General features: G+C 53.6%; 3 protein-coding genes across 5 annotated transcripts in view; 2 read left to right on the top strand and 1 right to left on the bottom strand.

The window, feature by feature from the left end:
• The window catches only part of TFF2 (trefoil factor 2), a 6,285-nt gene extending 1,173 nt beyond the window's left edge, over nt 1-5,112 (top strand). Inside the window, exons 3-4 of the mRNA XM_045540718.1 lie at nt 3,857-4,003; nt 4,924-5,112. Of these exons, the coding sequence (XP_045396674.1) occupies nt 3,857-4,003; nt 4,924-4,937 (161 nt within the window). The 3' untranslated portion in view covers nt 4,938-5,112. The remainder of the gene's footprint in view (nt 1-3,856; nt 4,004-4,923) is intronic.
• Nucleotides 5,113-26,493: 21,381 nt separating this feature from the next.
• On the top strand, nt 26,494-29,313 carry LOC123630766 (trefoil factor 3-like). Its single transcript, XM_045540717.1, has 3 exons — nt 26,494-26,595; nt 27,952-28,098; nt 29,123-29,313. Exons 1-3 carry the CDS (start codon nt 26,514-26,516, stop codon nt 29,134-29,136), a joined length of 243 nt encoding a protein of 80 aa, XP_045396673.1. The 5' UTR covers nt 26,494-26,513; the 3' UTR covers nt 29,137-29,313.
• Nucleotides 29,314-36,954: 7,641 nt separating this feature from the next.
• ABCG1 (ATP binding cassette subfamily G member 1) lies at nt 36,955-105,137 on the bottom strand. Of its 3 annotated transcripts, none has more exons than XM_045540714.1 (15): nt 105,018-105,137; nt 97,519-97,762; nt 64,598-64,715; nt 62,070-62,202; nt 59,500-59,550; nt 54,614-54,759; nt 53,191-53,314; nt 52,427-52,541; nt 50,463-50,647; nt 50,232-50,333; nt 48,572-48,740; nt 47,614-47,714; nt 47,343-47,501; nt 45,932-46,050; nt 36,955-44,800 (listed from the first exon to the last, which is right to left on the bottom strand). In XM_045540714.1, the coding sequence occupies exons 1-15, from the start codon at nt 105,057-105,059 to the stop codon at nt 44,572-44,574; spliced, it is 2,037 nt and encodes a 678-aa protein (XP_045396670.1). In that variant the 5' UTR covers nt 105,060-105,137; the 3' UTR covers nt 36,955-44,571. The 3 variants fall into 3 exon arrangements, with proteins under 3 accessions (XP_045396670.1, XP_045396671.1, XP_045396672.1); XM_045540715.1 differs by having other exon boundaries at nt 50,499-50,647; XM_045540716.1 differs by lacking the exons at nt 97,519-97,762; nt 105,018-105,137 and adding an exon at nt 71,876-71,935.
• Nucleotides 105,138-130,627: the final 25,490 nt, after the last annotated feature.

The following is a 130,627-nucleotide window of genomic DNA, read 5'->3' as shown; positions in this document are numbered from 1 at the left end:
GTTAGTCAAGAGCTAGCCCAGGTCTGTTAGTCAAGAGCTAGCCCAGCTGGTAGTCAAGAGCTAGCCCAGGTCTGTTAGTCTAGAGCTAGCCCAGGACTGTTAGTCTAGAGCTAGCCCAGGTCTGTTAGTCTAGAGCTAGCCCAGGACTGTTAGTCAAGAGCTAGCCCAGGTCTGTTAGTCTAGAGCTAGCCCAGGTCTGTTAGTCTAGAGCTAGCCCAGGACTGTTAGTCTAGAGCTAGCCCAGGTCTGTTAGTCTAGAGCTAGCCCAGGACTGTTAGTCTAGAGCTAGCCCAGCTGTTAGTCTAGAGCTAGCCCAGGACTGTTAGTCTAGAGCTAGCCCAGGTCTGTTAGTCTAGAGCTAGCCCAGGTCTGTTAGTCTAGAGCTAGCCCAGGTCTGTTAGTCAAGAGCTAGCCCAGGTCTGTTAGTCTAGAGCTAGCCCAGGTCTGTTAGTCTAGAGCTAGCCCAGGTCTGTTAGTCAAGAGCTAGCCCAGGTCTGTTAGTCAAGAGCTAGCCCAGGACTGTTAGTCAAGAGCTAGCCCAGGTCTGTTAGTCTAGAGCTAGCCCAGGACTGTTAGTCAAGAGCTAGCCCAGGACTGTTAGTCTAGAGCTAGCCCAGGACTGTTAGTCAAGAGCTAGCCCAGGTCTGTTAGTCTAGAGCTAGCCCAGGTCTGTTAGTCTAGAGCTAGCCCAGGTCTGTTAGTCAAGAGCTAGCCCAGGTCTGTTAGTCAAGAGCTAGCCCAGGACTGTTAGTCAAGAGCTAGCCCAGGTCTGTTAGTCTAGAGCTAGCCCAGGACTGTTAGTCAAGAGCTAGCCCAGGACTGTTAGTCTAGAGCTAGCCCAGGACTGTTAGTCAAGAGCTAGCCCAGGTCTGTTAGTCTAGAGCTAGCCCAGGTCTGTTAGTCTAGAGCTAGCCCAGGTCTGTTAGTCAAGAGCTAGCCCAGGTCTGTTAGTCAAGAGCTAGCCCAGGACTGTTAGTCAAGAGCTAGCCCAGGTCTGTTAGTCTAGAGCTAGCCCAGGACTGTTAGTCAAGAGCTAGCCCAGGTCTGTTAGTCTAGAGCTAGCCCAGGACTGTTAGTCAAGAGCTAGCCCAGGTCTGTTAGTCTAGAGCTAGCCCAGGTCTGTTAGTCTAGAGCTAGCCCAGGACTGTTAGTCTAGAGCTAGCCCAGGACTGTTAGTCAAGAGCTAGCCCAGGACTGTTAGTCAAGAGCTAGCCCAGGTCTGTTAGTCTAGAGCTAGCCCAGGACTGTTAGTCAAGAGCTAGCCCAGGACTGTTAGTCTAGAGCTAGCCCAGGACTGTTAGTCAAGAGCTAGCCCAGGTCTGTTAGTCTAGAGCTAGCCCAGGTCTGTTAGTCTAGAGCTAGCCCAGGTCTGTTAGTCTAGAGCTAGCCCAGCTGTTAGTCTAGAGCTAGCCCAGGACTGTTAGTCTAGAGCTAGCCCAGGACTGTTAGTCAAGAGCTAGCCCAGGTCTGTTAGTCTAGAGCTAGCCCAGGTCTGTTAGTCAAGAGCTAGCCCAGGTCTGTTAGTCTAGAGCTAGCCCAGGTCTGTTAGTCTAGAGCTGACCCAGGACTGTTAGTCAAGAGCTAGCCCAGGTCTGTTAGTCTAGAGCTAGCCCAGGACTGTTAGTCAAGAGCTAGCCCAGGACTGTTAGTCTAGAGCTAGCCCAGGACTGTTAGTCAAGAGCTAGCCCAGGTCTGTTAGTCTAGAGCTAGCCCAGGTCTGTTAGTCTAGAGCTAGCCCAGGTCTGTTAGTCTAGAGCTAGCCCAGCTGTTAGTCTAGAGCTAGCCCAGGACTGTTAGTCTAGAGCTAGCCCAGGACTGTTAGTCAAGAGCTAGCCCAGGTCTGTTAGTCTAGAGCTAGCCCAGGTCTGTTAGTCAAGAGCTAGCCCAGGTCTGTTAGTCTAGAGCTAGCCCAGGTCTGTTAGTCTAGAGCTGACCCAGGACTGTTAGTCTAGAGCTAGCCCAGGACTGTTAGTCAAGAGCTAGCCCAGGTCTGTTAGTCTAGAGCTAGCCCAGGTCTGTTAGTCAAGAGCTAGCCCAGGTCTGTTAGTCTAGAGCTAGCCCAGGTCTGTTAGTCTAGAGCTAGCCCAGGTCTGTTAGTCTAGAGCTGACCCAGGACTGTTAGTCTAGAGCTAGCCCAGGACTGTTAGTCTAGAGCTAGCCCAGGACTGTTAGTCTAGAGCTAGCCCAGGTCTGTTAGTCTAGAGCTAGCCCAGGACTGTTAGTCAAGAGCTAGCCCAGGACTGTTAGTCTAGAGCTAGCCCAGGTCTGTTAGTCTAGAGCTAGCCCAGCTGGTAGTCAAGAGCTAGCCCAGGTCTGTTAGTCAAGAGCTAGCCCAGGTCTGTTAGTCTAGAGCTAGCCCAGGACTGTTAGTCTAGAGCTAGCCCAGGACTGTTAGTCTAGAGCTAGCCCAGGTCTGTTAGTCAAGAGCTAGCCCAGGTCTGTTAGTCTAGAGCTAGCCCAGGACTGTTAGTCAAGAGCTAGCCCAGGACTGTTAGTCTAGAGCTAGCCCAGGACTGTTAGTCAAGAGCTAGCCCAGGTCTGTTAGTCTAGAGCTAGCCCAGGTCTGTTAGTCAAGAGCTAGCCCAGCTGTTAGTCTAGAGCTAGCCCAGGACTGTTAGTCTAGAGCTAGCCCAGGACTGTTAGTCTAGAGCTAGCCCAGGTCTGTTAGTCAAGAGCTAGCCCAGGTCTGTTAGTCTAGAGCTAGCCCAGGTCTGTTAGTCTAGAGCTGACCCAGGACTGTTAGTCTAGAGCTGACCCAGGACTGTTAGTCTAGAGCTAGCCCAGGACTGTTAGTCTAGAGCTAGCCCAGGACTGTTAGTCTAGAGCTAGCCCAGGTCTGTTAGTCTAGAGCTAGCCCAGGTCTGTTAGTCTAGAGCTAGCCCAGGTCTGTTAGTCAAGAGCTAGCCCAGGTCTGTTAGTCTAGAGCTAGCCCAGGAGGGCCACTAGTCTAGAGCCAGCCCAGGTAAGCCAATAGGGAGATGAAAATGCCCCACCCACCCCATGTCTATAGCATTTCCTCTTTTAGTAGACATGTCCGAATCCATCAGTTTTACTTCATTTGAGAAAAAAAAAATCTGAAGTCTCTTCTAGCTTTGCAAGTGTGATTTCTGAAGAAGCTCCTAAGGGGAAGTGAAGGCATTTAACAGGACATTAGTAACCTAAGTGCTAACAGGCTTCAAGTGTTAAGGAAGTAACTTAAGACTTCTAGGGCTCTTTCAGGAGTGAGTTTTCTGTCAATGCATGTGATCAAGACACAAAGACTTAATGCCAAGGTGGTGTGCACAAAAGAGAGTTGTGTGTGCAAACACACCTGCATGCCTGGAACTTGGCACCTGCCGCCCTTGTCCACACTCGTGGGGGCAGCTCTTCTCCCCGGAGCCTGTTGCCCCAAGCCTCACTGGGCCCCAAGGGGCCCCCAGGGGACAGCTGATGGTTGGCGGGGGCCCTCACTGGATGCCAGGACCTCTGGGCAGCGATGTGGGGACCAAACACTTTGCATCCCCCAATATTCCACAACCCTCTCCTCATCTTGGGCCACCCCCATTTATAGAGGGGAACATTGAGTCCCCAGAGACAAAATGATTTGCACAGGGCCCCGGGACACCAGATCTTCAGATCTCCTGTGACCACCATCCTGCACTGGTCCACAGCTTTGGGGACGATGGGTCAGCCAACCGCTGGCGCCGACACTTACACAGTCCCTGGGTGTTATGGTTCCAAGAGATGCCGCCCGGGCAGCTCCTCAGGACACACGGAGCCCGTGGACCCGGCAGTGTTCCTGGTGGGGCATGGGGTGGGGGTTTCCAGTGAGCTGCTGGCCTACTCGGGTCACTGTGCTGTGCCCTCCTGTGACCAGAGAATGAGCAGTGCGTCATGGAAGTCCCAGCCCGCGTGAACTGTGGCTACCCAGGCATCAGCCGTGAGCAGTGCCTCTCTCAGCAGTGCTGCTTCGATGACCTTGTCTTCCAAGTGCCCTGGTGCTTCTACCCGAAGCCTCTGGAAGGTAAGGCTGCTGCGGGCCGAGCCCCGGGCGCCCGGCACCGTGGATGATTTCTCACCCTGCAGGCGGGAGCCGGGGCGTGGGAGGGGAGCTGCCTGGTGGCCTTGCTGCCATCCCAGGCCAGGGCCCCTGCGTTCAGCAGGATTCTGAAGGCAGTTCCAGAATGTTCTCTCCAACACAGTGTCTTTTCAGTGAGTTTAGCGCCTCCAACACTGTCACTGTGCCGTTGGCAATGGTGGTGAGGACAGCAGCTCCTCCCAGCCCTGCCCGAGGGTCGGCACAGCTTGGTGGGGCCCGTTTCACTGCAGTCAGTGGCTGTGTTTGGGCACCACTGAGTGCTGGATACGGGGGGGGGGGCGGGGTGGGGGGGCCGAGTAGAGCAGCCGGGCCCCTCTCGAGTGGCCTCACCATTCCCCCGTGTGACTGCAAGTGACACACGTTGCCCACGACGCCCTGCTTCCAGACACCCCTAGGAGGGCCCGTCCTCGGCCGTGCATGTGTCACCTTCCCTGCCCTCGCTGTGACAGCGCTCCTGACGGGGTGGCAGGAGAAAGAAAGGGCCAGGCGTGTCCACAGACATGGACGAGAGCACCGGTCTGTGAAGGACTCTCTCCTTTTCCTCCCTTTTAGGGTACCAGAGTGCTCCGAAGAGCAAAACTGGTAACTTTCAGGGTTTTCTGAGTGATTTTTCACATGACCTCAAGGTTCACCTAGAAAGCGTCCAGTTGTGTGGGGAGAAGGGGTCCCACAGAGGATGCTCTCGCCTGGGTGGGGGACTTCGTCCCGGGCACCTCCTGGGAGGGGCTCCGTCTTCAGCAGGAAACGCCTGGGCAAAGGCACCTGCAGTCACACGCACCCTCCCGCTTCCTGGAGTCACCCCGTTTCTGCGGGGCTCTCACCGCCGTCCTGTGTTTCCATTCCAGACTGCCATTACTAGGACGTGCTGCCTGCACCGCACCCATCCGGCCCTGCATGTTCTGGAACAAAGGAAGAAAATTCACTTTCTTATCAGCTTCAAATTTCATGAAATCCTGGGTTTTCCTAATCATTTTCTAACTGTTTCAATGGTTTAGCATACAATTTCTTCACATAAAGGAAACCCTTAAAATCTGCCAAATTTCATTTTGTGTCATTTACACACAGGTGGCAACAGCAGTGTGTGTGTACATGTGTAAGAGTGTATGAGAGTGTGTACATGTGTGGGGGTGAGAGTGTGCACATGTGTGTTCATGTGTGAGAGTGCATACATATGTAAGGTGTGCACACATGTATGAGTGTGGGCCTGTGTACACACACAAGCGTGTGTATGTGTGTGGGTGTGTGTACATGTGTGAGGGTGCATACATATGTAAGGGTGTGCACACATGTGTGAGAGTGTGTACATATGTGTGTCTGTGTGTACATGTGTGAGAGTGTGTACATATGTAAGGCTGTGCACACATATGTGAGAGTATGTACATATGTGTGGATGTATGTACGTGTGTGACAGTGTGTACATATGTAAGGGTGTACACAAGTGTGAGAGTGTGCAGATATGTAAGGGTGTGCACACATGTGTGAAAGTGTGTACATATGTGTGGATGTGTGTACATGTGTGACAGTGTGTACATATGTAAGAGTGTGCACACATGTGTGAGAGTGTGTACATATGCAAGAGTGTGCACACACGTGTGAGAGTGTGCACATATATAAGGGTGTGCACACATGTGTGAAAGCGTGTACATATGTGTGGGTGTGTACATATGTGTGGATATATGTACATGTGTGACAGTGTGTACATATGTAAGGGTGTACACACGTGTGAGAGTGTGCACATATGTAAGGGTGTGCACACATATGTGAGAGCATGTATATGTAAGGGTGTGCACACGTGTGAGAGTGTGTACATGTGGGTGGGTGTACATGTGTGAGAGTGTGTACATATGTGAGAATGTGTACATATGTAAGGGTGTGCACACATGTGTGAGAGTGTGTACATGTGTGTGGATGTGTGTACATGTGTGACAGTGTGTGTGTAGCTTTAATGCACTTTCACTTATGCTAAGAGCAACAGTTCATCAGATACGTTCAGGCCGCTCTGGCAGCAACAAATCATTGGAAGCAAGTGAATTTCAGGATCACTTTATAGCTCTCACACCAATCTCTTTTATTAGTACAAAAACTCAAATAACTTTATCCCTAAAAACCTCTTGGAGTGACATAGGGTTTCCAATGGCAAATACACAATTCCTTTGCTTTTACCAAATGCAGCGCAGACCCCTTGCTTTTGAAAGGCGTGTGCACAGCAGGCCGGCTCCTACCCCGATGCTGCAGGGACAGGTGTGGGCAGGGTCAGCCGCAGGTTCTGTCCCAGCTGTTCCCTGTTTTCTCCCCTCTTCCTGCGGGCAGCTTTGATAACATGCTAAGATTTGAGCACGTCTGGGGGAGAAGTTGACAGCACGTCATGGTGACAACGATACCAGCCTTGGGGAGGCCCCAGCATGACAGATTCCTCATGTGGCTGCTTGGAGGGGCCCTGAGCTTGGGGTGGGAGCACAGGTGACAGCGCGAGGCCAGCCTTTCTGTAGCTCCCAGCCCCTGCCACTCAGGTATCCGAGGTGCTTTACAGGCCTGGGGCTTAGTCAGCTCGTCATGGGAGGAAGCAGTAGGGGACGTTCCCATGACGTGTGGGTTTATGCCAGGTGGGTCACCTTGGGGAGGTTCTTATCTGTCTCAGGGTCTCAGGTTTTCTGTTTGTAAAGTATGGGACAAATCAGCAAAATATGTCAACGTGGAGCTAAGTAGCCCAAGAAAAGGACACTCGTTTACAGCATGAGTTGAAACAAGAAGGCAGAGAGTCGGTTTGTTTGACTTTAGTTAGGAATGTGCATGTCAGTGACTCAGACTTGTCCCCATTTTGTGCATTTCTGTGCCTGATCTCGGAAGTGCCACAAGTATTGATTTTTGGGGTTGCAAATACATTTTTGTGAGTGGGTACATTTGCACACAGATAATGCGTGCATAATGAGATGGACTGTGTATTTATTTATTCTGTGTACTATATACTTATTATGTATATTTTTGGAGTGTGAGGCACACATAAATATCCCTAGTGTTGTTCCAGGTGACCAGCCCCTCCTGTGACAGCCTCACCCTGCCTTAGAAGAAGGGGCCGAGGCCACAGCAAATCGGAGCCTCCACGGGTTGCCAGGCAGGTGACTGGGGGCTGCAATGAGAGTGTACATATCAGATCTCAAAATACGTGTTTTGCTTGTGTTCTGCAGCGATTTGCAAATCAGGTCACTTAGTAGCTGTGTGACCTTGGGCCAGGTATTTAGTCATTCTGTGCTGGTCTTCGGCTCCTGTGTACAGTGTAAATGCTCACAGCACCTTCCCCGTGGGCTTGTTGCGGGGTTCATGAGTTAATCCAGGGCTGTGCTTAGAACAGTGTCAGGTACAGTGAGTGTTTAACGATGCCAGTTCTTGTTATCATTATTAATAAATAAATATTCCAATATCCCAGGCCCATTAACCTGAGAAGCCGCATGCCATCCTGGTTGACTCATGGTAATTATTCTGGTGAGGGGGACACAGGTGTCAGACCCTCCAGGACTCTGCCTGCTCTCACAGGAAGGCCAATCTGTACCATGTGCCTGCCACAAGCACACCTGGGTGCCCTTCCCAGGGGCTCCCCTCCCCCTCTCTGTGTCTGCCTCCGCCTGGCCTCCCCGTGGCGCCAGCTGATGTCATGGCCCTGATGCACGCTCGTCCCCACCGTGGGCTGGAACCTTGCTCCCACCCACCCCCCGCCCCCCCGGAGAGCCCTGCAGGTCTGCTCGCCCAGGGAAATGGGAGAGACCGTGCCTTCCCTCGTGTGCATTTCGTTGTGGGGGGAGTCACTGCAAGGATGCTTGAGCCTTGGGGCCCCAGCTCTCTTCTCCTCGCTGAAGCAGAGCACCCTGCAGCCCCGCGGCCAGTGCTTCAGAGCGGGAACGCGTGGCATGCTGCTTCTGGGGTCTGCAGCGGCTCGGCACCGCCTGGGGGGGCGGTGTGTGCCCCAGGCAGGTGCAGCCCGGGCCACTGTGCCTTCTCAGTCACTAGCAGAGACCCCCCCCCCCAGGCCTCCAGGCAGCTGGCTCAGGGCTGGTCCCCACTACAGGACCACAGCTCGCTGACAACCTCCCCTCGCCTGACGTCCCAGGCTCCACTCCCCACTGCCACTCCTGCCACCTCAGCACCCGCCTGTCTCTGAAGGGCTGTCTGCGTTGGGTAAAGGGACACGGGAGCTTTCCAGTGCTTTCCTGGGAGGGTCCTCAGCTTCCAGGTAGACGAAATGGGCTGGGAAACGAGCTGTTGCCCCACTGGACAGCCCTCCTGCCACGTGCTGCGACACCATCGCTGGGGGACTGGGTGGCCGGGTTTCCGCAAGGCCCAGTGGCTGGCAGCCTCTGTATTTATCTTCTGTGACTCAAAGAGTGCTCGGGACTCCACAATTGTCTCACCTTAATGTAGCACAGTCAGAAACGTGGCTGAGAGGAAGGAAGGACCGTTCCGTTCACCCCACTAGGATGCAGGGCTGATGCCTCTAAGGCGCAGCTCCAGGACCAGGGATGCTGCGGCGGCCGCACGCTGCTCTCCCGCGCCCCCTGCCGGCCATTCTGGGGACAGCCTCCCACCGCCAAGGGACAGACCTCAGTTGCCAGTTGCCCTTTCATGGTATCAGTTGACTGTCTTCACGGTAGTAAGTAATACTGATGATGGTGATGGCTCTGCCTTGAGATTAGCTTTACTGGGGTTTAATTCACATCCAACAAAATTCACCCCTTTTAAGCGAATCAGTTCAGTGAGTTTTGACAACTGTATACAGTTGTGTAACCACTACCACAATCAAGGTTTAGAACATTTATCCCCTTCGCCGTCAGTGCCCCGCCCTAGCCCAGCCCAAGAAACCAAGGGTCTGCCGACTTGTGGTTTCATTTCTTCCAGAGTTTCGTGTAAAGTTAATCACAAAGTGTGCGGTCTGTGAGTCCATCTTCCTCCACTCGGCGTGAAGCCTCTGAGACTCCTCCAGGCTGCGTCACGGAACAGGAGCTCGTCCTGTCATTGCTGGGTGATAATTCACAGCAGGACGCAGCACAGCTCGTTTGCCCACTCACGGCGATGGGCACCTGACTTGTTTCCAGTTTTCACTGTTACAGACAAAGCTGCTATGAACAATTGTGTACATGTATTTGAGTGGGTTTAGGTAAACACTTTGGTAAATACCTTTTCTCTTGGGTATGTGCCTATGAATGGATTGCTGGGCAGTATGACGTTACGTTTAACTTTATAAGAATCTGACGAACTGTTTTCCAAAGTGCTGTACCATTTTGCCTTCCCACCAACGACGGATGAGAATTCCAGATGTGCTCTTCCTCCGCTGCAGCACGTGGTGTTATTAATATTTTACATTTTAGCCATTCTGGTGTGTGCAATGTGGCATCCCATTTTCAGTTTAATTTACATTTCTGTAAATAGCTAATGGTGTTGAGCATCTTTTCACAAGTTATGTTTTCCACATTATTCTCTAGTAACACGTCTGTCTAAATCCTTAACACATGTTTAATTAGGTGTCTCCTTAATGTTGAGCTGTAAGAGTTTTTCATACATTCTGCATCCAAGTACTTTATCAGCTACACCTGCAAATACTGTCTCCTAGTCTGGTACTTGCCTCTTTGTCCATTTCCTGAACAGTATCTTTCAAAGAGCAAACATTTTTAATATTGACGAAATCCAATTTTTCTAATTTTTCTTTTGTGATTCACATTTTGTGTCCTAGCTAAAAATTTCTGCCTAATACAAAGGCACAAACATTTTCTATTATATTTTCTTCTAGAAGTTTTATAACTTTAGCTCTTACATTTTGGGTCTATGACACATTTTGAGTTAATGTTTTAGTGTGAATGTGTATATTTTCCTTTGTTTTTAATTCTCTGGAACTATTTTTGCAGCATGGGGACTATTTAGTACTTGAAGCTTTGGTAGAATTTCCCTGAGATTATCTGGGCATTGAGATTTTTATGGGTTTGTTCTGTGAACCCTGAAAGCCAGTCCTTCCAGACGGATTCTGAGTGGCTAACCGAGCCTAAATTCAAAATAGAGCCAAGCGGCCATTTGCTGACTAGAGGTCACACGTGTACTGTGGGCTTGCATAACTTTGAGACTTTAAGAGCTTTCCGTTCCTGCTCACTCCACCTGAATCAAGGGCTGCCAGCAAGGCTCATCTTCCCACCTGGACCTAATCAACAGACTAGACCTGTGTCGACCAATCACATCTAAGCAAGCATCAACCAATCAGAACTAAGCATATTTGTAACCCTCATTTGCATAGCAGACCAGAGTGGGAACCTGGCAGGAATTTTCTCTATAAAAGCCAGTTCATCTCTGCTCCCTCAGAGGGTACCTTTGTTTTGTATGGAAGGGTGACCACTTCAGTCTGCAAACTGTTTACTGGAATGAAGTTTCTGTCTTTTCTTAAAAGAAAATCTTTTATAGTGGTTTTGTAGACAGTTGTTTGATAACTTTCTACATTTCTTGTATGGTTTATTTCAGCTTTATGTCTCTATTGGACCATTTTTATTAAACTCCTGTTTTCCTAGGAATTTACCCATTTTATACAGATTTTAAAAATTAGTTGCATAAAGTTACTGAATAGCCACTTACAAATTTTAAAGTTTCCTCTGTTTCAGTGGTTATTTCTCCCTTTGTCAATCCTTACTTTGTATATTTGGGCATTTGTGGGGTTTTTTTCTCATTTTTCCTACTTGATTACGTTGGCTAGTGGTTTGCATGCTTTGTTTTGTTTTGTTTTAAAAGAATTGAGATTTAATTTGTTACTTAATTCCACTCTTTTTCTCTTCTCTACTTCATTGATTTTTTTCTGCTTTGCTTTATTTCAGCCTATGTTGCTGTTCTTTTCCTAACTTTCTGAGTTGGGATCTTGATTCATGTATTAATGGTATGTGTTTAATGCTATACACTTTCCTCTGATCATTATTTTAAAGACTCCCCATAAATTCAGAAATGTAGTTGTTTTTATTGTCACGATTTTTAAGAAATTCTATAATTTTGGTTTTTAGTTTATCTCTTAGCCACAAGTATTTAATAGAAGATATTTAAATTTCCATGTGCAGGAGGCTTTTAAAAATATTGTCAATACTTTCTAGCTTTGTTGCATTTGATCATAGGGTGATTATAACATATCTACTTTGTGGAACTTAATGCTTTTTTGTGAACAAATGTACCATCAAACTTTGTGAATATTTCATGGACACGTAAGAAGTTGTACTATTACCAGGAATTAAACTTTCACACACATATGTATGCACACATTCTGTGTGTGTATATATTCATAAGATCTACTTTATTGATTATATTTCTTAAGTATCTATTTCCTTATTTTTTGTTATTAATATTTGACTTGTCTTATACACAGAATGGTGTTCCTATTATCACTTGTGTTTTTTTTTAAATCTATTTCTACTTGCATCTCACTGTTTCTGGTTTATAAAATAGAAATACTTTTGTTTGCCCCTTTACTGGTACAAAGACATTTGTAACTATGACGGCTCCATAGTGAATTGTGACTTACCGGGTGTCCTTCTGCGGTGTGTTTAATGCATTGTGTGTAATGAATTCTATTTTGTCAGATACGGAGATCACAGCCCCTGCTCATAGCTCAGGGCCCTGGTACTTAAGTCACTTTTGATCACCAGGTGCTTTAAAGCCCTGTGTTTTTAGCAATATATAAATTAATTTTTAATCACCATGGCTGTTGGTTAAAAACAGAAAGCAAAAGGAATCCTTGTCAGGACATACAAGGGGCTCATGAGGAGGAGAATAATAATAATAATAAAAATGACAGCACTGCAAATTCATCTTAAGCTCTTCAACAGGTAAGTTGTGTGATGAAATGTCTTAAAAGCTTTACAGAGCACATCAAAGTTTCTCCAGATATTACAATGTTAAAAATAAAAAAGACCATAATATAAACTATTATATTTTAACAAAATGCTTCCCTAAAATAAAATATTTTTATGTCAATTCACTTTCTCCTATATTATAGTTACTACAAATTATTTTTTGTAATTCTTAAAAAGAGTTCGGAGGTTTTTGTTTATTGTTTTGTTTTTGTTGAGAAAGAAAATGTTCAGAAGTCAAAAGGGTCGGGACGCCATCTCCACGCTTGCTTTGGAATTCCTTATCACCCGCCAGCCTCACAGTAACCCCGTGAGCTACTTATTAGCTCCAGATTTCTCTGAACGCACCTGCTTTATGGTTACGCTGTTTTGCAGGATGTGCCTTGGCACACTGAGTCTATGGAATTACTATCTAAATGACCCTCACTATGGCAAACAAACAAACTCGGGTCCCTGCCTCCCTGCCTGCCTCGGTTTGCTCTACCGGGAATCCATAAAAATACGATGATAAGCAAGTGTCCAGCTGGCTTTGCTGACGGTTTTGTGATCATTCAACAGCTATCAGTGCCTGCCCAGAGCCACGCAGTTTGCTGCAAAACTGACCTCTGCTTTCAGGGAGCAACACCGTGCTGCACGGTCTGAACCCGCATGCTTCCCGCCAGCTCTAGATCTTTCATTGTCTTCAGTTATGTGTCCCACTTCCACGCACCTACTGCAATGACTTCCATCCTCCCGCAGCTGGGTGTCAGGGAGCTGAGCTGAGAGCTCCCCACTAGGCAGAGGAGGCAGCTCAGGAGAACTGGAAGGGCTGATGAAGGGGGGGGTCTGCTCCAGGAACGAGCAGGCGTGAAACTCTGAGTGGGAGACAGTGATTAGACCTAGCAAACTGGGCTGAATGGTGAGGGACTGACAGCCTATCTACAGAGTTTGCTACTCAAGACAGTCACAACCGCATAAAGTAATAGTTCTGCACGGACCTCCTGTCCTGGCAGCAACACCGCCCGCCACCAGCAGGGGACACTGCTTCAGCCCTTCGTTTGTGCTGCTGGACCCCACACCTACCTTGGGAAGGCCGGCAAGGTGGGCATCATTATGGTCCACTGGAAACCCTGGTCGGGCGTCCAAGGACACCCACAGAAGCTTGAATCCCACGCTTCTATCTCTAGACCCCGAGGGCCATCCCCTGTCAATCTTCCTGCCCTTGGGCAAGGATGAAGGTGCAGGGGTGGAATCCCACCCAAATACGCCACTTTGGCTGAAGGACTGTGTGAGCTGCGGGCAGTTAGGAAGCTCCAAATGCAGAAAGAGCTCTTTGTCCTCCCCAGTTGGCCTCGAAGCAGGGCGTAAACTTCCCTCTGTGACGGTGCCCCCTCCCCGCCCCTGCCAGGGGAACCAGTCTCATCACTGCAGACTGAAAGTCGGCACCGAGACGGCTCTGCGCAGACAGACTTCACTGAGATAACCCTTATCTTCCACCAGCTCCCTCACAGGGTTACTTTCCCACAATCTACCACCCCTAGCAGTCCAGACTCATTTTCCTTTGTCTTATCGCTGCTCCACAATGTATTGCCTTTTGCTAAAATGGTATATAAGCCCCTCCTCTGCCGGTGGTCTAACCACTTCATTGGGTCTTCACTTGTTTTCTACGAAGGTCTCTGTGAGCATAAAAGTCTAAATGTTAAAAATCAAATAAAATTTGATTTTTGTATTCCTGATTTGTATTCCTTTTTTCCCCCTGTTAATCTGCTTTTTAAAAAATAAGTTTAATTTGCAGGCCCCATCTGAGGAACCCAAGAGGGTAAAGAAAACGTGTTTTTCTTCCCTGCGAAGGTGAAGGGCCCAGGTCATGGCCACAGTGCCTTGGGTCCCTGAGCAGCTGCCATCTGGAAGCCACGTCCTGGGGACTCTTCTGCCTGGGGCCGTCCAGGTATCTTCCTCAGCGTGTACTCTGCGTCTCAGGACTGACTGGCCCTGCCCCAGTGCCCTGAGAAAGGCACTTTCTGGTTGCATCTCCACTCATCGTCCTCTTTCTCACGTGGCAGGTAACCCATCCCCACTGATTCAATCGGATCGCTCCTGCCTGGCAGAGCCAATTCCTGTAAGACGTCCTCTGTCTTCAAGGACGAGCCATGTGTAGCTTGGAGTCCCAACAACGCATGTCTTTTCTTCCCAGTCAACTGCGTGTGTATCTGTGAATTTATTCTTGAAATTACTCTATTTGCCTGCTCAATCCTTCTTACTATGCTGAGCCCCTAGAGGGCAGTAGCTGTGTCAATATGAATGCACATAAATCCCACACTGATGGCGCCTGTGTTCGGGTTTATGACGCCTCTGTGACCGTAGCTTTCTTATCAACAGTGATTATACCATCTTCATCCTATTTTACCTCCCACAGCACCTGGCATGAAGGCTGTGCACACAATGGATGCTTAATAAATATTGACCGATTCTTCTTTGCTCAATAATATTTCTGTCTATAGGAGGTCAACAAATATTAACTCTTTGGTAAAACTCCTTAAGACATGTAAAAACAAGGTATCATATGAGTGCTATAAGAGTATGAAGAATCTAGTAACGAAAGTTGGCATTTAGCTTCTTGCCATTTGACATGCACAACGGGGCTCTTCTGAGTCTTGTGGACATGGGACCGCTTTGTAGTCAAGAGCCGTGGGAGGCGTTGGCGGCTGAGGTAGGCTCTTCCCTGAGGATGCTGCCATTCCTTGTGATCTCACACTTTGCTTTCAATTCCTTGACGGAGTAAATATTTAATGATGTGAATACATTACAACAGGGAAGAAGCATCTTTGAAACATTAACACGATGGGAAGAGTCCAGTGAGAGGTATGCTTGCCTCAACCCCAAACAATGTCCACATGGCACCTTTGGTACACACCAGCCAGGATCCCTGGGGGCAGTGGCCTAGGACAGGTGGCCAGCTGTGAGCCTCCAGAAATCTCCCTCTTCCCTGTGTGGACAGCCCTGTACCTCCCAGGCCAATGTAGAGTCGTCTGCCCAATGTGAGGCTCGAGGTGTCTTGTGGCACTTTTGTTCTGAGTCATTTCATAATATTCTCCCTTCAGTTTCATGGCTCACTATGTTTTTGTTTTTGGCAAACAATGTATTTCTTAAGGGTGCACTCTGCTCTCAATTTCTTTTGAATTCCATGAGAAGTGCCCTGTGCTCAGCAGGGCTAACAGCTGCCAGGAATGCTGTGGCATTAGGCACCGGGGGATATTGTTGCAGTTTATGGGATGTGTGGTATTTTCAATTCTGATCATACTTACTCTACATTTTCATGAAAAACTGAATAACTATTTCTTCCACTCTACTGGTCAACAATCACCCTTCTGCTCTTTGAACAAATTAATGGTCATTCCCAAGAAGTCAGAATAATCATCTCTGGTTTAGTTTGCTTTCTCTGACGTACTTTGTACTCTGAGGTGAGGGAACAGCTGGTGCACAGTGGGGAAGACGCCGAGGGTGCGTTGGATCCAGAGATTCATCGTGTTAAAAGCATGGACAATTTTTATTGCTTCCTGCGGGAACGCCAAGTCACTGTCTAGTCACTGTCCCTGCCAGCCCCAGGCAGAGTCAGGCTTTCATCCTCAAGTGGGTTTGTTGACTCTGCTAATATAGAGAGAGCGTTGAGGTTGCACTGCAGAGGCCCAAGGACCTAGGAATTAAAGTAAGACAACGGGAAATGACTTAAGACTGTTATTTACTATTATGCTGGATGCTGGCTGGGATTTAAAAGCGGTCCCCTCCCTAGCCCAGATAAACCCTTTGATACCGACCGACGGGGGCTTCCAGGGTGGAGCATGAGAACGGCCCCTCCAAACCAGACCCCAGGGTTCCGATCCGAGCCTTGGGACTGGCTTCTTCCAGGCTTGTCCGAGCTCAGCATTTGCTCCCTGCATCCCACACCCCGTTCTGTGACAGTCCCAGCACCGCGGAGGAAATTCTGCCCCCCGAACTGAGAGGGAACCGAGAGACCAAAGCATGACTGAGACAAGACCAGCTCTGTGAGCTAGACGAGCTTATCAGAGGTCACCTACTGCACCCGCTCTGGGTGGCACCGTAGCTTCTTCCACAGGAGTTTCCTGCACGGGAAATCGCATCCGCCCGCCTGTGGTGTTGCCTTGAGTCCCCTCCCGATGAGTCACACGAGGTTTCTATGTTGCATCTTCGCTTGTGCCCAGCACAGGGATCACGCAGGTGCAGCACTGTCATCACGCCCTGTCACGCAACCCATGTCACGTTAACGACATTACAATCTTTCATGAGGCAGGGGTTTTAGCATTGCAGTTAGCCAGCGGGCACTGTGCCGTGACGCAAAGATTTCATTAAAAAAAATAAATAGAAAGACAAAGGGCGCTATACGACGGCCGAAGCAGCGCTGAAGCAGTCGGGGCCAGTGTGTGCAGTTTCAGGACAAGAAAGTGCCGGCATTTTCCCCTGGGCCTGACAATTGTCCTGGTGCCTGTGTAGTCTACTTTGTAACGATGTCGCCGGGCTCTCCAGCTGGCAGTGTTTCTGTTATGTGATGGGGAACTGCATTTTCCCCTCAACCACCTGCGGTTTTGGGAGATATTTTAAATAAAAATTTTAAACACCCATGTTTCAAATGCTTGTTCTTAAACAGCATGTAACGTAGTGGTCATCTATGTATGGGGTACCCAGGTTCGTAAGACATTGAACTTCTGTTCTATTTGCCTCTTATTTTAAAAAAAATAAATAAAATCATAAAAGTGCCCTCTTTGCTCATCCTTTTCCCTCCCTCCCCAGAACTAGCCACTGTTCTGAAGTCAGAGTGTGTCACCCCCATGCCTATCCAGAAACAATATACAGTCTTATCTTGCGGCTTTTAACAATAACCAGAAATGGCATCCTAGCATGTAGCCTTTTCAACTTACATTTTACATTTAAATTTTGAAACTGATTCACATAATAAAAATGGATCTGATTCATCCGCGTAGCACATGTGTGTGATATTCCATGGAGTCCAGTCCACTGTTGATGGGCAGGTAGGTGTATCAGTCCCCATTTCTTCCTATCAAAACAATAGGGACTCCTTGACTTACTAGGTGTTGTCAAAATGCTTGCCGAAGTGCTTGCCGGTTACTAACACTACACTCTCACCAGCTTCACGTGAGCATTCCTATTGCTCCACTACCTGGTCAGCATTTGGCGGTATCAGTGCAATCTGATGTTAAATAAAGTGGTATTTTAAGGTTGGTGTATTTGTAATTCCACAACTTTTAGTGAGGTTAGGTCTCTTTCCATATCCTTATTGTCTACTTAGGTTTTCTTTACAATGAAGGTTCTATTTGTGTATTTAAAAATCATATTGTTTGTTTTTTTCTCATTGGTTTGTAGAAGTGCTTTATGTATCCTTAGTGGCAATCGTTTGTCAATTATACGGATTTCAAATATCTTTTTGTAGTTCATGGATTGACTTTTTTTACTGCCCTGTCGTGTGTTAATGAATAGATATCCTTAATTTCAGTTGAGTCAGACTTATCAACTGTGCTTTCATGATTTGCGCTGTTTTAGAAAATCCTAAGAAATTTTTAAAATGACAAAGTTACAGGAAATAAGGATACTATACAAAAATTGATGGTGTTTATATATCGGCAAAGTGACTGGAAATAAAATGACCATCCAAAAATAAAGACAGTTTTACTTTTTCCTTTGTGGTCTTTATGCCTTTCTTCCTTGCTGTGTTACAATCGCTGGGACCACCGTTGCAATGTCAAACTGGAGTGGTGAGAGCAGGAGTTCTTGCCTGGGTCCACATTTTAGGAGAGATTATTCAATACTTCACCATCGAGTATAATGTTGTATTTTTTGTAGAGTCCCTTCATTAGCTTAAGAATGTTCCCTTCTATTCCTAGTTTTCTGAGAATTTTTATTGTGTATGAGTAGGATTTTTTTCAAATGCTTTTTATACCTTCATTGAAATGATTACATTTTTTCCTTCTGTCAATGTGGTACACTTGGCTGCTGCCGTGGCTCACGCCTATGATCCCAGCACTCTGGGAGGCCGAGGCAGGAAGATCGCTTGAGCTCAGAAATCCAAGACCAGCCTGAGCAAGAGTGAGACCCCATCTCTACTAAAAGTAGAAAAATTATCTGGGAGTCATGGTGTGCGCCTGTAGTTCCAGCTACTTGGGTGGCTGAGACAGGAGGATCACTTGAGCTCAGGAGTTTGAGGTTGCAGTGAGCTATGATGACACCACTGCACTCTACCCAGGGACAGAGCGAGACTGCCTCAAAAAGAAAAAAAAACCCAAAATGTGATACACTGCATCGATGGATTATTTGATGTTAAACTTTACTTTGCTTTTCTTAGAAAGAAACTCTTACATCATGATATATTGTTGCTTTTATATCTTGCTGGATTAAATATGTTAATATTTTGTTAAGTATTTTTGAATCTATGTTAATGACAATTTTTCATTATTGATAATATATTTATCAGGTTTTGATATTAGGTTTATAGTGGCCTCATAAAGTGAACTGGGAAGTATTATTCCCTGTTTATCTGTTTTTTGACATTGTGTAGATTAGAGTCCTTTGTTTTTGTTTGATAGAATGCAACGGCGAGACCACTCAAGCCTGCAATTTTCTTTGTAGGAAGGTTTCTGATAGCAATTTCAAAATTTTTAATAAACATAAGGCTACTCAGGTTTTCTACTTTTTCTTGTGTCCATTTTGGTAAATTGTGTTTTTCAAGGAGTTTGTCCATTTCATCTAAATTATCCAATTTGTTGGTATTGCATTGTTCTGAATATTATTTAATTATCCTTTTAGTGTCTGTAGGATGCTCGCAACAGCCCATCTTCCATTCCTGACATTGGCAATTTGTGTCCTCTTTCTTTTTTACTCCTGATCAGCCTAGTTAGAGGCTTATCAATTTTTTTATTATCTTGTTAATTTTTTCTCTTTTTTTCCCCTATGTCACTCTGTTAGAACTTTTGATATTGTCCCATAGGTCTGTGGGAGTTTGTTCATTTTTTGAACCTTTTCTTTTCTCTGTTCTTTAAATTAGATAATTTATGTTACTCTATCTTTTTATTAATTTGCTCTTTCCTCTCTCCTCTGTCACCTTCATTTTGTTTCTAAGACCATAGAATAAGTTTTAATTTCACATATATTTTTATTATTTATTTATTTACTCATTTATTTATTATTTATGTAATCTGTATTCACACGCAGATTTATTTCACATACAGATCTTTCAGTTCTAGAATTTCTATTTGGTTATTTTTACACAGTTTTTTTAAATTTCTTTTGCTTTTCTATTTTTTCATACATAATGAACACATATTTCTTTATTTCCTCAAGGATACTTATAATAACTATTTTTAAATCTTTGTCTGATAATCGCAACATCTGGGTCATCTCAGGTTGATTGTTTTTTGTCTTACTAATGGATGACACATTCCTGTTTCTTTGTGTGCTCAGTAATTTTGAATTGTATCCAGGACATTATATTGTTATGTTGTAGGGACTGTAGATTCTGTTAGATTCCTTTGAAGAGTATTATGTTGCTTGTTTGTTTCATTTGTTTGTTTTAACAGGCAGGCAACTTGCTCAGTTGGATTCAAACTTCAAACTGCCTCTTGGGTAGCATTCAAACTTCCGTTCAGTTCCTTTATCTTTAGCCAGAGTCTGTCCTATACACGCATGTTTCATGGGTCCACAGGAATTTAGAAAGAGTTTTTACACAGAATTTGTAGCTCTTCCTCTTTGGCTCTTTCCTTTCTGGGTTTCCTCCTTCACTTTCTAGCAGCTAGATTTTCCCTGTTTGCAGTACACAGAGAAAGAACGGCTAGAGAGATTGCAGATTTCGACTAGAGTTTTAGCCACAACTACATGATACCTACTTTGACCTACCCTTGAGCAAAAGTTGATAAATATGATAAATTCACACCATTCTCATTCTTTCTTCTAAATGTCAACTTCCCTCCAGGATCTCACAGTGTTGTGTTGTTTTGTGCCTTCTTCACTCTCCATTGCCACCAGGTCATTGCTTTGTTTATTTTCCAGGGTTTTCACTGCTGTATCTGGGAGGTCTGGATCTGAGATGGGCTAGTTGGCCATTTATACTTCTTTATAATGCCTTAAATTTTTATTTGTCACTTTGGGCCTTTAATTCATCTGGAAATTTGTTAATGGGTTGTTAAGTCATGGATCTAAATTTTCCTTTTTCAATGTAGGTAATTAAAAATACCTTAGTGCTGTGAGGTAAGGATCTAAATTTGTCTTTTTAAAATATGGATAACTGATTATCCTGGTACCATTTACTCAACTGTCCTCTCTTTCCCCACTGATGAGAAATATATCTCTGCTATTATCCACATGTCCTTATGTAAGTGGATCTATCTCTGGCCTTTCATTTCTGCTTCAGTTGTTTGGTTCTATCCCTGCACCAATATTCCCTGCTTTACACACGCAGTTTTATAATCAGTTTTAACACCTGGTAGCGCAGGTGCCTTCTGAGTCTTCTCTTGCTCTTCCCAGTCCTAATTCTTTTTTTTTTTTTTTTTTTTTGAGACAGAGTCTCACTCTGCCCGAGCTAGAGTGCCATGGCATCAGCTTAGCTCACAGCAACCTCAAACTCCTGGGCTCAAGCAATCCTCCTGCCTCAGCCTCCCGAGTAGCTGGGACTACAGGCATGCGCCACCATGCCCAGCTAATTTTTTCTATATACATATTTTTAGTTGGCCAGATAATTTCTTTCTATTTTTTTAGTAGAGATGGGGTCTTGCTCTTGCTCAGGCTGATCTCGAACTCCTGAGCTCAAACAATCCACCTGCCTTGGCCTCCCAGAGTGCTGGGATTACAGGCCTGAGCCACCGCGCCCGGCCCAGTTCTAATTCTTTAAACTGTTGCTGGATGCTTTTGGGTCTTCACCTTTCCATAGAAACCTTAAAGTCAATTTGTGGCATTTTATAAAAATCTCCTGTTAAGGCCTTGATAGCAAATATGTGGAATATAATGTTTATTTTGAAAAAATTGCCACCTGTGGAATGTGTGGCCTTCTCATCTATTAATAGGGACCTTTATGTATTTGGTTTGTCTTTTAGGTCCCCAGTAAAGTACACAATTTATTCTCCTGCCTAGTCCCCCGCTCTGCTCTAAGGTCCCTCCTGGGAAGGAACCGCATAGTTTGTGCCTTTGTTCCCTCTCACCAGAGTCTGCCGCAGTGACCTGCCCATGAGAGGCCCTCAGGAAACCCATTTAGGCCTCTGTCTCTGGGTTTTACACTAAATACAGGATCCAGGAATGCATACAGTTATAACACTCCTGCTGCTCCTCCTCCTCTTGGTGGCAGAGTGGAAGCTTAGCTGACGCACTGGTCACCAGCAGATGCCACGTTTCAAAGTGAGAAGACAGACCATGAAATGTTAAAAAAAAAAAACTGGCTAAGGATTGTTAAATATTTTGCCTGTACTGAGGCTACTAAAAGTTTGAGAGAAGAGAATTTTGGAGAAAATGGTGTGTGAGAATTTTTGGAGAGCTGTGGATGTGCTGTGAGTCCCTCCCACTGCCATCTTGCCTCGAGGGGCCGGGGTGGGGCACGCCTGCCTCCAGTCTCAGGTCTCCCGAGTGAGGCGTTAGTTAGTGGGACCACCGAGAGAGCTGGGCACACGTGCACCCTGGGTGGAGGTGACAGGAGACTGGTTTCCGGTTCTTGAGTCTCTAGCAGGGAGCAGGATGAGCCATCGGGATCTGCCTGCGTCCCAGGGCGTGCTGGTGTGAAGGACGGAGGAACGTTCCCAGGGAGCCAGAGATAAGTCGTGGGATACAAGACAACTATGCCAGTCGTCCTAGGTCCTGGGCAGGAGAGACACTTGAGGTGTGAAGAGGCATCATCTCAGAGACATTGAAGATGCCGCCACGTTCCCGGGGTGGGGAGGAAAAATGGAGGAACTAGCAGAAAGTGCGTCGCCAGCATTAGAGGGTCTGCAGGTGAGGAATCTCTGAGGGGCCCCGAAAGCAGCACATGAGATAGGGAGTTTGTTTCAAGCACCTGCTGGGCCCAGGGAACGTGGAGCCAGCCTGGAAAATACCGGAAGACCTTCCATTACACCCCTGTCCTCCCCTTGCCCTTCCCCTGCCCAGGCCGGTGTTCCTGTCTGGGTAGCAGCAGGCTGGGCGAGGGGACGAGGTTCAACATCTTAATTATGGCAAATTCCAAACACATATTAAAGTAGAGATGACAGTATAACGATCCCCTGTGTGCTCATCAATTAGTGCCAATGATCACCAACTTATGGCCAATCGTGTTTTGTCTGTACTCACCCCCCCTGCTTCTCCCCCTTGAAGTAGCCTGAAGGGACTTGCACGGATCACAACATAGTATTTCGGTACGTGTCCCCAAGAGACAAGAGCATCTGTATATAAGCATACGCACCCATCTGTGCCGCACACTTGCAGATACACACTCAAACCCACAGCGCCACTGTCAGCTAACGATCGCCACAATTCCCTCGTAGCATCAAGTGAAAATATTTAACTTTTAACCAAGCTCAGAATTTTGATTATCATACGGAACTGGACTGAATGACAACTGTGTTTTGTAACTTTAGAGTCATAGGATCACCTGACCTTTCTTTCCAAAAGGGGAGGAACCAGTCCCCACGGAATGGGAGATGAAGACACTAAGTGGTGCGATGCTATGAGCCCTGCGCGGTGGCTCTGCTCCCTGCCCGGTTATAGGGCCAGACACACACGCAACATGCCCCACGCACCTGTCCTGTCAGTGCACGATCACGTATGTGGGAGCGTGACAGAGCATGTCACACTGCTGTGCAGGTTGCTTGGCCGTGTCTTTATTTCCAGAGGTGGGGAGTATGCCTGTGCCCCCCTCTGTCCAGGACCCCCAGTGGTCAAGTCGGATTCGGGAAATGACTGCAACCCAGGGAGGGGCTTGCGGGACGCCTCTCAGCAGGTGGTCCCGGTCCCAGTTTGCCTGGGACGAGCCCGCTCACACCTGCTGTCCTGGTGTAAGTGTTGCTGGAACCCCACTAGCCCATATGGAAGCGTCCTGTGTTGACAGCTTGTTACATGGTCTCCTCTGTTGGGCTCTGCCCTGGGCACGGCTGCCACGTGTCCTTGCCCCTCCGAGCAGAGCCCCAGCCGGGGCCCCATCAGGAAGTGAGTCCTGCTCCTCCGGGCCGGCAGTGTTGTCTTAGCCTCCCAGGGACAAGGAAATTGGAGGAGGCTCCGCGGGATTACTCTGGTGGCATGTGGGGCGTGGGACGGGACCCAGCAAACATGGTGATTGATTACCGCCAGTGATTCATGGAGACCGGCTCAGGGGCACCGGGAGGACAAAGGCCGAGGCCCGAGGAGGGTGTGGGATGGGAGGGAGGCCGCCAGCTGGCAGAGGGGACACAGGGTCCTCCCGGCAGGGCCGTCCAGCTCCCCAGGGGGCCCGGGTCGGGGCGGGGAGGGAGCCGTCACTGTGAGACAAGCTGTGGGGACCTCCCCTCCCCTCACACCAGAAATCCCAGGTTAAAATAGACTCTCAGGACCAGGTGTCCTTGGGTGTGTCAGTGTCCCAGGGCTGCTATGACAAGAGCCACAGACTGGGTGCTTCAAACAACAGAAATTTACTCTCTCATGGTCTGGGGGCCAGAAGGCCAAGGTCAAGGTGTCGGCAGGGCCGTGCTCCCTGGGAAGGCTCTAGGAGAGATTCTACCCTGCCTCTTCCAGCTGGTGTTGTCTGTGATCCTTGGTGCCATGGCTTGAAGACACGTCACTGCGGTCCCGTGTCCACACCACGTGTCCCCTCCCTGCGCGTCTGTGCTCACATCACCATCCCTCTGGTGTGTCTGCGCCTCTCCCCTCCTTATAAAGACCCCAGTCAGATTAGACTTAGGGCTCACCCTGCTCCGTTCTGACCTCATCTTAGTTTAACTGATTATATCGCCAACAATGCTATTTCGAAATAAGGTCGCACTCCGAGGTTCCAGGAAAACCATGAATTGGGGGAAAGACACTGCTTGGAAATCACTCCGTGGCGAGGGCTTGATTCCCAGGTCAGAGTCTGAAGCCCGAGCGCAGCAGGGGCTTGCCCGGCTTGGCAGGGGGGTGGGTGGGGGCTCTGGCTCTCCCGGGGTCCCCTGTGCTGTCTGGGGCTTTCGTACCCAGCTGCCTGCACCCCACCTGCAGGGGCCATGAGAACCGCGTGCCACAAACCTGGGTGTGGGACAAGACGGCCTTCCCCTCCGTCCTCCTAGGACACTCTTAGTGCAGAGCTGCAGGCTGGAGCTTGTCACCTGGGAGGTGAGGTGACACTCAGGCCTCCACTTGCACCAGCCACACCTGGGTGAGGGCCTCTCAGCGCCTCCCGCCTCCCAGCTGTTTCCTGGTGGAGCTGGTCTGGCTGCTCGAGAAGGGCCCATCTGGGTGCAAAACACTGTCAGTCAGAGCACGGTAAGGAGCAGTGTTACCTCTGGTCACCGGTCCATGCGTTCCCGGGAACCTTTCCTTGTCCCTTGCACCTGGGACTGCTGCAAAAGTCCCAAACCCAGACTCCCTGGATTTAGAGGGCTTTGTGGCTGCCTCCCAAGATGAGTGGCTAAAACGTCATGAAGTATTCTTTAAGCTAGACATTGTTTCCCACCAGGGGCTGTCACACACCCTCCTAGCAGATGGTAGGAGGGGACTGGCCCACTGTTCATTCAGGCCAGAGACCCAGGGTCCGGGAGGGGACCCTTAGGGCCAATGCCTCCCATCCCGAGCACACCAGGCCGCTATTTCTAACCCTTCCCGTTCTGCACTGGGTGGGTGGCAACGGCACTCTCCTAGTCCCCCCACGCACCCAGTTTGTCCTCAGTGGACTATGTGTCAAAAGACAGGAGCATCCCCGAGCTGGTCACTGTGTTTGCCTCCCAGAAACATCTGCGTTCAGGTCTCAATCGCTCCGGAGAGGCCCGCAAGGCCATGCCCGAAAGGCAGGAGGAAATTCTGTGCATAGGGAGGCGCTGCATCCAAGGCAGCCAGGGAGCAAGTGACAGCTGGTCAGCAGGACGCTCACGGGAGACATGTGGCCCCAGCATGACTTTTTACCTCCTTCCTCCATCTGAGTCTCTGCTGGCTTGAGTAACCAAGAGTGACAGTATTAGGGGGCTGAGAGGTGTCATGGATCATATAACCCTCCACATGCCATGTTGACTCTGTTTTCTGGGGGTGGGGGGGGGAGTTAGTAGTGCCAAGTAGGGAGTGCTGTGGCCTTAACTAAAGTGTCCTTCTGACTTACACCCACCTGATGAACTCCTACTCATTCCTCAAGACCCTGTCAGATTTCGCCCCAACCTGCCAGCTCTTATGGTACTGCACCACAGTTGTTGCTTTAAAGCTTGTTCCCCCTCACTAGGCTGTGGGCTCTGAGGTCAGAGGGTCTTCCTGGTGCCCGAGTGCCTGGCCTGTGATCCGTGCTCACCTACATATATGTGCCAATGACCACCAGTTCCTGAGGTGGAAGGTTGTACCCTGAGGCTCTTCAAATGGAGGTTCCGGAAGAGTCTGTGAGTAACATGGGATGGCTCTGCTGGTACAGAAACACGGAGAACACAACGAAAGTAGGATGCCATGTTTTCCCGGGAATAAGATCGGTCTCCTGCCCTGCGCCAGTGACAACTCCGTGGGAGGTGGCTGCCGACACCCAGAGCTGAGTTCGGGTCCCGCAGAAGTGGGTGGAACCCCAGCTGCACTGGGGCTGCCAGGGCTGCCTCTGCAGGGACCCGAAACGTGGAGCCTTAGTTTCTTCCTCCAGGAAGTGGGTCTAATTGTTCCTGTCTCATCTAGATATGCTGCTATACAACAGTCTCCAAGATATATCCTTCATTGAGGATAAAAACAAACCAGGCAAAGACCTACAGTCAGTTCCCATTTGTGTGAAAATGTGTTAGCTCTGGAGAGGAAATTTCTAGCAAGATGCCTCAGAAAGGGTCAAAAACGGATGCCTCTGGGCAGGGGAGTCTTGTACTATTCGACTTTAAAAACCAAATGTGTGTGTCATATTATTATTAAAATGCATTGATGACATTTACTTCATACATTTATTAAAATGTAGTTAATAATTTTTTTTTTTTGGTTGGGAAAAAAGCAAAATAGAAAGGAAAGGAGTCCCCACCTTTCGGGAGCTGTGAGAGAGACGACACCCTGACCACAGCTTCTCGGCTTTCCTGGTGTCTGAGGCCGACCTGGGGTTCAGTGACCTGGGGAGGTCCTGTCACTGAGCTCCTGGCTGGGTGGCACAGCCTCTATCCTCTGCCCAACACAAGCCCACCCCCCAGCGGAGGAACATTAACCCTGATTGGAATCCGCGACCGCCGCTTGCTGGCTACCAGGACAGTGGGGTCAGAGCTGTCAGGTGCATGACAGTTCCTTGCAGGAGAAGCCAGCGGAGGGAGAACCCTCCTCTCCCCGACCACACCCACACCCCCCCACCCACCTCCACCCACACACGGCCCGGAGCAGCTGTGCAAACACCGGGCTATAAATGATCTCCTGGCGCAGATCCTCCCAGGGGCCGGTCCTCGGAGCCGTCTGTCGCCATGGAGGCCAGAGCCCTCTGCCTGCTGGTGCTGGTGCTGGCCTGGGTGCCCGCCGGTGCGGACGAGCAGTACCTCGGGCTGTGTGAGTGCCGCCCCAGCTTCCCAGCAGCGGGCGGGGGGGATGAGGGAGGGACGCGGGTGGTCCAGGTAAGGGGCTCCCGGTGGGCTTGTGAGCTAGGAAAACGGACGCGCTTCCACGTTCCTTTAACAATCACCGCTTGTCAGATGCGCACTTGCTCTCCAGTAGCCCTGCACGGCGGGTCTCGCTGTGCCCGTTCTACAGACAAGGAAACTGAGGCTCAGGGAAAGTCATCGACTTGCCTAGGGCAGTCCTCCCTGGTCGGGGCTGAAATCGGGGGTGAACCCAGGCCCATCCCCTGCCATCCCATGGCCTTCTTTGCCAGAGATTTCTGAATTGCCATGTAGGTTTTTACGCATCATTTTTGCACATTTACAAAATGAAACGGAAAGACCGATGAGAGAATGATCACTTCCAGAACATTTTCAGTGTGCACAAACAGTTTTCACTCTAGCCATTGCACTGCCGCTCTGGGTGGGCTGTGGCTGTTTCCTGAACCCCTGTTCGGAGGAACTGGGGTGGGGCTCTTTCCTGGTTGTCCACTGAGCAGGGCGGAGGGTGGCGGTTCCCACACTCGGCAGAGCTTTGAAAAACCCCAACGCCAGGGGCACCAGTTAATCCAGAAGTCTCCAGGGGGATCCAGGCAGCAGCAGTTTTCAAAGATCCCCGGCAGATTCCAACGTGAGCAAAGTGTGGGGACCACTAGGATACGGACTCAGGGACTGGCAGCGACAGAGGAGAATTTAAGAGATTTCAGGTGATTTCCATTTTCCTAAGGTAAAATCCGGTTAGCTAATGAGGCAAAGTGAGATTCGGCTGCGCAGAGTGACACACAGGCTTGCTGGGAACACGAGTGTTGGAGACTGAGGGATGCACAGGGAAGATGTGACGAGCTCAGCAACTTGGGGACGGGGAGACACGGAAAGGAAATAGAAAGTGGCGTGCCCGGGCTTTTCCCCACGGAGCGTTCACCTCCTGCTGCACTCTTCGTTTAGAACAAGGGGGCGAGTTGTCAGTGACCAAACAATGAAGGGGAACTTTGTTTCCCAGTTCACGGGACCCTGGATTCCTAGGGCCCCTGCCAGCTGGACCCAGGCCCGTGTTTGACTTCCTGACAAGGTGACAAGAGCGTGCCAAGGGGGAGAGACACCCAGGCCAATGGCCAGGTTCCCTGAGTTGAGCATTTAACAGGACGTTTCTCTAAATATTTACACGGAAAGCTGATCCTCCTGGGATGGGGGTATCGCCATCCTTTGAACGCTGGAGCGCCGGGTGGGGGGTGCAAACATGCAAATGAAGTGTACAAACCAGCCCCAAACTGGTAGGGCTCCGGTGCTAACTGGGCTTTGTCTGGGACAGCGGCAAACCAGTGTGTCGTGCCGGCCAAGGACAGGGTGGACTGCGGCTACCCCGAGGTCACCCAGGAGCAGTGCAACAGCAGGGGCTGCTGCTTCGACTCCAGCATCCCGGAGGTGCCCTGGTGCTTCAAGCCTTTGCAGGAAACAGGTGAGCCCAAGCCTGGCAGCTGCAGCCTGGGGCTGCCCCCCACGCGGCCTGGTGTCCCTGGGTGGTCCTGGCCTTTCTGGGCCCCCAGGAAGTCGCACACACCCCGGCCCTCTGTTGGTGGATGCCCAGCACCTGCGCTGCCCCTAGGTGGGCCTCACGGCAGTCTTCGTGCCCAAGACAGTGGCTGTGCTCTTCTGTCTCCTTCATGTAAAACACAAAAGCAACGGTTTCAAAAAGGTGCTCGAAGCTAAGGTGTTATGTAGAGGGAGCTGGTTTGAAAACTATTCTTGAGAGAAATCGAAAATACAGGTTTGGAGAGCTGGGCCAACATTCCAGGCTGCTGTCCACAAATCTACCACCCAGAGTCCTTGTCATTTGGGACATGCCCACAGCAGATGGCAGGCAGGTGGTGGCACTGGGCGGCACACCCTGGTGCCTCTCCACACCCCAACCCCACCCTGCCCCTCCGTGAGGCTGCACCACCTCCGCCCTCTCTGGGAGGGGCCACGTGTGCTGGGGCTCCTGTTGGCTGCACCTGGGGGGCGCACGGTGGCTTGGGTGGGGCAGTCTGCTAGGAGCCATCTGGCGTGTCCAGGTGCAGGCTCACCTTACAAGGACGGGCTTACCTGAGGCTCTTTCCTGGCAGCAGCACCCAAAGGGGCCATTCTTGCCCTTGTCCCAGGGTAACACGGGGCGGGGGCCGGTTCCAGCTGACCCAGCTCCCTGATCAATGCCAGAGGCCCCTGCCCTGCCCAGTGAGGCCGAGGTGGAGGTCGGGGGGCTCCAGGACTGGGAGAGAGCTGCCTATTGCCTCTTGGCCTCCCCGGGCGCTGTCATCTCACCTGGTGGCCCAAGGTGGGGCATGGTCCGTGGGGTACCTGACTATTGTCCCCTGTGGTGGAGGGTGGGGGAGAATGCAGCACAGGGCTGACAGTGGAGCCTGCTTGGACCTCCGACCCCAGACAGCTGGCAGGTGGAGGTGAGACTGCTCGGGATGACGATGATGCCTCCGCTCTGTTTCCAGAATGCACGTTCTGAGTGCCACCCGCTGCCCCCAGCGCCCTGGAACTCGAGGCTCCAAGTTCTGGGCGCCCTGCCCGCCGTCCCTGCTTTCTGTCCCTCTGCTCCTGGCGGGGCTTCTGCTGCGAGTTAGTGTCGGGGGCTGACGCCTCAGAGAATAAAGACCCCTGCTCAGCACCAGGACGGCTCCTCGTCCCTGAGACTTTCCGCCGTGTGTTTTATTTCCGCCGCGTCGCACTCATTCCTTTCAGCATTTCCCAGCCGGGGGCAGCAGGAGGGTGTCATCACGTCTCCCAGGAGGGGTCTGTCCCCCCCCCAAGGGCAGGAAATAGTCCCCGAGGCTGCACCCCGTGTGGGATATCTCACGTCTCTGGCCTGGCGCTGCCCTGCCGGGGACGGCAGGAACCTCGTAAGTGGCCGCTTCCCCGTGTAAGCTGGGAAAATACATTTCAAATATAAGTTTTAAAAAATGATTAATGTCTTTCTTGGTGACGAGCTCGAGACAGTAAAACCATCTTACAAACTGGCTCTTTTTTGGTATTTGTTTGCAAGCCAAGTTTGACACCTGTGTCATCTTGGGTGGCCTTTTATGTTCTATTTTTTATGAAAACGGATGCAGCTGTGTGAATAAATCAGTGTCATCGAGGACCCCATCTCAGGTCCTCATGGAGTCTGAACCACCTCTGGTCTAGTGTCCTTCCCGACCCCACACCACTTTCTGGGACAGGTGGCTCTCCGCGCACACCAGCGCCGCTTCTGGTGGAGCCTCCCAGTGGCTTCTGTTGTAGGGGGGACTCTCTGAAAGCTGACACACAATTCTGCCCAGCGGCAGAGGACAGCGAGGGGAGGTGGGTCTCGTGGTCTGAGCCATTGCTCCCCGTTGGAAGACAGACACCCGCTCCCTGAAAACAGCAGCCCTGGTCTCTGGGCTTCACCTGGGGCCTGGTCCCTAGAGCTCAGACATGCCTGGAAGTGAGTCATTGCAACCCTTGTTTTACAGATAAGGAAAAAGTCTTTCTTTACAAAAGCCCCTGCTGAGGGAGGACCATGTCAGGATGTCCCCATCTCGGAATCCAAAGCCCTGGATGTCCCTTCTAATGCCCAGCAGGGAGCTTTCCAGCCCTACGTGTGCACTGCAAGTGTGGCCTCCCAGCTCTGAGACCTGCCACCAGGCACCTTCCGCTCCTGCATGTCCTCCTAGCCGGACCCCTGCACCCCTCTCCCTCCCAGACCACATCAGCCTCCAAGGGCTGAGGGAGGCGGCCACGGGCCCAGGGCCTCAGCCTCAGGCCACACTGCCACGGCCCACTGGGCGCTGCTTCCTCCCTGGCTAACTGCCCATGGCCTTGCCCTGAGGACAAGGACTCCGCAGCCTCCCTGCAGTGGGACCTTATTCATGGAACCGCCAGCTGCATTTCCAAAGGATTCCTTGCCTGCCCCCTCTGCTGTCACTGCTGACTCCCCCTCACTGTCTCTCACCTGCCCGAGCACCTGGAAAGAAAGGGACCCCCAGAGCCCAGGCTGGGTGGGCCCCCATCTGGAGAGCTTCTCCCCCCCTCTGCCCAGGCCTGTCCCTTCCTTAGACAGGACGTGCTTCACGGGCACCCTGGTGGTCTCTCCGTTGTTCCTGCTGCCCCGCATGTGGGCCCCGAGCTCGCTGCCATGTGAGAAGGTGCAGAGTGAGCGGGTTGTCCTGGGAGGTTGTGCTGGAAGCGCAGGATCCCTCTGGTGGGCACATTACTCTCCTGCGTGTCCGCCGCCTGAGGTCAGAAGCCAGTCCCTGCTTGGGGGTCCTGGCCACCCCCTCCAGCTGGTGGTCCATAGCAGGCTCACCACCCTCCACTCTGCAAGAGGGAATCTTCCAGAACACGCCCTCCTCGTCCATCCTGCCAACCTTCCTGAGCCCATGTCTTCTTGGAGGCTGTACCTCAACCCACCCGGTCTGTCCGGAGATGAGCAAACAGCACTGTTGGGACTAGGCAGCCAGGACGGCCCCGGGCAGATCCTCAGAGACGCACCTGCTGCTGGGGACCCTGATCCCAGCTGCCAGCTTGTGCCACAAATGACATAAGCAAAACCTGTGGCTACCTTGTCCCCACACAGCCTTGGGGCCAAGAGGACCACAGACGTCTGGGGACATCTGCTGGGGTGAGGAGCCTCTCCAGGCCACATGGCAGGGGCAAGACTGTAGGTGCCAAGGCTCTTTCCCAAAGCCACGTGTGTTCCTGCATCAGCAGCCAGAATGGCGGAGCTGGGGACAGGGCCAGGGCTCTGGCGAGAGGGGTGATGCGCACGTCCCAGGCATGAAATTTAAGGAGTTGCCCAAAGACTCAGCAATCAAGAGAAGCAAGATTTTACGCAATATTTAAAAAACCCAATCAGCAAACCACATGAGGCCTGCAGACTGCTCACCTGTTTTTATAAATAAAGTTTCATTACATTAGAACTGGGCTGGGATTAGGCTGAGGCCAATGAGGCAGAATCGTTCGAGTGTAGGGTTGGACTTGTCTCTGTTTAAATTTTTGGTGTTTTGTTCATCATTCCCTCTTTGCATTGCTTTTGATTTTAAATGTTTCATTAACATATTTTCCTTGATTACTGAGTTTTCTAGCACCCCTTAGAGTTTCCATCCAAGGTGAGTGGGGCACTCGCCTTGCCCTAACCCAGCCACTAGGGGCAGGAGGGAGGCAGCCCTCCAGCGGGGACACCCAGGGGTTGCACCTGAGTCCGGGTGGGGAGGGAGGAATCCCAAAGGTCTCACTGCACCAGGGTGTGACACTCAGCACCAGGCGTGCAGGCCTAAGGAAGTCCCAGAGAAGAAGAAGAGAATGAGGGTCATAGTGATTTGGAAAATAAATCCTCACGACAGGGTCAGAGTGCCCAGGCAGGCGTGTTGAACCAACGTACCAGAGGCAGTGGGGGCCCTGGGCCCTGGAGCCCTGAGCACTGGCTGCCCCCGGGCCTGAGCCGGGCAGCTCTCCTGTCTTCACTTCCCCGACACCTGGGAGGTCAGCTTTGGCTGATTCAGGAGAGGAGACTTGCCCAAACCCTTCTGGACTCTCTCAGAATTGTGAAAACTGGTTAATGAACCACACACCATGCATTAATAAAACACAAACCAAATTCCAAAGTGGTTATCTGCATCTCTTTGCGGTAGGTCCGAATTTCCTGGGTATGAGCTCTGGTGTGCTAAAGTGTAACTTCATGTTTATCGTAGCGAGATATCTTTCTCCCTGACGTTCTTGGAAGAAAATCAAATCTAGCCACTGTCTGGTGCTCAGACAAGTCCAGGCTCTGCTGTCTCCGTGGGGTGGACGTCCACACACGGCCCCTCTCCCTGGGACTGCCTCTGGGTTGGGGTCATCCAGGAGGCCTCTTCTCCTCCTGGGGTCCCGGAATGCCCCCGGGCGGGACCTGCACGCCTCCCCCTGTTCCTGGCACCTTCCCACCTGCCTCTGTCTCCCTCCCTCACCTACTGTGGGGACGTTGGAGCCCAGACCCAGGCGGGGTTTATGCTGTAAGAAACAGAGCAGTGCCCCTTGGCATTCCCGTAAAAGACCACGGAACAGCGATGTTGGAGCAGACCCTCCCATGGGATGGAGCGAGACCAAACAAGCCCACCCACCACCAAGTGTGCACAGACCCGTGTTGACCTCGTCCACACCAGAAAGAGGGCAGGCGGCGCCCTCTGCTGGCTACTGAGAGTGACCTCGGCTCCCCACCAATCCAGGTGCAGGTGTCAGGTGTGCTAAAAATCAAGATCCCCAATCACAGAGCCACCCTCGCTTCCTGACAGCACCCAGTGCTGGCAAATCCCCTCTCCTTGAACCTCCCCCAAAGCGCCCGAGGCAAGCCCAGCCCCCACCGAGAATCCTTTCTGCACCCTCGTGTTTAGGTGCCCCTTGGCGTGTGGTGTTTCTCTTTGCCGAGTCCATAAGCCCAACTCTGACTGCACACGTGTCCCTGTGGTCTCTGGTGGGACGTTGGCCAGGTGTAGCCAAAGTGGCCTCTCTCCCACCTCCAGACCCATCTCCGCGCCCCATCTAGGGCTCAGTGGGGACGATCGGGGCCGATCGGGGCCCGGGACACATGATCTAAACCAGGGGTCCCCAGTGGAGCTGTCCTGCCACAGGGACGCTTGGCACGCTGTGGGCGTGTTTCTGAGTGTCGTATGAACGGGGACATCCAGTGGACACAGGCCAGAGATGGCAGGAGTCTCGACGTCTCCGAGTGTCCCACGCAGACCACTGCCTCCACCCAATGGACATTCCAGCATCCCGTTGACACTCACGGTGGCTGCAAACCTGGTCGTGAAGATTTGAGCCCAGAGTTGACTTCTGTTTTTCAACTTAACGCAGTTGTTTTTGTCATTGTTGTTTTTGTTTTGCGTGGTTTGAACATACCTGAGTTTTCCAGGAATGCATACTGTGTAAACCAAGGGAAGACTGCATTTATTTAGTTTGGCGCGTTAGCTGAGTTGTTCATTTCAAACATTAATGCCCCTGGTGGCCAGTAAGTCACCGCTCAGCGCGCCCGGGCCTGCTGCATTCACGGGCACATCGACGGGGATTCGAGTCCTGAACCCCACATTCCGTCCTGTGGGGTAGTCATCTGGAGCACGAGCACCCTGAATGTTGTTATGTTAGGTGTTCCTTTCCTTAATTCCTAGTATTTTTATGATGTATCACACATATTTGTTGTTCAGAATTGTGTGTGGGCATGTGCGTTGAGTGTGAGTCTCATGAAGTCGTTGGCACAAAGCAGGGAGGGGATTCTGCTGGGTGGGGGCCTCCTGTCCCGGCTCTCTTGCCCCCTCCTGCACGGCTCCCAGCTGGGGTGTCCCGAGGAGACCCCGCCTGCCCCAGTGTCTTTTCCCATCTTTTCTATTTTAATCCTGGATCGTGTCTTTTGGACAGAAAAGAGCCCAAACCCTGGCATATGTGCTCTCTGGCTCTCCTCGGGCAGCCCCCCAAAGTCCCCTCCCCCTCCTCCTCTCTGGCCTGACGGGGGAAGTTCATCAGCCAGGAAGGGGGTCTTTAGCGCACACCACCCCATCAGGTTGCACCTTTGACCCCCCAACCAGTCACTCATCCCCCTCCCCCTCTCCAAGACAATATATTTCTTCCCGAGATTCCCGTGGCTGCCGGGGCAGCAGGAGAACCTGGGGGGCGGGAAGGGGGCACCACCTAGCCCCCCCCACCTGAGCCAGGCCTCCAGGGCCTCCCTGCCCCCACCCAGAGCCTGCTGGGTCTTAGGTCGAAGGCGGGCACAGTGCTGGTGTTTGGACCATGACCCAGCCTGTCTGGGGTGTGCCCTGATGGGGGACTCAGAGGCCTTGGGGTCCGGTGGCCCTGGAGCGGCAGGACTGTCCTCAAGGGGGCGTGGCTCCTTCCTAAAGCCCTGGGCCCTCCCTCCCTCTCCTCCTTTCCTCCCTGGTCACTTCTCAAAGGGGCCGAGTTGACTCCAGGAAAGCCTGGCGCCCACCTGTGCCAAGGTGTGAGACCAGGAACCCCGACGGTGCGCGAAGCTTCCTCTGTGCTGCGGCTACAAACTGACCACCCCTCTCTGCTCGTTAGGGGGAAGCATCCTCACAGGAAACTCGCCTTTTCTCCTTCCCCTTCTCCCTGTGGTTGAGCCTAATTCCACGTGTGGGCTCCATGTCCCCGCCAGAGATGCCCCCGTGCCCTCGCCCAGGTCAGGCCTGGGACGTGCTGGCCGCCTGCCTGGGCCGCAGGTGACGCAGTACTCGGGGTGGACTGCGGCCCTGGGCACCAGCCACACCACCTGCCGGAGCCCGCGGGGCCTTCCCACCTCCTGGGTGGCATCCCCCGGTGGTCAGGGTGAATTTGAATAATGACTGTGATCCACGGGGTCCAGGAATCATTCTGATGTCAAATACCTTCATCACTGACTTGGAAATGGTGTACGTTTCCAGAACCTTCCAGAACCCATGGAATGAGAACTTTGAAGAAGAAGCCAGAACATGTTGGGGTTCTTCGCTGCCGGTGTTTGCGGCTGGTGGAGGGGAGAGAAGTGCGGGGTTCCCCTCACGCTTCGCTGTCTGTGTGGCCCTTGTGCCAGCGAGGAAGAGTGTGGCTGCTCCCGCGGTGGCTGGAGAGACCCACGTGGCTCTGGAGCACGTTAGATACCCTCTCGCGTTCACCGCGCCACCCCGAGAATGCCCCAGCTTTCAACAGCACAGAGGGGCGGATTTTTGCTTCACACTTAGGCACCGATACAGGCTCCGGTGGGCGACAGGCACACCTGGGAGCCCCTGTGGAGGAGAAGGGGGAACAGGCCTGGTGACGCCTCTGCACGGAGTGGGCAGGAAGAGCCTCTGGCCATAGCGTGGTTTGGACAAAGTCTCCAGCACCCATGGAGGGTCCCCAAAGCCAGTGCCCTGTGAGGAGTCCCGGTCTCAGATCGCAGGCAGCACCGGGGCCACCAGTTCCCTGGGCTCCTGCCCCAGCAGGTGGAGCCCAGAGGCCAGAGGGTTGGAGGCAGAATGTCCGGGCTGCATGGCTGTCCTTGAAGTCCCCTCGAGGCATGGTGGGAGCAGGGTGGCTTGCGGCAGGGCTGCAGGCCATACCTCCAGGCAGAGGCTTGTCAGTACACGCTTTTACAGTTTGGATTTGGGCTTCTAGAAAGGCTTCCGTGGCTCGAACTGTCAGTTGTAAGAATGCATGTATGAGGATGTTTTCCACATTTTCAAATTAAAGCATGGCCTCTCGTAGACATGACCTCAGGACAAGGGAAAGATTCTGCAACACTCCGATGACGGCACGCCACGCAGCTGCGAAGGCAAGAGTGGCAGCACTGTGCCTCCGGTTTGGGGCGCCGGCTGCGGTTTGGTGCCAGCGAAGGGCAGCCAGCTGTGCGGGAGTGTGGGCAGGTGCCCGTCCCCCTCTGGGCGGCGGGGGGGCGGGGGGGGTGACCTCACGGGTGTGCCTGGGTGGACTGGGCTGAGGTATTGTGCCTGCAGGATGGGTCGGGGTGTAGGGTAACATCTAGGGACTTAGAAACCTGGCAGGGAGGAGGGTGGGGAGCTCAGGTGGGCCGTGAGAACAGAAAGTGCCGCTGTTGTCTTCAGCCGGCTACAGTGCAGGTGTGACGGGCCGGGTGTGCGTGCCAGGTCACCAGACAGTGGCTTCTCTGGTCACACGCCTTCCTCTGGCTACAGGGACAACAGTCCTGCCCTGCAGTGCCATGCCCAGGTGAGGGACTCAGAGTGCCTGCAGGACTCACGGGGGCCCTGACAGCATAAGGACCCCAGAGCTGAGCCCTGGAGTTCGCACGTCCTCTTGCCCCTTAGCACAGCGTCTGGGAGCAGAAGTTTCACGGAACACGAGGACAGACCCCCAGCCCCTTCCTGCATGACATGAACCCCGGCTGTGCTGCCAACTCCTGACTTGTCTCCCCCAGGAAGGGAGTTTAATGGAATGGCAGGAGCCCTGGCTCCCCAGCGGGGCCGGCAACGCATGAATTCTGCCTCCACCGCTGACCTGCGCTGTGGCGTTGGGCACGTTGTCTCACTTCGCTGAGCCTCGGTTTCCTCATCTGCAAAATGGGGCTGGCAGTGGCTGTCTTGCTCAGATGGTGACTGTTAAATGACATCACACACCGAAAGGTGGGGGAAGACACTGCGCGACCAGGCGCAAGGGCTGGGGCCACAGCGTCGTTACTGTCACTCTTACTCTCTCCCCAACTCATCGGAATCCACTGTAGCCCTGAAGAGGGAACTGCTCCTCCGAAGCTCTGCCAGACCCCAGCCCAACTGCCCCCGTGGGTCCCGGAGCTGGGGCTGTTGAGAGCAAAAAGAAGAGAGAAGTAGAAATCTGAAAATAATGATGCTTTATTTGATTTGTGTCACATTTTCATAAATGGCATCTAATTTCAGAAAACAAAGTTCAAGTCTGCAAAAAATGCATGTACAAATCTAAGGCGAGAACTCTACAGAACTATACACGCCGCTCCCCGGCTGTAAGGTGGAGTTAGAAGCTCCCATCCTAGGGGCCGTGTGGGTCCAGAGTTCCAGCGGAGTGACACGGGCAAGGGAACAAGTACCCCATGGAGCCGATGCTGTCTGTGAGTATGTATGTACGTGTGTGTATATATGTCAGGTTTATCTACAGCAGTGCAAATCCGTCACAGCGTGCAAGCAGCAGTATTTCCTAAGTCACAGAGCTAAATCACTGTAAATTTATCCATACAGCATGATAAAAACAGGTATTACATAATTACCTAGTAGATATATGGATATATGTACGTTTGCACGCTGATTAAAAAGTTACTTGCATTGACTTTTGCTTTGGAAGGAACAACAAAGGAAAAACATTAAATAGTCCCTCATCAAATAAAAGGTAACAATTCATGACAGATTCAACTAACCAGGTATTGCACCAATATGCCTACAAAGGGGAAAAAATACATAAAAACTAGGGTAAGGGGATGAGCCACACTCATCAATTTTTAAACATACATGTTCTGTTGAAAAACTCATCCCCTGCCCCTTCAGGAGGGGGCACAGACTGTAAAATGGAGACCCTGTGTGGGGGGGTGGTCTCCTTCATTAGCAATTCGGACGATAGCACGTTTTGCTACCATTTTTATTTGGCCAAGGACTTCACAATGATTTCTTTATGATTAAGCTCAGGAAGTCTGTAGGTCATGGAAAAGGGACCCCCAAGATGGACAATGACAGAAATGTGAAAAAGGTCAAGGCATTAACACAAAAGAGCTACCATGGTCACTAAAATATTTGCAGTAAAACCAAACGGCGGCACCATTCTGATTATGGGGCATCCTGGGATCTCCAGGGGCCCCCGAACGCGGCGGGTCTCTCAACCCTCAGCCCCGTGCCCCCCACTTCCTAACGGTGCACGTGGAGGCCTGACGCTGCAGTGAGCAGGGGGGTGCGTTCGGGGCCTCTCAGAGGGGAGACAGTTTGCTGAGTCCCCCGGAAAGGGATGCGCCTGCTGCTCCGCCCGCGGCAGCACGCTCTCGTTTGGCAAATACTGTTTTCTAGAAGCTCCAGGTGCCCACTGTGCACACACAGGGCCCTGCTAGGAGGAAGGGCAGGTGCTGAGTGTGCACTTCGGGGTGTGTACCGCATCTAGGCAGGTGAGGTCAAAGGTGAAGGGTCAACTCCAAGTGCTGGCAGTGAGGGCTTTGAAAGCCACCTTCAAGGGAGGCTCATCTGGGGCCTAGAGGGCTGGCCCGAAGCAGGCCCCTGCAGGGTCCCACCTCAGTGCTCCCCCTCCGTCCCCCCACCCACCTGCCACCATGGCAATGGACTGCACTGGCCGGAGGTGACAGCAGGTGGCTTACAAAGGTCTGGAGATGAGATCTCATAACAGCAGTGACCATGAAATCAATGCTACTCCTAACTGTGCACAGTCCAGGGCTGCATTTTAATCACGCACAAGGCTTAGGCCAGAGATGCCCAGTGATCGGCGGGTTCTGTTCATTCAGGGCCGACACCCAGAGGACGGTGCCGCTCTGTTGGGCGAAAACCCCAGCTGAACGTGATGATTTTGAGTTTTGCTAGTTTCTGTTTATGTGGGCTCGTGCCTTTCCCAACAGCCGGAAGGCTGTTGCCAAACCAGGGACCACAGCGCCACAAACCCACACACGCCGGGGCTACGTTCTCGCCTCGGACCCCAAAGGCCTGTGGCCGTGGGGGCAGCTCCCCAGCGAAGGGAGCCCGGGGAGCTGGCTCTGCCTCCACGGCACGGCACGCACTGCAGACACAGAGCCCTCGCCCGCCAGCAGGCCCCGTCCGTGTTGGTGGCAGAGCAAAGAGGCTTTTGTGCCTCTACCTCTTTCCTTTCGGAGTCCCAGTGGCCATTCTACCAGCAAACTCCCTTTTGCTCCCCCCGCGGCAGTCCCTCGCCAGGCCAGAGCGTGGTAGCCGGTGTCACGGCTTGCTCTCTCCTTTCTGACGCCGGGGACTGATCCTGGGAACAGGAGGCAGCGGGATCCCCAAGCCCGGCCCGTGCGCAGGCACCGCTCATGTCAACCTCACCGATGCCACCCAGGGGAGGCCACAGAAGGCGTCTGAGGCCTGACTCCCAGCCGGCATGTTCGGAGGTAACATGAAAAACCGAGCTAGGGTGAAACCCTGTTTCCCCGGAGATGGACACAGAGACGGAAGGTCGTGGAACAGTTAGTGGAAGGTCTAGGCCAGCACGGCAAAGGACGAGTGTGTGTGTGTCATCACATCCCCCGCCTGCCCGGGAGGCATGGATTTTAAGGACAGCCCGAATTGAGCTTGCAAGTGAAAACTGGATTGTGCAGTGGGGGTGCAGGGTCCCCCATTTCTTCCCTGCTCTGGTCTCAGGGAGGTTCCCAAAGAACATCGGCCCTGAATTTGGACCTCAGGAGCCCCGGTCTTTGCAGAGGGGATGGTCTCGGAGGGATCTCCTGATGTGAGAAGCCAAGCAAGTGGCCCAGGGAGACCACGACTGCAATGCACGCCGGACCCCGGGGGCCAGGCAGGCCAGAGAGGCAGAGGGCTGGAGAGGGGGGAGCGAGCTGAGCCGTGAGCTTATGTTCACACCGAGGCACCTGCCGATTATGCCCCTGCTGTAGGATGGTGGCAGGGGCCATCTGCTCGTGGCTGCTGTGCCCTCGCCCAGCCTGGCTCTCTGCTCAGGGTCCGAGAGGTGGGAGGGAAGCCCGGTTGGAAAGCCCGGCCCCAAGTCACTGCTGCCCCTCACAAGTCCTCGCTCCAAGTGGGATTTCCTGACTGGAGCCTGGGGAGTCAGTGAGCCGACGTAGCATGTAAGACCTTCTAGGTCTGCTGCTTTCCCTATTGGCCGCTGCCTCTACAGACCTGAACCTGCAGAACAGATTCCCAGCAAAACTAGAGCAATGGACTGGGACATCTGACTGCGGGAGCTGCCGCTCGAGCCCGGGTCGGGGGACCACCGCCATGCTGGAGGGGACCGCAGGGAAGGCATGGCCGGCGCCTGCCACCAACGAGCGAGCCACCCCTGGGCACTTTCGAGGCCGTGGCAACATTCACAAGGCAGGAAGACACGGGTGAGACGTCTGTCTGGGGCACAGAGGACAAACAGAGCTTGCAGACAGCTGAACACAAAACATGAACCTCCGTCGAGGGAGAGGGTGACTGTTTACAGCCAGGTGTAGACCGGAACAGGAGTAACGAATTGAGCTCTTACGAGACGGGCAACAAGTGTATTCCAAATACAATCTACAAATCAATTTGACTTGGTAAAATTTAAGCAAACCACTTGAAGTATTTGACACTGAATACAGGTAAAAAGTTTTATATAAAATATTTTATTAGCAATCTTTATTCCTTAAAAGTGTCTAACTCTATATTCGTACACTCTGCCCCGCCCCCCCAGCTGGGTGTTCTGTTTACTTTCCAACCCTTTCTGACTTGGCTGTGGCAGACAGAAGCCTTCAGGGGTCTGACTGCACTTTTACCATCTGCATCACCGGCGTGGAATGAGAGAATTTTGTCTTTCCTTCTTGGAGTGAATAATGATTGAGGATTAGAGGCTGGTATTCTACTGAGATGAGGGAAATACCCAGAATAATACTATTAGACACACACCCGGAGCAGGTCAGTGCACATGCGCATACGTGTGTGCATGCATGCACACATGCATGTATGTAGGTAGACACACACACGTGCACACACACACATACACATGCACACACCCCGGCCCCTCCAGAGCCTGAGCTAGGGCACCGGGTGCTGCGCTGGGAAGCTGGGGCCAGGCAAGGGCGGAGACCAGCGGTCGTCTCTGCTAGTCCCCTGAGACTAGCGGGGAGGCCAGACCCCCAGACCAGCTAGCGACACCCCTCACGGCACTCAGACCTAAGGCCACTGAGGGCAAGGGGCACGGGCCACCGGCCACCCTCTCGTCTCAGCCATCTGTTTGGTGACAGAACGAATAACTGAACAAATTAGCCACTAACTAGTATTGCACTTTATGCCTGACAAAGCATTTTCAGGTACATCCAAGCACCACGAACAGGAGGCAGCGCAGCAGAGCAATGTAACAGGGGCTGGGGTGGGGCAGGGGCTGGATCCCAGCTGCAGCCTCCCTGCCCTGGGCCCTCCCAGCCGCGGCCTCCACGCCTGCACGACGAAAGAGCGGAGCCGAGCGGCCACGTGGTCCCCGCCCGCCACACCTGACGGCAGACGGCAAGCCGAGAGAGCCCCTTCCCCGGGACCCTAGGCTGGGGCAGCGCCAGGCACGTGGCACAGGCCGGCAGGTGGCCCAAGGCACCCAGGCAGCACCCGGAACGCTCACTCGCCAAGGCCCGAGGCTCACATTTCCCTCCTCACGGAAACAACTGAAGGCCAGTTCTGCCTCCTGCGCGTGGCCTGTCCCTGACCTCAGGCTGGGAAAATGGCCTTTCGCGGGTTTCCAAGATGAGTTTTCACTAAAAGCTTTATGTCCCATTTCCTCGTCCCCCATTTCCACCTCCCCCAGGTGACATAACCCAACGTGAGCAATTCAGAGACTGTGTAAAACGCTCACACGGTTCCTCCCCTTCCTGGGGACGCCTCCCAGGTCACCCCTGCAGGGATCCGTGGAGAGTTTAACTCCAGGTGACATTCAGCGAGTGCAGAAGACAGGAAGGCATGAAATGCTGTGAGTGACGTGGACAAGGACGGAGGCCCCGCTGGCGCTCCCGTCTCTCCCACACGTGCCACTTAAAAGCGACACTCTTGGGACTTCCATTTCCACCTCTGCCAACAACGGGGGAGGCCGCATCTTTTACCCAAGGCTGAGTGGAGAGATTCAATCAGAGATGAAAGGAATATTTGGGTCATTACATTTAGAAATTACTCAAACAAATTAGCCTTGGGGAGTCGGTCTGGATCTAAACTCCAACGCGTGAAAGGAGCATGTCGTCATGCACCTCTTAGCCGCGCGATTCAGGAAAGTGACCCGGGCAGGTGCTTGGGTGTTGCCCTGGGTCATTGGAGTAAAGTGTTTCAGCAAACTGCCCTGACACTGCAGGCAGAGGGAGAAGACGCGGCCCGGTGAGGGAGGGCACGCGAGCCACCTGCTCAGGGAACAGCCTTTAAACGCGTGACCTGCATGACCTCTCACATGCGTTCCTTACCAGCCGCCTCGCTGCCACCACGGCCCCCAAGGTCTGCTGCTTGGCAGGACCCAGCCAGCACCCCATCCACTGAGGGACAGATGCATCTGTCAACAGCGGAACATGGAAACTCAGGGATCATGAACTCCTGGGAAATAATTCCTTCAGCAGGCTTAGTGCTCTCGGAAGCCAGACTTTAAATCTAGGGGAGTCTCACTTCTGAAATGGCTGGGACGTGACAACGTGCTCTCGGGGAAGGAGATGGAGCAGCCTTCGGAGCAGAGATCTCGGCCCCACGCGGCATAGGACGCGGCAGACACGTCCCTGTCGGGGTCACGAGCCCACAACACCAGCGCACAATGGGAAGGCTCACCGAGGAGCAGGGCTCTTTGGGCGCCGGGCTCCCCGGTGCGATTCTAAGGCTCGATCGGGGACTCTCTCCCCTTCCCATTTCCAGGCTAGTCCTGTGGGAGGTCTTCCCCACGCAGGATGTCTACAGGCAGATCTATTTTGAAATTAAATGAAGACTTTTTACAAAGGCTACGTTTGACCCTGGTTAAAACCTTAAGCTGGAAAGCAATGCTGTATTTGTGGAGAACAAACAAACTCAAAATTACCTTTTAATATGTATCTCACTTGTGTTTACCAAAAAAGGTCTGGGAGTGAAAAAGGAATCTCTAAGCATTTGCAAACTAAATCCATGTGTAAGCAAAATCCAGGCCTTTTCGTTCCCTCAAAGTAGGAAGCAAGAGCTTCGGGGACAGAACCAAGGAACCTCACAGCCTGCCAGAGCCGAGGATGGCTTTGAGCACGGTGCACTGCCACTGTTCCCAGACGGGAAACTGTGGCTCAGAAAGGTTAATGGATTTGTCCACAAAGACACAACGCCCCTGGTCTGTCCTGGGGACCAGCTAGGAGCTCTTTCCTTAGGAGACCCTGATTCTAGGACATTCTAGAAGGAGAAGGCAGCTGCACTTTCCTAATGCCGGACTTCTTTGGCCAGAACCACCTTCCATCCTCGCAGTCAAACCATCTCAGATATCTGCCAAGCGCAGGGCAGCCTCACTGTGAGTTCAAAGGCCCCTTGACCTGCAGATACGCCCACTGCTCCTGCCCTGGGACTTGACTTGTGTGGTTATGTCAGCGGGAACAAGGGGCTCCCAGTACACGGGGTCCACACAACCCCAACATGGGGGCGGTGGTGTAGCTCGGCGGTCACAGAAACCAGGCCTGGGAGACGAAATCACCCACAACTCTAAATGCGTTGCTTGGTCAAGTTACAGAGCCTCCGTGCACTGACGTTTCGCTGATCCCACGCAAAGCTCTTGTGCTCCAGCGCCCTGTGGTGGCATCTTCCCCTCTTGCACGCTTAGTTCACCTGTCAGTGGCCGGCTGGGTCCGCAGACCCAAACCTCACGGTCAGGCCTGAAATTCCCGAGGCCCAGCTTTTCCAGGCTCCGTGGAGGTAGTTGATGTGATACAGGAGGAAAGGGAAATTGCTTTTTAAAAATCAACACAGTTGATCTAGAAATTTCTTAGCCAAAATTAAGGTGGTCAGAAAGTTAGAAAGAAACAATATATTTTGCTTAAAATAAAAAGCATGTGGAAAATAAAAGACTTTGAAAGAGTTAGCCAATTTCTTCTTAACAACTTCTTGCATAACTTTAAAAAATTTCTGCAGGGCTCAGTGCAGAGGGTGCCAAAGTGCTCCCTCAACCCAGACACTGCGCTGAATCTTTCCCAGGCTCTGTCTGTGCTGGGACCCGCTCGGTGACCAGCTTAAACCCTTTCAACCTCTAAACAACGTACGTTATTTATCCTGAATAATTCTTCAACCAGGACTAAAAAGGTACAATTTCTTAAAATGAATGAAATTTAAAGACTTTTGGCTTGGAAAGAGACAGACCTTAGAAAGATGAAACTATGAAAAACAACAGTCATAAAATGGAATCACTCCGTGCCTGGACTTTCTCTCCCAAGACATCTCGCTGCACCGTGACCAGCTGAGAAGTTGCCCACAATTCACCGTGCAGGACGGACGGTGAGGAATTTTACTGAGGAAGCCACTTGTCACCGGCTGTGACGCAGTTTTAAGCTCTGCCCCAGTTGTGGCATTTTCGATTCCGCATGTGAAACCCCCAGCCTTCCTACGCCTTCCTAGTGGCAGCTAGAAAGGGCGGTGTGAGAAGACCCAGCCCAGCCGGGCAGAGACGGCGAGTACTAGACACCCACGATCCCAACGTGGTTCCTGGGGTTGGGTCGCAATAGTCTCTGTGTCACCGGGCACGGCCTTGCCGCCATGATTCTAGAAGTGCCCCCGGCCACAATGTCCGCTTTTCCTCTCGCCTGGGGCCGGGTGCTTTACCTCTCCGCCCGGATCTTGTACCGCAGGACGAGGTAGGCGATGAGGCGCAGGGAGATGAAGAAGATGCCCAGCACGATGAAGTCCAGGTAGAGCTTGGCGTTCTCCACGTCCAGCTCCCGCAGGATGGCCTCCGACTTCTGGAAGTGGCACGTCTCGTCGATGTCGCAGTGCAGGTCTTCCCGGTCCAGGCCGTAGATGGAGAGGATGACCCCTTCGAAGCCGTACCTAGGAGGAAGCCGCGGGTGAGAGGGAGGCCTCGCCCCCAGCCCTGCGTCCGTCCGCAGGAGCGAGACCGTGCGCCCTCCCGCGACCCACGGCCCGCCTGTCCTTCCCGCAGACCCTCCTGCACCGAAACACCTCCGAACTGCTCAGCTTCTTCCCAAGACAAATGCGTTCAGCAGCTCAGCTACGCTTCTCCCCAGTTCTGCTTCCTCCGGAGCCCCCAGCAAAACCCCAAAACGGAATGGAGGTAGGTGTTCAGGAATTGAAAACACCTCGGCTGCTTCAGTATTACACTCTTTCTGACGGTTACACGGAATATGGGTCTGCCAGCCTCGAGAGGACTTGGGAGCGTTTATGTAAACCACCCCTGCTCCGGCCCTGCATTGTCAGAGCAGAAACACTAATTTTGAGAAGAAAGACTTGGGTTTCTGATTTCTTGGTGTTGGACAGCACGCAGATTGTTGAAACTCTGTACGATCGCTTTGTTTTTGATTTTGTTTTCCTGAACAATGTACCTGGGTCTGAACTGACATTCTAGAAAAGAAGAGCTTGTTCCCTACTTGGGATGCTTTTGTTAAGTGGAATCACTGCAGTGGGGGGCGGGGGGCTCCAGAGATGGGCACGGCCTCCCACCTACCACGGCCAGAGCCAGGGAACCGCTCCTCTGGGGGCACGAAAGCCGATAGCCTACGGGCCAGAGGCACTAGAATATTCTTGTTCAAAGGTGCCAGGATGTTTAAAAGGTGACTTGTTTTCCACTGGATTTCTTATTAAGGTTTTACAACCAATCAGGGCCTTGTCGTAAGCACTACTCACTCCGGAGAGAAGCCAGGTTCCTAACAGATGGACACACTCCCACCGAGGGCAGCTCTCGGGAACACCCAGGATATGGGGGAGCACCGCGGCTGCTTTGGGGAGTGACTCGCCAGCGTGCATTCTGTGTGTGTGTGTGTGTGTGTGTGTGCGTGCGTGTTGCTAAGGGTGGGGGACACACCAAATGAGGAAAAAAATAAAAGACATCGATCCCCCCAGGCTGGTGACCCACACACGATGTCAGCCAAGAGTGGCTTTTGTGAGCACCTCACAGCCGAGGCAGCAGCCATCTCCCTCTGCGGCCGCCAGTTCCCGCGCTACCTGACGTAGGAGATGTAGGACATCCACTGCAGGTACGTGGGGATGGTGTCGAAGCTCACGAAGAATCCTGAGAAGAGGAGGACGGGGATGGCCGTCACGGGTCCCACGAATGTCGCCACCTGGGGCGGGTGGGGCACAAAGAGAACTCCTTGCAGAGCCGGCAGCCTGGTCCCAGTGGGAGGGGGCTCACGGCCCCAGTGCGCAGGGGCAGGTCGGAGCCAGAGCGAAGCTTCCCGAGAGCAGGACAGGCGTCCTCTGGCATGGTAAGGGACGGTGCTACCGGGCAGACGGCATCGCCATCCCCCAGGAACTGACGGTCAGGTGGCACCACCACCCACCACCCTGCTGTGATGCCAGCAGTCCCAGGGCCTCCCCTGCAGCCTAGAACGAGCCAAGAGAGCCCGTGGAAAATGTCCCCCAAGCCAGGCTCATGGGGACCCCAGGGAGACCCCTTAGAATGCACCCTCCCCAAGGGGGAGCTGCTGTCCCCTCCGCACGGCTGCCTGGAGTGGCCAAGGACAGTGCCCGGCCCATGGCAGGCGCCTGGAGGGCCCTGGGCCACAGGTCCCGCACGAGAGGAGGAAAGTGTGCTGCCACCTCTGGGGCCCGGGCAGAGCGAAAACGAGACTCGTCACCAGACGTGGGTGACCCCCCCAGGGAGGGCGCCTGTGTGTGGGGGGGGTGTGGGGGGCTATTGGGGGTATGTGAGGGGGTGGGGGGTATGTGGCCCGTGTGGGTGTGTCCGTGTGCGTGTGGGGTGTGCATTGTGAGAGGGATGTGTGTAGTGTGTTGAGGCATCCCTGTGAGTGTGGTGTGTGCTATGTGTGCAGCATGTTGGTGTGTCCATGTGTGTGGTGTGTGTGTAGCATGTTGACACGTCCCTGTGTGTGTGGTATGTATTGTGTTGAGGCATCCATGTGTGTGTGGTGTGTGTGTGGTGTGTGTGTAGCATGTTGACACGTCCCTGTGTGTGCAGTATGTATTGTGTTGAGGTATCCATGTGTGTGGCGTGTGTGTGGTGTGTGTGTAGCATGTTGACACGTCCCTGTGTGTGCAGTATGTATTGTGTTGAGGTATCCATGTGTGTGGCATGTGTGTAGCATGTTAACATGTCCCCAGTCATGTAGTGCGTATTGTGTGGAGGCATCCATGTGTGTGGCATATGTGTAGCATGTTGACACATCCCTGTGTGTGTAGTGTCTATTGTGTTGAGGCGTCCATGTGTGTGGCATGTGTGTAGCATGTTAACATGTCCCCAGTCATGTAGTGTGTATTGTGTAGAGGCACCCATGTGTGTGGCGTGTGTGTAGCATGTTGACACATCTCGATGTGTGCCATAGGCCTGAGCTCTGGTCAGATGAACCCCGTCAAGCCCAGGCGTCTGGGCCCGCGATGCGTCCTTGCCGGGTACCTGCAGGGACGTGGAGGCGGCTCCGATCAGCAGGCCCAGGGACTGGGCCACCAGGGAGGTCATGGTGCCCAGGGCGGCGAACAGGACGAAGCGCACGGCATCGGAGGGCTGCGCCGTCATCCAGTACACGATGCTGCAGTAGGCCACGGGGAACATGATCTGCAGACACACAGCCTGTCACCGGAGCCCCGCTCCACGCCACCCCTCGCTCCCCAGCAGAGCCCGCCACGGACATCCCGGCCCCCCACGATGGGCCCCCTCGCCAGCATACCTGAAAGGGCACGTCGGCCATGGTCTTGGCCAGGTAGTAGGCCTTCAGGCTGTACCAGTAGTTCAGGTGTTCCCGGAGAAACACCCCCATCTCCAGGGGAACTAGGGGACAGGAAAGTGAGCGTGAGGGTCAAGTGCACATGCCCGGCAGGAGTCTGCAGCAACCCCACCCCGGCCTGTGCCACGTGTGCACCTCTCGGTACTTACACGCTGACGAGTTGAACAGAAAGACGAAATGTTCTACCAGCCGGGAAAGTCGCCCCCCATTCCTATAGTGTGAAGGGCCACCCCGCGGGGAACCAGAGTGGGGCGTGGCTATGTGGACACCGATCGTTACTACGGTGACTGACACAGGGACTCGCTGCCGGCCTTATTCTTACCGAGTCTGCCCCCGAGACTGTCAGTGTCACCCCTGCCTGTGAGCCAGACCCGCAAGCTGCTCTAGGAAATTCAGGGCAACTCGGGTGGGGGCGTTGTAGGGAAGAGGGGTTCCTGCTGGAGTTCTGGTAAAGCGACGTCTTTGCACACGTGAGCCCAAGTGCCCAAGAGCAGCCTCTTGTGAGCAAACTAGAATCGCATGGACATCCGCCTAGGAGGGCTTACCTGATCCTAAAGTTGGCTGTACCAGGGCTACCTCAACAACCCAACCAGGTAATGCTTAAGTAGTAGAATTGGAGGGGCTCCTGAGCAGTAAACTTTCAAGAAATACCCCTCCCATCAGCCTTCCACCATGCTTAAAATCTTCCATTAGTGATTCATTCCTTTGGCTGAAACATATTTTCTCATCTAACAGAAGATTCAATAAAACCTGTGTTTGTCAACACAGAAGATGCTATTTTAAAAAACCAAGACACTATGTGTTCAGAAAACGCATCTGTTGGTCAGGGCATGACCTCAGCCCCCATTCTCGGGTAGGATGCGGGGAACAAGGAAGAGGCGGGGCTGTGGCCGTCACTCACACGTCAGAACGGTGGGCATGAGGGCCGCGAACATGAGGAACAGCATGGAGAAGAAGAGGAAGCCGGAGTTGCTCAGCACCTTCTTGGCTTCGTTCCCGATGCCCAGGTAGAGCAGGCCGATGAGGAGGCCAATCCCAATGTGTGACGTGATGCGCAGGTGTGTCAGGACCTGGGGCAGACACGGGGCTCAGCCAGCGCACGGCCGTCTGCGCTCGGCGGCCAAGGCCCTTGGGGGCCCCGGACCCTGATTTGTGGGACAGCAGCTCTTGGGCTTCATCCCACTGTTCCTCCGGAAACACAAGCTCAAACCCTGAACCAACTCACACACACACACACACACACACACATGCACGCTCACACATACATGCTCACACGCTCACACAGTGCTCACACATGTACATACACACACGTCCACACACACGCTTATGCCCATGCTCCCACACGCTCACACAGCATATGTTCACACACTCATGCTACACCTGCTCACACGCTCACACATGCTCATACCCTCATACACATACATGCTCACACACTCACACACATGCCAACATACACATATTCTCACACACATGCATACTCACACACACACAGGGCACCCTCTGTTGCTGTTAAAACAGAAGTAAACAGCTGACCGTTGAGCAACATGGGTTTGAACCACGCAGGTCCACTTAAACACAGCTGCTTTCTATGAATGTAGTCAGCCCTCCACATTGGCGGGTTCCACACCCACAACCGAGCGTGGGTCTAAAACACAGTATTCGAGGCGTGTGCAGCCTGTGTTTGAGGAGGGCCAACTCTAGCACGCTTGGGTTCTGCAGGGCCGACCGCGGGACTGGAGTGTGCCGGACATTGGTGTCCTGGGTTTGTCCTGGAACAGACTCCCTGTGGACATGAGGGCCACTGTGCTACCCTCTGTTAAACCCTCTTCAGAAATGGGAAACCAGGGAGTCTCCCTGCAGGAGAGAGGGAGGTGTGGACAATGGGGAGGGGGTGGCTGCATCAGATCCCACCCGGACGAGCTCTGGGGTGGGCTGTTTCAAGCCCCTCCATCTTCCACATTGGGTCCCAGAAGCCACGCTGGGCACTCAGCCCCTCCTGGCCAGGAGGCCATCTGTCCACAGTGGACATGGCAGTGTCACGATGGCTGCCATGTGTTCACCCACTCCTTCCCCGGGAGGAAATGCCCACCGTTCCTCACGACCTACAGTGTGGGCCTGGAGAGCCACACACGCACCCACGTCCTTGACCTCAGGTCTGGTCACGTCCTTGTTTTGGCTAAGGGTGTGTGAATACAAGTGACAATTTGTCACTCCTAACTAGCAGCTTTCTCTGCCCTCGGTTTCTCTCTTGCACTTTCCCTTTGCCACAGCCCAGAAAGGCGTGTCGGGGAGGAGCTGCCCCTTCATTCTGGGTGCAGGATGAGAAGACGGCAGGGCAGAGACCCAGCATGACCCACAGCCGCCAGCAAAAAGTCAAGCGAGACACGCATCAACTGCCGTAGACACCGACTGGCGTAGGGGACTGCTTGTTTCTGCAGCATAACCGAGCACGCTGACTACCACACACGGAGGGAGAGCCAGCCGGAAGCTCAGTCAGACGGGTGATCAGAAATGCCCCGGTGACCTCCTCTGCCCCGGGAGGAGCCCCAGGACAGCCTTACCGAGTCCCGCGCGATGCTGAGGAAGGTCCGTCTGAAGAGGATGCAGAACTGTGTCAGGCAGCTGGCGGAGAAGCTGTGACAGCCCTCCACGGAAGCGGAGTCCTGGGGACACACCCAAGAGGGGAGAGGTGAGGCGCCGCCCGGGGACCCAGCTCCTTCGTGCGAGGAAGGAGATGCAGGCAGCAGGGGCAGGGCGCGGGCACAGCCCGGCGGCCCTGGGAGTGGCATTACCTTTCTCAACCCCTTCAAGCGTTTTGTCTGCTTTACCTCTTCAGAGGGCCGGTGCCAAAGAAAAGGGTTCACCTCGGCATCGCCCCCAAGCTCCCTCTTGTAGTCGGAGTCACACATGCCCTCCCGGACCGCTCTCACCAGGCGGCCGTTCTGGTCTCCGTACTCGCCGGACGCCACCTCCATGACTGCGGGAGACACACGAGGGGGTCAGTGCCGGGCTCCGGGACAGAGCGCCCATGGCGCTAAGCGAAGTCGTCATTCACGCGGGATGTTCGCAAACGGTCACACAGATGCTGCCGCAACGATGCCCAAATCATCTATCGGCTGACATCCGGCTCTCGAGCCCCCGCGAGGCCATTTATCCCGTCAGGGGACTGGAAACGCAAACGCGTATCGCGATGCCGGATAGTCTGAGAGGTCATTGGCTCAGGCACCCGCTGGCGCATTCCCCTGCCCAGTTCCCATCGGACGCCCGCGGCGGCATCACCGCGGTGGCGCCAGGGAGGGGAGCCGCGCGAGGCAGGACTCCCTGCTAAGGTTTGGTGGGATGCGACCCACCGCGGCAGTTCTGCAGGACCACAGAGGAGGACGTGCCCACTGCCACGCACATGCTGGCACCCTGGGGACTTGGAGGGGAGGAGGACCCTCACCCGCCCCTCTCAGATCCCAGGGCACCTCCTGCACTGGCCCTCGCCACCTGCTGCCACGTCCCCCGGGACTGCAGTCGTCACTGCTCCTGTCACCCCCACCCCAGCCACCAAGGTCTCCCTCCGAAGCCAGCTGGCTGGTTCCACCCTCCCGTGACAACGTGACAACGGGCCTCCTTCCTGTCCTCCAACCTCTGCGTTTCCCCAACCACCCGCCCTCCTCCCTCCACTTCCTGTCGTGCAGTGTCCGCCCCTGGCTCCAGTAACACCCTGGCTCCTGCCCAAAGCGCCCGGCCCCCTGGTCTCTTCCGCACTCTCCTCTGGCAACACCAGCCCCCTGTGGACCCTGAGCTCATGCTGGGGCCACCAAGCACCCCTAGATCAAGCCACAACCAGGACACACTAGCCCTGAGAAAGTCATTGCCAGCTGCTCCAAACCAGCCCCAGCACCGCCAGGCAGACCCGGTGCTCCTCTGGGCTCACACGCCCGCCACGGGCCACCTCCCCGGCCACCTGCCCCTTTTCAGACGGCGCTGAGGAAACGGAAGGCCCGGAAGGGAGCACCCTCCTCTCCCCAGGACGCTCACTGTCCCCAGGTGCCTCATTTCTTCTCCTTCCTGTCCGCCCTTCCCCCCAGGTTCCCACCTCTCCTGCCCTGTGCGGCATCGTGCGTCACTGACCAACCTGTCTGGTGACTGAGCACGCAGCTACACACCGGGCCCTCCCGCCCTGTCCTCCCTGCCCGTAGAGCCCCCTCGCCCGGCCCTTCCTCTCGTGCACTGCTGTCTCCCCCACAGCCTGCTTCTCCTGGGTGAGAGGCATGTCCCATGAACAGCATCTCATGGGACACATTTGGGAAATGACATTGCAGAGTTTGTGTGACCAGGCGTTTTAAAGGGAAACGGCAGAGCGAGGAGGGCTGAGGGTGGGGTGCCAAGGGGAGGGAAGCCACCTGGACTCCCAGCTCGAGACCCCGCGTGGACAAGGGTCTTCGCAGAGGTAATCAGCGGTGACTCTCGAGATGAGTTGTCCTGGATTCAGGGTGGACCCTAAAGCCAATAACTGGTGTCCTCACAAGACAAGGTGATTCGGGCCCAGAGACAAAGGATGCCACGTGACGACAGTGGCAGGGACGGGCCACCAGATATTTTTATCCAGAGGAAAGGAGGCCCCTCTGCTGTTCTCTGAATGTTCCGCCACAGGATGGCACTTGAGCCATGTGTGGCGTATTCGAGTGGCTCCTGATGTCGGGGCGTCCGAGACAGTGAAACCCCCAGAGTAGGACAAGCCCCCCCAGCTGGCCAGGGCTGCACTTACCAAAATCTGCTGGGTTGTGGTAGGTTGGGCAGTTCAGACCCAGATCCCGCAGATAGGGTACGAGATTCGAGACTTTTCCCCGGTACACACATTGTCCTTGACTTAGGACGTAAAGCTGGAAAAAGCAAAGAGAGAAAAGGCTCAGCCCTGCCTTCCCGGTGAAGCAGCGGGAGCTCTGCACCAGCCAGACAACCGCCCGGCGTCTCCTCCTCTCCCGAGAGCGTCGCCGCCCGCGAGGACCCGGCGCGGGTTCACAGGGAAAGCCGCGGTGAGCCACGGCACACAGGGTGTCAGGGTGTCATGTGGCCAGGATCATTTTATTATATTGCTTTTTTTTTTTTTTTAAACATACTGACTACCTGCTCAGAAAAGATTTTGGAGCTATACACATTTCATCCCTTTGGCACTATTTTTGCTCATATTAATACCAAAATCTGAGATTTGTAAAACAGATGGTATTGCACAAATATAATCTGTCATTTAATGCTGTAAAGCATGTGTTCCCCTCCTTTTAACAGGGGAGGCGACGGAGTCAGTGTTAGTGACGTGCCAGGAGGAGCTGCTGGGGACCCAGCAGCTCCCGGTCCCCAGCCACCTGGGCTGCAAACGGTCCCCAGAGTGTCACAGCACGTCACACTCAAGGCCTGTCAGAAAGGAACACGCCCCAGGGACTGATGGAAGGTGGTGACTGCCCAGGCTTTGGGTCCACTCGGGCCAACTGCCGGGTGGGTGGTCCAGGCGGGAGGGGCCTGGGGGCTGCCTACCTGGTCGAACAGCTCGAAGAGCTTGGCGCTGGGCTGGTGGATGGTGCAGATGATGGACCTGCCCCCCTGAGCCAGCCCTTTCATCAGGGAGACCACCTGGAAGCAGGAGGCGCTGTCCAGGCCACTGCAAGTCAAGGGACACCATGAGACGCTTGCGGGTGGCAGGCAGGGCCAAGCCGCTGCCCCAGGTCCTGGGGTCACGCCCCGGCGGGTGTGGCATCAGAGACCTGCGAGGCTGGGCTCTGCTCTACCTGTTTGTTTTAACGTTTGATGGCAGCGCACACAGTGGGGCTGCACATCCCATTTTCCTCCTGACAAGAACGGAGGGTTCCCAGCCAGCCTCGCCGAGGGGACCCGGAGGTGCATCTGTGTCCGTCAGAGATATTGCCAAAGACAGGTGGGGACGTCAGAGCTGTGCAGGCGGCTGTGCCTCCCAGGTGAGCCATGTGGCCGCTCACCCCATCTGGGGGCTGGCGATGGGGGTGTCACCCCATACAGGGAGGCCTTGGTGCAGCCTGGGCCGGGCTGTACACCAGCAGATGTTTCACTGCACACATTGCTGTCTTCCACAGGGTGCAGGGGCCCCAGACTCCCTGCGGGGTCTTGCAGGGGCTGGCAGGGTCCCCCCTCCTTCCCTCACACCCCAGTCTGACCCCCTGATCTGAAGTGACAGGACAAGGGATGAGTGTGTGCTGAGCAGTCCCCAGAACTCGCTTCTCCCCAGGGCAGCCAGCCTGCAAGGTGCCACTTTAAGGGCTCATCGTGGCCACTTTTTCTAACTCTCTTTCCAGAGACTGCACAAGCACTGCCCGCTGCGGGCCGGGCACCGTGGGGGTGAAGCCAACACAATAGACGAGTCCCTCCCTGAGGAAGGCCGCAGGCTGCTGTCAAATTTAGCTGGAATTTGGAGACGGGATGTCATTTCAAGAGCAGCCCGCACCCGGCCCGTCATCCTGTCTGGGACGACTGCGTGGGACCTGCTCAGGGGAAGGGTGAGCTTGACTCGCGGCTCGTGGGCCCCAAATGTGAAGAGGCAGCCCCAGGAGGGCTCAGGGCTCCGGGAGCAACACCAGCCAGGTCCTTCCTGCCTTCTCTGAGCCTCTGATGTGCTAACACCAGGTCACCAGCCGCTTCCCAGGGGCATGCCAGTGGCCCTTAGTGTCACGGAAGAGACGTGAACCATGAAGGGACGTTTCCCCCAAACCACCTCCCCACGGTGACCGCGCACCATGTAGGCCTGAGCCCGAGGAGGTCTCTGAGGGGGTGGCGGGAGGTGGACGTCAGCCCCTCCGCCCAGCAATCCCAGATGGAGGGAGGACAGTCAGCGCGTTGGGGAAACCTGACCTGGGGAACCGCCGAGCAGGGGTGGGGGCTCCTCCCTGTCCCCGGCCACCAGCCCGGACGCCCCACGGCCGGGACTTACCTGGTGGGCTCGTCGAAGAACATGACCGGGGGGTTGTTCACCAGCTCCAGCGCGATGGCCAACCGCTTCCGCTGGCCGCCCGACAGGCTCCCGGTCCGTGTGTTGGCGCAAGACAGCAAGCCCAGCGCCGTCAGTATCTCCCTGACCTGGGGCAGCGGAACAGGAGTCGCTGTTAGGAACCGCCCGCGAGAACTCACCGCCTCCCAGAAAGCCCTGCCGTTGCCCCGCCCTGCTGGACACACTGCGCCTGGTCCACACGGGCCGTGCGAACCGGGGCCTGCCCCAGGCTGCCCGGTGCCAAGCGGGGTAGGCGCTGGGTCCAAGTCTTTGGTTCTGATGTGGGCCAGGACCTCCCTGGCAGCGCTGCCCGGCTGAGACACAGCACTGGGGGCCCAGCTGGGGGCTGAGTCCTTGTGCAACCTCTGCTGGTGACCAGGGCACAGCCTCACTGCCAAGCCTAGCCCAGAGCCGGTGCGAGATTCCAGTAAATCCTCGATGAGCTGATGGACGAATGCGCACTGAAGTGGCTGGTCGATCAGGTTTCTGACCAGCACAGAGGGGTGGGCCAGCGTGACCAGTAACTGAAATAATGGATGCAAAGTGCCTGGAGTAGCTCGAGGCCCATTGTAAGCACTGAATTGACACTGTTGTCACCGCTGAGCCCCCGCATGCAAGCGCAGCTCCTTCAGGGACACAGCCTGGCCCCTCAGGAAGTGGGAATGGAGTCACTTCTGTGCTTGCAAATAGGTTTGACTCAAAAACAAGGCTTTTGAAGGGCCAAAAAGGCAACGAAACAGATGTGCGGTGACTGCCTAAAGTGGTCATGGCCCCCCATGGGGCCGCAGCGCCGGGTCTCAGGGGAGCAGGCTGTGTGTCAGAGGCCAGCAGCACCCTGCACGGAGCCTCCCTGTCTGCCTCGGATTATTGATCCGGTATCGGCTCAGGGAGCAGAAAGGGCGGCAACTTTCCTGCCGGCGTGGTCAGTCACAGCCCCAGTGTCCTCTCAGATGCAGGCCCAGGGGAAGGCAGATGCCAGGTCAGCTGCCACCGCCCCTGCCTCCCTTCAGAATTTGCCCAGCCTTCGTCCCCACCCCGGCAGGGCAGCCCTGCGGTGCAGGCCCCTGGCAGCCGAAGACAGCAGACCCCAGCCCGGCTCCCCTGGGGAGATGAGGTCATCCTCAAAGCAGAGATGCTCACAGGGAGGAGAATTTCCACTCTGAGCTTTTGAATTATTTATGCACGGTCAGTACAAAGTGCAGCTTTGGTGGCAGGGGGACCCAGCACTGCTGCTGGGCAGAGCCGGTCTGGCCAACCTGGGCACCACCCTGCTCTGCTCTCCCCGGACGCCCCAAGCCAAGCCCACGGCCACACCCAGGCGCCAGCCTCCGAGGGCTGCCGTCCCAGAAACAGCTCTGTGGGTGCCGCTGGCGAGGCCTGCAAGGCGGGGCGTGCGGGGCAGGCTCTCTCCCGGCACACTTCCTCCCTCGAGGACGACGTCTGCGGGTCTCCCAGGACGAGGCTCTCGGGTCTTCCAGCGCTGCAGGATGACAGGGTGGCCCTGGGTGCTCCAGCCTCCCTTTCGGGTGCTCCACGAGCACGATGCTCCCCTCCTCCCCAGAATGGAAACAGAGGCCACATGTTGGCGCCTCCCCTCTGCTGCCCACCCCGAGCGGGGCCAGCCCATTTCTCCAGCGTTCTCTCTGCAGTGGCGCTAGGCAGGTTGACTTTGCTTCAAAAGCCAGTCAGAAAAACAAACAATGGGCTCATTTATTTAGATATGTTTCCTAAACAGAAAAACCCCATGGCTGCTTGTAGCTCGAGTCCTCCAGGGACGGGTCTCGGCAGCCCGGCCACCAACAGAGCCCTCGCTCCTGGGGAGGTGGCCTCACTGGAGGGCTCTCGAGGGCTGAGCTGCCTTTCTGGGAAGTGAGGAAGGCCATGAACAGCACATTCCACTATCACTAGAACATTCCATTCTGTTGTGTTTGCATGAGATAGAAACCACTCGACCTTGGTGCACACAGGGTTGGGGGGATACGGCTGAGCGTGACATCAGCGGCTGTCTTTGGGGGAGGCGGGCACCTGCAAGACGGCTGAGGAGCAGGAGCAGGGTCCATGCCGGGGCTTCAGGTGAGGCGCGAGTGTGTGTACAACACCACCTCCGGGTCCCATGGGGACGGCTCTTTGTGCTATTCGATCCAGCAGCAGGCAAATCTGAGGGGGGGGCAAGGCCTCAATCCTCAGGGACAATTTACCTGCAGAGCAGCAGGGAGGACCCTGACTAGGTGGGTGTCTTTGCCCTGAGAGCCCAGCTGAAGGTAGCAGGAGGCTCCTTCCCGTCTGTGTCTCCGGCCGGGTCCTGCACCAGGGGGACGCGCAAGCCAGGGTCCTGTCAGCCTTCAGGCCCCGCGAGGCTCCTCCCAGGGGGATGCCTCTGCTCCCCCCCTTGTTCCTGGCCTTCTGCTCCAGCAGGCAGAGCAGGTCCCGTGGTGCCCCGCTAAGAGCCCAGCCGGGCTACCCGGAGGATAGCGGGAAGCTGGACCCCGAAGGTGCACAACTTGGCATTATGGGGAAAGGCCGGTGCACACGGCTCGAGCTGCAGGGAAATGGTCTCACAGCCCCCTCCTTACGGATCACATTGGCTCTGTTGGCTCGAGGACGTTAGGGAGACATCCAGCACAGCTCAATGTCACCCCAGGGGCAGGTGGGGCCTGGCCTCAGGTGCACACACTGCAGGCCGTGGGTCATCCGTGTATCCCAGGAGGCTGGGGGAAGGGCTCCCCATGCTCTGTCCCACCTCACCACAGGGCCCTCTCCGGGTCAGCAAGGTCCTCGACCCCCTCTGCCCACCCTACGTTGTGACTCCTGAGCTGACTCCCCGCACGGTCAGCTCTGTCCCCAAGCCGTGGGGTTTGGGTCCGAGAGACGGAATTCCCTCCCCCCGGTCCTCACCCTCGCGGAGCCCTCGGCCCTCCACGCCCTTCCGCTCTCTCCTTGCAGCCGCACTTAGCTCACAGGCGACCGTCAGAGGGGTCTCGGGGATCCAGAGGGTCTGAGCCAACCGTGCCTCCGACACCCCTGCAAGCAGGGAGGCTGCAGGACGAGGACGAGCGTGTGTAGGCTGACAGGTGGGCCCGGGCCGCTGGGGTCCCCTGGCCTTAGGGAGCAGCGTCCTGATGCTCCACAAGGAAAAGCCTCTGCTTTGTGGAGAGCCGCCAAGCTCCCGCCAGCCTCGCCGTCCTGCGGCTGACGGCTTTGCCCCTTGGCAGGGTGGGAGAGGACACAGCTGACCCCAGACAAGGGAGTGCGGAGGGCGCCTCGCCGCGGTGCAGGACCCTCGCGCTGCTGACTTAGGTGGGTCTGCAGGCGCCCTCGGAGGCTGCCCCGAATCCCTGTTCTGACACGCGTGTCTCTGCTCATCCGTTGTCCAAACCGCCGTGTCAGTCGCTCAGGCAGACGCGGCAGAGCACCCACCCCCACAGCTCACGCGACAGAAATGACTGCTCAGAACCCCAGAGGCCAGAAGTCGGGGGTCAGGGTGCGGCAGGCTGGCTCCTCCCGAGGCCTCTCTCCTCGGCGTGCGGACGGCATCTCCTCCCTGTGTCCCCACGGGTCGTCCCAGAGGGATGCGTGTCTGTGTCCTCAGCTCTTCTTACAGTGACACCAGTCACACGGGATTGGGGCCACCCTGACGACCCCATTTTACCTTCATCCCTTCATCAAAGACCCTGCCACCAAATACAGTCAATGCTGAGGTTCTGGGGTTCGGGCTTCAGCATATCTTTCCCGGAGGATTCAGCTGCAACACCGACTTCCGACGCCCAGGCGCGGGAGGGGTGCGGGGCCGCGCGTCTGAGTCAAGCTGTTCAGAAGGTCACGACCACGGAGGGCCCCGCCTTTCAGTCTGTGCAATACAGTCACCACCCCAGGCCTCTGCCCTCCCAAAGGGACAGAAACGTGGGCTTCCCACAGTGTCTCTGTTTTGGGTTCCATTAATCCATTTTCTTCTTCTCAATCTCAGAATAAAAATTGTAATTGCTATTCATGTTTCCTGAGCATGTTCGGCGTCTCCCGTTAACCACCCCGCTGCGCACAGGCACACGGAGAGCCAAGCTGCACGCGGCGCTCGGCCCGCACACCCCGCTCTTGGCTGCCGGACTGGGGCTCTGCAAGGGCCTCAGGAGACACAGACACCACAGCATAACCGGGTTTCACCAAATTCTACCCTGCGCTGAACGCCCCGCGGGCGCTGGCTGGGAGTGGAGGGCGAAGGTGCCTGGTCCCCTCCCCACCACATGGGGCTTTCTGGGGCTCCGGGCCCTGCTCCCCTGCAGGCTCTCCCTGCTCCCCGGGGCTCAGGGAACCAAGCAAAGTGGGGAAAGTGGTTAGAAAGCCTCAGTCATCCTGGAAACGTGTTTATTTTCTTTTTTAAAAGGCTGGTTAATAACACGTAAGAGCCAAATTTCTTCTTGCAAGTGTGGGTGGGTGGAGGGTGGTTATTTTTAAACCAATGACTAACTATCTTCATTGTTAGTGTTTTATAAAAAACAACTTAATATGAAGCATATTAACCACTAAAAGGGGCCACGCTCTGGGTCTAACCCTGCAGTTGGCGTCTTCTGGCCACCTGAGCTCCAAGGCTGCCGCCTGCTACGTCCTGACCCCTGGATCTGAGAATCAAAGCCGTGACTCGTGCCCCAGAGCCGCCTCTCTTGGCCTCGTGGCAGGCCACGGCACACCCCAAGGCGGTACCTGCCCCTCCACAGCAGGCGAGGCAAAAACAAATCAACAAACAAAACCCAGTACCAAAAAGTCCCTGCACGCACTTTCCAAATGGACTTCATGCACTTTCTGGACCACTCGTGGCCCCAAAACAACCCACTTACCATCTCCCTTCTGCCTTCATCCTTCTCCTGAAGCTTCAGATGTGCTGACACCTGCAGGGGACAAGGACGTTGGTGTGGAAGCAGAACAGATGGCCGTCGGCAGGGTGAGCCTTGCACCCCCACACCGAGGGCCAGAGCCCCAGCAGTTCTCTGAGCTACGTGATGGCCACTGAAAACCAAGGAGGCCCGGGCTCCCCGCCCCCTTGGTTTAGTAAAGGAGGGTCGTGGGAGAGCAGGAGTGTCTGGAATGTCCCTGTTATCTCAGCTGAACTCTGCTGGACCCACCAGAGAAGCTAGACGTGGGCGACTTAGAGGCACCAGGGGCTGGCGTCCTGCCCGGCCTGGGACCAGGTGCGTGTTTAGGATTCCACAAAACACCTGCTAAGCCACGGGTGCTTGAAATCATGCACAGTGGCAGTATTTACACCACAGAATTTGGTAAGTGCTACACAGAGCCCACTGGGCTCTGGCCCTGCCTGGGAAAGCCCCCAGTGGCAGTCACTGTGCCCACAGCCTTGGTCCTGCTTATGCACTCCTGTGGACTCAGGTTCCTCACAGGCACGATGGTGAGGCTGAGCCCCGTCCACCTCAGTGTCTAGTGGAGTTGCCGCCAGGATTGAATGACAGATAAGATCAGGGAGAGTGGCAAAGAGGTCCCAGGTCCCAGGTGGGACAGGGCCAGCTGCCTGCCCTGTGACACTGACTGTCACTTCCCCATCTGCCGGGGGTGGTCACCCAGGTCAGAAGTGGCTGTAAAAGTGCACAGATGTGTCTGACAGGGGATCAGGGCTCAGCCACTGGTGGCCAATTTCATTCCTGCGTGTCAGAGAGGACCTGGAGTGGTGACAGGTACGACCGCCTGGGTGAGAAGTATTCCTCAACAGTATTGGGAAATTCTCAAAATCAAAGCCTCATTGAATTTAATGCTGAAATAGATGCATTTCACAGCGGAGTCCGGTGACAAGGTAAACTTGGGTTACCCAAGGTGCAGGAGCGATTCTGAAATCCGCAGGTGCGTACAAAGCAGGTGTTTACGGCACACTCGGAGCAGTGAGCATGGGGCCAAGGGAAACCTCACAGCGGCTGCTCCTCCCACCTACCTGCAGACTCCCCCCGAGCCCGCCGGCCCCGTCTGAGCGCCCGTCTGGAAGCCGGATGGACCATCAGGGCTGCCCAGCGCACAGCCCCCGGGGAGGCGGGCCCGGTGAAGAGGTGTCCCCTCAGCCACAGAACACGCAGTGCCAGGGCAGACACGTGCCAGCAGCCTGCAGGACCCCCACCCTGCTTCCCCACAGAGCAGCTCGGGGAGCAGATCACGTATCTGAAAACTTAGCCTGTTCTCCTTGCTGAGCTAACACTGCCTTGGAATTGCCCCCACGTGAGACGCTGCACAGCCGCCGGAACAGGTCAAACGTCCCCTGAGGTGGCAGGAGAGGCACGGAGGCCAGGGACCAGGGGAAAGCAGAAAAACAAACAGCTCCCCACACAAAGCGAGCCACAATCTGTGACCAGAGCTGCGCACTGATTTCCAGATCTCCTTTAACTGCCGAATTCTAGTGGCTCCAGGGCCCACAGTGAGGGCCATCTGGCCTGGGTCACCCTGGGCTGGGCCTTTTTAAGAAACAGCCTGGAAGCCCAGAGTCACGGCTCGCGGCTGGGTGGGTCACAGTCTGTTCAAAGAGCACAACCGGCTGTTCTAGAAGCCCAACGTGCAGACACTACCTGGACCCCCCCGCAGCCCCGGGAGGGGAAGGACTTGGTGAAGACACTGTGGGGAGCCTGGCTAGGAGTGAAAAGACAGTGGCCACGTTGCGATAACAAGGAGCATTGACTGTAGCTGGGACTCCGCCCCTGCTGTCCCTGCACTGTCCCACTCAATATGCAAACCTGCCTTGCACAGCCTTGCAGATGAGGAAGCTGAGGCTTTGGGGTGAGCCAAGCCCCTTGCATGGCAAGGAAGTTGAGCTGGCAGGTAAAGGTGCCCCTTGTGTGTCAAAGGAGTCTGTGGTGTGTGACCCGGGCTCACTGCTTATCTCATGGAGGCTGCGTGTCACAGGCACTTCCCTGAGATGACACATCAGGAGACTGCAGAGCTATGTGCACGCAGGGCTCAGGACCCAGGAGAGCTCTGCAATCGCTGGTCTCAGGCCCCCACCTGGCAGGCAGGTGATCAGAGGATGAGACCTTCATGCCCTGACCAAGGCACCAGGTGAGCTGGGACTTGGGCCAAAGACACACAATGACTCAAGGATGGCTGGCGGGACAAAAAGGCCCTTGGCCCACAGGGGAATAGGTTGGTGGTTGCCCTGGAAATGATCAGCCAAGTCAGTTGGGTCAATAATCTCAGAACTTGACCCTGACTTTGCCAAACAGGGTCCATCAGAACTCACGGTCTGATGCAGCTGCCAGGCAGCGAGCCTGGCGTTAGAGCTCTGTGCTGACCCTGTGCAGGTGGCCCGGCAGAGCCCCCAGGCCACCGTGGGCGGGCACTTGGCCAGCGCTCTGTCTCATGTGGGGCAGGGGGTCAGCCAGGTGCCGCTGCACAGGCTGGGGTGGTGGGGTGGGCTCACCATCATGGCCTCCTGCACGGTGAGGTGTGGCAGCAGCATGTCGTCCTGCATGATGTAGCACGACACCTTCCGGAAGCAGCGCAGGTCCCGGGGCATGCCGTTGATGAGCACGGCCCCTTTCATGCCCGTCTCCCTGCAGAGCCAAAGACAGGGCACGTTGTCATCCAGCTCTCCTGCTCCTCTGCCTCCGGTGCCTGGGGAGGGGAGCCAGACAGGGGGTGCTTCTCTCCCCAAACCTTCCCAGCTGAACCAATGGCCACAGGGACCCTCGGGGGCACACAGGGACAGAAACCCAGACAGCACCACTGTAATCTGGAGGAAGAAATTGCACAAAGCACCCGGCAGGGGGGAGGAAGCTGTGGATGAGGCCCCTGTGTGTTGGCGTATCTATACCAAGTGTAATGGCTGCGCTTTCTTTACCTGTCAAACAAAGATATACAGGCATGCTCCTTACGCAGCCACGGGGTCAGATGTGGACCCCTTGGCATTGTGGGAGTCTGTGAGACTGGCTTCTGCACAGGTCTGTGCATAGCCCGGGCTGTACCAGCCGCCCAAAAGCCAGAGACGCCTGGGGTCAGGCCAGGGAAGGAATGCCAGCAGGACCTCGGGCTCAGGGTGTTCAGAGAGAAGGGGGCCGGGCCCTGGACTGGCTCAGACAAGTGGGCGGCCCTCTCCACCCGGGAGGTCCCCTCTGACCACAGTGGGCAGGTTGAGAGGCCCCGTGCCGATGCCGTGCCCCTCTGCCGCCTGCTGCTGCTCTGCAGTGGCTCACACAGGCGGTCCGCCCCCGCCCGCTCCTGCCAGGGAGGGATGAGGGTGTGCGGGGCAGGGCGGGCGATAAGGGGGTGGTCAAGGGAGGGTCAGGACCAACGAAAACAGAGAAAAGAAGCCACAACAGCAAGGACTCGCGGTTGGGGACATTTCCCGACAGGGAGCGTGCGCAGAAGCTAGGAGCCTATGGCCAAAGGTGACCCTTCTAAAATTTATCTTAAATTTTTAAAAATTTTTTTTATTTCAGCATATTACAGGTGAAAGATGACCTTTCTCTCATTAACATACATTAACATGGTGAAACTCACACCCGCAGTGCCAGGGCGGTTCCGAGCCAGCCAGCCATGGACGGAAGGTGTGTGGGCACCAAGTCTAGGGATTCCCACCCGTTTCTCAGAGAAATCCTGAACATCCCACCCCCAGCTTGACATGGCATCAGGAAACCAGCATAAAAGACGAAATCTTGTTAAACTCAGCACCTCCTCTGCTCACGGAGACAGACCCGCTCCTCCTTCCAGAACTCATCTCGCTTAACTTTCGCTCAGTCGCTTCCTGTCTCCTGCCGTGGAGCTGCTCCTGTGAGTTGCTTGTCCGGCTTGTGGTCCTTCCAGCCAGAAGCCAAAGAGCCCGGACAGTTTCTCTCCTAAAATCAGCCCTGACCCGTCTAAGGATCCGATTTTTCCGGCCCCGGGCACTAGATGCCGTGGAGAACAGAAACATGGGAGAGTCTACTGAGGCGAATGGAGTCGTCTGGTTTTCAGCGTGGTTTGGCCCATAACTGTGATCGTGGGCCTTGGGGCGGGTCCCTTCTCTCCTCCAGGCAATGGGCCGGTACCAGCCAGCTCCCGGGATGCCCAAGCCGGGAGGCCCGACGGTCCTGGGCTGCCCCGAGCTCCGGGAGAACCAAGCACCCTTGAGGGCCGCCAGGAGCTGGGGTGCGTGATGCACTGAGAGACGGCAGCCCCCACAGAAAATGCTCCACTCCCCTCCAGCCCGCTCATGACTCTGGGTGTTGAGAATTTGGTTTTAACCTTTAGATGTGAATGTAACAGGCAGGAATTTGTCAGAAGTGAGATTTTTTTCAAACCCTAATTTCTGGCATGATGGAGTAATTCAGAAGCTCTAAGGAAAAGGATGATGTTTATCTTTTTTTTTCAGTAAATGAAATTATTGTTATTATTATTTGCTAACATTAAAACTGAAAAGAAAACTGAAAAGAATTGGCTTTAGCAGAGCATTTTTTAAAATACTCTGTTTTCTAATCATTCACAGGTGAATGACGTCAAGGATTGTGATGTCCAAACTTCTAAGCAATTAACGTCGTCACAAGCCCGAGCCAAGCAGTTCTCATTCTCTTCTGAAAATGCCTCGTCCCACTTTCCCACTTGATGTGCACGTGTCCCTCAGAGTCCCCTGCTGTCTCTCCACCGACCTCGACCTTCCTGCTTCTTCCCGTCCCGAGGGGCAACGGCTGAGACCTTGCGGGAGCTGTGCTGCTTGCTCTTCCCGCGACCCCTGAGCACCCGCCCGCCACCCTTCCGCAGCCACCGGAGGTGCAGCCTTTCAATCCCACTCTCTTCCCGGGCCCTGTTGCCTTTACAGATGCCAAAGCTTCCTGATGCTAAAACGCACTTATGCTTCCTGGGAGCTGTGTGTCCAGAACCTTCAGAGGCTACTGCTATGGCCCACAGGATGCTGCTCACACGGTCGGCCGAGCCCTGGTGAGAACTCCCCCTCCCCCGCGCAGGGCTGCTCACCTGTACCCAGCCAGGATGTTCATGAGCGTGGACTTCCCGGCCCCGGAGGGCCCCATGATGGCCACCAGCTCGCCACTGCTGAATTTCCCGGAGATTCCTTTCAGGAGGGTCTTGTATCCTGCAAAGAGCAGATCACGTTCATTCTCTCACCAGCACGGGGTTCATAACGCACAGGTGCGCCTGATTACAGATCCAAGGCCAAGGGCAACTTTTGTCACGCCAGGGGGTAAAAGGCTGCTTTCTGGGCAAGAAAACAAACACTATGTCTTAATTGCCTACCAGGAATAGTTTACTTCCTCGATTGCACTTCGCAGGTTATAGTAATGACAATTACCAGTGTGTGTATGATGCGTTAGAGCTTTAGCACTCTCCCGTTCTTTGTCTAGTCTGCAGAGGCCCCATCCCCCCCTTGCAGGATGAGGGGACACTGTCCCCTGGGCCTGGTGACTTTCCCAGTCCTGCAGCCGGTGTGAGCAGGTCCTAACCCAGACTGCTACACTGGCCAGGCTGCTCCGCCCCCGAGGTACACACATGCCTGTGTTAATTAAATAATACACCTATTTCACTTACCAATTATGTATACTTCATGTATTTATATAAGTATAAATTATTTATATACAACTAATTTATAAATATTCACTTTATAATTAATATATTATTAATTGTTTAATTAATAATTAAAAGAGATTACTATTTTGCAGTCACATCAAATTGCTTTAGAATTTCTGCCAAGTCTCCATCTGAGAGCTTTATAAAAGGGAAAAAGCTACACAACCCAAGCAAAGCCACATCAGTTTTTTTTCAAGTAGATTATTTAAATGTGCTATAAAGAATAAAATAGAAGCAACCGGATGCATAGATAAAAACTCCCAAATCGGAGACATCTCTCAGGGTAGCATCAGGTCAGAATGCACCTGGTGCGTTCTGGTCAGGAATTGTGTAAGTGCATTTTTAGCGCCCACATAGGCTGCTTCAGGGGACCTCACGAGACGGGAACCTGTGGGGTGCTTGGCCATCCCTGGCTTTAGACTCTGCCCAGTTGCTGCCGGGCACCCCAACCTGCGCGTCTGCGAGAGCCCTGCCCAGGGGAGCATTCTCCCTGCTGTCTTCCTGTCTTTCAGAGACGGGACGGCGGAACACTGCACCCTGTCATCAGAGGCCGCCTTAATTTGGACGGGGAGTCCCCAGGGCCTTGTTTAAGAGAGGCAGAGAGCAGCGGAAGCCAGGCAGGAAGCTGGCGGCCCTGCGATTCTGACTCATTACGGAGAGGAGGGCGGCTGTCGCCCCGGGGAGGGCGAAGAGAGCCATCCCGGTGGGAAAGGGGCACAGGATGGGGGCTGGAAGAGCGGCTCAGAGCTGCGAACGAGTCCAGCCCCTGGCAGAACCCAGACCAGAACCCAGACCAGAACCCAGGCAGAACCCAGACAGAACCCAGACAGAACCCAGGCAGAACCCAGACCAGAACCCAGGCAGAACCCAGACAGAACCCAGGCAGAACCCAGACAGAACCCAGGCAGAACCCAGACCAGAACCCAGGCAGAACCCAGACAGAACCCAGGCAGAACCCAGACAGAACCCAGGCAGAACCCAGGCAGAACCCAGGCAGAACCCAGACCAGAACCCAGACAGAACCCAGGCAGAACCCAGGCAGAACCCAGACAGAACCCAGGCAGAACCCAGACAGAACCCAGGCAGAACCCAGGCAGAACCCAGACAGAACCCAGACAGAACCCAGGCAGAACCCAGGCAGAACCCAGGCAGAACCCAGACAGAACCCCGGCAGAACCCAGACAGAACCCAGGCAGAACCCAGGCAGAACCCAGACAGAACCCAGGCAGAACCCAGGCAGAACCCAGACAGAACCCAGGCAGAACCCAGACAGAACCCAGGCAGAACCCAGGCAGAACCCAGGCAGAACCCAGACCAGAACCCAGACAGAACCCAGGCAGAACCCAGGCAGAACCCAGACAGAACCCAGGCAGAACCCAGGCAGAACCCAGGCAGAACCCAGACCAGAACCCAGGCAGAACCCAGGCAGAACCCAGACCAGAACCCAGACAGAACCCAGGCAGAACCCAGGCAGAACCCAGGCAGAACCCAGACAGAACCCAGACAGAACCCAGGCAGAACTCAGACTAGAACCCCAGACCACAACTCAGACCAGAACCCAGACAGAATCAGACAGAACCAAGACCAGACCCAGGACCTCAGACCAGAACAGCCAGACGAGAATCCGGGACAGAAGCCGGATGAAAACCGCAGACCAGCACCGGCAGGGCAGCCAGGCCGGACCGGGTCGGCCTCTGTGGGCCTGGGTGGGGGAGGGGTCTGTCTCCGTGTCCCTCTCATGGCCACCCTTCCCTGCACCAACCCCAGTCCTTTCCCACAGCCGTGTTCTCTGAGCACCGCCTGCTAAGAAGAAATGATGCAGCTTCATGCCTTTGTAGGGCACAAAAACCCACAGTCAATTAATCAAAGTAAAAAAGCCACAGGTTCTACTAGGGCCCTCCGAGAAACGGACGGGAACAGGAGGCGGGGCACGGAGAGACAGAAGGAAGAGTGGGGTCTCTGCGTGGGCCCTGGGTGCCAACACCAGCTCAGGAGCTAATGCCCTAAGTGACGCTGGCAGGTTGCATTTCTTCTCGGGGTCCTAAAGCCAGCACCTGTGAAAGAGGGACCGACAACATGTTGTCTAGCAGCCTCCTAATTATCCCAGAAAGGAACCAGCACTCTACGACCCTGTGAAAATCCATATTTCCTAACACAAAATGTGGGGGATCAGCAGTGGGCCCAACTAGCAGTCCCGGGGCTGTGCATGTCACCAGACGGAGGATGGAGGTGGGAGGATGGCAGAAGCGTGCTCCGTGCTCCGGCTGGGGCAACGAGGGACTGTCCTGGGGCCATAGCCGAAGTGATCAGAGAACAGCAAAAGTCTTGGGGTGCTCCAAAGACAACCTTCAGGGTCTCTCTCCATCCCTTTTATGGTTTGTCCCCTGTGGTCATGCACACATGGGCAGACAGGGGCCTGGCATGCTGGTCCCGTGTGCTGCTCACTATAAAGGGAGCAGCGGGGGGATCTCAATCCCGAGTCCCCAGAGCTCTGAGCTGATCAGATCCCACCCTGGCTGGGTTTCATACTGCAGTTCATCCTAAATCCACCATCAAGTTACAACCGAGAGCAGAAGCCCACTTAGCTGGACTGGAGAGAGACGCTGCCCAGACTGGGCAGACCACAGATCCGTCTCCCGGACAATGGTGACACGGGAAGCGATTGCACTGCCCGGAGCTGCCATTGCCAAGGTGGCAGCTGGTGCGTGCTGGATGCCCAGGGACTGCAAGGTGGAGAGAATGTCTCCAGGCTGCCCTGCCCACTGTGCTGCGGACGGCCTGGCTGAGTGGACCAGAGGGGCCCTCTGCACAGTCTGAGCAGTTGGGGAGTCAGCAGGCAGCCACTGGGGCATGCTGGAGTGCGTCCCCTTCCCTGGCTGCCCTGACAAAGCATGCAGCAGGGGTGGATTGTCCTCTCACAGTCCTGGGGGACAGAGCCCTAATCAAGGTGTCAGCAGGGCCCCCGCTCCCTCTGGGGGTGCTGGGGGAGGATCCTTCCCTGCCTTGCCCAGCTCCCGGCAGCCGCAGGCGTTCCTTGGCTTGTGGCTGCATCACTCCAGTCTCCACCTCTGTCTTCACGTGGCCAAGTCCCGATGTGTCTACGACTCTGTGTCCAGATTTCCCTCTTCTTGTAAGGACACCAGTCGTATGAGAGGTAGGGGTCCTCCCTGCTTCAGTACGACCTCATCTTATCCAATTCCATCTGAAATGACTCTATTTCCAAATAGGGTCACATGATTAGGTAGCAGGGGTTAGGACTCCACCATATCTTTTTGGGGGACACAATTCAAGCCATAACAGAGAGTGATGCTAGAGGGAGCGAGACGTCGCCCCGGCTGCTGTGCTGGGAAAGGCTGCAGGACAGAATTCACCTGCCCCAGGTGAGGTCGGCGAGGCCAGGCGCTCTCGACTCTGTCTCAGGGAGGCAGCCCTGCCAAGCACGGCTGCGGCATCTAAGGACCCCTGCGGGCACTCAGAAGACGCGTGAGGCTGTCCCCCAGGGGTGAGAGCCCAGCAAGTAATCCTGGCAGTGTGAGCACCAAGCTGGCTCTGGTCCCCAGGAGCTCGGCCACAAGACTGGAGCCCGAGACTGAGCCCCTTGAAGTCCCTCCCACAGGAGACTCCAGGAGAAGGTGGCTCCGAGACCTTTTCGTCCTCAAGGCAAGAGGTGCCAAGGGGGCAGAGGGTGGGCAGGAGGCCGAAGGAGAAGGGCACAGCCCCCACCCTCACCACCTGCCATCCTGGGCAGAAACCACGAGAGGTCACAGCCTCAAGGTCAAAGATGAAGGCTCTGCCTTCCTCAACACCTTTCCCAGTGTTGCCAAGGCAGCCCCACGACTCACTCCACCCTGCAGGACCCCAAGATCACCCCAGAGCACACCAACGAGGACTCCCCAACCCCATGTAGCTCTCTCTCTCCTCTCTCTCTCTTCCTCCTCTCTCTCCCTCCCTCCTCTCCCTCTTCTCTCTCTGTCTCCTGCCCTTGTCTCTCTCTCCCTGTCTCGCTGTCTCTTTCTCTCTCTGTCTCAGTCTCTCTGTCTCTCTCTGTTCCTCTCCCTGTCTCTCTATCTCTGTTGCTCTCTCTCTCTGTCTCTCTCTGTCTCTGTGTCTGTCTGTCTGTCTCTCTCTGTCTCTGCCCCTGTAGGTAAAAGCATCAGTAACATTCCCAATTAAGTGAAGCCAGAGGGTTTCCCAAGTTACGCCTGCGGCGCGAGCTACTTTTAGAAGGTCGGCGGTGACCAGAGGGCGCCTGTGCAGACTCCCCACCTGCAGCGATGGCAGCTCCAGGAGGCAGCATTCGGCCCAGACCGAGTCTCCCGACGGCTGACCGACCAACCCCACTGAGTGCCCGCCATGAGCCCGGGGCCTGACAACAGCCCCAGCACACGTCTTATGTTGCTTCCAGCTCTTAGGCCCCTGGAAGCCCTGAGGACGTCAGCCACATGAGGACACCACGGGCACTGACCTCCTGTCACCACGCCTGTGTCCTGGAGCAGCGCCTGGCCTGTGTGGCTACTGAGAAGAAATGTCCGAGGAGCCACTGAGCAGAAGGCGGCTCCTGGCACAGGCGAGCCCAGAGGACAGCCATGTCCCGGCACCACCGCTTGCCCTGGCACCTCTTCCCACACCTCCCTCCCAACAGGGAGACCGTGCGAGCCGCAGGGAGGGCCCAGGGGCCCCCGCAGGTCCAGCTGCCCCGCTCGCCCCAGGTCTAACCTGAGGAGCGACTGATTAATACTTCCGGCACTGTGTTTTCATGGAGCCGGTGACGTCCCCATGACTTGTGTCGCACAAGCATGAACCCCTCCCCAAGCGGACAGCACAGTCACCAGTAAACCCGTGGACAACGGCGATCAACGTGTGCACATGGCCTTCATTTCAGAGTCTGTGTTTCGATGCAGAGTTTACTGAGCCCCAGATCAAGAAGTGGGACGTGACCCCAGGAGCCCTAGGCCCCCTCCCGCCACTCCAGGGGTGATTGCCTTCAAATCTTAAGTAGAACTTGGAGGTGGAGTATTGATTTTTAAACAAGGGGATACTTTTTTTCCAAAACAAAGGGAAAAAAAGACAGTTTCCTCCCTTGGAAATCAAGACAACCATCCTTTGCCCATAGACAGACCAATGAACCCTCCCCGGCTGGGAAATTGTCCCCAGCAATCCTGGGAGCTGCTGTCTGCTGCCAGGGTCAGGCTGTGCCCTCCACAGACAGCTCCTGGGATGGGTGCTTCTAGCCCGGATGCGTTTCAGGAAACCATCAAGGAGAATGTGCCGACCTTGGACTTTTCCCGTGTTAACCGACAGTGTCTTGCAAAGAGTCTTACAAATCCTCCAAAGATTCTGGGGACACATAGCAGTGTGACTCAGGGTGGGGGCCATTTTTCTCATTTTGCAGAAATGTAACCTGGAAGGAGAAGGGCAGGTGACCCAGCCCAGCCCGCCCTCAGGCAGCGGCCGAGTGCCGTGGAATGGCCAGGGCTGGGCGTGCACTCACTGGGGTCGGGCAGGACACCAGCTTAGCTCACGTCATTCTGCATATGCCTCATGCAAGTGGAGCACTGAGTCCTTCTGCACATTTTGCAGACGACACATAGGGCTCAGAGAGGGTTAATGACATGCCCAAGGCCACACTGGGGATTGGAGGAGGAGCCAAGATTCCAACCTCCTGGGGAGGCAGAGGCCAGGTAGTGGCAGCTCTTGCAAGGGGCCAGCAGTGTCTTTGCACCCCTGCAGGGCAGTTCCTGGTCAGGGCGGCGGGTCCCCTCCTCCCCACCTTCCCCTGTGAGCAGGCATGCTCTCACTGAGCCAGAGTGGCCAGCTCAATCCAGGAAGGTGCATTTATGCCACTGTTGCATGACATATTTAACAGAGGATGAGAAGAGGTTACATGGGTCACCAAAGGCCAAGGTTACCCCGTGGGCAGGGCAGCTCCGCATGGGTGCAGTGAGACCTTCTGAAAGCTGAGGCTGCAAAGCCCCCTGTGTCCCTCTGAAGATCTCTTCACTCAACCCATTGTCTTTATTCCTTAATTTCTTTTTCATTCCACAAAATACCCTCAAAAGAAAAAACAAAAAAAGGATTCTTGCCAGGGTGTGGGAAGGTCCCCTGTCCTTCAGGGAGGACTCCGGCCCCGTGGATACTAAGGACCCCCTGCAGCCTCTGCTGGGAATTTTCATCCCCAAGCCAAACAATGTCCCTGTAGCTACTTGTGATGAAAACCCCTCCTGTCACCTGTCACAGCTGCCCAACAGCAGAGGGATCTGGGCCCCTTGGGGACCGCTAGGCCCCCATGCTGGTTATCTGCAGCAAACAGTGAGCGACTGGCTCGCTCAGGTCTCGTCTAGCAGGCTGCGGGTTGGGAAGGGCCGGCTGTTTCTGGGGAGGCGGGGGTGGCCTCCCCAGTCCTGCTCCCAGCTGCGCCAACAAAGGTGCCTTGTCTGACTGTGCCGGCCGGACCAGGTGAAGTGGGTGCCCGCGGAGAAACAGGCCTTGTTCCCTGGCCACCCAAATGTCAAATGCCACACTGATAGCGCAGTGCTCTGCCCTCGCCGGAGCTGAGTGTGCCATGGACAAAACCGAGGGCCAACAACAGAGACGACACGTCGCCCGCATTCACAAAGCTCTGTAGACAGAGGCCGCGGAGTGTTTCCCCATCTTTGTTCGCTCGCTCACCTGACAGCCTGCAGGGTGGTTGGGCCAGACAGAACATTCCTCCTCTTGGCCTCATGGCGAGATGGTGCGTCGGGAGCAGATGGGGGTCCCTGAGTCGCAGAGCGGAGCTCAGGCCTGCGGTAGGAGCGGAGAGGAGCTGCCCGCGCCTCCCCTGCACCTGAGACCACACCCCTCTGCTGGTGCCTCTGGGAGGAGTCCCCAGCCCTGCCCTGTCATCTCCCCAGCGGGGGCATCCTCCCACGCTGGAGACCAGCATGCACAGACTGACCCTCCATCAGCCCCACCCACCCCAGCCCTGCCCTGTCATCTCCCCAGTGGGGGCATCCTCCCACGCCGGAGACCAGCATGCACAGACTGACCCTCCGCCAGCCCCGCCCAGCACTGCACATCCGTGCGGTCAGTGTTCCAACGACAAAAATCAAAACCCTGTTGTCACTGGCCTGACACAGCGGATGCCTGCACCCGCCTCACAAGTGCCTCTCTGTTTAGTAAACACCGGCCGCAGGCCTCAGTGTGCTGCCGGGTGGGGGCCGTGGGGCCTCCCTCTCGTGTGTTGGAAGGAGACAGGGGCAGGAGAAGGGGCGGGAGGGACGGGCGCAGCTGTGGCGGGGAAGAGCAGAGCTCAGTGGGGCTCCCTTTCCGTGTCTGTTTTCGGGTTCTGGGTTCTGGGATGCCCATGGGTGTCTCGCTGCCCCCGGGCAGGCGCAGGGTGGGGCTGAGCAGTCTGTCCCGCCTCCCCTCATCACCGCTAGGTGTGTGTCGAGCTGTTGGTGAGCCTCGACCAACAACCCTGCCTCTTCCCCAGCTGGCATCTGTGGTGACAAATCCGCCAGCTGCCCTGCTCAGGCAGAGACCCTCCCTGAGTCACTGTGTGTGACAAACGCTTGATGGTTTGCACACACGTGGCTCCAGCAGCCCTGCCAGTTCGCTAAAATGAGTGTCACGGAGGAAAGTGAGGCCAGGTCCACCCAGTGGCTGTGTCCTCGGTCTGTTGTTGTGGTCCTGGTGCCCACACAGTGCCCCTCAGGAAGCCCCGAGCAGACACCCCTCCGATGGATGGCCCAGGACAAGGCCTGAGCCCTCCAGGCCAGCCGTTGGCACACTGTTTCCATCAAGGGCTGAATCAAAGGTGTTTTAGGCTTTGTGGGGGACACAGTCTGTCACCACCACTCAGCTCTGCTGTTTTGCAAATGCAAAAGCTGCCACGTGTACACGGATGGGCATGGCTTTACTGCAGGGACACGTCACTTACAGAACAGGCAGAGGGCAGGGCTGGTCCCCAGCTGTAGCTTGTTGACATTGGCTCCAGAACTTCCCAGCTGGGTTTGGCCCAGCACCAGCAACATCTGGAAACTCGACTCCTACCAAGTCACATCCCCAGGTAGGGTGTTTGCAAGGTTGAAGGAAAACCAGGTAAGGACGGGGTGTGAGAACAGAACTGGGGTAGGTGTGGGAGAAGAGCAAGCTTGAATCCACACCCAGCAACCGGGAAGGACGCTGACGAGGCTCCCAGGAGCTTGGAACCGTGTGGCTCTCCAGAGTTCTGGAACTCACTGCCCAGCCTCCCCTGGCAGGGAAAGGACAGGCGGGTGACATGTCAGCTGCTAAGGAAAGCTTCAGGGGGGCTCTGCTCCCCAGCACGGCTAGACCTCCGCGGTGCCGTCCTAATTAGGGAACAAGCTGCTGCCACGGCCTCCAGAGCCACCCGCAGGGGCAGCAGCATCAGAAGTGCTTGGAGCCGCTGCCGACAGGTGCCCTGGGGAAAGTCAGGCCTTGGAGCCGTGCTCCAGTAGAATGTTCTAGCTCATGTCTCCAAAACTCAACCCAGTTGCACCAGGAACACGTCCAGCTGCAAATCCCAGGGTGAGTTTCAGGCTTTGAGTTTCGGGGACTCAGGCTAAGGTGAACTCCGAGGGTAGGGTCTCATGCTCTACCTCAAGGTGTTGGGCAGAAAAATGCCCCCATCCCTGGAGCCTGTGACGAGTTCTCTCATGCGGCAGAAGCAGCTTTGCAGAAGAGCTTAAACTCAGAATCTTGAGGTGGAGCAATCGTGGGTCACCTAGGGGGCCGCTACAATCACAGAGGTCTTTGGAAGGGCAGGGGGGTCAGATGCGCTCGTGAGAGACACGGCAAGGGAAGTGGAGGGTGGAGGCAGGGGACACGTGCAGGCGGCACCAGCTGGCTCTGAAGGCGGAGGAGGAGGTCATGAGCCAGGGATGCAGGTGACCTCTGGAAGCTGGAGGAGGCGAGAAAACAGATTCTTCCTGAAGCCCCAGGAGAAACACAGCTCACGCCTGGATTCCGGACTCTGGTCGCCAGAACACAAAGCGTCAACCCAAATTGCAGAAAGAGAGAGGAGCTCTGCAAATACACGACGGTCATCTGGGAGTGACCATCGCAGGGGGACCACGGTGGGCGGACAGACGAAGGTTCTACAGGATGATCAGGAGGTTCCCACAATGTTCTGAGACGGTTGCCATGGCCACAGGATGGACCAAGGTGGTGTTGGTCCACAGGTGGACAGGCAGTTGCTGGGCACACGTCCTTGCAGAAGTGGTTTTTACGTGAGTGAGCTCGCGATGGCCTGCAGGGCTGTGGTTTTCAGTCTTCTGCGACAGTTCTCGCTGCCGGGCGGACGTGTGCGAGAACCTCCCTTCGTGGCCCTCCCTGGCTCCATCTGCCAGGGCTTGACCAACCCGCTTCATTTTGATTCTAACAATTTCGCATAAGATAAATTTGTGTTGCTTGAGGTCACCAAGTTACTAATAACTTGTTACAGCAGCGCTAAGAAACTCACCCTCACCCTGCCCACACCTGCTCACGCCCGGCCCGGCCTCCCAGCTCCTCTCTGGGGGACCCGCTCCCTCGGGGACAGCTTCCCTTCCGCCTGTACCAACATCAGGTAAAATTATACTTTTTAGCCAGCAAACCTACATAAGAGGGCGGTTTGATGGAACAGCTCATTCTGAGAAGGACACCCTGTATTGTTCCGGAAGAGATGACAGTCGTCATCTTGCAACTCTGCCAGGAGTCCTTTAATCTAGCATCATCCTCGGACTTTCTGTGTGGTCCAGTGGGCCCGACCAGGACACATCCCCAGTGTAGACATTTCACAGTGTGGGGAAAGAAGCAGGTTGAGATCTGGACCCTTGCATGTGAAAAGTGAAACTGTTGGCCTTGGAGTTCCCTCGGGGACCTCTGTAGGGGGAAGAGAAAGGTGGTAGGAGGTGGAGGCAGCCCAGGGCCTCCCTCCAGCCATGCTCAAGGTGAGGCAGTGGACCTGGACAGGCCTCTACCTGTCCTGGCCTCAGTTTCCCCATCATAAAAGAAGTCACTAGAATCCACTAGGTGTGAGTCACACGTGGCTTGAATTTCTTTCAACAGACAACGCAGTGGTGGCTGAGGCTGGTGCTCAGGTTCCTACTGAAACGTCCACAGGTCAAGACACAAGGGTTAGAGACGGTGACCTCCCCGGTCAGACCTGGTGCTCGGGGTGACTGTTATTTTACTGAGGCCAACCCAAGTCTACCTACTGTCCCACCGAGCTCGGCACTCTGCCCTCCATCAGAAGCTGTGTCTTTTGTTTCACACCCAGGGTTTCCAGTTGGTGCTACACAAAGATCATGAAAAAGAAACGTCGGCACTCCAGGCAAGTTACAAGGAGCCAGGTAGTGACACAGACCACTGACTATTTCTAAGTGGATGTGGGTCTTTTATTTTTTAAATGGTAACATTTTGCACAGCACATTCACGGAATTCTAGAGCACTTTCTAGCTCTGCCAGGCGAGACTCTGCCAACCCACTGCGCTTTCTCTCGTCCCACATTCATCAGTGGCCGTCATTACCCAGAACTGCGTTTTATGGACACTTCGTTTTCTTTGCTTCCAGGTAGAAATTCAGCCGGCGATCCCACCCTGCTGCTGGAAATTAGTGCCTGTCTCACAGGCAGCGAACTTCACAGCCATCAAAGACTGTCTGGTCTGGTTGACACAGAGACTTCCAGATAACTCTCAAGGTTCGAAACCCAGAAACAGCCCATCCGTCGAGTGATGAAGGGGAGAGAGGGGGGTGGTGGAGGCAGAGAGGAGAGGGCAGCTGCATTCTAGAGGGGCCGCCCCGGTGGTTCAGGGAGGACAAGCCATGTTCCGACTGTTCCTGTCGCCACCCGGGTGTGGCTACTCCCACCCACAGCAGTGCCGTCTGCTCGTGATCGCTCATCGTGGGCATCGCGGGGGCCTGGCTTAGGCTATGCGCACCTGCTCCGCCTTGGTGTCCCTGGAGGACTCCCCATCCGGCACGGCGGCGGGGGCTGGCCCTCGCTGTGCAGGGAGACCTCTCTGGACTGCGGGTACATCTCTGTGGCCAGTTTACTTACATCCTGAAGAGTGTGACATTCTTCTTTGCCATGAACTTAAACACATCTGGCTTCTGGAATATTGCATCTGCCGTGGGAGGCGGTGAGCGCAATGGGATGTGGCAAAGCGGGGGCCTTGGCCAAAGTCCGGACCTCTTGGTGTCGGCCCTTCCCAGGGTCAGCACCGAAACCTTCACTCTGCCTCCACAACGTGCTTCAGGACAAGAGCACCCGGCAGAGGGTGGGCGGCTCCCGGCACAAGCACCCCATCCCAAACGCGCCCCCAGCACTCTCCCTGCCCGTACCTCTGTCGTAACAGCGCCCGTCGTCAACAATGAGGAATAACTCAGCCCAGACGCTGCGTATGGAATAATTCCCCTGGCCCCCTGCCCAGCTGAGTCCCCAGTGCTGCCTGCACGTTGGCCTCTCCTGGGGCCTTCGGAAAGCTATTCTGACGGGACTGGTCCGGGGCAGGACCCAGGCCATTCCGATGGGGCCTGAAGTTTCCAAATCCAGGCTCTAGAATTCTGTCTCAATTAGCTGTGTGACCTCTGGCGAGTTCCTTCAGTCTCTAAAACTCATTTTCTTCATCTGGTAATGTGCAGGAAACGAATACTTAACCTTAAGCATGCCTGCGAAGACAAAACAAGATAATGTGTTTGGAGTGCTTCATGCTGAGCCCGGCACCCAGAAAGTGCTTAAATAAACGGCAGTTGCCGGAGTTGCAATTAGAGACAAAAACAGCCCCCAAAAGGCACGCTGGAAAGTGCAGGCTGTGCGGTGACGATGCCAAGATGTCTCTCTTCATTTCTGGAGGTGACAGCGCAATGGACATGTCCGTGGGAGTTAGGACTCCTGTGTCCTGGCACATCTGGAGGGCGGGAGCGTGGGCCCGAGGTTTAACATTCCAGATCGAGTTGTTTTATGTTGTGATTATGTTCAAAGAGCTGGAGCCCGTTCCTGGAGAGCTCCCACATCCCTCCGAACGCTGCTTCGTGCGACAAAGCTGTCAGTCTCTGTGGGGAATGGATAGAACCCAGTCCCCAGCACCCGAGAGCTGACTTGTGCCTGTTATAACCGTGAGAATTGTCACCTCTCTGTGAGTCAGTGTCCCAGATAATGCTGATGGGATCTTAACTGTGACATTATTTCTCATCACCCAAGGCATGCAGGTCACCTGGAACCACAGCCACCTGTAGCCAGCACTCCCCAGCCAGGTACTCGGAGCTGCTCTGATGCTGGCGCAGGAACCCCTGGGGTCTCGGGATACTCTGGTGGGAAGGTGTGAGCGGGGCCAAGAGGACAACAGTGCAGGCAGACCCGCCTCTCCAGAACGCCACCCCGGAGCCCAGCAGACGGTGCCCACCCTCTGAGGACTCATGCGCGGCCACTGGAAGACCCACACCTGGCGGGAGGGAAGGCAGGTGAGTGTCCTGGCCGGCACTCTAATAGCCTCTTTCACATGTGAGACGCCGTTCCTGGGCCCTCTGGGGCCAAGCCCTCTGACGTGTGATGTGATCTGCCCCGACCGCAGCAGCCCTGAGAGGGGGGTGGCATCATGCCCATGTTTCACAGCGAGGGAGGCTTTGGGGGGCCAGTCGGCCGCCCAGCGTCCTGCAGAATACAGGTGTCCACACTGGGATCCACGTGGGCCACCCGGCTCCCAGTTTGTCCTCCCCAGTAGCTACTGTTCTCCAGGAGGCCGGGCAGTCGTGCCCGGGCCCCCAAGCTCCAACTGCTCACCTTGGAGGAGGCAGAGAGGTGGGCTAGAAAACACAGTGGCTGCTTGTCCAACAACAAAAGCCCCCGAAGACTAACTGTAAGCTATGCCCCCACAGTCTCTGTGGAACTCATCAGTGAAGAAGGCAACGGTTCAGAGCACTGTTTCTGTGAGCCCAGGGGCAGGTATCAGGAGAACCTGGGTGGACTTTAGGTAAAAGTACGACCGACCACCTCCTCCCTAAATAAATGAGGGGCTTGAGCCTGGATTAAAGAGAAAAACAACGCAAATAAAGCAAACAGAAACAATTAGCATAGTCTTTGTACTTATTGAGTTGCCCTGTGATTTCTATAAAAACACTCCAAGTGATGAAGAGAAGTTCATGAATTAAATTCTAACTGGCATTTCAGCTTCCTGGAGCCTTCTTCCTACCATTTACAACCGACGGAGCCCTCAGTGAGTCAGCTGTGTGCACGCGTGTGCCACGCACACCATGTGCACACACAGATGCATCAGGTACACACAATGTGTGCACACACCATATGCACACATACCATGTACACATGTGCACTCACACAAACCATGCATCTATACACATCACATAAATACATGTGCGTAAGCACACATGCACACTATGTACACACAATCACATGCATGCACAAACACACCATGTGCACACACCATATACACACAATCACTTGCGTGCACAGATACACCATGTGCATATAATCACATGCACACACAAACACATCATGTACATGCAATCACATACATGTACAAACACCATGTGCACACACACCATGTACACACATGCACACCGTGCACATCCACACACACTGGCACACACAGCCCACAGGCCGGCTAGTTCATCAGATCACTGGCAACGGAGGCTCTGCCCCAGTGCAGGTACTAAAATATAGCAGGAAATCATTTACATCTGCCTGTCAGACATGAAGCACTTTCTATTCCTGCAGTATTTTTATACTTCTAAAAGCAGAACTGGTCTTTTTCCAGGCTTCTAAACCTGGCTAGAACAATTAAGAAAAAAATCCTCCCAATTATTTAAATTATGCCAACAGCACCAATAAGGTTGCCAAATGATCTCCAAGTATCACATCAACCTCAATCTGAAAACTACACAGCAGTCCCCAGCTTCTGCACCCCAAGCTGGGACTGCTTTCTGGACACAGCGTTTATAGCATGTGCCCAACTGTCTCTACACCACCAGCTTGTCCCAGCCCCAGAGCTGAAAGGGGCTCCTGGTCAGAGCAAGCGGTCTGGTTCTCCCAGACCGGTCTCCCTCCCTCCCCAGGAGGAACCTCCAGGCAGAAAGCACCGGAGTCCCTGCTCCTGGGACATCCAGTGACATTTCCTTTTTACCCTACCTGCTTCTTCCCCCAGTGGCTTCTACTCAGCTGCCTCGGGTTCCCTTACTGTGCGGCAAAGCCACCCCGCTGATCTAACCTCTTCCCTCTTGTTTCCTGCACCTTCTGAAATAGTCAGGGGGCTTTGCGCTGACAACAGCAACAGGAACAAGGTCTGGGAAGTGGGCTTGATAACTTCAAAATGAACCTGAAAACACATGTGAGGGATTTCAAGTCACAGGGGGCAAGAACCAAACATAAAATGAGGACATTACCGTTTGCCCCCCCATGTGCAAAGAATACGTCCCCCCTGCGTGCCCCCACACCGAGTGAGTGTTGGGTGGGACGTCCATTCCAGCTTCAGGAGAACAGCTGATTTAATTTGTTGGACTGTGGAAACCGACTCCTGGATTTTTAACAGACACTGTGGGAGTCAACTGGGTCACGGGCAAAGCTGCGAGTGTCCGTAGGCACTGCTCTGACGGACCAGACTTAACGTGCCCACCTGACCACAGCCCCAGACTCGCTTTCTCCCCCACTCGTCACCCCGGTCCAGTGGTCTCCCTGTGTGCGGCAGTGCCCCTCCATCCGTCCGTCCATCCGTCCATCTCTCCACCCCACCCCACCCGTCCCTCCTGTCCCCTGAGTTTCACCCCTGCCCCTAACTCTAAGCAGAAACAGCCCCTCGTTCCTCCTGCCTGCTGGGACCCAAGTATTCTGAACGGTGCTGTGCACAGCTCAGCATCCGAGAAGTGATGGGCCGATCCCACCAATAAATATCATGCAAAAGGATGTTCCAGCTCCCCTAAGCACCGCAAGGAGACATGAGAGCCTCTGGCGTTCCTCTAGTCCCAATAGGAATCCTTGTCGAATCTATTATCCCGCCCCGTCCATCCTACAGAGCATCGGGCCCCCCGCCTGTCCGTCAAAACTGAGTTACTCCGCAGACTGGGGTACAGCGGCACCCCCCAGCAGAGTCACCAACATGCAGTTTCCCTTTAGCGTTCCCGGGAACCAGATTCAAGCCCCCTTCTCCAGGACAGGCTTGCCTGGTGGCCCGTGGCGCACTGACAGCAACTGCCGGGGGTCTGGCCAAAGGCAGGCACCTCTCTGAACAGGACCCCTCACCCCCACGGCGGTACGCACGAGTTATTCTTGCTCCATGTCCTCGCCACACCCCATACCACCTTTCTTTTCTGAAATATCCGTCTCTCGTGCCCATCTGTTCTTTTATTTTGTGTTGGTGTCCAAGGGTCGCCTCAACAAAGTGCCACAGATTTGTTGCTTGAAACAACAGAAATTTATTTTCTCACAGTTCTGGGGGCAGAAGTTCAAACTCAAGGTGTCAGCAGGGCCACTGTCCCTCTGAAGGCTCCAGGGGAGGGTCCTTCCTGTCTCTTCCAGCTCCTGGTGGCCTCAGGCATCCTTGGCTTGTGGCCACATCACTGCAGTCTCTGCCTCCATCCTCACGCGCCGTGTCCTGCGAGGGTCTGTGCTTCTCTCCCCTGAGTCCCTCCTCTTGTAAGAACTTGTTCTTGGACTTCAAGTTCACCCTAATCCAGGATGATCCCATCTCAGGATCCTTAACCATGTCTATCTGCAAAGACCCTTTTCCCCGATAAGGTCATACATACAGGTTCTGGCAGTTGGGACACGGACATACCATTTAGTGGGGAGGGTTCACTATTCAACCCTCTCCACCACTGTCACCATTCTGCTCCAAGATGTGCACCCGGATTGTTGGAAATGCCTCCGACAGTCCCTGCCGGTCACTGCCCATCCCTATGTCCTCCTGCGCCAACATTCTAAACACCCAGCCCTGCTTCTCCACCTGCTGCACTGACGTCCCCGCTCCTGCCCCGCCTTCTGGCTTTTCTTAAAGCCCGTGATTTCTTTACAGAGATTCTTCTCCTCCTCCAATTCCTAGAACCCTTCTCCTGGCATCATTCATGGTCTTAGAGGACCCCCGTCCAGTAGTGAGAGCTCCTGTGTCCCTGTCAATCATAAACTCACTGAGGACCACACTCTTTACTTTTTTCTCCCCAAGCCTGAGCAAAGATATTTACTTTGCTTGAAACAGAAGATAAAAATTTGTTGGACAAAGATGCTTTGTCCTCAGTCATTAGAAAACAGAAAAGAAAATTTCAAATATTTTTACCCTGAAAATTACTCAGTTGGAGAAAGAACTAAGAAGTAGAAAGAGGGTCAGCTAGAAATCATTTCTCATAAGTTTATAACGGTTCATGTTTCCTGCCTTAGACATTGATGTCTAAGTAGAACAGGTTTCTCTAGTATAGTTTTAAAATCATGGTCAATTTTTAAGTCTTGTGGCTTCATTTTAATTGTAGAATTTTTTGCTTTGTTTCCACTTAATCTGGTTACCTAAAGCTTTGTATTGATAGTGGAATCAAAGATATGTCACTTTCTCGCTCAGCATAAAATAAATATAGGCACGTAAGATACAAATCTAGATGTGGCAGTGCCAAGATTCAATCTCAAAAACTGGTTTACCCTAAAGTAGAAATGTTAGCCAGGGCCTTGGCTTTCTCATCCACAAAATGAGAAGACTGGACTATGTGAATAGTTAAGGTCTTTTCCTAACTTAAAAAAATGCTCTCACTATAAATACAATCACACATGTGTGCATTTATACACACAAACATAAGTGTATACACATGCCATTGTGTCTTAAAATGACACTTGTTATTTTCTGCAAAACAAAATGATGGAGGAACTTAAAAAGCTCGTGGAATTATATTCCACTCCTTTGTATCGTTAGCAAAGGCCGTGACTGCTAGGGAATCTCTCAGCCGCTAGAGCGAAGTAGCTGTTTATTACCTTTGCACATGGACAGATTATTTTATGAAAATATTTATTAACAGGTAAATTATCAGAACACCTTTATTGCTTTGCTAGTATCTTAAACAGGTGAAAAATGTCACAATAACGATTCCTTCTCAAAGTGATTTTATATCCCCCCGATGACCACTTTTCTCCTTAAGAAATGGCTTTGTGGATACAGCCTCTGCAAAAAGCATCTCATTTGCTCCTTTGAGGTGTCTGGATGGTGAATTCCATCCCTGCCGTTCCTCCCACCTAGAAGCCAGCGTCTGCAGCTTAACTGCGTCCCCCGGGGTGCAGCTAATGGGTGGCGAAGTGACCTTCCTCCTGGCCTCATCAGCTGGCTATCCGCCTGCCCAGAGCTGCCCCTTCCTCCAGCACAGTGTCCCCCGCCTGCTCCCGCCCCTCTGGGACGCTCCTGTGCCGGAGGGCCACTGCGCTTGATCTAATTCCAGGCGGTTCAAGGCGGCTTTGTGGTCTTGTGCTGCCTGAGTCAGCACTTCCCGCTGCCTGTGCCCATTCGCTCCGTGGAGTCCCGCAGAGCCACTTAGACGTGCAGATTTCCAGAAAGGACCTCAGCAACAGGGGGAAACATGCTTGAATTGCCAGGCTTTCCCCACCAGGGCTTGGCCCCATGAACTTGTCACCCACCCACACTGGTCTCATCTCAGCCGTGAGCTGCTCACTCTCCCCTGGCGCTGATGCAGCTCCTGCTGCAGGTCCCGCCTTCGGGGCCACCCCCGACTCCCCCACACAAACGGGGACCGCTTCTTGTTTCTCCTTTGCCATCTGTCCTGTCTTCTTCCTGTCCCCCCTGCTGGCCAGGGAGGCCACCTCCTCTGAGCTGGATTGCAGGCAGCACGGCAGGACCCATCTCCCGGATAAACGGCCCGCTGTCCAGGAGAGCTTCATTGCGTAGCTTCCCAAAGCAAGCTGGGGTTAAGAGATTGTTTCCCTAGTTTCGTAATCCTTTTATCTGGACCGAACGCCTAAAGTCAACTTGAAAAGAGTGCAATTTTCTGTTTCATTAATAATTTTAATAACTACAAACACCCAACCCAACAGCCTCCTTATGAAGCAGACTTAAATGCAAGTCCACAGACAGGCTTAGATTTACTTTCTAAGTAAATCTCATTTTCTTTGGTTCTTCCATCTGTGGCTTTTCAAAAGCTCTCTGACTCAGAAGTCTCTGTCATCCTGTCCACTCCCTGGCGCTTCGTGGCGCACCTGGGGGCAGAGCTGGGCCGATGGCCGGGGAACAGGGTCGTCATCCGTCCTGGGAGGTGGCTCTCGGCAAGCGCTGGATCGTGAAGTTCACACTTCCGGTTTCTACTTGCCCCTCCACGTGTGACTCCAGCTGCATCAACCACCCTCTGTGAACTGCAAGGTCAGAGAGCTTGGGATTTCACCTGTTTACAGTGGTTCTGTATGTGAACGTGCTTCCCCCATGGTAAAGGTCACTTTCAGCTCTAAGAGGGTGTTTCCGAGCTTCCTGTGGCGGGAATGGCTACCTCGTAAACAGCCTGGCCTGGAGCAGCAGTGGCAGGCAGCCGCCCACCCCAGCTCAGGCTCCAACTCCTGTGCCCACGTCCGTGTTCCAGATAGAATTTTTAAAATTCACGAATTATGATCCCTGCAACTCACAATCTGCCATTATTTAGATGAGGAAAAGCTCAAGTTCTTTATCGAGAAAAGAGTGGGGACTGGAAAGTAAGACAGTACTGCATGTTAGGCTTTAGGAAACGTGCTGCGTAAGAGAAGATGACTGAGGTCTCTCGGTTGCACTAATTTATTGGCAGAGCAACGCTGTATTAACTGTCCGTGTTTCTTATGGAGTCCCTAGAGCTGGTGCAGAGGATTGCAGAGATGCCCAATCCCATTCTGCTATGAGTATCGTAACTGCTGAGAGAACAGCTCAGTAAGGCTCTAGTTAGAACCTTGCCCTGGGAGGGGACGAGGGACGCTCCGGGTCTGGGGGCCCCGCCCTGAATACCTGTGAGTCCCCTGTGTCCACCCCTAGGCTGCTCTCTCCACTGGGGCCAACCTCACACTCCAGCCTCTGCAATACTCTTGTCGCTTACGGTGATGTTTTAGCAGAAGGGAGCAACATTTATTTAAGCTAAAGATAAGGTGGTTTACAGGCGAGGAAATAAAAGAAAATCACCAGGTTAGAACTGTACTTCTCTCGGCTTCCCTCCTGCCCCTCTATCTGGACAGCGCCCGGGGACCCTGCAGCAGACACATCTCCATCCACGTGGGAATCCCGTATCACAGCTCCTCAGCAACTAGTCTCTTTCCAGATTTTACGGAGAAGCTGGTGGGGGATAGATCGGACGGTGAGGGAGATCACAACGACCTTATTGTGGGCTCGAATGGGTTTTACCAATAAGCAGAAAGAAACCTAATCTCTACCCCACTCGGGTGACCCTGCAAACCAGCAAGCATAAACACACACACAGGGGACTTAAAATATGTGCCGGAGATCAGATTACGATAAAAACAAAGTCTTCACTCTCTTAAATAATAATCACATAACTTGCTGAATCCAGGCATTTCTGCTTTTCTGCTCTGGATTCAGCATCTGAAAGCCTGAGGTCCCTGTCCAGGACAGTGAGCTTTTACCCAGATCCCTGTGGAGGGAAAGGGGCTGACAGGCTCCCCAAGTTCAAGTAGAGCTCATGAGACAGCGTCCAGCCCTGCCGTCCCCCCAAGCAGCTGTCTGCATCTCTGTCCGACCATCCAGGGTCACGAGGAAGCTGACTTCGAAGCCCTGGGAGCTGCTGAGATGCTGGGAGGGCCCCGGCCTTCAGAGAGCAGCCCCTACTCCTCCTGCAGTGCGAGTGTGGGCACGGCCCCTTCCGCTACAGCCTGCACAGGGCCAGCTGTGGCTCCACGGAGCCGTTAACTGTCGTTGCTCTAATGCAGTTCTCAAAGTGGGGTGCCCAGAGCAGCGGCGGCAGCATGGCCCCGCACCTGTTGGATGTGCAAACTCTCTCCCACCCGAACCTGCCCACTCAGAAGCTCTGCGGTGGGGCCCGGCCACCTGTGTGTTCACAAGCACTCAGGGTCATTGTAGCGCTCGCGGGGGGCTGGGACCATGGCTCTACTCACCTCATTTTGCTTTAGCTTCTGCAAGCATGAAAAACAACACAACAAACAACTCTGCAGGTCGCTGCCCCACTCTAGGGTCAGCTCTAAAGAACCGTGCTGTGGGAAGTGTGAAATCACACAAGCCGGAGCAGAAGGAACTCGCCCCTAAAAGGCTGCATCCTCCCAGCAGCTAAGTCACCCCTTCACCTCTCATCACGCACCTGTCCCCGGGCGTGACCTTTGCTTCCAGACATTACACATCTCGAGCTGCAGCTCCGTCCTCACCTCTGGTTGTACAGTTTTTAAAAAAGCCAGTCTAGCCAGTCTTCCCTGATGGAAATTCAGAAAGTCAGATACAGTAGTAAGAATTGCATGTGTTTGTAACTTGGCTTAAAACATAGTGCACCAAAGTCTGCCTCGACGCTGGCCCCACGTGTCTTAGAAACGGATCTCATTCTCCTGTGCTCCCAGCAGCAGGCGTATTTGTAAAACAAGTAACCAAAACATCATGGGGCATTCTTAACACAATGGACTTTCTCAGGAAACAGTATAAAATTGTGAATGCACAGTGGCTTTTAAACTCCCCACGGAAACACGCCCGGTGTGTTCCTCCCTCCCAGCCTATGGCCGGCTCGTGACGTCACGGGGAAGGAAGAATTTCCACTTGGCACTTGGTTCGCATGAGGAATGGGTGCTGAGATCTGGAGCCCAGCCTGGGTCATCTTGGTCAGCGTCCTAGAGGGGCAGTCACTTCTGAACGTGGGCAACACTCTCGTTGTGTCCCCAAAAGTCAGAATGGTGAGAGTCACGGCCATGAGCATGCCGTTAGAGCATGGTCTTCTGCTTAAACCCTGAAAGCCAACTCTAGGAGCACACGTTACCCAAAGACATACAAAGGCAAGATGCATTCCGGTCTAGGGCACCAGAAGCAGCTGCCTTGTCACCTCCCAGCTCTGCTACTTATAGCCCTGTGACCTTGGGTAAGTCCCCTACACCTCCCGCTCCTCTCCCCTCTCCCAGGGCTGCAGTGAGGCTCTCGGGAGCACCGTGGGAAGCATGGAGCACCCTGCCCAGAGCCTAGGAAGCACTCAGGAAGCCGACTTCAACCGTAAACTGTGTACTAGCTCTTTCCCTTTATTTCTGAAGCCTAAGATTTCACGCCAAATTTACTTTCAGAATAATATCCAAAAGGCTGTGATCCATCTTAGTGATTCTAGGTTAGAATTATTATTTTATCACATCACATATAATGTTCATAAGAATTATAGCTATGGTTTATTAAATGCTACGTGTCAGCCACAGTGCTTCACAGGTATCAAGTTATATGACCTAATAAGACAGTATTTTTATTATTAATATCCCCTTTTTACAGGGAACTCAAATAAGTCACCCCATTGTCCAGCCGGTAAGTGACAGAGCTGGTTTTGAACCCAGACTCTCTTACCACTTCCTCCTTTACTGAGTGCGTTTTGCAAAGTATATGAGACCTGGAATCACTTTATTAAAAGAGACAAGGAAAGAAAAGTTTAACAAAGTCCTATGTATAGTTCAATGCATCTCAACCTCCTTCTTGTTACACATTAATTCACAATTACTGAGGATGGTAAATGCATCTCCTACAAAGTTGCAACATCACAGGATTTACTTGAAATATTTGCAAATCCAAGCACAGTATCCGCACACTGTCTCGGCAGCCACTGCCCCCCGGGCGGCCACGGCTTCCCGCCACAGACTGCCAGTCAGAGCAGTGGGCACGACAGCCTCCATTTTCAGTCATGAAAATCTAGCCACAAAACTAAAATATGCAGGACCTGATAAAATCTCACATCCTCCTAAGATAACCTACATTAACCTCTCCTGTGAGCCGAATTCTGAAGCACAGCACTGCTTGCAGAACTTTGTTTTGTGGTGGAAATTTCCATCCAGCAACTCACACATAGATGCTTAAATATAAACAGTCTCAGAGACGCCAAACTCATCTCCCAGAGATCTCAAAGTTCTTGAAAGAGCTCCCACAAATAATAAGACCGTTACCTGTCTTGTACATGTAAGCACACAAGTCTTAAATAAGAGGCATTTATTAGCATGTCTGAAATGTTAGGGTTGATGTAGTCCTGATGTTAGCCGTGATGAGAAGCCAGGGGAAGTCTTAGAAAAGGAACTGGCATAGCAATTCTCAGAGAACAGGTCCAGGAAGCACGCAAACCGTCTCACTCAGGGGCAGAGGGCTCGGGGCTTGGAGATTAGAAATCCCAGTCCTACGTAAGAGAGGGCGCTCTGTGCCACCAGGCAAGCGCCTTCCCTGCTGCCAGCTGCGGCAGCTGCGGCCGCTCCAGCCCTCACAGGAGGATGGCGACAAGCCTTCCCACAGCATTGCTGGGAAGACAGAGTACGTTACTGCTCATGAGCAAATAAATAGGAAGCTGATATTATTACTATTATTAGGAGTTTTTGGCATAATAAAGCCAAGAACACAAAACCAACCCTTCAGCAAAATTTGACCTACAACACTTTAGTGCCTGAGCACCACTGTGTACCGGCCCCTGATGGAAGTGGTGACCTCAGCTAGTCCCCACTCTGGCTCTCTGGCACTGACACTCTGATCAGCCCCATTCTGCAGATGCGGAAACTGAGGCCCAGCTCTGTACAGTTAATAAGGATTGGAGCTGGCATTGGAAAGCAAGCTGTCTGACCCGGAATCCAGGCTCTTGTCACCACCCAGTGCCCCGTCCATGGTGGCACCACCCACGGTGCTACAAGCAAGGCCAGTGGTTGGGCTGCCGGAGGAAACAGCACCCAGAAACCACCTTTGTGAAGGTCAGTCAGAGATGGCTCATGGTTTGACGCAGTAAGGGACAATCAAAAGAGTCCACCTTCTCCAGGCTCTTGTTCTTTCTCTCTACTTTTCCTAAGTTGTCTTTGGGGGCAGAAGCACATGCTCTTCCACCGTGATTTAGGTTTTCATGATTTCATTCATTCATTTGCACACTGGCTCTGAGCCAGGCACCAGCCGGGCAGCTGAGATGCAGGGACAGCTGATGCGATCTGTTTTCGGAAGCTCAGAAGAAGAAAAGCACAAAATCACAGCCTGAATGCCACAATCGTAGGGGCAGAGGGATGCGAAGGGGCCCAGGAAGGACCTTCCTGGCTGTGGGGTGAGGGTAGAATGAAGGAAGGCTTTCCCCAGTCTGGGCAGGTGAGGTGGGTTCTTGCCAGAGGGCAAGGCTCAGGCAAAGTAAACACGAACACTGCAATGAGAAGACCCCTGTCTCGACAGCGGCTCAGCCCGGCTAGCCCACCGAGGAGGAGGACGGGCTCAGGGGATAGGCACTGGGAAATTTACATTCTAGAGGCTTAGCCAATTCAGAATGGAGGCATGGTTCTCTGCAAGCACACAGCACTCCTGGGAAGACAGACAAGATGGTGGCAGCGATCTGTACCTCTAAGCCAGATAAATGTCAGAGAGAGGTGGCAGGGTCTGGGCCAGGACACAGGGCACCTGTATGACAACTGAAGGGAGGAGGAGCGGAAGCACATAGCAGGATGGCCGCTGCTCACACCACTCAGGACACAGACATTTTCTGGACAAACTCATATGCAAGTTGAAACAGGAAACCCAAAAGCTTCCTTTGTAATTCTTAATGGAACTCTGATAACATACACAACTCAGTGTGAGGGACCCTCCCCACCTCACCTGTTAGCAACACCCATGGTTACTGGTTGTCATAAATGTCCCCTTCCTGTGCCACCTCTGGCTCCCTGTGTCCCACCGTCAGTTTCCCTGAGTTCAGACTTGAGAACTATAATCTCTATCTAGGCTTACAAAAATGCCAGCTCTACAGTCACAGAATCAAGTAAGCACGCAAGCCACGAAAACCCAGGACTGTGAGGGAAATCGCTGGCCCCTGGCTGTCCTTGCGTTTGGTCAAGAATGCAAAAGGTTGAGTGAAGCAGCAGAAATGATGTTTGTTATCACATTTGTGGGTTCACACAAAATAACATGCCACAGATGCCACAGAAAACACACCTCAGAGCTCAGCTGGCATTTACCCGCCTGCCCAAGCTGCCCCGGTGGAAGTGACTCAGCAGGGAAGCTGCGACCTTGCTGCCTGACCCTCCGGATTCCAGCTGGCTTAGTGGATCCACCACTTCAGAGTCTAAGGAGAATTCCAAGGTTCCCAAACCCGCCCTGGCCCTGTTCAGTACTGACCCGGGAGACGCCCCAGGGCTGGCCACCTCCTGCCTGCGGGGTGGCCCACGCCCCAGGAGGCCCTGCTCCTACCCGACACTATAAACTTAAAACGGGAATCAGAAATCAGTCGTCTCGTGGGAAACTGTGCCGCTTTAAGTAGAAGTCTGGAAGACTCATGGGGTCGCCCCACTGGGATGAGAGCCGCAGGGACGCGGACACCGCATGCAAGGCCATTTTCCCGAGGATGGCCATCCCAAATGCGGGCGCTGTTCCCGTTCTAGCGAAGTGATTAAACAGAAAGCAAGCCAGCTGTCGCACTCATCATCCTGAGTAACAGGTATCCCCACCCATGACACCCATGGCAGGGGCGTCTTCCTGCTGGAAGGGTGCTCCAGCTCTGGGGTCCGGGGCGTTCACCTGTCCCGAGACGGGAAACTGGGCGCGCACGGGCAGGGGATTTGCTGGCCCCGGGCGAGCCCCTCTGCAGGAGACCCCCGGAGTGCAGAGGCCGCAGCCCGAGGCCGGGAGCCCCGCCCGCCGCTCAGCACCCTGCTCCGCCCGCTTAGCAACAGCGCCCCGCGCGCAGCCAATCGCGCCGCTCCCCGCAGCCGCGCCGCTGCCGCCGAGGTTACTAGCGAGCATTGACCGCTAGTAACCCCCGCGCGGGCGGCGGCGGCGGGCGGGCGAGCACTGCGCACGCGCGGAGGCGCACCTGCCCCGCCCGCACCTGCGCGCGCGCCAGGGGCCCGGGCCCGGGCCGCGGTTTCTCTTCCAGTCATTCAGAATTCGGAGTTCCCAAGGAACGCGAAAGTCCTCCAGGCAGCCTCCACCAAACCTGCAGCCACAGCTCCATCTGAGCAAAGGGAGACTAGGCTGGCGCGGGTGTGTCCTCAATATTCAGAGCCCAGTTAGAGCTGCCACTTGGCGGGCTAGAGAGCGTGCAGATGACAATTGCCAAAATGAATTCCTCCCTTGCAAGGAACTTCTGGGCGGAGGACAAGTGGCCTGGTAAACTCTAGCCTGGTGGCCAGGGTGGGCGGAGGTGCCCAGCACAGCCCCCAGCCAGGTGCGGGGAGTTCTGCATACAGGACAGAGATCCAATGCTGCCCCCATAACTTGGGCCATGAAAGAATTCTTGGGAACTCCTCCCCTGGAAGGAAAGGCCTTTTGTGGCACCTCAAGGTCACCAAGGCCTGGGATCTATGTAATGGGCAAGGAAAATCTAACAGCTTATGTTATGTAGGTCTGAGAAGTAGCAGATGGAGATGAGTTCTTGGTGGGGCATTCCGAGAGGCAGGGAGTTAAGACTGGAGGTGTAAGTCTGAGTCCTAGACCTGCCCTTACCTGTGAGTGGTCCTGGGCACAGCCCCTTCCTTCTCTAAGCTTCCCCTTCCCCTGGATAAGATGGCCATGCTAATATGTCTCCCCACGGGGCCTCCAGTAAAGACTTAATGAGGCAACATGCTAAATAAAGCAAACAGCATTTGCTCAGTAAACATCAGTTATTTTAAATTAAAAAATAAATACTTCTTCCAAGAAAGTGGGAGGAGAGAAATAACAACTGAGAAATCCCATAAAACTCCTGCCAAAAGTTTCACTTTCAAGATAGGCAGCTGGGGTGTCGGGGGAGGGACTTTTTTGGTCAGAGCGCACCAAGTTTCTTTACAGGAATAAAAGAAACAGAAAGAACGAACATCTTCTACTCGTCCAGTGAACTCCACCCTTAGCAGTTTACAGAGAGGAAGAACCTTCCAGCAGGGGCACCTGCTCCCTGCCCTGCCCCCCACGGATGCCACTGTGATGTCCACCTCCCAAAGCAGGACTGTGACCTCATTTCCTCTGAGAGCCACATGCTTCTCACTTCCTCCTTTCAAGGTAGTCCTGGATTTAGATGACCTTGGTTATTGTTTTGTAGTTAGTTAGGCTTTTTCTTCCCCAGTTTGAGAGTTCATTTCAAGATTAAGATTGCTTGTTCTGCAGAGTTCCAAAAAGAAGAACTTGGATCAACCAATGAACATTACTCAAATCCAGATTTCATCTCAACAGCCAGAGCATTTTCTAAGAATGAGAGTTGTGCAAACATGGCCTGGCTGCCTGGGAGGCGTCAGTTCCTGGTTGCCCTGCTCAGACAGAGGTTGACGGCCTGTTGTCAGGGATGGTGCAAGAGGACTTGCTCCACAGGTGGGAGGTCACACTAGGGTGGCTCCAGGGCCCCTTTTGGCTCCAAGATCTAGACTGTAAATATAGGTTTCAGCTGGAGGTAATCGCAGCCTTGGACTCACCTTGCCATGTCTTACTTTTGACACCAAATGCCATTTATCTCACAGAGCACAAAGGTGACTAACACACAGTGACAAAGTGGGAAGTGAAACCTTTGGCTGCCATCAGGCTACATCCCTGCAGGCCCAGCAGCCACTGTCCTGGACTCTGAAAACTCCTCTTGATGCCTTTTCTCACAAGGTGAGCAGAAACGCTCAGTGTTAAGTATACTTTAGGTGAGGGTAAGGTTTCCCATGCAAGTTTTGGAACTCATGAGCTTGAGTTTGGTAGAGAACATGCCTCTGTTACAAACTCCTATCCTGTACAGTTCTGTCTTTCTAAATAAATTTAATCTGACCCACATGGTTACCTTTGTTCCTCAAATAAGCTAATCTGTTGATTCTAGAACTGAACTCAAAAAGAGCAGGTGTACGGTTACTAAACATTTTTTTCTGCCAATTTATAAACAAAAGAAAGGGTTTCATGTTCAGCAAAATGTCACCTTCAGTTATTTCTGGGACTTGGTGGATTAGGTTCTGGTTTATAGGGAGGACTTTAGCTTGAGAATGTGATGTTTTCAAGGTTCAAGCCTATCTGAGGAGTTAAAGGAAGGCAGGAGGGCACCCACCACGTGGGTGCAGATGAGCATGGCAAGAATGTCCTCAGGAGGTTAAAGAGCAACACCAGGCCACAGAGCAGAGCACAGCACTGCAAAGCCACACTGAAGAGGCCAGATGGCTCAGGAACACAAGCGTTCTCCAGGAAGGTGACAAAGTATTAGCATGTCCAAAGAAAGAACCTGCCAATTAGAGGGTGGCAGAGGAGAAAAGGAGACCCAAGGCCAATGCTGGCAGAGCCATCTCAGCCTCAGGGAGGCTGCCAAGCCTGGCAGTGCCACCCTCAGGAGTCGCACACCTGGGGTTCCAGGTCCCAGCTGCTGATGGTCTGGCTTTGCACACACTGTGCTCAGAGCGGGAGAATGTGGGGCTGGAGGAGGGGGTGTCTACACCCACTGTATGCTAGGGTTCTCCTTGCAAAGTGGCAAACCTCTTTGCTTTTGCACACAGTCACCCTACATTCCTTTCACACAAGTCTGCTGCAAGAGTCAGTGCATTCTCTACATTTTTTCAAAGCCTCTTGGTACCCACAAGGCAGAGGATCAGAACTGTTCCAGAAGCCCTCATCACTAAAGGGGTGCTGCCCCTTGGGAGCCTGAGTGGGTCACCTGCCCACCTGTCCCCAGAAGCCACCAAGTACTGAGAACTTAAGAACTGGCCCTAGTGGGAAGAGAGGGACTCTCCAGTGCTCTGGTCACCACAGCAGCCTGGGCCATTCTGGTCTTCTTTCTACATGGCCCAGCCCCAAGCAAGGAGCCCTTGCAAACAGACCGGGCCCACCACATTGTCCTAACAGGTTAGCTGCAGCCTCAAATAAAGTCAAATGCAAAGTATTAAAAGCAATTTCCTTTGGACCCAAAAGAAAGCCCACCTTAGCTTGCTAGTTCCCAAGAAGCACAAAAGTAATCCATGCATGCTAGGGGACTGTAAATCCCCCTTCAAACCTGAGCAACCCACCCCTCTGAAAAGCCCTGGTGTCTTGGGATCTTGGTTGGCCTTTAGCTGGGCTGCCTCGCGTCCCTGCTCTAGTGGGCTGGACAGGCCACCAGCACTTGGTCGGAATCCAGTTTTCCTTGCTGGCATTCCTGAAAGGATTCATCAATGGCATCCTCGCCAGCCTGTTGTCACAGGCCCGAGGAGCAGCTATGGAAATTAAGAGAAAGCAAACTTTAATTTGAGAAGGGCGTTCAGATGAATTTTTATAGCTCAGAAGCAAACCAATCCAGATAATCTGACTTGGAGCTGCCCGGAATGCTTAACTCCTTCCTGGGTTTTGGCCAGGATGAGCTGGCGGTTGGGTTTCAGAGTGGGAGATGAAGTTCCATTCCCTCGGAGCGGTACCATGTGGAGGCAATGCCCCGCTGAAGAAGAGTAAAGAAATCTCTAAATCCCCAGGTATGATTCCTTTTATTCTCAACCTGAACTGCATTGCAAGGGATCTTGGGAGGTATATTAAATTTCCAAGAGTCATCTCACCTGCTGGAGAAAAGCCGCACCTCCCCTCACTGGTAGGAGACAGAAGAGCTAGAGTCTTTCCAAAGGCACATAAAATCCCTTTACCCAGCCATACACATGGCAAACGGTGACTAGACATCCAAGGAGGCCAATTCAAAGGACAGTAAGTCACAGTTAACAGTCAAGGCCATCCCTAATTGTTCCATACAATGAGGTCAGGCCCAGCCATGGCAGGGGGTCCAGCCATGTGCCCCCCGCAGGGCCAAGCACTCACTAGGTTCCTTGCTGGCCTGAAATCCTACAGACCCGGTTTCAAGTCCCATCTTCCCCACTCCTACAGCCCTGGGTATGACCCTGAACCTCATGTCACTGTTTTCCACAGGGAAATGGGTAGAGTCCCTCCTAAATCGGCCCTGTGAGCCACGTGGACTGAAGAACATCTCTCCTCAGTCAGCTGCTCGTGGAAACTGCCCAGCCTCCTGGGGGAAGGACAGTGTACAGGTGCCCCAGGTGCTCTGTGTTAACTGCTGCCAATCACATCCTAACATGTAAAAATGACACCCCATGTGAATGGGCTCTGAAAGCAACTTAAACGTAAAACCTCATCACCGTCACCGTCACCTAAGAATTTTATTATGTGGATTTTCTTCATAACAAGAGTCCCGGATGCTATCGACCTACTGTCTACTTGTAGGAAGCAAAGAGTGCTTTCCAAAGCTTCACACATAGGGGTGAGGAAGAACAACCGAACCAGACTGTTCTGACACATCCCTCGACACAGTGTGTGTGACAGCACCAAAATCGATACTGTTCCAAACATTTATCCCATCGACTCCAGCTACGTGAGCGGATTCCTTGAGGGAGAGTAATTACTGCACCAGAAGCCGGTGAAACTATCCTTGGGGTGCACTTTTCTCTCCTGAGAATAGGTCCTTTCATAATTATGTTCTCTACTAGGAATCTATTATATGATGTAGTTTTTCCTCCAAAGACATCATTAATCATATGGTGAAAATGTAACTGCAATTGAAAATACAAGATGTTTTGTCAAATGCCACATTCAATGCTTGGAAATCGTCCAGTTTAAAAATTGTACACAATCAGTTCCTCGCCTCTCCTTCTTAAACAGACTACACTGACTCACTCATCACCTTTCTCCTGAGGACTGTGAGGTTCTCTTTTCTCTGTCTGTAAAATAGTAATAATTATGTAGGAACGTATAATGTCATCCTGGGCACAATGGCCAGCTTCGCTGCAGCATCCGTGTGGGGTTTGTGTGGTAGCACCATGTTCTGGGAGAAATTGCCTGAGAAAAAGGCTTTCCTGGAATGTACTGGAGTGGGCCAGTGTCTTGGTAATGGGGAGACACTTGGGCTGGCCGTCGGAGCAGCTGTGTCCCGGCTTTGTCCCTGACCTTGAGCGAAGCTCGTCTGCGCCCGGGGCTCCTCCATCATGCACGGAGCGGCTGGACCAGGCGCTTTCTAAACTCCCTCACCTCTTACGCTCGGAGATGCCTCCCACCAAGCTGCACCGGGACGTCCAGCCCCAGGGTGACCATCACAGTTAGCCCAACACAAGCTGAAGTTTTAAAAGCTGAGAACAACTTGAGAAGAACAACAGAACTGTCGTGGTGAAAGCAGTGAGGAGTAGCCCCTGCCCCCAAGGTCGCCCTCGGAGTGGCAGAGACGATGCCAGGTTGAAAGTCGCCCCTGTGAGGAGGGGAAATGGAGGCTGGCTCTGCGTCCTCAGCTTAGCACAATCATGGCCGGGCCTGGGAGGGTCCCCAGCACTGGAGGGACAAGGAGAGGGGAGGGAAGAACCCACGGAGACCAGCAGGAGCACCGGATCCAGTGGCGTGCACGTGGACCAGGAAGTATTCCCCACCCCAGGTCCAGGCTGGAGTGATGAACCATCTCACCTCTGAATTGCGGATGCCAGGAGCAAGGACAGGATGGGCCCACGGGGGAGGACGGGCAGGCAGAGGGGAGACGACACAGGTGCTAGAAGCCTGGCTGCAAAATCACCCTCGCCACTGGGTGAGAAACCAGCAAGTGGGCCACCAGTCCCATCCTGCCTGTCAGCCTCTGTGTCTCTGCTCCTCTCTGACTCATGGGCAGGTCCCTTGGGCCCATTTCCGACTCCTCCCCTGCCTGGGCCCACGAGGTTACTGCAGGGCAAACATTTATCTGGCAGGCACAGTTCCAGCTCCTCCCTCACTAAGAGGCCCTCACCTGTTGGCCAACTCTGACCATAAATGCGACCAGTTTTCACACTTAGAGAATATAGGGCTGACAAGCCACATGCCTGGTGAGAGAATGACACCCTTCACTTGCAAACACTGGCTGGACACCTGTGTGTGCCCAGCTGTCCAGGATTCTGCCAGTCGCCGAATGCCTGCATTTCTGCATTGCTGCCGTCTTCCTTTTACACGGTGCCCGCCCCAGCGTTTTCAACCTTTGAGACGACGCTCCCAAGGCTACATGTAACAGAGGGATAGAAACGGCTCACGGTTTTGCCACAGTTGTCTGTATCGACAGTGAGGCCAAAACTGACAAGGCTCTCCTGGTTTCTTGGTGCATTTTTCTGTAAATATTTCTTCAAGTTGAGAAGGAAAAGGCTATACCTCTATACCAACATTTCAACAGGCCCAAAGGAATGAGCCCCAACCTGAGCCTGCCACAGAATAGCTTTCTCAACAAAACAGCTGGCGTACTCTGAAATGTAAGCATCACTGCCGTACAGCCGGCCGCTGAGGAGGTACAGGAGCTGCTCCTGGCTGTGCAAGCCTGGACACAAAATCAGCTGGCAGCCACCTGGGTGCACAGGTCCCAGAGACCAGTCGATCAGGGTTCTAAAATCGTGATTACAGCCAAGTCTGGACTGCCTACACCAAGAGCCTCAAAGGCTTAGCTTCAGGAGGGTAGAAAAGCAAAATGAAGATAGTAGGGAAAAGAAATACAAATAAAAATTTAAACAGTGAGTTTCGATTGGTCTTCTACAAAAAGGAAGACAGTATAAATCTAGATTTAAGAGAAGAGTCCCACACATTTATAATATCCCAGTGGTACCCGAGCACTTTCATTGTTCCAAAGTCCTCGCAGATTTCTAAGTTGCTTTTGTGATTTGGTAGGAACCAGGGACCATTGTTTCTTGGTGTCCTCGAATATGTCCCCTCCCCAGCAGCTCCCCCGCCCGCCTGAGAGACAGATCCACCTATGCTCGGGGAGCGGGGAGCAACCAGGCTGGAAAAAGAAACCCCACCCCAGCGGGGCATGAACGCGACACTCCTGGAGACCGAGAGCTGGGAGGAAAGCAAGAAAGGAAACGCTGGTCTCCAGAGAGGCCCGTCCAGGCCACTGGCCACTTTTATCACTTCACTAGTTTTGCTCTGAATGGTTGAAAAATTGTCCCATCCTGAGAGACTAACATAAGCCACATCCACAAAAGCCGACCTGGGACCACAGGCCAGGAACAGGCGCACGCTGACACCGGTCGATCTTAGTGACACTCTCTGAAATAATAGCACAGCATTTTAGAGCCACCATGAACTTTGAGATCACCTAGCGCAACCTCTTCATTTTATAGGTGACAAAAAACCAGGCATAAATCAGTCCAATAAATTGGCCACAGCAGTGACAGCCCCGGGGAGAGTTGGGTCTCCCGACTCCCAGACTCCAGCTTCGCCCAGACCACCTGCTGCGACCTTCGCAGACTCCTCCCCGCTGGGTGAGCAAAGCCGCCTCCCCCCTACCTTTCTTCCTCCACCAGGGTCCCTCGGGCACGGAGTAGGAGAGGTCCTTGAATTCGATGTTCACGGCTGCCCTCCGCGGCAAGGAGGAGAGGCGCTGGGCCTCCGTGAGGCTGTTGTCCACCTTCTTCAGGTGTCCGTTCAGCAGGTCTGTCTCGCTGGCGTCCACGTTGCTGGAGACCACCTCATCCACGGACACGCACACCGACTTGGGCTCCGTCATCGCTGCAGAGTAACTGCTGGCATTCTAGGAAAATGGGGAAGGAGCAAGAAAACACGTTATCAGCTATGTCAAGAAAAAGAGGCGGGATTTGCCATTAGGCTCAGGGTCACTGATTATTAATAGCGACGCTTCTTAAGCTGCAGGAGTGCCTTCGGTTCAGAAGAAACGTGCTTCCCTAGAGGAATCTGTCATCTCTACCCATCACTTTTTCGTCTATTAAAAAATGCTCACGATAAAATGTTATGCTGATCTACAAGTCTTGCTTTGGAATCGTAAAATCTAACCGCAAGACTACAATTCATGAATCACTTGCCTCAAAGAAGAAACACCGGCCACCATACAAAAGCATCTGTGTACAGTCCACTCATAAAACACCCCAGTAAAGACGCAGGAGGCGCCTGAGAAATACACAACTGAAAAAGTTTTACTTACAATGAGCTATTTTAGTGCCTTCCTTGTGCAAGCTCATAAAAATTTCTCAAGAGCAGTAACATCGCTTGAGCTGCTGGGTGTGGTGGGGGTTGGCCTTTGTGTTTCACTTTTAAAATTTCCAAATCCCTTATAACTCTACTGTCTCACTGTATTCTCATGATAGCACTGAAAAGTTAGAAAGGTTCATATTTTTCTCTGTTACACAGTCAAGAAATCGGAGGCACTGACAATTTTAAGGAAGCTGCTCTGAGTCCCATAATCAAATGAGTAGCAGAAGTAATCCCAGGATTTGAGTCATCAAAAACCCCCAGTTAGGTGTTCATTTCACTGCAGCACGAGCGTACCTAATATTTTGTAGCTAGCGCTGGCTTTTAAAGCCTCCACTGGCAGTAAGTGAGCTGTAACAGATGTGCCAAGAACCGAAAGTATTTATGCAAAGAAAGGAAGATCCTTTTCTAATGGCTTGGCAACCCCGAGCAAATCAATAAGCTTCAGGTACCTCCAAACACAGAAGCACCCGAGCGTGGGGACAAATGCACTGTACTAGCGGTCCCCCAAATCAAGAGAGAACATCCCGCGGTGCCAAAAGCCTGGGCCTTCCGCGACGCTCCGCCATACTGCGACAGCAGCCGGCCTTGCCACTGCCTAGGATAGGACCACGGAGACGCTGTTGTTTGTTCCAAAGAGGAATCATATTGTATTGTTCTTTTCCACAGGTTTGTTAACTATTTCTTTAGAGTCACTGGCTATTCATCATTATTATTTCTGATCAAAAACCCAAAACAAATCCAGAGAGTGGATCGTCCGTAAACATCTCCACAAACCCCAGGAACCAGCAACTCAGGTGGTCAAGGCCAACCTCAGAGTGCCTGCGTGCGGGGAAGGGTCTGCGTGGAGGGGGAGCTGGCGTCACCTCCAGCAGAGTTTGAGAGCCCGAGTCGGTCCCTAAGCTGGGGTTTCGAACAGTTGACCCACAAGTGGGGGCTCTGGAGCTCTGATGACGGAAGACGGAGCTTGGCCATTTAGAAAAAGACACATAAACCCACAGCACACACCACACACACCACACACACACACACACACACACACACACACACACACACCCTCACACCACACTGAACACCCCCCCACACAGATACACCGTACATACCACACACACCACATACACACACCACACACACCACATACACACACATACACACACGCACTACACACAAACACACACACCCTCACACCACACTGAACACCCCCCACACAGATACACCATACATACCACACACACTACATACACACACATGCCACACACAACACACCCCCACACACACCCTCACACCACACTGAACACACCCCCACACAGATACACCATACATACCACACACACCCCACATACACACACCACATACACACACATACCACACACAACACACCCCCACACACACCCTCACACCACACTGAACACACCCCCACACAGATACACCATACATACCACACACACCCCACATACACACACCACATACACACACATACCACACACAACACACACACACACACCCTCACACCACATTGAACACACCCCCACACAGATACACCGTACATACCACACACACACATATCACACACACACCATACACCACATACCACACACACACCCTCCCAGGCATCTCCTACCTCTGAAAACCTTAACCAAATCAAAACTTAGCCCGAGGGCTATAATATTGTGTGGATAAAAATAAGGGCTCAGAGTGGAACCCCGAGAAAATTCAGCTTGGTTTGTGCCGGCACCTCGCGTGTGAAAAGTTTCCTGTGCCAGCCTGGGTGGGCTGGTACATCCCTGAGCACAGGCAGAGAAGGTCTGGGTTTGTCTGACGAGGGGACTCAGAGCCCTGAGTGAGGATGAGACCCACAGAGCCTCGGGGGTGCTGGTCTTTCTCCCCAGTTGGTCGAGGCCGATCGGGTGGGCAGGGTGTCCTGTGGTGGTCAGGAGGCCCTGACATGGGGGCCAGAGCAGGCCCTGGAGGCCCTCCCTAGGCCCCTTAGCCTGCCCCTTGGGGTCCCCTTAGCCTGCCCCTTGGGGCCCCCTTAGCCTGCCCCTTGGGGTCCCCTTAGTCTGCCCCTTGGGGTCCCATGCTGCTGCCCCAGGTTTGTAACCTTGGAAAGCACCAAATCTTGGCTGGCCGTGGGAAGTTGTCAAAGGAGCAGTGAAGCAAGACAAGGAGCCCTAGGCCTAGTCCCCAAAGTCCATTCTCATCCCCACCTGCCACACAAGTGAAAAGCCAGAACGTTTGGGGTCCAAACGTGCATCCCACTGGCCGACCTGGGCTCTGACCCAGTGGCTGTGTGTTCACTTGGGAGCAAGGGATGGGGGTGATCCAGCAACTCTTGTTCTGTGTGGCCCTCTCCACCTCCACCCCCACCCCAAAGATGCCAGCTGCCACGGACAACCCATACCCTCTCCCCAGGCACCCTCCACAGCTGTCAGCTCCAGGGTGAATGGCCACCACCCTATCGCCCCCTGATTGTGGCAGATGTCAAACCTATGACATATGAGGGTCTGACTTTGCCTGCTAGACTCTCATCCTATCTGTTGACTCGCTCTCCCACTGGCTCATTCATTTACTGGACAAACCGAACACCAGCCAAAGCCCCGGGGTCAGTATTCAGCCAGCCAGATGTGCCGCCAGCCTAGCAAGCTTGTGTTCAAGATCTGGCACCCTACCTGGGTGAGGGACACACTTATAACTTTGACTCAAACTGCACAAAAGTAATTCATGTAACCAAAATATTTGTACCCCCGTAATAGTGTAAAATAAAAAAAGAAAAAGATCTGGCCCCAGGCAAGAAACCAGGCAATTAACTACAACAGGGCGAGGGCAGAGCCAGGCAGAGACCAGAGGGAACGTCCAACGCAGTGCAGACCCTGGGCCGGTGGCACTCGGGACACACTCTTTCTGCAGGAAGCAATCTTCGCTGAGGTCAGCAAGGTGAGAGAGAGGCATGCTGGGGTTCTGGCTGCACTGGAGCTGCCCGAGCAGGGGCTCCACAGCAAGAGAGGGGAGCCCCAGAGACCTGTGGGGAACTCAGGGCTGGGGCATGGAATCCGGGGTGGGGGGCAGGGGGCTGTGGAGTAAGACTAGAGGGGCAAACAGGGTCCCCATGGTGAGGTGCTTGCAAACTCTGTTGAGGGTTTTGCCCTTTATCTAGAGGTCCCTGGGGCCTGCAGAGGGCGTGTCAGAACAGCAGGGCTGCAGAATCACCTCCTGCAGCGCTGGGAGCTGGGTGGGGGCATGGGGGCCTGGATCAGCTGGTGGTGGCTGGGATGAAGGCAAGCGGGGGACAAAACTGGGTGTCTAAACTGATCAGGGACTGAGAGAGAGAAGCCAGAGTCACATGCTTACAAATTAAAATATTAAATCACAATGCCTCATGCATGCTAGGTGAGTGATTATAAACAATAGTGACTATTGATTCAGCAATTACGACGTGTCTGCTACACTCCAGCCCATATACATGTCACGTCATTATTCCCACAATTCTGGGGCAGGGAGGCATTGCCATCTGCATTTGGAGGAGGAATCGAATGCCTGACTTGTAGCCATCCCCACAGTTAGGGAGCGGCCAGGCTGGGGTCCAGCTCTGGGGGTTTCCAAGTCTCCCACCAGCCTCCTTAACAGCCCTTGAACATGGCTTAGCTTTCTACAGGCAAATTGTGGGCCCCACTGGGTCATCCCAGACCTTGTCTGTTCTGGGAGGGTCCACAGCAAACCGAGGAAACCATGCAGCCCCACCCCCGACAAGCCAACACCACGGCGACGCACACAGTCACCCACCTCCCCTCTGCAGGGTCTCACGGCCTCACCCAATTAAGCAAATCACAGAAACCGTCTGCGGGGAGGCGATGGCCTGTCACTGCAAAATAGACCAGCTCTCTGGAAACACACCCTCCGATGAGAGCTGCCAGCAATGTAGGTTACAGCTGGTTTCTCCTTAGCCTCCTGAGCTCATTAAAAATAAAGCAAACACGCCTTCCCTCCCCACTTTTCCCTTTCACTGTTCTTTCTCTACCCTGCTGAAGCATTGTCTTTGACCCCCGTCACACGCAGTTTGTGCATAACAAATGTAAACACTGTGAGCCCGCTCACGGGGGTGACGGCTGGGGAGACCCTGCTTGGACTGCTCCTGGCTGCCGTTCATGAGAATATTTTTCGGGGTGCTGAGCAGAGTGGCCGTGATTTCGGTTTGAACGCTGGGCATGCAGAGACGCCTGCTTAGCTGGGGAGGGTCTCTAGCAGTCAGCAAGCCACCACCAGGCCACTGCGAGACTCATTCACTCCATTTCCACCAGGGATGCGGAGTCGAGGTACAAACTTTTCTCTCGGCATCGAGGGGAAGGGAGGAAAAGGGGCGGGCAGCGGCCGGCGCCAGACCTTTGGTGCGCAGTTCCTCTCTCCTCTCTTTGCCATATCGCTGCCAGCCTTGGCACCTGCCTAGGTACCAAGTGGCCCCCCAGGTAACCTGAGCACTTAAGAGGAAAGTGCACTGCCTGAGACTCCTCCAGGCAACCGCCCATGAGAAAATAACCAAAACTTCACACTCTTAACTAAGCTAGAGGACAGACTGCACCTGAGGGGTCACGCACAGTGCCAAGACAGCTCCAAATACCACCCTCCCACCAGAAACACTGCTGTCCCCTGAGCTCGCTGAGCTCGGGGACTCCAGCATGCTCCCTGGTGCTTGGATCATCCTCCAATGTGCCCTCTCCCACTCACAGCTCAGACAGTCCACACCAGGCTGGCCCCGGAGCAAGGAGGGGACGGAAAGCAACGCCCAGGATCCTGGGTCTCTCTCAAGGGCTCTTTGTTTATGACTAGGACAGAATTTATTTTATTTTTTATTTTATTGGTTTTTCTTTTAAGCCTACAGCCCCCAGAACTGCCAGGTGGTCTTTCATTCAAGCATTAACTGGGGCCAACCCAGCTTAGCTTCTGAGATCAGACAAGACCCGTACTTCCAGGGTGGGATAGCCATAGATGGACTGAAATTTTTAAATTAAAAAAAATATATATCAGGTTTTCAGGAAGGAATTATTTTTAAACAAAACAATGTTCCCCCCCAAATAAATGAGCACAGCCATTAGCGTCTCCACGTGAGAACTATACACCTGAGTTTGGGGACTGTATCAAACCATAACATAACATAAAAAATCTTGTTATAAAAAATCTATACCTTAAAACATTCTTATTCATTAGTTTTCCACATGTAGAAGCCACCTTTGCAGCTCTAAAAGGACTTCAGGAATTACCCAGCATCTAAAAGATCTGAAACTGTCTGTACCTGCAACTAACATCAATAATCCCCTTAACTGCCCATTGTCACCCTAGTCCAGGAGCCCCAAGTAGATGGACGAGTGCAGGAGGAAGAACTCCCAGCGTTACCCAGACACTCTCTGGGTGAAAGCGGGGGCTCGAGGGGGGATCCGCTTTTCCGTTCTGTTTGTGGCCTTTTCTGTGTCAGAAGCCGGAGCAGGGAAGGCGGAGCCGCCCAGGGGCGGGGGAGGCCTGGGGTCCCCGCGCTGGCGCCCCCCTCCGCCACCCGCCTGGGCGCCTCTCGGCCCCATTCTATGGCTTTACACGAAATCATTACATAATGAGCTGGCGAAGCTCAGTGTGTTCTACAGTAACCTGTTTGGAATCACAGGATGCAGTTGTCAGAGCAGAGCATGCGCAGAAGCCCGGCTACTTTTTTTTTTTTTTTTTTGAGCTCACGGCTAGAGGTAACTGTCGGTCAAACCCTGCCGAGCCCTGCCGACTTCAAACACAGGATGCTAAAAATGAAATAGAGGGGAGGGGCGGGGAGAAGCCCCGACGCGTGCCCTGCACCGTGGGCTCCCAGCCTCCGGGAAGTCACTAGCAGGGTAGTAACTGCACGGAGAGGTGACAGCAGGGCTGGGACGGATGGCGTACGGAAGACTTTGCGCCTGTACTCTAGAGCCCTCGCTGCAACGGTGGTGTGCCTGGCAGGAACGGAGGGCCCTGGGATCAGGGGGTGGGCGGCCGGGCGGTCAGTTTGTTTTTTCCTAACGTGAGACAATCCGCAAGGGGAGATTCTTAGCCACCCCTGGGCGGGAACTATGTCTAGCGATGCATTTGCCAGCACTAGGTCACGGTCACCCCCTCGGAGCTGATACCCTCGGGAGCAGTGAGATGCGCTTCTCCGTCCCCACCCTGGGCTCTCTCCAGCGCGCAGGAGGGGCTGCGGGTATCCGGGCTCGCCCTGCGGCCTCGGGGCGCTCCGCCGCCCCTACCCGGGCAGGTCCCCGACAGGCTGTCCCGGGTTGCAGGCGCAGGCTCCGGCTCCCTGGGGCAGCTCCCTCTTTTGTTCCCGCAGACAGTGCCGGGAGCTCCAGGGGATGGTGCGCTAAGTCTCCGCTCCCCAAACCCGGCCGCGCGCGCTGGCTGGAGGATCCGAGCCTCTCTTCCCGCAGGCACAGGCTGCGGCCCCTCCTCATGCGCTCGGGGTGCCCAGGGCCCCGCGCCCCTTGCGCGGAGGCGGACGAGGTCAAGGCCATCTGTCCACTTGTGGGGCTGCTCGCTGCCTTCCGCCCCACTACCCACTCCTGGCCCCTGTGCCTTCCCGCGTCCTCGGCGGGTACCAGGAGCACCCCCAGGCTCCGGGTAGCCAGGGCCGAGCGCGACCGGAGCCCGGCACCTCTCGGGGGTGCCCCGGGTCAGCGCCGGGAGGACGCGGTCCCCGGGAGCGGGTGTCGGCGGAATAGTGCGGGTCTTTGTGCGTTTCCTGCTCTTCTGGAAAATCAAACCACGCCCGGCGGGCGAAGGATGCGCTCACTCACCATGGCGGTGCCGACCGAGAAAGCGGCCATCAGACAGGCCATGCCCCGGGGGCGGCGGCGGCGGCGGGGACGGGGCTGCGGGCTGCGGGCCGCGGGCCGGGCTGCGCTCGCTCGCTGGGGCTCGGCTCGGCTCGGCTCCGGCTCCGGCTCCGGCTCCGCTCCGCTCCGCTCAGCTCCGGGCCCGCCCTGCGCGCGCGATTGGCCGGCGGCGAGGGGGCGGGGCGGCCGGCAGGTGCGCGTGCTCTTGTTTTGCTCTTGCTGGGGGTGGCTGTCCGCGCTCCCCGGCGTGCGGGTACGGGGGCGGGGCGGGGTGCACCGGGGCCCACGCAGACCATCGCTCGCCCCCGGCCGCCGGGCTTGGCAGGCGCCGCGGCCCGCCCAGGCCGGAGCCCCTGGGTCCGAGCCCGCTGGGGCTGGGCCAGCAGGGCCCGGGCTAGCCCGCGGGGGCGCCCCGCTGATGCCAGGGTTCCTGGCTCAGAAACCCGCTGCCTCCAAGCCTGTGAGAGCAGCGACAGAGGGGGCGTCCAGGGAGGGCAGGTGAGGGGCCGGGGTTTCTGCCTCCTTTTTTCTTCATTGTTGGGCACCTCTCTGCCAGGTGGGAGCTTGAGGACTAAGGAAGAGGTGACCGCTCCAACGCCCCGACCCCCAGCACGGATGTGGGGTGACCCCTCGCACTGAGGCAGCACCTGTGCTGACATGTGCGACATGGGTGTGAGTGTGGGTGACAAAGGGCTGCTAGGTGAAGGTGCCCGGCTTCTGTCCTCCCCCCAGCCCCAAACAAAAAAGGAGAAGGCTCGTTTTTGTAGAGGAGGTGTGCCCGGCGCCTGGTCCCGACTCCCCCGTGGCTGTGTTCAGTAACTGTACCAGGAGTGGCTGAGGGCGCCCTCTCACCTGGCCCCAGACTGGAGTATCAGATGGCCTGGCAGTTGCTAAAGCCCTTATTATATAGAAGTGGGACCATTTCCTGGTAGCCATGGTGACAAGGCATTCTTTAGTCCCAGTGTCCTGCCCTAATGCTTTTGTTCAGTTGTTTGCATGTTGGGACCAAAACCAGGGATGCATTTCTCCTCACCTCCAGCACACCTGGGTCAGCCCTCCCGCCTCACCTCAGGTGCGGGAAGCCTGTCTTTCTCCTCAAGCTTTCGATGCCAGGCAGGCGGACTTCACACCTGCAGGTCAGATGGCCTCAGCCAAGTTCCTGCCTCAAGTCAAAGGAAGGGGAGGAGGTGTGGTGTGAGCTTGAGGGGAGAGGGCCCTGTTCTGTCTGAACAGTCTTGCTTCAGGAGTCAGTAGTCACCTCTGTTTTATGCAGTCAGGTGGGAATCCCACTGCTCTGTTTCCCAGAGCCACTACCCGGGCCCAGGCCCAGGGGACAGGGCGGTGCCTTGACCATCCTGAACCAGGGGTCCAACAAAACATGAACGTTCTGGGAAGGGGATTCAAATCCACAAACCTCCTGGGGAGAGTTTAGGACAAAAAGCAGAGAAAAAGGTGCCCAGCCATGGGGCCCTGCTGCAGGGGCAGGCAGGACCTACAGCAGGAGCGGAGGTGCAGGGCACAGCCGTGGGGGACACGGAGTGTGGCCAGGGCAAGTGACATGCCATCTTGGTGCCTACAGCACGGGCATCTATGTTCTGTCTGATATCCACCCTCCTTACCTCCAGGAATATGTCCAGGACTTCCTTCTGGACATTCCTCCCCGCCCTGTCCCCGTGCTCTGCCCTGTGCTGTGTGCGGGGTTGGCCACGGGAAGTCCCACTGCCCCCCTGGGCTTGGGCAGGAACCTGAGGTCCAGGGGTGAGGGGTGCGTGCGGGGCTGCAGGGAGGGAACAGGGCACAGTGTGTGGAGCCTGCAGAGGAAGCCAGAGAGGGAAGACATCCCTTGTTGGTATGGCCCTAGCTGCTGGATTTTCTGTTACAGGCCACCAAAAAGTTCTCACTTACCCATCTGCATGTCGGGATAATACCCTCCAACATGTGGGAAATGGTGCACGGTACAGGGCAAGCGTCTAGGTGGGGTCCTTACCATGTTACCCTCAAGTGCCAAGTCAGGGAGGAGGCAGATGGCAGAGTAGCATGGATCCGTGCCAGTCGTGTCAGGACGCTTGGTGGCAAGTGACAGAAACCCAACTCAAACTGGCGTAAGCTAAGGGGAATCCACTGTGTTGAGTAACAGAGAGGTTCAGGGTGCCAAGGACCTGTACTGTGTCCTCCACTCCTGGTCTCATGCTCTCTCCACACTCTGCCTTCTCCCCCGTGGGCTCCCCCAGGGGGTGCTGGCTCCACGTGGCCCTCCCAGCACCTCTGGGCCTGCACCCTATCAGCTGACAAGTCCGGCCTGGCTCCCGTGGGACGAAGCGGGAAAGTTAGCCCCAGTGAAACAGCACAGAGAGCCTGGGCCCGGGTGCTGGGCCAAGGCCGTTGGAGGTGTTCTCAGCAGAAGCGTGAGGGCCGGGCAGGCAAACACGGAGGAGCTCACCACAGGACCGCCCGGGCCACACCCAGGCGCAATAGCACTTCCTGCTAAGACATCACTGACAGGTGGGCCAGCTGGGCTTGTGAACTTCCAGCAGGGAGCCACTTCCTTCCTCAACAGGCAGTTATTAAGTGTTGTCACCATTAGCAGGTGTCCCTGTGTCTGACTGGACTCCCTGTCACCCTGACTACTCTGTGTTCTGCAGGGACACAGGCCCTGGCTAGTCCACAGCGGCACCAGTGTTGTGTCCAGGCCTTTGCTTCTCTGGACCAGACATCCCCAGGCCCCCCCACGGCTGTGCAGGAGACGCCCCTTCATCCTGCGTACCCCTTCTCTGCACGGGCGCCAGCTTCTCAGTGACCCTCGTGAGATTCAGGGCTCACCAGAGAACCCCTATTCAGTGCACGTCTGATCGGGAGAGGACAAGCCAGGAGGATCTGCACCTTCCCTCTGGACGACCCCCTTAGCACGGCCCGAGTCGGCCCTGACTGCAGGCCTCGCCCCGCCCAGTGTACGGCAGGGGAGCTCAGCTGACCCCAAGTCCAGGTCTGTGCAGAGGGACTGCTCCTCCAGTGGCCTCCCCTGTCGGATTCCACTTTGGGAGTGTCCGACTTATCTCTGCAGGACTTCCTGCTGCTGAGGCTGCAAATGAGAGGGAGAAAGGGGCCCCCTGAGGACTTGGTCTTTGCTGTGAGGGTCCTGCACTTGGTGCCTACTGACGGTGGGCACAGGTGAGCCGGGCATCCTCCTGGGCCTGGGCGGGGCTGCCCACCTGCCCTGGTGGTTGCAGTGAGCCGGGCCCGACAGGGGAGGTCGGCCTGGGGTCGTGGACTGCCCCAGCCCTGGAGCCCCAGCAGCAGGTCTCTGACCCCTCCAGAGAAACCTCTGGGGACCCCCATGGCTTCCCAGCCTCCCCCTCCGAGGCAGCTGAGAAGAATTCTGTTGGCGTGTTCCTCATGGACACAGCCGTCCTCCAGCTGTGGTGGTCTCACCTCCAGCGGTTTGCCTGGAGTCCCCTTACAGTGTCAGATGACCTCCCTGAGTCCATCTGAGCGGCTCCGCTCGGCCGACTGTCTCCCACCTGGCCGCGGAGCTCCACCAACCCCAACTGCGTTCCCGAGACCTGAGGTCCAGCCTCGCGCTCAGCAGACACTCAGATGGCCCGTCGGTGCCAGGAGCTGTTCTCAGGGCTGGGGACGCCGGGTGGACAGAACAGGGAAAGCCCTGCCCTCAGGTGTGGCCACGCGGTGCTGGGGAGGATTTGAAAGCTAAAGCTCTGATCTGGACCCGGGTTTTTAACTTGTTCCGTGAGCCTGGCTGCTGGAGAGTGCTGTTGGCCCAGGCTAGGGGAGCTCTGGCTGTGTATCTTGGGGGACAACCAGGGGCAACCTGGGGACACATGTCTCAGCCCTCAGCACTCCTGCCCTCTTGGGGGCCCGCCCCTCAGGTTCCCCCTGGGACTTGGTCTCTGCAGTGGTGCCCCCTAAGCCGCCTCACCCCCAGCTGTGCCTTTTGCAGTCTGTGTGTGGTGCAGCATCCTGCTGGTGGGGTCAGTGCCTGTCACCACCCTCTGGCAGGTAAGCGCCAGTGGGTAGGAGTGTTTATCCTCTGTTGGGCCCCCAGCCCTGGGGACAGCCCGTGGTTTGGAGCCAAGGCTGCACCCCAGGGCCCACTGGTTCCCCTACCTGGGCCGTTTCCAAAAACTCGTGACTGAGGGAAACTGACAATGAACGGGCACATTCAGATGGATTGAGTGTTAGTGAAAACTAAGATGCCTTAATATGTAATATGGAAATATTAAAAATCTGAGGTTGGGAATCTGAGATTGAAAGCGGTTCCTTTATGCATGTACCTACCCATTTTTCCTTGCAGAGCTTCCTACACGACAGTTCAGCACAGGAAGCAGGGGCCAGCGAAGTCAGAGGTGAGCAGCGAAGACAAGGGGTCGGCAGGTGAGACGGGGGACAAGACTGTCACATGCCTACACGCCTCCCTCCCCTCTCCCCCTTCTGGGCCCCCAGGCACCTTTGTCACTCCCATCTTATCCAACATTGTTCCCGTTTCACTGATGAAGGCTCACCTTTGAGAGGTCGGGAACTGGCCCAGCGTGGCAGATGGCACGTGACCGGAGCTGGTCGCCCCACCTTCAGCCACCGTCTGCCCGGGCTGCGGCTGTGTTCTGCACACTCGTTCCTGGCGAGGGGGCAAAGCCTCCTGACTTTACTCTTTCTGTCTTGGTCTTGGGGCTAGCCTCTCTCCATCCTTATATGCTCTCGGTCACAGGTTTGGACCAAGGCCACCCCATCCAGAGTGGCCTCACTTGGGGACTATCCCGTCTCTTTTTAAAAATTAAATGTTTTGTTTTGAAATAATTGTAAATTCACATGCAGTTTAAGCACCAAGAGATCCTGTGAGCCTTTACCCAGTTTCCTGCAGCGGTAACATCTTGCACAACGGAAGCACAATGTCACAGCCAGGATATTGGCATTGACAAGTGCCGATCCAGAACATTCCATGCCCACAAAGAAGCCTCATCTTGCCCTTTTTACAGCCACAGTGAAGTGTCTGCTATTTTTCAACTGGATTGTTTGACTTCTTACCACTGTTGAGTTTTGGGAGTTCTTCATGCATTCTAGATCCTAACTCTTTGTCGAATATGAGGTTTGCAAATATTTTCTCCCAGTGGTCTACAACCTGTCTGTCTCTTCATCTTCTTAACAGGGTCTTTCTCAGAGTCAGGATTTTTCATTCTGATGCCATCCAATTTCTCAATTTTTCATTTTGTGGATCATGCTTTTGGTATCAGGTTTAACTCTTTGGCCCTAGATCCTAAAGATTTTCTCCTAATTTTTTTTCACTAAAAGATTGGTTTTACTTTTAAGTCTGTGATCCATTTTGAGTTAGTTTTAGCATAAGGCATGAGACTTAAGTCCAGGTTCTTCTGCTTTCTGCCTGTGGACATCCAACGGCTTTGGCAGCATTCGTTGAGCAAGCCATCCTCCCTCCACTTAGTTGTTTCTGTACCTTGGTGTTGGGAGGTTCTGAACCTTCCATTCCATTTTTTTAGTCTTTGTGACTATCCTTTTGCTGATAACAAAGTCTCAATTATTGCAGCTATAAAATAAGTCTTGAAATCAGATAGACTGATTTCTCCTCCTTTATTCTTCTTTTTCAAAATTGTTTTAACTATTCTAATGCCTTTGCCTTTCCTTGAATTTTAGACAGTCTTGTTTATGTCTATGAAATAATCTTGCTGGGATTTTAATAGGAATTGCATTAAACCTGCGTGTCAATTTGGTAATTGATATCTTTACTATATAAGTCTTCCAATACATAAGCATGAGATGTCCCTCCTTTTTTTAATTTTAGATTTTCTTTGATTTTTTATCATGATTTTGTAGCTTTTAGCATACAAGTCCTATAAGTCTTCTACTTGTTTTGCTGAGTTTAGATACTAAGTATTTAATTTTGTTTGTAAAGGGCTTCATGTTCTTAATTTCAGTGTCCATGTGTTCACTGCTAGAACATAGAAATAAAATTTATTTTTGTATGTCTATCTTGTGTCCTGCAACCTTGCTGAACTCGCTTATTGTTCCAGGAGTATTTTTGTAGATTTCTTAGGATTTCCTAGCTAGCCAATCATGTCATTTGAAAATAGGGACAATTTTGTTTTTTTTTTCCTTTTCCATTTGTATGCCATTTATTTCCTGGTCTTGCTTTACCACACTGGCTAGAAATTCTAGCACTACGTTAATTAAGAGAGATGAAAGCAAACATCCTAGCATTGTGCTTGCTTTTAAGGAGAAAGCATTCATTGTTCACCAATAATTATATTGTGAGCTGTAGATTTCTTACAAATACTCTTTGTCAACTCAGAATTTCTCCTCCATTCCTATGTTTCTGAGTGTTATTATCATGAATGAATGTAGAATTTTGTCAATTGCTTTTTCTGTATCAAGCAGCATGATGATGTGATTTTTCCTCTTTAATCTGCTAATATGATGTACTACATTGCTTGACTGTCAAATATTGAACCAGCCTTGTATTCCTGGGATAAACCCCACTTGGATGTGGGATATGACTTTTTAAATATATTGCTGAATTCTATTTGCTCCTATTATGTTAAGGCTTTCTGTATTTCCATTCAGGAGGGATATTAGTCTGTTGTACAGTAGTCTTACTGTGTTGCCCAGGCTAGAGTGCCATGGCCATTCACAGGCACAGTCATAGCACGCTACAGCTGCAAGCTCCTGGGCTCCAGAGATCCTCCTGCCTCAGCCTTGTGAGTAGCTGAGATTGCAGGCATGCAATATTTTAAAAATATTTTCTTTGCCTAATTTTGATATCAGGGGATACTAGCTAAATAAAATAAATTGGGAAGTGCTCCTTCCCCTTCTGTTTTCTTGAGGAGATTGTCTAGAATTGGTGCTAATTCTTTAAACATTTTGTAGGATTCGCCAAGGAAATCACCTGGGTCTGGAGAGCTTTTATGGTTTTTGTTTCTTGGTTTTTTTTGTAGTTTCTAAAACACGAATTTAATTTTCTTAATAGTTACAGGGCTCTTCAAAAAGCCAATTTGTATTCAGTGAGTTGCAGTTTGTGTTGCTTGGAGAATTGGTTCATTTCGTTTAAGTCATCAAATGTATGTGTGTAGTTGTTTGTGGTGTTCCCTGTCTGTCTTTGGGGTGTGTGGGGTCTGCAGTTGTTCCCCCTGCTACACCCCCAACACTGGTAACTTGCACCTTCTCTGGCTTTTCTTCCCAGTCTTGCTAAGGTGCGTCAATTTTATTGATTCTTTCTAAGAACCAGCTTTGTGTTTCATTGATTTTTCTCTATTGTTCTTCTCTGTTAAATTTCATTGAGTTCTGCTTTTATCTTTATTGTTTGCCTTTAAAATTTATTGTGTTCTCCTTTTTCTACCTTCTAGAGGTAAGAGTCTAGGTTATCTATTTGAGACTTTTCCTCATTTCCAATGCACATGAATTTAGTGCCATAAATTTTTCTTCCCCTCTCTGCTTTAGTTCTGTCCTGCAAATTTGATATGTTTTATTTTCATTTTCACTCAGTTAAATGTATTTTTATTGCCTTGAGACTCACTCTTTGACTCATGGATTATTTACAAGTGTGTTGTTAGGATTCCAAGTGTTTGGAAGCTTTTCTTACATCTTTCTGGTTTGATTCTGTTTTGATCAGAGAACACAATCTGCATGATTTCAACTCCTTTAAATCTGTTGAGGTTTGTTTTATAGCCCAGAATATGATCTAACTTGGCATATGTTTCATGGACCCTTGGATGTGTAGTCTGCTTTTGTTAGGCAGAGTGTTTTATAAATATCGATTAGATCCTGTTGGTTAATAGTGCTATTGAGTTCTCCTACACCTTCGCTGATTTTCTGGTTAGTTGTTCTAGCAATTATTGAGAGAAAGGTATTGATATCTCCAACTGTGGGTTTATCTATTTTTTCTACTAGTTCCAATAGTTTTTGCTTCAAATATCTGGCAGCTTTGTTTTTTGGTTCATAAGCATTTAGGATTGCTATGTCTTCTTGGTGGATTGAGTCTTTTCCCCTTATATAATGTTCCTCTTTGTAGCTGGTCATTCTCTTTGCTATGAAGTCTATTTTATCCAGTGTTCATATAGCCACCCCTGCTTTCTTTTTATTAATGTTTGCATGATATGCCATTTCTATCCTTTTAAGCTGCCTGTATCATTATATTTGAAATAAATTTCTTGTAGATAGCATATCTTTAAGTTATGTTTTTAAATCCACTCTGCTGATCTCTATTTTTTAATTGGTACAGCTAATTACATTTAATATTAAGTATTGGCATGTTTGGGCTTAAGTATGCATTTTATTTTTTGTTTTCTGTATATTCTATGCTTTTTGTTTCACTGTTTTCTTTTCCCTGCCTTCCTGGAGGTTACTTCAACATTTTTTAGAATTCTATTTTGCCTTATCTGTAGTGTTTTTGAATGCATTTCTTTGAATAGATTTTTAAAAGGCTTGCTCTAGGTATCAAATTACATATACATAACGTATCACAGTCTACTGGTGTCGTTTTACCTGTTTGATTGACATGTACAAACCTTACCTTCTGTTATCTCCCCTACCCTCCTTTGTTTATAATAAAATTGTATTAAGTATTTAATATTTACTCCACATACCTTTAGAACCATATCAGATAGTGTAGTAATTTTTGCTTTAACCATCAAACTCAATTTAGAAAACTCAAGAGCAAAAGGAAAGTCCATTTTACCTAAACATATTTTTGTCTATTGTGTTCTGCTTTTGTTCTTGATGTTCAACGTTTCATTCGTTTACCACTTTCTTTATGTTTAGAGAACTGCCTTTACCCATTCTTTTAGACAATATCTGCTGGTGACAAATTTTCTGTTTTCCTTCATCTGAGAATGTCTTGACTTCCCCTTAATTCTTGGCTACTTTTGCTGGATATAGAATTCCATGTTGACAGACTCCCCCTCCCAACCTCAGGAGATAAAAACGTGCCCATTCCTTCTGGCTTCTGTTGTTTTTGATGAGAAATCTGCTGTCACTGGAATTGTTTTCCCCCGTAGGTACGACGTTGTTTCTCTCCCACTGCCTTCACGATCTCTTCTCTGTTTTCGGTTTTCAGAACTTTGGCTGTGATGTGTCTTGGTGTAGATTTCTTTGGGCTTATCCTGTTTGGAGTTTACTAAGCTTCCTGAATTCATAGGTTTATGTCTTTTGCCAAATTTAAGAAGTTTTCAGCCACTATTTCTTTGAATACTTTTTAAGTCCTCAGCCTCCCTTCTGGGACTGTTAGATCTTTTTTTACAATCCCACAGGAAACTCGAGCTCTGTTCGTGTTTGTTCAGCCTGTTTTCTCCCTGTGGCTCAGATTAGGTGATTTCTGTCATTCTGTTTTCCTACTCGTGCGTTTGTTCCTCTGTGCCCACCGTTCCGCTGTTGAGCCCACCTGCTGCATTTTTATTTTGATTGTGTTCAGGTCTAAACTTCCCACTTTATGTCTTCTATTTCTTGCCAAGGCCTTCTACTTTTTCATTTCTTCAAGTGTGCTCATAATTGTATGTGAAGCACAATTCATGAAAGTATGATGTGTTGTTATGATGGCAGCTGTTAAATCGTTGTCGGATGACCCTAACACCCTGTCATCCTGGTGTTGGCGTGCTTGATTGGCATGTTTTTTTTTTTTTTTCATCTGGACTGAGATTTTCTCCTTTCTTGGTATGATGGGTGATTTTCAGTTGAAGCCTAGATATTTTGGGTATTCTGTTATGAGACCCTAGATCTCACGTAAACCCTATGTTCCACTGGTTCCTCCAGCAGCACTCTGGCAGGGGTGGGGGGAGGGGGGTGCTCTTCACTGCCAGGTGGGGGAGAAGTCCAGGCTCCCTGCTCGGCCTTTGCTGACACCAGGGGGAGGGATCCTCATTACTGCTGGGTTGGGCTGGATTTATAGCTCCCCACTTGGCCCCCACTGATACCTCTTGAGCTGAGAGGGGGAGGAGAGCTCATTACTGTTCCCCATGGCCTCTGTGACACCGTGGGGTGGGGAGTGTCCTGACTGTACTGGGTCTCCTGGTACCACCCAGCAAGGTGGGGGAGGGGCCCCTCATTCCTGCCCATGCGGTGAAATGCAGACCCCTACTTGGCCTTCTCCGACGCTGTATGGCGAGGGGAGTCGGGGCAGGTTTGGGTGCCTCATTACAGCCTGAGGAGGGTTGAAATCCAAGCTCCCCACTCATTCTTTGCTGGTGGGGGTGGGGGCTGGGCCATAGTTTATTCTGTGGCATTTGGCTGGAGCAGAGAAGTTATTATCTACAAATTTTCTATCCTGCTAGGTTGTGCCTTTCCTGGTCTTTTGGCCAGAGAGGGCAGGATTTTGCTGGGAATTTCCTGGATACTTTAACTCATAGTCTGGGATATATGATGCAAAAAATCCCGGGGCCTCATCACAGTGCGTTTCCTTGGGTCTCAAGGTCCCTGGCGCACCTGCCTTCTTTTCCCATCTTTCACAGTTTCTTGTATTTGTTTTATATCGATATCCAAGGTGTGTAGTTAGAGGGAGGAATAGAGAAACGCATGGCCGCTCCATCTTCCCGCAAGCCTGTCTTACGCCTTTTAGGAGCTCGGACTTGGGCTTCTGGTAGATCTCGCCCCTTGCGCGAAACAGGGGTTGGGCCTGTTCACTCAACAATACCCGACAGCTGCAGAAACGCAGAGAAGGTGCCTGGCCAGCAGTCGGGTCCCAGGTGCTTGCCTGGGTGTCGTGGTCCCGGGCAGGTTACAAACCTCCTGGAGTCTCCATTTCCTTATTTCCATGTAGCAGGATAGTTTACTGTGATAATTTATGATATTTATTTTCCCTGCTCTAGCTATTTTCTCCTCCCTTTAAAAAGTAGCCAAGTCTTTTTCTTTTCTTATTTAATTAAGTTGTTTTTCTCTTGCCTTGGGGACTTTTGAGTTGCAGGGCCCGGGGCAGAAGTTTTCAGGCATGCAGAAGATAATCTCCCTAATTAAACTTTTACTTCCAAAATCTCAGGCTCCCCAAGGCGGCTGCCCCAGGTCTTCGTGGAGGGGAGGAGTGGATAGCTGGGGTTCTGGAGGAGGGATGCAGGGAGCTGAGGAATAATTTCTCAGAGTCTGGGGAGGGAGATGTGGGTTTGCAGGTGTCAGGAGAGCTCAGGTGTCTCCGGGAGGCTGGGGACTTCTGCTCAGGTGAGCAGGGTGCTGAGTACTCTGCAGACAGAGCCGTGGAGCGCTGATCTGCACCCAGGCCAGCTGTGGCTGGGAGAAGCCGCCTTCCAGGGGCCAGAGCAGATTATCTGACTGATAGAAATAACAAAATATGGCCTGCCCTGTACCTGCTGTTGGCCAGTAAAACCCACGAGTCTTCCGCAATGGCACCTGCCCTCCTGCCCTGCAGGGGTGTGCTGAGGATAAAATGCAATAATGCACATTACAGCATTTTCCAAAGCATTAGTGATTACTCAGACGTAACTCATGATTTTTCTTAAGCAGCTACTCTGGCCAGGTGCTGTGCAGAGAATGTTAGAGAGATGCTGGGACCCGTCACCTCTGTGGGTAGATGGTGCTTGTGTTGAGTGCAGCAGACATCCAGGGGTCACAGGGCTGAGCTGTATACACTGAGTGTTTCCCCATGAACCGGCTTTGAGCCTCTGACTTCGAGCTTCTTTGTCAAACTGTCTGACTGTCCTAATCAAGACCTTTTGGGCTGCAAATGACCAAAACTTGATTCATGGTAGTTCAAGGTCAGAAGCGGGAGTTCTGGATCCCATAACAGGGAGTGATAACAATGACAACCAACATTTATAAGATGCACACTGTGCGCCAGGCATGGTTTTCAAATGCTGACTTGTTTACTCCTCGAAACAAGCCCACGAGGTGGACATGACCGTCAGCGCACTTCATAGCCACAGCCGCGAGGGCACCGACAGCCCAGAGCTTGCTTACGCAGCTGCCGTCTGGCTCTGGGTCCCAGCATTTACCGTGGTGGTGCAGCCCACCCCTTGGGGAGCGCCGACGACAGGTGTGAACTCAGGAGGGCAGGGTCTGGGAGCTCCGGTGGGGAAAGGGCTCTGTCATGGCCTCCGCCCCTCGACCCTGGGGTACCGACTTCTTTCTCAGCTGGACAGACGCTGCCCTTGCGAATACTCAACCCCAGTAGGGAAAGAAACCTCCCTCTCAGGGTCCAGGCAAGCTCCTGGGGTGGGGGGGCACCGATGGCCCCTCTGGGTTCGTCTGTCTTTTCCAGAACATGCTCCATGGCCGCAGGGTGGAATGTTCCGGCTGGCTCCAGGTGGGGGCTGTGTTCTAGGGTTGACCACGCGGAGTCGGGGAGGCCGTTGCTCTGAGGAAGAGGAGCACACGGTGGCCCACGGGCGGCGGCGGTTTCCTAGCGGGACCCTCGATGGGAGCCATGAGAGGGTTTCCATGGTGTGTGGGAAGGAGGCCTCCAGTTTTTTTCCGGCGTCTGTCTCTGAGACTTCTGTCCTCATCTTCAACTCTGAAGGTCATCCTGTTGCCAGATGTTATTTCCCCTTTCTGTATTTGAAGAAATTGTTTTCTAGATCTTTCTCAGCCATTCTTTTTTCCATGCTAGTGGAAGAAAACAAAAACAATCCATTCGAGATGCTTAACTTGCCTCCTCTTAATTTGTGAAATATTTACTTGCATTTTTCTTTCCCTGAAAACATCCTTATTCTTCTCATCTTTCCATCTTAGCCCTGAGCGCTTGCCCTGCCCCCGTGGCCCTGCCCCTCCCTCTCCTCTTTGGTTTCCCACCCCACGGCCCCTCCTCTGCCCCCGGGCAGCCCGTGTGCGCCCCGGGGAGAGGTTTGCCAGAGGAGCCGCAGGGCACATCTGGACACGGGGGCTGACAGGAGCACCAGCAAAACAGGAAACAGACCACAGAGATTAAACATATCTGTTTCTTTAAGATGAACCAACGTACAGAGAGCTCCTGCCATGCATGTCCCCATGTCCCCAGCCTCCCGCTGCCACATCACTGATCACGTGGTCCTGCTCCCTTTCCTGCCCTTCCCTTGAGGTGCTAAGGCGTGGCTTTCCTGTGCACCTTTCTTCCCTCTGAAGGTTCTCCCTGCCTCCCTCCTCCCTTCTCCCTGCCTCCCTCCCTCCCTCCCTCCTTCCTCCCTCCCTTCCTTCCTTTCTTTTTCTACTACGGTCTGAATGTCGGTGCCCCCAGAACTCCTATGTTAGAACCCAATACCCAGTGCGATAGTATTAAGGGGGGCCCTTAGGAGATGATTGTCCTGAGGGCTCTGCCCGCGGGGTGGGATTAGCGCCCTTATAAAGTGAGTCCAAGGCAGCACCGCCCTCCCCTTCCACCACGCGAGGACAGGGAAGTTGCCAGCTGTGAGGAACAGGCCCTCACCAGACGCTGGATCTGCTGGGCCTTGATTTTGCACTTTCCAGTCAACTTCTGCTGTTTACGAATTACCCGTCCAGGGTGTTTTGTTAGAGCAGCCTGCACGGGCTGGGACAGAGATGGCTGCTCAGAGGCTGCTGCTGTGACTAACGCCTGAAAACGTGGCCGTGACTTTGGACAGGGCCATGGACAGAGGCCAGGAGGGCCTGGGGGAGCAGGCTCGGGGGGAGCCGGGTGGCCAGGAACGTACCACGCAGGGCGACTCTGGAGTGGGTGCGGGGGAGGAACGCCGTGGACAGAGCCTCAGTCTTCTCAGGTTGCTCAAGTGGCTGGGACAGAAGCCTGGATGCCAAAGGCCGTGTGACGAGATCTCCGACAGACATGAGAAGCGTGTTGCTGGAAACCGGGGGAAAGGCCGTCCTGGTAGTAAGTAGCAAAGGACTTGGCTGACTGTTTGTGCCCATGTGCTTCGTGAAAGTCAGAGCTGACAAGGGATGAAACTGACAAGGGATTCAGAGCTGACAAGGGATGAAACAGGGCATTTGGTGGAAGAAATCTCCGAACAAAATATTGAGGCTGCTACCTGGCTTCCCTCGATTGCTGGTAGTGAAATGCGGGAAGGCAGGAAATGAATTATAGACAGAATTTATAGTCAAAAGGGAAGCAGGACTTAAAGATTGTGGAATCGTCTCAGCCTGGCCGTGTCCTGCAGAGTGAAAAAGCAGCTGCAGCGAGACCGCACGGGGCAGCCCTACTGCGGTTTGACGGGGTTAGTGTGGACAGACCCAAGCCAGGGTCGGCGTGCACAGCCAGAAGCCAGGCACTCTGATCCAGCAGCCTAAGAACAGCCCTGAAGGCATTTTGGAGATTATTAGTACTCGCCTGCCACCAGGGAGTACTGTGCCAAGGCCTGGGGCGCAGAACCGAGCCGCCAGAGGGACCTCTGGCTCCTGCAGCCCTCAGCCCTCCCACCCAGCGCTGCCGCGAGTCTCGGCTCCCATGTTCTGGAGCAGTGCTTGTCAGTCGTCCCAAGTGTGGCACGGGGGGCGAGGGGCACAGGTGGAAGACGTTGGTGGCGTCCATTGGTTCGGTGCCACCTCCACCACGAGGCAGAGTGAGCTGTGGAGACCTGGCTGCCCCCACCTGATTTCAAAGGATGCCTCGGAGAGGCTGGGAGTCCCGGCATAGAACTGCCACCAGGGTGGGGGGCACTGCAGAAAGCGCCCACCTGGGCGATGCCCAGTGGAGTGGTGTGGGGGTGGGGCCGCCCGAAGGCCGCAGACTCGCAGGGCCGCTGGAGTGCGTCTCCAGCCAGCAGGGCCACGGCACGGGACTCCAGCCCAGGAGAGCCACGGTGTGCACTGTGCCCAGCAACCCATGGGACAGTGCCACCCGAGCCTGGGGGCCCAACCTCCGCCCCAGAGTGTCCAGAAGGTGGAACTTGGAGCCAGAGGAGATTTAATGCTTTTTGCTCGTTGGGTTTTGGACTTGCTGGGGACCTGTTATCGCTTTCTGCTTTCCTACTTCTCCCTTTTGGACGGGTGTCCGCCCTGTGCCTGTACCACCAGTGTAACGTGTCTAGTTTCACAGGTGCGCAGCTGGAGAGCAACGGGCCTCACGACAAAGCAAACCTGAGTCTCACTCATCAGATTCAAGTGATATTCAGATGAGACTCTGCATTTCAGACTTTTGAGTGGGTGCTGGAACAAGTGGAGACTTTGGGAGCTACCGAGGTGGAATGAATGCATTTTGCATATGAGAACATGAGCCTTGGAGGGCCGGGTGTGGAATGCTATGGTCTGAATGTTGGTGGTCCCCCCAAATTTATATGTTGGAACCTAATACCCAAGGTGATTAATACTCTAATAGTACTAAGAGGTGTGACCTTTGGGAGGTGATGAGGTCATGAGGGTTCTGCCCTCTTGAATAGGGTAGTGCTCTCACAAAACACGTTGAAGAGAATATCCCTTCCCCTTCCACCATGTGAGGACACAGAAGCCACCATCTACAAGGAACATGCCCTTACCAGACACTGAATCTGTTGGCACCTTGAACTTGGACTTCTCAGACTCCAGAACTGTGAGAAATCAATTTCTATTGCTTATAAGTTACCCAGTCTAAGGGATTTTGTTACAGCAGCCAGAGAGGACTAAGACACTCACACATTCTCTCTCGCTGCCTGGATCAGAGAAGCCAACAATGGCAGGACGTCAAGAGAGGTGTCAAGAGAGTAAGATGTCCCCGGCCACTGAGTGGAGTGCAGAGATCCTGAGGACACAGTGGGCAGGGCAGGCTCGTGTCCACACCCTCACCTGTGTGCACGCCAGCAACGGAGCAGGTCGGGGAACCAGCGGGCTCTGGGGTGCAGCCTTGGCTCCCAGACTCAACAGCTCGGCAACCTGGATGAAACTCTTCCCCAAGGGCTGTCCCCGGAGCTGGGGGCCACCGGTGGGTAAACACTCCTACCCACTGGCGCTTACCTGCCAGAGGGTGGTGACAGGCACTGACCCCACCAGCAGGACGCTGCACCACACACAGACTGCAAGAGGCACAGCGGGGGGGGGGGGGGAGGGGGGAAGCAGCTTAGGGGGCACCACTGCAGAGACCAAGTCCCAGGGGGCACCTGAGGGTAGGCCCCCAAGAGGGCAGGAGTGCTGAGGGCTGAGACACGTGTCCCCAGGTTGCCCCTGGTTGTCCCCCAAGATACACAGCCAGAGCTCCCCTAGCCTGGGCCAACAGCACTCTCCAGCAGCCAGGCTCACGGAACAAGTTAAAAACCCGGGTCCAGATCAGAGCTTTAGCTTTCAAATCCTCCCCAGCACCGCGTGGCCACACCTGAGGGCAGGGCTTTCCCTGTTCTGTCCACCCGGCGTCCCCAGCCCTGAGAACAGCTCCTGGCACCCACGGGCCATCTGAGTGTCTGCTGAGCGCGAGGCTGGACCTCAGGTCCCGGGAACGCAGTTGGGGTTGGCAGAGCTCCGCGGCCAGGTGGGAGACAGTCGGCCGAGCGGAGCCGCTCAGATGGACTCAGGGAGGTCATCTGACACTGTAAGGGGACTCCAGGCAAACCGCTGGAGGTGAGACCACCACAGCTGGAGGACGGCTGTGTCCGTGAGGAACACGCCAACAGAATTCTTCTCAGGTGGCTGGGAGGGGGAGGCTGGGAAGCCATGGGGGTCCCCAGAGGTTTCTCTGGAGGGGTCAGAGACCTGCTGCTGGGGCTCCAGGGCTGGAGCAGTCCACCACCCCAGGCCGACCTCCCCTGTCGGGCCCGGCTCACTGCAACCACCAGGGCAGGTGGGCAGCCCCGCCCAGGCCCAGGAGGACGCCTGGCTCACCTGTGCCCACCGTCAGTAGGCACCAAGTGCAGGACCCTCACAGCAAAGACCAAGTCCTCAGGGGGCCCCTTTCTCCCCCTCATTTTCTGGGCTCTGACTGGTTCTCACTGGATTCTCCAAATCCAGCAGCTGCCTTCTCCCAGGCAGGTCACCACTATTTGTTGACTGACTGATTTAAGTCACAGACGCCTGACATCACAGTTTGAGTCACAAATGATTGCTTGCTGCCTCAACTAGGAGACATGACTTAATTTTTCTCCATCTACATCGTGTTAGTTCCACTTACTCCATACATTTATATTTAAGTATTAAATGCTTTTATATTTAAAAATGTTTCATTCATTTTGTTGATGACTCACCTGCAAACTTAGGTGTGAACACTTTCAAAGGAGCCTCCTGCTGTGGGGTGCAGTGAAGCATATTTATTTTGCAATTAATAAAGGGAAGAAGCCCCTTCCTTAGATGGGACAGAATTTCAGTTTTTACACTGCAGACATGTAGAAAAAACCCCAAGCCACAAATGATGATCTGGTGTCTGTGTTATGCTACAAGAATTGTTTTAGAATAAGCATGATGCAATCCCATGTGTAATAATGTTGCCTAATGTAATTGTTATCACAGAAAACAGGAAGTCAGTGAGGTTACTAAAGGGCAGTTCTGTTCCCTCTCAGGTCACTGGACAGAACAGCAACCACTACCTATCTGTGCAAAGAGTGACCCGAGTTTGAAAATCCACCTCTTCCCCACTTCTGGCCAGATTACGAGTTTTGCAATTGTGAACAAGACAGAATTTATTTTCTGTAACACACATTGAAAACAATTACAGCAAAAGCAAATTCATCAGTGTCTACAGGGTAATAGTTAAGGGTAAATCAAATTTTGCCCAGCGGAAGGTCTAGTAACCCAAATGACATCATAGCATGAGAGCCCTAGCCAATGATTAACGGCTGCGACGTGGGGAAAAGTGAGCTGGCTAAGCCTTGGCGACTTCAGGCCTGGAAGGACGCCTAGCAAACCCCTGCCAACAAGGACGAATGGCATGGAGGCAAATCAGGTGCCTGGCTCTGTGCGGAGAACTTTATATCCTTTAACCCACTTAGTCCTCATCACAGCTCCAAGAGCGAGATACTGTTATTATCCACAACGGGGACGTAAGCCACAGGAAGGTTATTTAACTTGCCCAAGATCACACAGCAAGAAAGTACCCAATCTCAGAGTAAAAACAGACAGGTCTGGCTTCAGAGGCTGCCAATATTTTTTTCTTCTTATAAAAAAAGGATTTTTTTTCCTTTCTTTTTTTAAGTAAAGTGCACAAATCTTAATGTAAAGCTTGCTGAATGTTACATATTTATACACCCACATCCTGACACAGAACGGCTGCAGCGTGTGAAAATGTTCCTTACTCCCTTTCCTAGTGAATTTCTGTCTCCAGAGGTGAACGTTTTAGTTTCCATCACCACAGATGTGTTACATCTTAGTCTTGGTGTAATCAGAATACAGTATTATTAGCTTGCCTCTGGCTTCTTGCACACGTATGTCTTTGCGAGTCATCCGTGCTGTTGCGTGTATCCACAGTTCACTCCATCATGCCGCGGATTACTTTCTCATTCTCCTACTGGGGGACATTTGAGTTGTTTCCATTTTGGGCTATTATTAGTAAAGTTACTCTCAGCATTCTTGTATGTGTCGCTTGGTGGACGTAAACATTCATCTCCCTTGTGTGTATATCTAGCAGCGAAATTTCCAGGTTATGGGGCAAGATCATGTCTAGCTTTAGTGGATACCACCACCCGGTTTCCCTAATTTATACCAGCTTATACCCCTGCCAGCCACGGAAAAGTTCCAGTTGCTCCACACCCTTCCCACCACTTTGCATTGGCAGTTTCTTGTAGAAATGCAGCCATTCCGTCAGGGGCGTGGTGACTGCGTCGGCATCAAGATTGTAATTTGCCTTTCTGTTCTGACTAACCATGTGCCTCTTCAGCTTTTTCCCCATGTTTGAGCTGGATTGTTTTCCTCTGTCACGTAAATGTCCTGCAGGGATGTTTTCCAGTCTGTAGCTTGCCATGCAGTTTCTTAATGGTGTGGTTTGGAATTTGGGGTATTTTGTTTTTTGTTGTTGTTTCTGATGACAAAATTATTAATGAAATCCAATTAATCAATATTTTATTTTATAGTTAGTGAGGTTTTTGGCATGTGTATCTTCTTTAAGAAATCTATACCTACCACAGAATATGAAAATATTTTTACATTTCCTTTTAGAAACGCCATGGCATTCATTTTCACATTTAAGTGTATTTCCATCTTGATTACTTTTTGTGTATGCTGAAAGGTGCATTCTTCCATCTGCTTATTCCGTTGCTCCAGCACAACTGATTGAAAACATTGTATCTTCATGGACTTGCATCGGCTCTGATACAGCCACGTGACCGTCTATGGGAGGAAGGTCTGTTTCTGAACTATATCCTTATGCCAACATGTCACCACACCATCTTAATGATACTGGTTTTTAAGTAAGTCTTGAAATATGATGGTGTAAGTTCTCCAGTTTTGTTTTTCTTCAAGCTTGTATTGGCTGTTCTGGATTTTGTGTTTCTATATAAATTTTAGAATCGGCTTGTCATTTGTCATCAAAAAAAGAGAAAGCGGGAGAAAAAAGAAAACAAACCTAATGGGGTTTTGACTGGGATTGCACTGAATCTATAGATTAATTTGAGAACTGATATCTTAACAGCATTAAATATCCTAATCCATAAATATAGAAAAGCTCTCCATTTATTTGTCTTTTTAAATTTCTCTCAGCAGTTTCATAAAGTTTTCAGGGTAAAGTTTTTATTCTTCTTCAGTTGTATTTCTTAAATACTTCACATTAGCATTTTATTGTAAATGATATATTTTTGTCTCACTGTCCAATTATTTGTTGCTATTATATAGAAATAGAATTGATGTTTGTGTATTGGCTTTACAGCCTGCAGCCTTGCTAAAGCCACTTATTTCTGCTCTAATCCTTATTGTTTCCTGCTGTCTGCTAGCTTTGGCTTTAGCTTGCGCAACTTTCTCTGAGTTCTGAAGGTGGAAGTTTAGGTTATTGATTTGAGATTTTTTTAATATAGGTGTTTACAGCTATAAATTTTCCTCTGAGCACTGCTTTCCCTGCATCCCATAAGTTCTGGTATATTGTGTTTCTATTTTCATTCATCATAAAGTACTTTCTAATTTCCCTTGTGATCTCTTCTTTGAACTATCAGTTAAGAGAGTGTTGTTTAATTTCCACATAACTGTGAATTTCCTAAAATGACTTATTAATAATAATCATTAGTTTATAGATTTGTTTACAGATAGTTTGACTGTGTTGTGCCTACGTATGATCTTTTGAAAAATTATTCATCCTGCTTGGATCTGGTTTACCGGATCTGTGGGTTGCTGTGTTAGTAAGATTCAGAAGATGTCTCCTTCCTCTCCCCCCCTTGTCCAGGCCTCCAGCCACACCTGTACTGGTGACGATCTACGACTGTAGCTCTCACACTTTGTTCCGTCCTTGCCACTGTTTTCTGTGATTCACTTTGGACATTTTCTGTTGATCGATCGTGAAGCTTACTAAGCTCGTATTCTACATGCGTCCTGCTGTAAAGCTGTCTGAAATACCTCCCATCAACCACTATCTGCACTTCTGGGATGTCCATTGGATGATTCCTGCAGATTCCAACTCTCCGTTGAAATGCCCTCTCTTTGTACCCATTTTGTCAATCTTTTACTCTATTTTTAACGTTTTTGTCATAGTTGTTTTTAAGTCTTTGTCTGCTAACTCCATTCTCTGACGTTTGGCCTCTACACACACCGCCGTTTGCACAGAGTTGGACCCGGCTCCCGCCTTCGCGCTACCTCTCGCCTAGAACTCGTGGCTGTCTGGCTGGCTCTGTCTCCCACGTGAGCGTCCTTTCTTAGAGCCCTGTCACTGCGTTTCCAGGAACCAGGTCAGGGAGGAATGTTGCAACCCATCTTTAATAGAATGCCAGTGCAGTAACCCATGCTGTGGTGGGTCATGGGCCTGTGACTGGAAGTCGGGGGGTGACGCTCCTTCCCACAGACAGTTTGGGACCCTGTCTTGGGCAACACCAGGTCTACACATTAAAACCGTTTTCACCGTGTTCCTGAATTGGTGCATCCAGCAGGACGTGTGCTCTGTACACCTCGCTGCGATGCGCTCGCGTTCCTTGCCCTCCCCCCTCAAGAAGCTGTGCCCGCGGCTCTCCTGCGCGCTCGTGAACAGCTCACTTTGCCTCACCAGCCGCCCCTCAGCCCACCTTCCTGGGCTGTGACCCCGGCCAGCTCCCGGCTTCTCCCCTGGAGTGGGGCTGAGCCTGGAGCAGGAGAGCCTGAGAGTGGAACTGTCGGGGTGGCGGTGCCCTGCAGCCGTATTCACTCGCTTTGGGTGCTGCCCATTTGCTGCTAAGCCGTGGAAGGCGAGGAAGTGCAGGGCCCCTCCTCTCAGCTGTCCCCTCCGGTGTGACAGCCGGGCATGGGGACCTGGGTGTGGCGGGCCCTTGCCAACCCAGTCCAGGGGCACAGGAACACGGGGCACAGGGATTCGCCGTCCTCCCCCTTTGCTTTGCTGTCTCAGGAATGCAGGTGAGGGGCCTTTCAGCCCCAGGCAAGCCACGCCCACTGCAGTGACCCAGCCCAGGTGGTCTCCAGCTCCTGGGTCCCTCCTAGTCTTTCCTGGTGATCTAAGTCCATGCCTGTCCTACCCTACAGCAAGGGCTGCAGCTGGGGTCCTCCAGAGATTCTGGCGGACTGAGGGCTGGCGTCTCCCCAGCTGATTCAAATGCACACCCCAGGTGGAGAAGGAATGTCCACCTGAGCGCAAACACACACAGGAATCACCTGGGAGCTTGCCAGACGCTCTGCCCCCCATTCTGACTCGGTGGGGCTAGGACTGTGCATTTTTTTTTTTTTTTTGAGACAGAGTCTCACTTTGTTACCCAGGCTAGAGTGAGTGCCGTGGCATCAGCCTAGCTCACAGCAACCTCAGACTCCTGGGCTTAAGCGATCCTACTGCCTCAGCCTCCCGAGTAGCTGGGACTACAGGCATGAGCCACCATGCCCGGCTAATTTAGGACTGTGCATTTTTTCACCGCTTCGCAGGGCTAAGTGTCCAGCACGTCCATGTTCCTTTCTGGAAATGGTGTCATAGAGCCTTCCCCCGCACTGAGCTCGCCGACTCCTTCCCTGTCTGGCCCCGACACCTAACCCTCCAGCTGCGCCCAACATGGCCAATCGGTCCTCCCTGGCCCTGGGGACCAAGCACCATGCCGTCAGGAGTTCCAAAGCCAGTGATTTTCCCCTGCAGAATCGCCTGGGGAGAGGCTGGTCAATGGTGATGCCACACGTCACCCCAGGCTGGTAAATCAGGAGGTCTGGGCGTGGGACCCAGGAGCAGGGAACTCCAGGCAGGGCTGAGGGCCACCCTCAGAGCTGGTCCTGACAGGGACCCCCACCCCCTCTCTCTCATGGCCCTTCACCTGTCCCCACAACATGCACCTGCCTAGTAACTTGGCAGCCCCAGAAGTGCTGTCCTTCTCCCCTAGCTTGGTCTGTCAGGCTGCCCTCGGCGCCTGTGCAGCATGGCGGTGTGGCCTGCAGTCACCATGGGGCAGGGTTTGGCGTGTGTGCTCAGGCCCAGGAGGACAGGGTTTTGCTTTGCTTTTTCCTGATGACCACAGGGTAAGAAATGAGAGTAAAGCAGGAGCCCACGTCAAATGCCTTTTCACTCTTCCAGAAATACATCTCAGACTATCTCCTCGAATTGCCAAAGGCCCAGCAGGCGTGAGAAGAGCCACAGGCACCATAGTAAGCCTGCGGGCGCAGCAGGCAGGCGGGCTGGGCAAGGACACGCAGCCGGTTGCCTGGAACCGCACAGGGGAGGGCAGGAACTGTGCCCTCAAGGGTGTCCTGTCCAGCCCTCCTGCGGGGACCCCCTGGTCACCCACCCTCTCAGTGCCTCCTCTGGTGTCCTTGAGCTGGGTCTATCCCTCCCTACCTTTCAGAACCTGCCCTTGGCATCTGAGATGAGCTGTTTGACCCTCACTCTCTCAGGGACATTTGTATTCAAGCTGTGCCTCCGTTGCAGGACTGAGGTCTGCCATCTGCAGGCCTCCTGGTGCCAGGAGCCACAGGGGAAGCTGTCCACTTGGGGAGGGGGGCGTCAGTTACTTTACAGACCTATCAGGTACAAGTCCTAGAGCAAACATGGTCCTCCCAATGTAAAGAGCTCCATGAATAAAGAATAATTAGTGTTTTTAGCACACAAAGGTGGCATTCTCCAGAGCAGTCTTTTCAAAGCACTGAGGTGCTCTTTCCAGCTCCCCTGGAGTCTACATCCCAGAACATTCTGGGTGGGAGACAGGGAAGAGGCCCAGGAGACAGCGGGACGACTGCAGATGCCTTTGTGGGGGAGGGCAGGGCTGAAGCTGGCAGAGAGCTTGAGATGTGGGGGTTTTACTTTTTTTCTTCATAAAAAAATAAAGAGAGACATGAAGCAAGACCGGCTATGAGCATAGGAAATCCACCCCTGCCGTGGCCCACCTGGGAGAGAGAGAACACCCCTGCCCTGACTCTGGCCCACCTGGGGACAGAGAAATGGGGACGATGCTTCAGGAAATGGTGGGGTCAGAAGCAGGGCTGCAAGGCAGGAAGCCGGGGGGCCGGGCTGGACAAGCAGGAGGCCTCTTTAGGTGGTGTGGGAGCCAAAGGCAGGTCGGCAATTGACGCACCTGATGTTTTCCAGAGAACAGGTGTGGGGAGGGGGCGAGTAAGGGGGGGAAGGAGGCACAGCTGGCCCCAAAGGCAGAGAAGAGGAGGCCAGCGAGGCTGCTGCTCTGCCTCCCGCATTCCGTCCTTGGAGAACCTGCCCGACTAGTCTAATTCGGTGAGAGACCTTGCCACATGCGTGTGGCCACGCCTGGTGCGTGTGCCTCAGATCTCCTGGACACTCTGGGTACGTGTGTCAGCATTAACAACGACCCACTTCAGATACTGTTTCTAGGGGGATGGTCTCCCCACCCCCAGGAGCTTCGAATCAGAAAAGATTGAGCCTCACACGTGGGTCCCTTTGTGAGCTTTTAAGGGCTCGAGAGGAGCGAGACCCACCAAACCCGCTCCCGAGACGATTGTAACTTTCTGTCGCGGCTGTTTCCCTGTCCCGGGAGGTTCACAGGTGTGTCAGGTTCTGGTGACCGATGAGTTCCGGGACCTGGAATGCCGCGGGCAGCGGCATGTCCGCTGTGTGCCTGCCACACGGGAGCAGCCACCAGGGCGACACCATCCGACGTAAGCACCGACTGCAACAGGAAATAAGACCGAAACCGTCAAAGCCAAACACAAGAAGTCCGGCAGAGCATTCCTCTCCAGCTTGGAAAGAGGGATCCTAAGATGCTTCCAGCTCACAGAGGCAGGATCTGAAAGCCGTGCCATTTACTGAACAATTTAAGGATGTGGAAAATAGAAAAACACAAGAATCTCTCATGTCGCTGGGATCGGGGAACAGGCACAGCAGGCTGCCACCCGACACAAGTCACAGGGATGTTGGCCACATCTCAGCTCTGCTCGCCAGGACAGTCCAGGTCGTGCCCACACGGCCGGGACAGTCCTATAGCAGAGGAGCCAAGAGGAGAGAAAAGCAAAGCTGGTCCGGTGCCTCCCGCAGTCCGGGGGCCGTTGCAGGCAGTGAGCAGGCAGTCCACATGCATGTGCCTCACCCAAATGCTGCAAAGCTTTGCACAGTCACCGCCACACACGGATGGGTGCTCGTCACCACCGGGTCTCTGGTGAGGATGGGGACCCAGAGGATGGAAAGTGGAGCCAAGTGGGGCCAGCTGTACCAGGTGGCGTGGAGCGAGGAACAGCTGGCGGCTGGGCCGCGGAAGGCTCAGCTGACCCTGGGGCGGCTCGGGGCAGAGCCTCAGGCGCTGACGGTGCCCATCGGCCTCCCGGGCTCCGGGCTGCTCTTTAATAGTCAGACCGGGGACCCCACGTGAAAATATGCCCTGTTATCAAGACTTAACTCCCAAAGGTTTTGTCTTTTGAAATCACAGAAACCCCAACTTGCAAACTTTAACCGGGATCCCTTACCAAGCCCTGGTGCCGTGCCAGAGGAAGGACTTCAGGGTCCGCTGGACGAGAGCTCAGCCGGCAGCACCCCGGCTCCTCCGGAGCGGAGGTCTCGGGGGCTCGTGGCCCTCGGGCGACACACCCGTGGCATTCCGAGGGTTGGCAGTCCTCATGTTGGGTGAGCCAGTGCTTTCGTGGGCTTATTGTTTAGAATCTAGAATGCATTTTCCCACAACACCGGGGTTAGGTTCCCAGGCCAGTCCGTAAAAGCCCGTTTTTGTTTCATTTGTGGATAGGTCGCCTCACTGTAATTCTTCATGGACCAAGCTGTGGAACTCAGTATCAGGAGCTCCACAACGCTGTGATTGTTGGAAAGTTTCCCCAAGTCAGCCTGCAGCCCCCGGGAAGCAGGGTTCGCTTGGTCTTCTCCCTCGCACAAGACCCCTGGCAGCCCAAGCACGGTCTTCCAAGACACAGGCCCCGGGGAGTGCACCTGGGGCCAGGTGGGGTTTGGTGCAGGGGCCAGTGTGGGTGGTCCGCAGCTATGGTGGCCACCCCAGGGGCCAAAGAGGTGATGCTGGTGTGAACTAAAATAAATCTTAATTCTCCCCCAGTCCACTAAAGGGACCCCTTCTTGCCCAAGGGGACCCCAGAAATACCCTAAAGCTGAGCTCCTGGCCAAGAAAACTGAGGTCAGACGTGCCTCCTCATGCCCCCTCCCTTCTTGGAGATGTCCTTTGCGACTCATTGACAGGCCTAAGGCCGTGCAAGAC

This window comes from Lemur catta, chromosome 1, assembly GCF_020740605.2.
Source record: "Lemur catta isolate mLemCat1 chromosome 1, mLemCat1.pri, whole genome shotgun sequence".
NCBI lineage: Eukaryota > Metazoa > Chordata > Mammalia > Primates > Lemuridae > Lemur > Lemur catta.
This window is presented reverse-complemented; position numbering and strand designations above follow the sequence as displayed.

What these genes read in the sequence shown, in the direction of transcription:
- LOC123630766 (XM_045540717.1), top strand. Translation starts at nt 26,514, where the DNA reads ATGGAGGCCAGAGCCCTCTGCCTGCTGGTGCTGGTGCTGGCCTGGGTG. An exon ending in CGAGCAGTACCTCGGGCTGT is followed by an intron (nt 26,596 to 27,951) that starts GTGAGTGCCGCC and finishes TGTCTGGGACAG; the next exon opens with CGGCAAACCAGTGTGTCGTG.
- ABCG1 (XM_045540714.1), bottom strand. Translation starts at nt 105,059, where the DNA reads ATGGCCTGTCTGATGGCCGCTTTCTCGGTCGGCACCGCCATG. An exon ending in CCGTGCAGGAGGCCATGATG is followed by an intron (nt 59,551 to 62,069) that starts GTGAGCCCACCC and finishes TGTCCCCTGCAG; the next exon opens with GTGTCAGCACATCTGAAGCT. An exon ending in CATGCCCACCGTTCTGACGT is followed by an intron (nt 47,715 to 48,571) that starts GTGAGTGACGGC and finishes CCTGTCCCCTAG; the next exon opens with TTCCCCTGGAGATGGGGGTG.